The 143,345-nt window shown below is 45.8% G+C and overlaps 6 protein-coding genes across 9 annotated transcripts; 3 read left to right on the top strand and 3 right to left on the bottom strand.

Annotated features, from left to right (window-relative positions):
- Positions 1-15,121: 15,121 nt before the first annotated feature.
- On the top strand, positions 15,122-16,148 carry SPRY4 (sprouty RTK signaling antagonist 4; the record flags this gene model as incomplete). The annotated part of the gene is made up of 1 exon (XM_082006416.1): positions 15,122-16,148. One exon carries the CDS (start codon positions 15,122-15,124, stop codon positions 16,019-16,021), a length of 900 nt encoding a protein of 299 aa, XP_081862542.1. The 3' UTR covers positions 16,022-16,148.
- Positions 16,149-48,011: 31,863 nt separating this feature from the next.
- Positions 48,012-63,307, bottom strand: NDFIP1 (Nedd4 family interacting protein 1; the record flags this gene model as incomplete). Its single annotated transcript, XM_082006319.1, has 7 exons — positions 48,012-48,115; positions 48,723-48,789; positions 50,665-50,789; positions 50,975-51,062; positions 52,012-52,142; positions 53,312-53,399; positions 63,269-63,307. The coding sequence occupies 7 exons, from the start codon at positions 63,305-63,307 to the stop codon at positions 48,012-48,014; spliced, it is 642 nt and encodes a 213-aa protein (XP_081862445.1).
- A 7,217-nt stretch (positions 63,308-70,524) lies between these two features.
- On the top strand, positions 70,525-74,143 carry GNPDA1 (glucosamine-6-phosphate deaminase 1; the record flags this gene model as incomplete). The annotated part of the gene is made up of 6 exons (XM_082006045.1): positions 70,525-70,652; positions 70,721-70,818; positions 71,906-72,088; positions 72,738-72,922; positions 73,590-73,764; positions 74,046-74,143. 6 exons carry the CDS (start codon positions 70,525-70,527, stop codon positions 74,141-74,143), a joined length of 867 nt encoding a protein of 288 aa, XP_081862171.1.
- A 4,283-nt stretch (positions 74,144-78,426) lies between these two features.
- Positions 78,427-83,536, bottom strand: RNF14 (ring finger protein 14; the record flags this gene model as incomplete). The annotated part of the gene is made up of 7 exons (XM_082005969.1): positions 78,427-78,484; positions 79,717-79,847; positions 80,427-80,599; positions 81,161-81,389; positions 81,811-82,338; positions 82,694-82,845; positions 83,383-83,536. The coding sequence occupies 7 exons, from the start codon at positions 83,534-83,536 to the stop codon at positions 78,427-78,429; spliced, it is 1,425 nt and encodes a 474-aa protein (XP_081862095.1).
- Positions 83,537-86,520: 2,984 nt separating this feature from the next.
- On the bottom strand, positions 86,521-104,660 carry HSPA4 (heat shock protein family A (Hsp70) member 4; the record flags this gene model as incomplete). The annotated part of the gene is made up of 19 exons (XM_082006247.1): positions 104,458-104,660; positions 100,178-100,235; positions 98,360-98,500; positions 97,537-97,659; positions 96,691-96,790; positions 96,229-96,362; positions 94,063-94,307; positions 93,601-93,677; positions 93,150-93,301; positions 92,086-92,192; positions 91,613-91,746; positions 90,933-91,114; positions 90,384-90,473; positions 89,704-89,856; positions 89,067-89,192; positions 87,978-88,085; positions 87,545-87,664; positions 86,988-87,149; positions 86,521-86,721 (listed from the first exon to the last, which is right to left on the bottom strand). The coding sequence occupies exons 1-19, from the start codon at positions 104,562-104,564 to the stop codon at positions 86,521-86,523; spliced, it is 2,520 nt and encodes an 839-aa protein (XP_081862373.1). The 5' UTR covers positions 104,565-104,660.
- Positions 104,661-117,961: 13,301 nt separating this feature from the next.
- On the top strand, positions 117,962-129,604 carry ZCCHC10 (zinc finger CCHC-type containing 10; the record flags this gene model as incomplete). 4 transcript variants are annotated; one of them, XM_082005993.1, is made up of 4 exons in its annotated part: positions 117,962-118,021; positions 121,875-122,036; positions 125,717-125,758; positions 129,337-129,604. In XM_082005993.1, 4 exons carry the CDS (start codon positions 117,981-117,983, stop codon positions 129,602-129,604), a joined length of 513 nt encoding a protein of 170 aa, XP_081862119.1. The 4 variants fall into 4 exon arrangements, with proteins under 4 accessions (XP_081862119.1, XP_081862117.1, XP_081862116.1 ...); XM_082005991.1 differs by lacking the exon at positions 121,875-122,036 and having other exon boundaries at positions 117,981-118,021; XM_082005990.1 differs by lacking the exon at positions 125,717-125,758 and having other exon boundaries at positions 117,981-118,021.
- Between the last annotated feature and the right edge of the window lie 13,741 nt (positions 129,605-143,345).

Here is a 143,345-nt window from a genome sequence, read left to right as displayed (position 1 = left end):
TGGTTTCAAGAGGCAAGGCCAAGTTTAAAAACCACCTCTCTGTAATAACTTGAGCCCACTGCCAGCAAATTAGGAAATTCCACATGCAGTATCAGTTCAGACAGAGAATTAGCTACTTCTTCACGCAGGAGTGCTGCTTGCGCGCTGACTTACCGTAAGCCTACGAGCACCAGCCAGAAAGGATTTGGAGGTACAGGAAAACCTCAGCAGATAAAGTCTACACATGTGCTCTTGATCCAGCTTAAAGATAGTAAAACGCCAGGTGGCCAAAGATTTAAGACAGAACACGGCTACACATTCAAAACATCTCAGAAGCACAAGTTACGCATTCCCCAGGGGGTTGCACTTTCACTTTACTAAATTGCCTGCATATTTGCTTTTTTCTGATGGTAGATTAGGAACCATGCATTTCCTTAAACCGCCAGCTTTTGGCCAAGACACACACGCCCTTCCTGGAGACCTGCCAGCCCACACTCCCAGAAGAGGCAGATCTGGAGAACCAGGCTCCGAGGCGAGCCCAGGAGCCGGCTGCCGGCGACTGCCAGATGGGCTGTCGGAAGAGGTGCCTCTATCATGCCCCAGTATTTTAGCAGGGTGGTAGCTGGTAAGCACCCAAGACTCTCAGGGCTTTCCAGACCGTAACTAATAACACGCACTTTATGGAACCACCAGTAGTTACCAGAGCGGGGCACAAAACGCCCATTTCGGATGTCATCTTACTGCAGCCTGTTCACAGAATCATAGCTCTTCTACTAAACGCAAGACACATAAAAGTTGACTGTAAACTGTTTAGGTAGGTGATGATGATGAGTATTTTCTGTCCTCACTGCAATGGAAAAAAAGCCAGGCAGATATTGGAGGTTCCAGGAACTGGCAGTATTATATTAGCTGGACAAATATTTTGCTGCTGCATACGGTTTCGGTAAAACAAATAATATGACCTGAACCTGACAGTCAAACACAAAGCCCTACAGAAGATAAGCATGTAGCCTCTGTCACAAAGCACAGGCCACTTTTCAGCTTTTCCAAGGATATGCAAGAAGAAAAATCAAAGAACTTGCTTTAGAGGCAATGCGATTGCAGCAGTGCCACAACCCACCCCAGGGAAGAAATCGCCTTCAAAAATCTACATCCGTTTCAGGGTTTCTATGTGCATGAAATGAAAAAGCAATTAATTTCCTGCACAAGAAAGGAATGTAGAGTTCTGTATCACCGGTATTGCCAACACATATAAACATATTACACGTCTTGGGATAAGTGGTATCTTGCTTAAAGCCTCAGCTTCCAGAATCCCACGATGATAACGTGACGCTCCTCCCTGGGACGCTTTATCAACCCCACAGAGCCCTCGCTACAAGGACACTCTCAACCTCGTAGGCAGTAGCACAACCTTCTTTTTACGGATAAACAAGGAGATTTGAGAAGCAGAGTAGAGCAGCAGGCGGGCGGCAGAGGTGGGGAGAGATGCCAGCCCCCGCGCACATCCCACCCCGTGCCTCGCGCGCACCTTCTGGATTTGTAAGAGTCGCGGCAGCGTGTGCACCTTCAGCTCCTCCCGCTCGCAAAGAACAGCCAAAAGATCCGGGAGGTTCCAGAGCGTGGACAACCGACACACCGCCCTCCTGCCGGGGCTTTGCATCGGTGACCCACAGCTCAGCGTCTGAATCCCGACCCGAACCAGGGCCCGCTGGTACAAACGGGAACAGCAGCTTGGAGGAACCCACGCGCAGCTCCGGCTCAGAGCAGCCGTACATGCCCAAGCGTAGCAAACATGGGAAGCTCGAGCAAGAAACACCTCTGTCCATAGGGAAGAATCAGTCAAATATGTTTTAAATATGTGTTAGGGATAGAGGCAGAAGGAAGAAGAGGTGAATTAACTCAGAGATTTACTATTTCAGAATTCTATGCTTAAAAAGCTTTTACAATTTGCGGTGATACTAGCACTATTCTGAGTTTTCTCACTCCCAAGTTTTCTCTCCCTAGAGCCATATGGCCAGACCCCATTTCCTCCTCACACCTCCCCACACACACGAATAATAATTTTTATTTCCTCTTTTCAGTTTTATTGCTAGAGCTTTTGTCAAGAGCGTACTCTCTTGCTGGGCTTGCCTGTGACTACTGTATAATTATAGCATCAGCCGCCTTCGCTACTACATCACAGTCTGCAGTTGCCACATAGGCGGCCCAGGTCTCGTGGGGAGATGCTTACTGTACTGCAACAAAGGACTTCCCCGGGCGTATTGCACGTGTGGCCCTGAAATACAGAACTCAGCAGTTGTATAAAAGCCTGCTGAATTCTGAGACGCTCGACTCTCACACTGCTGCAATGTTACAGCACACTCGCAAAACTCAAATCAAGGTTCAGAATTTATGCATATGCTATTGTCGAAAAATGATGGTATCAGAATAATTTTTTTGCTCAGGCATTTGAGGCTCTCAGCTTTGAGCTGGTTTCCAGCACTAAATACAGCAAGATTTTTTTTTCCCCCCCTCTACATAAGCTTTTTTAAAATTGCATTTTCCTCTATTATCCATTTATTTGCCAATTTTCAAAATCATAAAATTCCTACGCTCGCCTGTCCTTCCAGCAGTATTTTATTGTAAAGAACACCACCAATAACAAAGCAACATTTTTAACAACCATGTTCTATTTATTCTCAAAAGCAAGCACCAATCTTGTATATTTGAAGCCTAGTAATATTTTATGTACCTCTCGGATAAGCTGTTCTTCAGACAGTCTCCTTCTTCTGTCCTTTCCTTGTTAAATTGCATTTGCCCATGACCCATGAACACTACTCCCACTTGGAAAGGTCTCTGCCCTCAGAGAGAAACACACACATAACTAAACAATCGGTCTTACAGCACACGCTCTTGGAGAGAGAAATCTTTTCTGTGGGGCGTATCTGCAATAACACACAGCATTCCTATTAGCACTAAATAAATAAATAACAGACATTTTTTCAGTGCTGTGCAAGCTTTTAAATATACATGCCATAAATATGGCAGGAAATGAGAAGGGGCTTGCTTTGTGCTCTGAAGATGACTCTTCACACATATTAAAAATACATCATTGTTCTTAATGCATTGTCAGTGAAAAGCAACCTGCCACCGAGGATCCGGGAGGACCGTGCGCACACAGACCCTGCCTGCAGCCGCTTCTGCGCCAGCTGGGAACCAAGATTCTCCATCTGCTGAATGGGAACTGAAGCACATAAGGACGTTTCGGAGCTCTCAGCATGCAGTTAGGGCAAGGTTTTCAGGGGAGCTCAACATCGAGAGCAGAATAGCTGTTATTTGCTAAAGAGCATTTGAAAATCTGGCCCCGAGGGCCTGTTCGGGTTGCCTGCAGAGCAATCGGGATGAGGTCCAACAGGACTTACAAAAAGCCAAACGTGGAGAAAAAAAAAAAATCGCAAAGCTGAGAACAGCACATAAACGGCCCCGCTCCCACGAAGGGGGCCCATCTCCTTGCTCTTGGTGGTTTTGTGTGACCTGCACAGCCCCATCCTACCTCCTCTAGAGAGGAGAGCCATAAAATAACCCCCAGGTTGTATATGTGCAGACATGCAAACACAGCCACGGGGTTTGCTGGCATTTTCTTACAGATATTGCCAGCAAAAGGCAGAAGCTGTCAGGCGTTGCAGAAGAGCGCGTGTGCGTGACGATGCTGCGGGAACGGAACACACCGCCCGGCTAAACGCGGGAAAACGGAGCCGGACGCTAACGGAAAACCATGAATATCTTCTCACTTCACGGTCGCACACCCCAAAAAACGGGGATCGCCAAATCCTCCAGCCCAACGCGCCCCCGACCCCCCGAAGCCGTACCCGGGCAGCGCGGCTGCGAGACCCTGCCCCGGCGAGACGCGCTGGCCCGCCCCACTGCTCCCCACCCCGTCCCACAGCGCGATGCAGCCGCCCGGGGCCGCGGAGCGGGGGGGGGGGGGCGGCTCCGGGGGCTGGGGGGCACCGACCGGCTCTGCCGAGGGGCTGGGGGCATCCTCACGGCTGCTCTCCGGGTGGGCCGGGGCAGGGCGAGCCCGGAGAGGGGAAGGGCGGGGGGAGGGGGGGGGGCGCTCAGCGGTTCCCCCCCGGCGGTCGGGAGCGCGGCGGCCACCCGTACCTCCAGCCCCGGGCGGGGGGGCGTGGTGCATGCGCAGGGGCCGCCTTCCCTCCATTCATAAAAAAAAAAAAAAAAAAAGGAGGAGGGGGGGAGTGGGAGCCGCATCCGTCCTCCGCAGCTGCCAGCCAGCACCGCTCCGGCCCCCCATTCATAAAAGGCAGCCGAGCATGCGCGGTGGCGCCCCGGTGCCCACCCATTCATAGAGTGGGGAGGCCGCGCATGCGCAGAAGGAGCCGCTGCCCTCCCATTCATAAAATAGCCATTTTCCCAGGCAGCGGCGGTTGCAGCACCGCGGCCGCCGCTGACAGCGCCGCGCTCGCAGGTCCCTGCCTGCAGCTCCCGCCAGCGCTTCCCCGGGTCCGGGCCCCTCCTCCGCCTCGGATTTAGGATTAGCTCGCCTATGGAGAGATGGTGTTAGCTGAATTATTTAAAGTAAGTACGAGATCTGTGTTTGCGAGCGAATGTTAAATATTTTTAAGGGGCGGGGGGGGAAGCCTGCTCCCCGAGGGAAAATCTTGTGCTCTTCCTAGATGTATTCGTCTAGTCCCTTAAAGATCACTGATCATAAGCATATTCCTGACTATGACTTTTCTAACAGCAATTATCTATATATAGTGCCTGCCTATCTATATTAACTGCCTGGTGCTTCAGAGCCTAAAGGAGACTTTGCATTCTGCAGAAATACCCTGTTTCTGGCAGAATTTGCATTTGCCTTCCTGTGTTTCTTATTTATACCTCTTTTCTGTGTTCTTTCATCAACATCTGCATTTGGTGTACATATATGGCAGGCAGGTTTCACCATAGTTGCATCGGGTTTATTTGCAGGGCTTTTATAGCAGAATAAGGCTCCTCTTTCTGTTGATGGGGTGTCCTCTCCTTCATCCCTCCTCCCTTCCCCAGAAAGGGAGCATAAATATATGGTCACCTGGGCTGACAAATAAGCATGGGATATTTCGTGCTTTGGAATATGAAAACTGATTATACGCATTTCCTCTCTTTTCCAAAGCCCTACGTGTTGTTAGTGTCAAGTAGTTCTGAGATGTCTCCATAATAGGACACTTCAGAGATCAGCCACTGGTGTGTCAGATCTTTCCTGTGTGACCTTTGCTCTTTAGCATTTTATTTCATACAACTGTCCTTTTTTCTTTTTTTTTCTTTTTTTTTCTTTTTTTTTTTTTTTGGCCTCAGTGCCTCATTCCATCACTGTTCTGTTCCCTGCCTTGCTGTACACTTGGTTGCTTTGGGTTTAAGCCTGGATGGATTACATATTTTAAAGGCTAGATAAGTAGTTAACATGTGTACCTAGCATCATTTCATAAAGGTATATGAACTATGTTATATATGGAAGAAAAACCTGTCTTGGCTGCTCTTCTCTACCAACTGCGTAGCAAAGATAAGCCAGGATTTTATTTTCTGGTACCAGTCCTGGCGTCACAGGAGAAAGACAAGCCTAGAGACGACATGTTCTGAAAATTCGTTATCAGAAGGGGAATGGAAGAAACAGAAAGGGGCATATAAAAGGCACAAAGGTCTTAGAGGAAAGCAGGTCTGGAAATACAGACCTTGGAAATAGCAGTGCAAATGAATATCAGCATTAATCACAGGAGGAAAAGGCTTCACTCTCTTTCTTCAAGTGACCAAGGGTCTGATTTCTGGATTTAAATCTTTTATAGCCCCAAGCCTTTCTTTAAAGGGTGAAGGAGAGAAAGAAAGAGAAAAGGAAAAGCATCACTGAATTATCCAGAGTAGAAAAGGCACATTTGAGATCCTTTAAAACTTCTTCAGCTGCCACCTTTCTTCCATGCCATGCTAAGGGTACAGTATGTCAAAAATGAGCTCAGGAAGTGCTGTTTAATTAGGCAAAGAGAAACCCAGCTTTCCCAATATTAAGGCTTTCCCCTTCTCTCTTTATTTTGGGTCAAAGAATAAAGCTACAATTTGTGCACTGAATCACAGTGATCCTGGTGACTAGCTTCCCCCTTCTCCATATAAAAATGAATGATAGCAGGAGGAGGGGGTGTTCTCAGTTATTGGAACCCCACTGGGGATGTCTCATTGATAAATGTGCCATTTTCCATGGGCTACTGTGTTTTCTGTGGCTAGAAGGGACTTTATATTGGTATTGTAAAATTAAAAGGACTATTTCTGAATACTGCAGTCCTTTTGAAATTCTCCGTGAGGTATGTGCAGGGGAGAAATCATTTGTTCTCCTCCCAAAACAGCAAATCAAAAGCTGTTTTCATGGAATCATGACTAATTCCCAAATCATACTGGGAAATGCATTGTCTCAAAAAGCAATCCCCCTCTCCTCCCAAAAAATCCTGTTATCAGGCTTCAGTGAAATAAAATTTACAACTTTTGTAGCACTACAGCAACAATTAATTCACAGCTCTGGTATTTTCCAAATATTAACTGTAAAAGCAAAAAAAAAAAAAATCATATTGCTCTACAATTTTCTGATGTCTTTTTATGGGCAAACAGCTGCAAAAGTATTGTTTGGTTTTTATTATTTTTAAATGCAATACAATGTATTTCCTTAAGAAAATATAAAACCCTCATAATATGCTTATCATTTAGTACCATTAGCTTAATAGATTGTATCTGAGCTTAGTTTTCTGGCCTTAAAATAAATGTTCTTATCCATTAAAAATCCTTGACTAAGAAATTTGTGTCCGAAGAGATCTGAACATTAGTGGGCCAAAATGTGCTTTATTCACTTGCACCCTAGGAACAGACTTCAGCTGGACAGAGACAGCTTCTTGGAAGTCTACGGGTCTCATTTCCCAGCTTCCAAATTTCCATGCTCTGGCAAGACTTTAGTGTCCCGTTTTAAAAATGGCAGGTTTCCCTAATAAGGTTTCTATTTTTTTCTTTCCCTATTACCCGTAGAGAAAATGCTAGCTGTCCTTAGATAGATAAGGCTGCTAAGGAGGAGAGCAAAAAGAATTAATATCAATATTTTGTTAATATTAATACACTCTTTATGGAAAAGAGCTTCTTTTTTTTCAAGAGCATTTACAGCTTGACTCAAGATTCAGACAGCCTAACTCAGTCTTAATGAACTCCAACATTCTATATTATTCTTAATCGCACATTAAAAACATGTGCTTACTGAAAGGTCTCCTTTAACTTCACGTGTCGTCTTCCCTCATTAAAAGCTTTTATTGAACCTTTTGACTTCCGTCAGAGGCAGTGCGTCCCTCGTCACCGCTGGGAGGTCTGGACAAGAGGATGTCCTTAATTCCAAACAAAGGCAATGGCAGAATTTGTTCCCTTATTGCCAGCTCCTCCTCCGCTGGGCCTCGGGGAAGCGAGTCCTTTATTGATCCCTTCGTTTGCGCTGGTGGAGGCGAGCCCTGGCCAGCAGCGCCTGCCGGCTCCCGGGTTCCTCCCCAGGTCCCCACTCCACCGTGCCTGCTCCAGCTGCCCCACTTGGTGCCCTATAGATGGTCCCTTTGCAAGTACTGCTTGATAGCAAGGAGAATCCCTGGCTTGGTTCTCGGTGCACGTCCTGGGTATTTCCCCCTTTTCCAAATGGCGGCAGGGAGGAGCTGTAAACTGCTGGGGAGTCCTGGCCTCCAGCGCCACGCCGGAGCCAGCACCGCGGGGTTCGTAGGCGTCCCCAAAGCGTGGGACGCAGCTGCGGTCAACGCTTTCTAGATAAGGTTTTCTAGGCTGTGTAACCAAACCACCACAGGAGAGAGAATAGTTGTGATTGTTCTAAGAGCAGTGATAAATCAGAGGAATTTTGCGCTGGTTACCATCAAGCCTGAATGGTGTTGACTTGCACAGGCCCTGGAATATACGGCCCCCCTTGGCATTATGCTACTTCCAAGTATATTGTTTTCAATTATCATAATTTCTTTGTATTCAGATTTATCTGTAAAGATTCTATTGCTTTTTTTATTTTCTTCCTGTTGCCCTATTGTCTCCAAAATTCATGTGTCCCATGTAGCAAAGAAAATAGGCAAATTTCTGCAGTACATTTACTGCAACTACTAACATAAATACATTAATCTTAACGAGGTGATTGTCACATCTCTTTCAGAGACTGTAATTCAGCTTTTGCGTGGATAATCACAGATCTAGTACCACAGTAACCAAGAGGAAGGGTGACCCAGCTGTTGGGTGACAAGGTTCAGAGGTCTCTGGTCCATCCCCTCAGCAATGCTGACCCACAGCGAAACTCCAGGCGAGTCGTTCAGGCCTTACCACAGCCCCAGGGCACGGCTCCCAGGGGCATCAGTCAGGGCCTGGCCTTTCATCTCTCTGTGGTAATTTTTCTGTCCCTTCTTCACAAAAGCCTGTGATGGTTCACTATTTGGAAAATTCTTGGAAACCTGTGATCAAAAATTCTTACTGAAAACGCAAGTTTGTTTCACTCTGCTCGAAAGGCTTCTCTAGCTTATGGTAAGAAGGCAGAAGGCGGCTCTTTCCATACCATTACTCCCCATCCCACCTAGTCTCGTTATAACCGGTAGAGATGCCTCGGAGCCGGCCAGCGCCGCCGCAGAATGGGCAGCGCCGCACCCACCGCGTGCTCAGCGGCTCCCCGACGTTACGGGGCGCGGGTCCGGGCTCAAGAGAGAGGGCACCAGCGACGCTGCAGAACGTGCACAGGACAATCCAGCGGCAGCAATCCCAGGAGAAGGCTTGGTTGGCCGAGGCAAATGGCGCTTCCCTGGCACTGCTGCTGTTCAGACACAGCAGAAGGCACAGGCTGCCCGCGAGGTGTAATTGAGGCGTAGCTCATTAGAAGGAGGTAAAGTGACGCCTGATCTGCTACTTGCAGCTTACAAAGGATAGAAAGAGTTGACGGTGGCTACGTTACTTCTCTGATCATACTGGTGGTCCCTCTATTAGCAAACACACTCCAGGCACCATGTTCGGGGCTTCTCTTTCCCACACCCTTTAAGACTGAGTTCAGACATTTGCACATCAGCATCTGCATGTTTGAAATTTTCTGCATCTTTCAGAAACGGGTCAGCCAAACCTGTGGCACCTTGTGCCTGGTGCTGGGTGGACGGGAGGTGGGTCGTGAGAGCACGTTTTCCCATTTTCCTGTTGGCTTCACCGGGACTGTGGGCACTGGGGATGCGTCAGGGTCACACCAGCTGGGCGATTTGCAGGATTGCTTCCATGTGAGACCCGATTCTGGACTCTGAAGTCCCTTATTCTCATTATTCTTTTGTTACTGCATACGTCTAGACTGTTGTTAAACACATGAGAAAGAACTTACCAAAATTATTTACTAATAGGTAACTGAGACAGTTATAAACATTATATATGTCTGCACTCGTTAGATATCTAAGTCAAGATCCATTTTGTTTTTCAGTAACTGGAAGACAAGTTATCCAACTCCATTTTGAAAATAAAGATACTAGAACCCTATTGCTTCAAAAATTTGTTCTGAAGACATTAATGGGAATGAGCTTTCCTGGGGGGTTATACGACTTTCTCACTGAATTGCCTACAAGGATGTAGCTTTCTACAAAATTATGTAGAAAAGCCCAAAATCCTATTAAAACACAAGATCTCTTTTGTTTTAATTTCATATGACTAAAGAAACTTAACAAAACTTTCGAGTCTGAAATAATACCAAAACACTTTAAAATAACAGTTGGTTTCCTACAACTTTAGGACTTGTAATTATCTAGTACAATAGTCATTTTAAATTGGCAATATTGTGATGAAGAGATGAAACAAGCACTGCAGCACTCTCATGAGCTTGACTTTTGAATCCAATTTTACTCCCTTGGAAGGAAGCATATTTTGACTTGAAATTTGTATGTGGTGAGCAACCATCCAGTCCCTGGATGGCATGGGCGAAGAGAAGTTTTCTCTACATGGGAGTTTGTTGACATTTCTGCTTTGAAAAGAACTTCATGGTTTCACCTACCTCTAAAGAATGAGTAAATCCCAATGTAAGAACATACTCATGAATTTTTCTTCCTGTTGTCTACTTTCAGAAAATTGCCTGTACAATTGCAACCAGTGGATTTGTGCCTACGTTAATGCTATAATATGTCTGTAATTACTGATGATCAAAGATTAACTAATTTTGTTTACAAGTATTCTGTATGGCATTTTTTCTCAATTAAAATGAAACAGTCAGGCTGGATTAGTGCGGTGGGCAACAAAGGCACTACATAAAATTTCATAGCTTTTGCAAAGTTATGGTGCTTAAGTATCTTAAATCTCCTATTCTACTCTATTGTTGTCTCTTCTATTTTTCTTACTCTACAATTTTCTTTAAATGACACATCTTGTTGTATTAAATCTGTTCAATCTGAGCAATTAATTCAGTACCTGCAAGCAGTACCCAGCTGCCATTGCCAGAAAGAGAAGATCTGTTCACAACACCAGCGTCACGGACTTCAGTCCTTTCCTTCCACAGCAGATGAGCCCTACGAGCAGAAATGTTCTTTCTTAGGGGGGTTGACATTTGCAGCTCACCTCTAGTAACCATCCCTTTCTCCGTTAGCCAGGATGGCTGCCACAGGCAGCTTCAGGCACTCTAGTTAAAGGCAGGGGAAAGGGGAGATGGGCAGCTCAGCCTGTTCTTTCTTGCCTTCCTTCCCAACTGAAGCTGCTCCCCTTTGCCACCGCTTCCACCCAGGGCTGCTTCAGACACACAGTTCCATGTGCCGTATGCTGAATTCGGTCACTTCGACACCCGAGCCAAGGCCAGCAACAACCAGACACAGTTGACCACCCTGAACCCCACCTTGCTCACCTGCACAGGCCTTCAGAGCCCCAAGGTTACACCCCTTCAGCTCTTGTCCTTTTCCAAGGTCTTAAGTTCTGCCAGGTCACCCCAAGCACTAATTTTGACGGGCTGGAACAGAAGCTGCAGTTTCTAAGATACCAACGTTGCTGTGCAAGGCAATGTTGTCCTTGCTGACGAGCACCCAGCGTGCGTGATGGTTCCTGGTGGGGAGGCAGAAGGGGAGGTGAAGAAGGGCATGGTGTCCTGCTTCTGCAGTGGGCATGGCTCTCCCGCTGCCGAGCGGACATCTTACCTCGTGAGTGTTTACAGGAGCGTCTGGTATCCTTTTAGCTGCCTGCAAACTGACGGCGTTTCAGAGGATGACTTGCTTGTATTGTTCCCGTCATCCTGGAACAGTTTCAGACTGGTTGCAGCTGCATATCTCCCTCTGGGGAACACGCCAACCAAGAAAAGGTCAAGTTCTGATGCCTTTGGGGGCCTTCCAGGGAAGTCACCAAGATCCACCCGTGTACCTAGGGAGGCACACCTCAGCCTGCAAGACTTCACGGGGGCAGTCAGGCTTCCTGACTTGCTTCTGATCCAGCACAAGTCCTTAATCTGAGAACTTCCCTGGATTCCTCTTCTCTACCATGAGAGATGGAGTGCTGTGTACGTCCACAGCTACCTCGTACCTTTTGCTGAAGTCTTTCTTTTCACGGGCTGCAGGCATAAAGCTTAATGCAGAAACAGCTCAGGGAAAGATGTGCTCAAGGCACGTGCCAGTGGAAGCACACAGACACAAAAACTGGAGCAACCACACCATAAAGTATTGTCGTCGTTGTCATCTGGGCAGATCCCAATGGAGGAGAACCTCCTTGCAGAACAAAAGCCATCCAGCTCACTCTCTAGTTCAGCACTCGAGATGTTTGACCTGGATCTGTCACCAGCAATCTGACTTCACTGCTGAAACTTCTGGCGACAAGACCAGCAGCAGCAATGTAGTCACGGTCCTTGGAAAATTCCATAAATATCAGAAATTTCTGTCACTGTACACTTAATGTAGCTTAAAAGGTGAGAGCAGTTAATTGTGGAAACCCTCTGCCCAGGAGTGAGAAGGCAGGGTAGAAGTTGAAGGACCATGTGTAGCACTAGCACCAAAAACCGGTGCGGTGTGTATCTACGGCGTTTTAAAGGTGATCTTCATCAAGAGAGACGGCGTGTCCAGAGCAGGGATCTCGGAATTAGGCGAGCTGGGTCTTATTTGGCTGTCTTAACTCCAGAGGATTTATCCAAGTAGATCTTGTGCCCAAATATCTGCAGGGTCTTTGAGTTCGCCGTGCCAGGGCTTCCATTCCCCTTGCTGTGCAGTAGCTTGCCTGTTAGACTGTTGAAACGGTATTATAATGAAAATAGGTGATGAATAACTTTCATCATTAACGATCCTAAAGTGTGGTGTTTAGTCCAGAGTTCATCTCCTTTCTGTGATAATTAACTCTGAAATCCTGATTAGCATTATCTCAGTTAAGCCATATTTTAATGTCTGCCTGCATATGGCCATGTCTGTGTACCAGGGGTTTGGGTGTTTTAAGAGTGCCTGCGGCTATAATCCTTCTCCAAATTAATCTGATGACATAACCTCCGTGTGATGCGACCGCTAGTTCTGGGCCGTTGCGGACTGTGCAGCTACAGAGTTAATATAAAGCCTAAATGCCGACTCCTGCGGGCAGCTCCCGACCCCCGGAGTGCTGGCCTCCCGCCCGCTGCTCGCCGGGGCGCGGGGCTCCCGTTCCGACGCGGAACGCCCTCGGTGCGCACCCCTGCCGCAGGGCCGCCGTGCCGGGGAAGCCCGGCACCGGATCAGCCTCTCTGCATCGGAGGGCTAAAGAGCTCCTCCTCACCACACCCGCTGGCACAGGAGGCACCTTAAAATAAATAACGATCCGCAGATCCGGTCTAAACCTACAGCGAAGGGACCGAACTCCAGAGACTCGGTAACAAGTGGGACTGAGCTCAGGCCGGAACACAGAGCTCCGTGCTAGAGCTTATTTAAAAATTACGGCGAGGCAATGAAGGCACGTGAAGGACCAGATAGGCTCGCAGAGCCGTTCGGCGTGCCGCCCTTTCCTCCTGCTACCGTCCACCTAACATCAGCTCTGCTGCGTTTACTCTTGCCGGCCAGAACAGCTACATCTCTCTCCTTAAAAAAAAAAACACAACCCAACCCAAAACCCTGTGAAATCAAATTCTTCCTGCAGACCTAACACCTAGCCGACACAGAACTGACTCTTTTGCTAAACTCTGGCTTGCAGCAAGTACGTTCTATATCACGACACTGGATGCCGATGTACAAAAGAAAAATGAATTTTTTTCTCGCTGCATGCCCCATAATTGCCAGAATCATTGCTTCTTTTTATTTTTTAAATACAGTAAATAGAAGTAGATGCTTCAAAAACTCTCTTGTTTCTCGAGTTAGGATGTCAACGAGCTATGAATAATGAAAAAAAAATTTTGCCTGAATGGCTGAGACCCAGCAGAGAATTTTAACTAGGGAAGAGTAAGAGCACAAGGACTGCATTGCAATAATCATCATTACTGCTAGATAAAGCACTTCTTCCTGCTTGTCTTGTGCAGGACCAGGACGGGGACAAAAGGAGCCCGGCAGGCAGGACGCGGTGCCAGCGTACGGAGGCGGCATGTGCCGTACTGACCACGCGTTGCCGCTCTGGCCTCCGTCCGGCGTCAGCCCTCTCTCCTATTGATCGCAGGAGAACTGGCAGACTTTCAGCCCCCCAAATGCCAAGTGATCTATCAAAGCACCGATTTACAAATATAATAGTGGACTCTAGTAACACTTTTCCGTGGGTGATAATGCACTTCCCTTTCTCCATCCAGAAATGCATCGTTAGCTCGTGCTCCAATTTTTGTGGCGCTGTGTTAAGGGGGGGATGCGCTCTTGCAGGAGAAGCGTGGACATTTATTCTCACACACACGCTTCTCGTGTGTGACTTGGTTGTAGTTGGACGCAGTTTTTTCCTGACTTTTTTCCAGACTGCTGTAATATTAAAAACTTTCGTGCAGTTGGAAAAGGTGAATTTGTTTATCTGAACACAAACAACTGGCAATGCCTTAAGCTGTTCGCTATTTCCTTTTCCTTGATACCAGAAGCTTTTCTCCGCTGCAACTTGCTCTGAAGCTTTCCTCACCTCTTCTTTAAACTGATCTCCAACATTATATTATTTATGAATAAAGGTCACCCCGTGAGGAAACGGCACATCTACTAGAAAACAATGTGCACTTTCTAAATTTGAACCAAGTCGTTTCCGTTCTTTGATTTAAGTTTAGTTACTTCCTGTGGTTTCTTGTCCTACGCCGCTGCTGAATCTTTGGACCCACTCCAGGATAAATTGCACTCTTTCAATGAAATCAGAAACTGCGGCAACAGACGGCTTAGCTACTTCAGCTAGTAAACAGCACTTAAACTGAGTATTAGTCCGCTTAGTGTTTTGACGAACAGCGCCTAATCACCCGCGCGAGGTGACGTGTCAGGTCTGACCCGCGTGCGTGCTCTCCCCGTGAGCCGGACCCGGCCGCTCGCGCGCTGGTTTGCAACCAGACGAGCTGCCGAGCAAGATCGTCCCCCTCCCGCGGGAGGGCTGAAAGCCGCCTTTGAAACCAGCGGCTCCCGACGGAGACGGGACGCTTCCTCGCCGAAGCCAAGCCACCCTCCCGCAGGCAGAGTCTGGGTTAGCAAGGACAAGTGCTCAGCCCCACGCTCCGCAGCGTCCTTGCACCAGGCCAGCGCTCCTGCGAGCCGCAGCTTTCCATCAGGTTTTTTAGGCATCAAGGTCAATTGGGGCAAAAATCCCCAAACCCGAGATAAGTCATTTCAGGCAGTTTGCTGACAAAAATACACGTGACTATGCACCGGTAACCCTACGATGTGCTTTTCCTCAGTAAAAATGGTGAATGGGCACGTCAGGAGCCTGCAGTAACGGAAGTCCTCCCAGGACCAGAGGAGCTATCTGTGGCCAAGGTTAGGGAGAGGAAAACAGTAGCAGAGGAAGAGCGACGTGCTTTATACCGTGCTCCGACTCCCTTGGACACAAGTCCACCTTGTAAGGCCTTCTGCATAATAACCAGCCTCAGCAGAGAGAGCCCTGTTTGGGCTGGGGTTGCAGGGTGGTTGAGTAACGATGCGCTCTTTCTCTCCCCCACCCCTTTTCTTTCTCCTTTCCTTCCCCCAGGATCCTTAAGAGCAGATTTTTCACCGTTAATCAGACTGGTTTATCAATGGAGCCCCGGATTCCCCACAACATCACCGTCGTTCCCAACTCTGTGATGGTCCAGCCCTTGCTGGACAGTCGGATCCCCTATGGGCGGCTGCAGCATCCGCTCACCATCCTGCCGATCGACCAGATGAAGACAATTCACATAGAGAACGATTACACCGACAACCCCACCGCTTCCCAGCTGGCAGCCCAGAAGCGTCCCCGAGGCCCCCATGAACTGGTCTTGACCAACCAGCACCTGCAGCGGTGTGAGCAGGATGTCACCCACCCCTGGATTTCCTTCAGCGGGCGCCCCAGCTCCATCAGCAGCAGCAGCAGCACATCTTCAGACCAAAGGCTCTTGGACCACATGGCCCCGGCACCCGTGGCGGAGCAGTCCTCCCCCAGAGCGGTTCGCATTCAGCCCAAGGTGATTAACTGCAAACCCCTGGACCTGAAGGGACCTGCGTCTCAGGAACTGGACAAGCACTTTCTACTGTGCGAAGCCTGCGGGAAATGCAAGTGTAAGGAGTGCGCGTTGCCCCGGACTCTGCCTTCCTGCTGGGTGTGCAACCAGGAGTGCCTCTGCTCGGCGCAGAACCTGGTCAACTACTCCACCTGCATGTGTCTCGTCAAGGGCGTCTTCTACCACTGCACCAACGAGGATGATGAGGGAACGTGTGCCGACCACCCCTGCTCCTGCTCCCACTCAAACTGCTGTGCCCGCTGGTCCTTCATGAGCGCCCTGTCCCTGGTGCTCCCGTGCTTGCTCTGCTACCTGCCAGCCACCGGCTGCGTCAAGCTGTCCCAGCGATGCTACGACCAAGTGAGCCGGCCCGGATGCAGATGCAGAAACACAAACAGTGTCATTTGCAAGGCGCTGCCGGAGGGCAAAGCAAGCAGGCCAGAAAAGCCCTTTTGATAGTTCGGGAGGACGGGGGGCATGGGGGTGCTCCACGGAGCGGGGCGGCGTTGGCTCTTTTTAGTAACCTGTGTTCTGAGGATACCATTAGCCTTTTGCCTTCGGAGAAAGCAGAAGCGACTATTTCCACAAACTGAAGCACTTTGGGTTATTCAGGGTTTTGGAGCTGGTCAGAATTTAAATAGATGGGGCCAAAGGAGGAATCTTAATAATGTAGAGTGAAGGCTGAAAACCTGTATGTATATCATGAAGTACAGCTGCTTAAAAACTCCTGGTTCAGACGGACGGACGGACGGACGGCTGCTCACCATGCCTGCACACCACAAGAACCATTAACTGCGGGCTTGGCAGGCACGGCCGCACAAGCAATACCCACTCCCGGCTGCAGAAAGCTGCGTTGGATTTGTCATATTCAGGGTGGGCTTCTTGTTTTCGCTTTCGTTCCAAACTCTGATTTGCTACCAGCAGCCTGTTGAAGGTGACGGGTTCACTCCCTCCTTCCCCACCCGCACACCGTTAGAAGGGCCAGTTGCACACACGGTTTCTCAAAAGCTTTCTGTGTCCCTCAGAGATTTTGGGCCAGAAGTGAAGATACAGTTCATTTGTTGAAGGGTCTCTTAACATTTAGGCACATTGCTTTCGCTGAACCCACCTGGCCACATTGATTCAGACCCTCTTTTTAAAAGCAAGATGGTAGCAGGGTTCCTCCCTCCCCGGGGGAAATAGCGGCAGGATGTCTTCGGGAGGTTGTATAAACATCGTGTTGTTCTGCCTGTAAGCTGATCTGTAGCATCAGGTCTCCTTCAATGGAATATTAATTTTGCATCAACAGCACAAACCTGCTCCAGAAGGATGTTGGCCAAACCCCGCTTCCCAACGCGCGTGCTTGCTCCCCCGGTGCTGGAGCAAAGGGGACCTTAACTCACGCCACGAAGTTAAGACGTCCAGTGTTTGTTTCTCTAAACCTCTTAAGCTCTGTTAAGACATCACAAAAACCTAAGCGTACGATACACGTAAGTGTATTTTTATAGGGATATCAATCCAGTACCCCCCTCTCCCGGAACAAGCTCTTCTTTGCTCATTAAATATTAAGATTTTTAATTTTTTTTTGCCTTGGGGATGAATGGCATTTGCTTGAAGTGCAGCCCATTCCCCCATCTCTATTGCTGCTGTTTGACTTTTGCCTCATCCGTACAAAAGTGTGTCTTTCTAAACGTAGAGAATGCTTTTAATGGTTATTTTAGTGTTAACAAACACTAGGGAAAGCCAGGGGAGGGAAGACAGCATATTTAAGAAATTTGCCCATGGTTTTCGGTAAGTGAGTATCATGGGCTTTGTCCATGCGCTCATTCTGGGGCCGGTTCTGCATTCCCTTAAGATGCAGTAACCCCTTTCTCTTGACAATGACAAGGTGCTAAATAAAAATCTTTGTCCAAACATGCAACACTCTAATAAGTAGGTAGGTACTTGTTGCATGCAGAAAACTGACCTAGTCTCGCTCTTTTTTTTTCTTTTTTTTCTAATTAGAGGAAATTTCCTCAGTAAATGCACAGCAGTGACAGTGAAATGTCATCTCTAATTAGATAAGCAATAGGCAGAGCTCATGTAGCATTTCCAGGAACCCCATTTGCTTGGTTGCAATACAGTTGCTATGCAGGGGTTGGCAGGAGCATAGTGACGGGAGTTCTGGTGTCCTTTGCTTTAAGAATTCATTTCACCTGGATGACTTGGGGTTTAGTGAAGCTTAATTCCAGATATTTATTGAATGGAGAATTTAAAAAAAAAAACAAACAAAAAAACCTTTCTATATTTATAACATTTGCTAGCTTGTATATGATAAATCATAGGAAAAGGGATACCACGTCTGTCACCAGATTCCAATTCCTATAGTTTATCCTCGTGTTGACCGTATGGGGACACCAGAAAGAAGGAAGCAGCTGGGAATCCAGAGCTGTGTATCTTCTCTTGCACAAATGAGAGGGGAAAAGGCAAAAGGAAAAGAGATGCAATAGCAAAGCCCGTGGTTTAGATGCATGGTCCTTGCAAGCAAATGCAACGCTGGAGTGGTCGCCACTGTGCCAATCTACACTCATGTATATACACCCAGCAGTCCCGTATGGATTTCCTTTCATTGTACATAGTTGTAAAGTACTTCTCTGTTGGTTTCTTTTAATATATAAATCCTGCTATGCTGTAAGCCGGTCCCATGCTGGAAGAGTGTAAAGCGTTGGTGGATGTGTTAGAGCGGTGGTAAGCGTAGCAGAGCATCCCTCCCTCTGCCCCTTGGCCTCGCGGCGCAGCGGCCGGACTCTGCTCCATCGGCTCCTGGCCCAAGGCACGGCGAGGGAGTCGCTGCGCTCTCGGCAGAGCGCCGGGAAGGGCTCGGGGCCGGCCGAAGCGCGGCTCTGCCGGCAGCGGGGTGCCGCAGGGCTGGCGGGGGCTACGTCTCTGGTCAGTAATGTCTTTATCCCCCTCTCTTCCCCCATCCCAACACCTCCCTTCCCCGTCCCCTTTTAAGGTACTTGGGTCTCCTGCCACCCCGAGACGTACCACAGGCGCGGCGCGACCTCAGCCCCGGCGAGGGCGCGGAGGCGGCGGCTCTGGCCATCCTCGCTGCAGGTCGCGTCCGCCCCCGCGGCCTGACCAACAGCCGCTCATTAGCACAAGCCTCGGGCGCGACGTTCGCTCTCCGGCCGCATCAGCCTGGTGGGGTGGGACGGCGAAGGCAAGAGGGGCGGTGAGGGCAGGTTCCGCAGGGACAGAGCGGCTCCGGAGGAGGAGGAGGAGGACGGCGGCGCGCTCAGGCTTCGCTGCCCTGAACTGCTAATTGCTGTAGCAGGTTCGTTGCCGGGTTTTGTCCTCTGCCCACGCACAGAAGCAAAGGCCCAGAGAGCGAGGGGTGACTTCACGGCGCGCTGGCAACGCCACGCGCGTCGCTGGCTGGGGCTCACCCTCTGCAGAGTGGGTTCAACAGGCAAATAAACCGCCACCGCAGCCCTGTCCCGGTGCCCGCCGGGCACAGGCAGTAGCTACTAAATTCACACCGATGCTCCCCAGGGACTGGCTTTCCCACCCGGACGAGCCCTCGCCCTTTCGCAGCACTGCGTGTTCCCCCTCCCCTCCCACGCTCGGACGCGCTGATAAAGGTTTCCCCCTTCTCCCGTTACCAACCCACCACATATACACCCTGAAAGGTTACCACAGAAGGTTTTCTTTGTATAGAATATTTATTTTGAAGCTCTATTTTAATAGTATTTATTTTAGAAAGTCTACTATTGTAAGAGTTCTTCTGTTTGTGAAGAAAAACAAGTACTGATGAATGTACTGATCTAGAAATTATATATATATATATAAAAATATATATTGTTAAATATGTAAATGGCTGTTGTGGTTCTTAAAAAAAAATCCCAAGGAATGTTTATAGCAATTATTCTAAAAATTCCAGCAAAGAGTAGCCCAAAATTAGTCATTTGATACTACCAGGAGCAATTGAGGGAGTGGAGAGCCCGGGCGGGACAACTCGTAATCCAGGCCCCGGGGACCCCGGCGCACCGTACAGACACCCCTCACCCGAACGGGGGTCGCAGACCCCGACAGGCACCGTTGATGGTTGGGGTCTGCGCCGTGCGGCTGCCACCTCATCCGCCGGCTCCACGCGGGAAAGCCGTGGCCAGGGCAGAGCTTCCCGGGGAAGGGGCACCCCTGAGCCCCCGGCACAGCCGGGACCTCCCGCACCGACAGCCAGAGCCGCGGCGAGGGCAGCCCCTCTGCCGCCGGGAGCCCCAAAAGCACACGGCCCCTCGCCGGGACGCTCTCCAGCCCCATTTTATCCCAGCCGAGGAACCCGGGGCGGTGCCGGGGTTGTTCTGCCCGGCTTGGCTCATCAGGGTGCACATCGCTAAATATCCCGCGATTCACCTGCACCCCGTGAGGGGAACACCCTCCTCTGTGCTCGTAGGAGCAATGCTCTTCTTCCCTCCGCCTCGAAAATACGCCAGGGAGACCCGCACTGAGGTCAGGCTGCCGCTGCCGCGGGGCGAGCGCTTAACTTGCAGTACGAAAATTTGGCTGGACATGAAAAAAATAACCCCCAAGTCAGTGGTACCCGCCACGCAGAGGACTTTGCTGACATCCCTCAGAGCCTCCCTCGACATTTCAGACCCGGCCCCCGCTGCCGCGCGTCTCGTCTCCAGGCGCGGAGCCTGCGCTTCTTGTACGCCAAGCCGTTAGAGACGGGGTCTGCTCGAACGCCGCGGCCACCGACGGGGCGAGCGCGGACGGACCGCGCGGGGCAGGGGCGAGCTCAGAGGGAAGGGCCAGGAGGGCTCTCCCCTCCCGGCCTCCTCTTGCGCTCGTCCAAGCGTTAATAAAACGATCAGTGCGTGGCTTCAGGCAGGCGTCATTTTCATGATTTACGAGTCTCTGGGACGGGAGGGTAGCTCCGGGCTTTATTGTGTCCGCACACGTTTCGGCTGCCCGCGCGGGGCTCCGCACCCCGCAGCGGCGCATCCGCCCCATCGCCGCCCTGCGCCTGCCACCCCGGGCACCCGCGGTTAGGGAGCGGGAGGGCACCGACCCCCCCCTCGTTTCCCCAAGCCACCAGAAAACACCTCCCACATGGACACCGGTACGAGCGCAGCTACAGCCGAGACCCAGCCTCCTCCCGAGGGACGGCAACGCGGGGCAGGACGCGGCCCCGGCCCCCTTCACCGGCGGGACGCAGCGGCCGGCACCGAGCGCACAGCGCGCCAAGGACAACACCGAGTCGCTCACGTGCCGACGCGAGCGGCCGCTCGCCTACAGCCGCCTCGCCAAAGAGCAGGGCATTGCTGCCTTTCCAGTTATTTATTTTTAGAGAGAAAAAGTCGGAGCTGCTCCTACGGCGTGACCTACCCAGCCGGGGCTGCGCCGCCGGCACCGGCACCGGGCACGGCCGGGGCCCCGGCTGCGTTCACAGCATCCACGCTCCCATCACCGGCACACACCACCCTGCCTCGTGTGTCACCAGCGTCACGTGAGACTGCTAAAAATAAGTTAGCCAGGTTATTTTTTACCATTCCTGGTATTTATTTGCACGCACTATGGAGCTCTGACTCATTAAAAGACGTGTCATGTTTTGTGTCATCTGCAAAGGTAACCCCAGTGCTTCACCTGGCCTGAAATAATATTGAACTGATAATGTTGAGTTAGTCGCTGGATCAGATAAAGAGACAATAACTACACTGTACAGACCATGACATCCGATGCCAAAAAATTTGCAATAAGGAAAAGATGCTGAATTTGTTATGCTGGTAGTGGGGTTTTTTTAAACAAACGGACCGAGCCAGGATGTATAAATTTAAATCAGAGTTTGGCAACACTGACTGATGTCTTGCACATAAAGCTTTAAAAATATCAACTCGGCGTTCACGTCTCTCTGCTGGAAGCTGACCAGAGCACTCTTGTTTGATTTGACTACTAGGTGTTAAAGTAATATTTTTTCAATCAATCAGAATGATCACCTTTTTAAAAATAGTTTTTTAAACCATTTTCAATAATTGACCATTGAAGAAAACCAATTCCAACACCACAAGCACAGGCTCTAAGGTGGCAAAGAGAGATACAGAGCTGAAAGTATAACAAGAGTTTCCAGTTCACTATCAGGTCCAAAGAGCAACCACAGTTCTTGGAGGTCAGACCAGAAAGGGAATTTCTAGTGAACCAAAGCAATCCAAAACACCCGTTAAGCAATGCGTTAATTCTGAATGAAGGGGCTGAAACTTATAGAAATTAAATTAATTTTGAAATTTCCTTTAAAAATATTTTGCTAAAATATGTACTTAGTAAACATGTTGAGACTTTTCCAGGGGTTTAAAAAAACGCCCTTGATGGGACGTGAGATTTGTCAGCGCTGCCAGCAGCGGGAGGAGGGGATGGGGCGAGCAAACAAGCAACGTTGGGCAAAAGTTGCATCCATGCTCGAAGACAAACGCCGCGCTGATACGGCTTCACGCCAAAAACTAAAGCAAGCCCTGAAGATGGGGCTTTTATTCCCTGGCAGCGCTGAGGTGGTTGGTTTTTTGGCCGGGGAGCACGACGCATTCTTCCATGGTGAGACGCCTCTGCCAGAGCGAGGGGAACAATAGACACGACGCGATCCAGGAACGGGCAGTAACGGCAGCGGGCACCGGATGCCCGATTCGGAAGCCGGGGCTCCGGCGCTGCGGGGCTTGCTCAGCACCCTGCCACAGCGGACCCAGCAGGATCCGGCCCTCCCAGGCCACGCGTGCAGCACCGCTTGCTCTCAGGACCAAGGCAGAACTCGTCCCCCACGTGCGGCTCACCGGGGGCCGTAACGCCAACCTGCCCAAGCTTCTCCAGTAAAGGGGTTTTTTTGAATTCTTTGCAATGATACAAATGTTTTCCCACCGTGTGTACGCACGCCAGCAGGAGCACAGACGCGCGCTCACACGCGCGCGGAGCCAGAGCGGGATTATTTGGTGCCGTTCCCCTTAGTGAGCACCGCTGCTCTGTTTACATGGAAACTAGATAAGGCATTCAAGGTCTGGTCTGCCTTTACCAAAAAAAAAAAAAGTTATTAAAAGTCAGCAGATCCACATCCATGATCATGCTGCTGATACAGGAGCTTTTCTTTCCTTTCTTGAATTTCCAGGTGTGATGCTGGTGCGAACGTGGCAAGCAGGAGCCTGGCTGCGGCACGGGAGGGCTGTGCTGCTCCCACGCAGGTACCACCCCTCACGGCGCATCTTTCCCAGTAATAAATAATTTCTCCCATGGGGATTAGACGCCAGCGGCATGTGAACGGGTACGACAGCAGCCGTGCCGGGAGGCAGAGCCCCAGCCGGACGAGGAGCTGGCTCCTCGCAGGGGATCCACAGGGCAGCACGTGTCACCCACGGATGAAGTTTGACCGGGTGAAGTCAGCGGCAGACAAATGGCCGGGATAAAGATCAATTGCCTTCACATTTTGTTTTACTTCCTAATGATAATAACCTCCTGTGTGAGACAGTGAATCACCAGGCTGCCTGCCCTGACCCCCGCCGAGCGCCGTAAAACTTCAGGGATCTCCTCAAAGAGCCGAGAACGACCAGGACCCCTCAGAGGGCACCTGCGCTCCCACGCACCGCGGGTGCTCCCTTTCAGGGAAACGACGAGATGTCCGCAAAGGTCAAAGCAAAGCCTTTCGGCAGCGAGACGCGGGTCGCACCCCTCCTCTTGCACCCCACGCTAGCTCGGGGCTCAGCCTCGACCGGCTTCGGGGCTTCGGGGCACGGAGCCACCCGCACCCTGAGCAGACCCCAGGGGCCCGAGTCGGACGCGGGGTGCTGGGTTTTGAGGCAGAAGAGGGGTGAAGAGGGTTCACAGAAGCTGCTGGTTGTGCTTGGGCCACCAGAGCTCATGGTGGCCCCGGGAAAAGCAGCCCTGGGCACCCAGCCCGGGCACCGCGAGGCTTCTGCTGCTTGCTCAGGGGTTGTTACGGCAGGCAAGAAAACTGCCCGCAAGCTGAGAAACAGCAGTCGAAGGCAGGACTGGAGGAGATACTCTTCATAAGATTTTTTTTTTTTAATTAAAAAACCAAACCACAATCCTATGGGTCTCCCTGGCGTCAAGAGAGCTGCACCTATTGCAGGCGGGCTCAGCAGTCACCCAGCAGCAGCTCGGGCTGCGTGAGGGCTCAGGGCGCAGAGCACACCCCCGCCCAGCAGCCCCCGCCGCCTCTCAAACCCAGAAAACAGCAAAGGAGATGATAGCGCAAAGCTTCTGAACCAAACAGCCAGGAGTTCAGGTCTCTAAGGTTTCCGTCCGCTTCTGCCAGACAACTGCCCCACCAACCCGCGCCGGCGCTGGCGAGGGGCGCGGGCAGGGCGGGCGTCTCCCCAGCATCTCCCTTCCCAGCCCGGCTGGGCGCTGCAAACCCAAATGAGGTTTGTGCTCCCAAGCACAAAAGCCCGGGAATTTCTCAACATAAACTTACTTTTCTGCGTACCTAAATAGAGGGAAGACGGACATGCGCGCTGCCCGTTTGCCCCGTAGCACCGCAGCTTTCATTGACATTTTTCTCCCTTCACAAGAGGGGAATACATAGAAATTTATGCATGAAGAAATTCTTATGAATAAATCATAAAACCAAGTTCTGCTCGGCGCCGGGTATGTTTGTGATTATGCGATGCAGTCATGTAACTGGGTTTTCCTAATCAGAGACATGATATTCTCGGAGCATGAAACTGGGACGTTCTGCACCACGTCCCTTCGCTCCAATTACTGCACCGGAGCGTCCAACCGTGCACGGAGCAGGAAAATCCTCCACTAAGAAATGTGCTGCCCTGAGCTAGGAAGGAAGCGGTTCATGTTGCCTCTTCAGTGGAGCCGTCTTGTCCAAACGGATGCTAAAGCATGAATGTATGACTAAAAAATCCGTTGCTGTTGATAGAATATTTAATTGCGTTTCATGAGGAGGGTGAGCTATTAGCACAGATTCTCCACTTTAGATCCTAGAGGGGTCTAAACGGGGCTCTGTGGTCTAAAGTGCCTAGGGCCCCACCAAAATCAAATTGTTGTCACCTCTCGTGTCCGAGGACGAGGAGTTACGGTTCTGTTTTCACCGGCTGCCCCTTCCCTCCGCAGCAGCCCCATCACGCTGCCGCACTATTGCGGGTGGCTTCACGGCTGGCGTGAACCAGCTCTCCTGATATTCCTGTAAATAATCCTTATGAAGACAACTCCCAAATTTATTTTTTCCTTCACACAGGTGTCTGTATCGAGGGCTAAGAGACCCCCAGCCGTTATTTCAGAGCGACTGTAGCGCGGCAAAGGGCTCGTGCCCAGCCGAGTGGGGTTCAGTTACTGTGAATTAGGGACCGGGCAAATCCCAGCTCACTGGCACAGGTCTGCCTAAAACTCTGACAAAAACAACGGCACCTCCGCAGCCGCCGTGCCCCGGAGAGGTCCCTGCCGCTCACGGCACCCGCTCCTCGCCGGAGCCGGGGGAGCGTCGGGAAGCGGTGCCCACCCGCTCTCAGCCAGGAGAGAGAGTTTTGGCCACACGCTTTCGGAGGGAATAGGAGGTGGGGGTGTAGAATAAGGCCAGAGAGCGCTCGCTGAGGTCCGGAGATTAAAAAAAAAAAAAAAAAAAAAAAGGCATTGGAAAGACCCCACGGGGCTGGGAAGCGATGGGCTCTTCTGCCGGTGCCAAGGAAGCCAGTGGAAAATGCGGGTTAGGACTCCAGCGAGGCAGCAGTACACCGTAACGATCCCAGGGTTAGCCTGGCTGAACGCTGTGAACTGCAAAGGAAACCCAGAATGACGAACAATTGTAGGAACCTGAAAAACCAAGTTCCTCTGGATTTCATGGGAAGTGCAATTTTAAATACTCCGACCTGTCTGTCTGAGGGGAAGTGGGCAATAAATAGCAGCCTGGTTGTTATCAAGAGGATGTGAGCTATTTATAAAAAATTCTTGGGCTTTTTGAACTCTGTTTAAAGAGGCAATATCCTTCACTTGGGTAATTGGGGGACTAAAATGCTAAAGCAAACAAGATTACTCGGCCACCTTGGGAAAGTTTAGTGCTTACTTGTGTGTTTCTGAAATTTCGAGCATATTTAAACAGCTGTGCCGTTATCGTCCCCAAATCCAGAGGAGAGCGCGAAAAGGTCCCTCAGACCGCTGCGGACGCAGGGACGCGGCTGCTCCTAACACGCGGGGGGCTTGACCACTGCAGCTCAGCCACCCCAACGGCTGGCAGCTATCGCGCTTAATTAAACGGTATCTCACATCGATGAAAAGCCTCGCTGAAAAGGGGCTTCTGCGTGCCTTGTAACGCGCTGGCTTCCCAGCGGGATTAAACCATCTCCAGCCCTGAGACGAAGCGGGTACCAATGCATGCACAGCGCAACAGCCGAAAAGGGGGAGATTTTGGTGGGAGGGCAAGGGGAAAAGGAAAGCCCTGCATAAGGCAGGATGCGCCCGACACCGCAGACGTCCATACAAAGCAACGAGGACCTCCTTGCTCAAGGGAAATTCAACCCATCCCACTGACAAATAACTGTTTTTAAATAAATTAGGAAAATCTGCCACCTTTGCCGGGATAACCACCTCCCCCTCCAGCCTTTGGCAGCGCACAGAGACGCGCCCAACCTTCAGGTGCTTCCCGAGAAACCGGGACTGAGAGCCCACGGCGCAGCGCCGCGAGCCGTCGTAGGGCACAGCCATCCGAGAGGGATGGTTAAATGCCTGGGTCGCGCTGGCCACCGCGCCCTGACCCTCCCAGCACCATGGGAATGACCAGGGAGTGATGGATTTAGGGTTGTTCAGCCGGGGAGCTTTGAGCGCAGGCCCCTGAGCTGCTCCCGTTCGCGAGGTCCCGACCTCCTTGGTGCAAAGCAACGGCTGACACACGCCAGGGAAACATCCCTCCCGCTCCTTCTCACTGTCCCATGATCCCCATGTCAGGATGTGGCACCGAACGGAGCCCTCAAGGGTTTCCACTGGCTGCTTTTCTTATTTTTCTGAGCACAGCCGTCAGGCAGACAACGTTGCTCCTGTGTGGGAACCACACACAAAGTGTCCTGACAAAACGATGGCATCGTCTAAAATACACAAACATGCTCAAAAGAAGGAAAACCATGAAATTAAGGATAACAAACAACAAAGAGAAACTCATACACAGAATCTGTTAGTGTTTATGAGTCACTAAGGCCTTCCTGTCTCCTCTTATAAATTGTGGGAATCCGCTGTGGTCCATCCTCTCCCTGAAAACCACCGAGGTGCTATTTTCCTCACAGCCCCAGCGCTGGGGCGGGGGGAAGCTGCTGCACAAATGAAAGATTTTTTTTTTTTTTCTTTTTTTTTTTTCTTTCTTCAAAGTAGGAAACTAAATGTGAGGAGCGAATGCTGCGAGGCGCGTAAACAGAGGCGACTGCAGAAGCCTTCGCGATGAGATCACCGAGCGCCTTGGCCCGGCGCTGTTTTCCAACGGCGGAGGGCTTAACAATGGAATGGATGGGAAATGCCAGGAAAAGTTAAAGAGCTTTGGACACGAGGTCTTTGTAAAAGCTCATTCTTTATTATTAACAAACAACTTCTCCCCATCCTCCTTCCTTTCTCCCTTGAGCACATGAGGATTTTCTTCCTTAAACACGTCTTTGGTAATCTTAGCATTTTTAACTTCTCCCAGCATGCCCGTCCCGCTCCACCCCGGCTGCCCCACCATGCCGGCGCGTCGGGATGCCAACTGCTGCATCATGCCTCCACGCGCCAGCACCATCAGCCGAGCCGGGCTCCGGCTTCGGAGCCCAGGTTTCCCCCCGAGGCTGCGGGTGGGTGTGCAGGGGCGCGCAGTCCCTCCCCTCCGGCAGGACGGACGCTGCTCAAGCGCCCGGTAACTCCCAGGAGCAAAGATCCCTGGGTCAGGCAGAGCCTGTGCAAATGCTTCCCTTAACCCGAGGGAAGGACACTCAGCCCATGCTTCCTGGCTAAAACTGGAATACACAAACTAGAACCAGGAACGGCAAGCTTTTTTGGATTTTTATGTGAAAGCCTCACACAACAGAGGAGCTCAGATGGCTTCAGGAGAAGCCACCCAGACTCATTCAAAACAGGGCCAGCCTTGAAAAGCTCATCCAAGCTGCAAGTAAAACACTGGCTAAACACGTCTGCACATTTAGGGACTTTCAGTACCAACTTTGTGGGTAGAGATAAAAATACAAGTAAGGATTCAAACAGTGTTCAAAACACATGCAGACGTGGCACTTCAGCACACGGTCTAGTGGGCACGGTGGTGTAGGGTAGACGGTTGGACTTGATGATCTTAAAGGTCTTTTCCAACCTTCATGATTCTGTGATTCTAGTCTACGATTGTAAGATGCTCTAAAATAGCATTTGCGAGCAGAACGCAACACCCAGCCTTTGGGAGAGCCGTACGTAACCCAACGCAGCACCTTGACGTGACGGTGTCAAGCACTGCCGAAAGCTCAAGGGAGACTAAATCTTGTGCTTTCACTGCCAAAATTCCCTCCTTGCCTTTTTCCTGGGGAAACACTGCTGGCCACTGGCCAGTTATGCAGTTTCTAGAGCTTTAATGGAAGGACAGGCAGGAGCAGGAGCTGTGCTGCGTCCTCAGCCTGGAGCAGGTCCCGCGGGTCAGGAGCTCTCAGCAGCACACCTCCACTGAAATTTCTGTTCAGTTCACAGGATTCCTTCTGCCAGTTCACAAAACAGTTTTCCTGCTCCCTCTGGATTTCTTGGTTTCCACACCACAAGCACTGGAAATAAAATTATTATAATAATGATTATGCTGCAACAAAAAGGCTACCCCCAAAATTACATACTTTGGAAGAAACAAGGGAGTTAAAAACCCTGAAATGTCAACCATAAGTGTTATAATTTTATGTTTGCACTAACTGGAGGACATGCTTCAGCAGCCCCTTTCATCACCAATAACATCTCCCTCGCCTCCCTGCCGGGGGAGCCCCGTGCCCGGGACGGCGGCTGAGGGGGGAGGCAGGGACCCCGCTGCCGACGAGGCTAAAAGCACCGACAAAAAACGATTTCAATACTAATAGTGCGAGATACGGAGCGGAACCAAAACAGGATTTTTCCAGCTATTTTGTACCACCGCAAATGGCTGCAGAAGGAGCAGAGCATCTCGTGGGCACCGAACCCGCCGTACCCAACGCGAGGACCGTGCCTCCGTGAGACGGGAGCCTGGAGCCGAATTTTTCATTCAGACCGAACCATTCAGAAAGTTGTACCCTTTGTGTCAAGAAAGTCTCTTTCACTCGTGTGCACGCTGTAAAAATCTGCACCACGGCTCGAGAGCTCCTGGGCAGGTACGACTTACTGCAGAAAGAGCCTCAGCACCCAGCCTGGTGCCCGAACCAGGCGAGCGGTGCCGCAGCTACAGACACACGTCCAAAGGCTCAGCTGCAGACAAACTGCCAGTTACTGGGAAATGTCACAGAAACCTCTCCATTCCCTGAAGGAATATCAAAGAGATATTTAAAATGAAACCAAAATAACGTAATTTTTTTCAGTATCCACACAAGTTGCAATTCCTGGGGTCTTGTACCGGCCGCGGCGCTGGGGCAGGGGTTCTCCCGCCCGGCACCGAGCACCAGCCCCGCCGGCGGCTCCTGCCGCCACCACCTACTTTTAAGCTGTAGGAACATAATAATTCCTTTTTTTTGCCTCTCAGCCAGAGGCAGGGGAGCTGACGCACTGTTCACACACAAAACAAGCCTCTTCTAGTTTTTATTTGCTTTTTCCCCTATTTCCTACAAAGCTGATCACGCATTAGTCCCGCAGCAAAAGCGCTGGGAAAATCACCCACCCAAAAAACGCATCTCCTGCTTCCTTGGCAAGCGAGAGGATGGCATCGCCCACGCGACGCAGACACGAGGGCAGCATTGCTGGAGACCCTCACCCAAGGTGCCGAGCTTGTGCCGCTTGCCCAGTCCCTGGGCCAGCCTGCAACCAAAGCCAGGGCCCCTGAGTCCCAGATTTATACATAACCCAGCGGAAAAAAAACCTGGTGCGGGTCCCCTGGGCTCTGCTGGTGTCTCAAAGCCTCTCTCACACGCAGCATCAGGCACATCCCACTTTCAGTACCTCCGTAACGCAGAGCATGTGGCGGCCACTGGGAAAGGCAGGGCTGACAGAGAGCATGAATAAAACAATAGGTACCACTCATCACCCTGAGGGCTTCCTCATACCGGGACCTAATTTCCCTGAAAAACAAAGAACAATTCCCTGCATCATGTATTGATGGGTCTTGGGTTTGGTCCCCAGTACGAACACACACACACACAATTTTGTCTTTTACATTTTTGCGTGATGACTTGCATGACAAGCCTAATAAAAGCCTAGACAAATAGCCCAAAACACACAAAAATGTAATACTGTTTCATATTAGCTTCCAAAGTGCTTCACTGACTGTAGGGAGAAACTGCATTAAAAGATCAGAACTGAAAAAAAATCAACCGTGTATGGAAAAAACGTATACATAAAAACGCCCAGTCCCAATCGTGCACTGGTACGGAGGTGACAACGAGGAAGGGTATCGCAGTGGGCAGAGCTGCTCTCGGGGCACCTCTGCGCCGGGGGCTTTGATCTGGAAGCAGAAGGCTCAGGTGGCTGCAACGCTGCCGCCCTGCAGCAGAGCCCAGGGGCACAAGAGATCTATTTTATTTTAAAAAAAAAGGAAAAGAAAAAAAATCACACTTTCTCATCCGTCAAGAGCTCTGCTGCACCCAGGGCCCTTATTTGGCCGGGGGGCTCGTGCTCTCGGGCCACTTCTGCTTCACGCGGCCGCCGGCCACGAGCTGGGGCAGGTCCCGGGGCGGGAGATGCTCTGGGGAGCACGCGGGGACGGAGCGGCCGTCGCGCGTCGCGGCACAGCCGGGTCTGGGAGAGCCTCCCCGAGAGCCTGTGCGGGGGTTCGGTGGGAAACACCTTCAGCCCCGACGCAGGACGCGGCGTCTGCGTGCGGGGAAGGGTAACGTGGTGCCGGCCGGCACGCGGGGCAGCCGCCGGGCGCCGCAATTTCAGCCCCAGCAGATCCGAGAGCTGCACCCCAGGGCGTCACCCCACTCACGGCAGCAGCGAGGGGCAACAGGTATAAAGCCCTCCCGACACCAGAGCGGCCACGCGGCCCCGGGGGCAGGAGCCACCCTCGTCCCGCGCCGGGGACGGCCCTCACGGGAAAATAACGCCCGTCCCGTGGGGGAGAGCGGGGCCGCGGTGCAGTGAAAATCATCCGGCCTCAGCGGAGTGGAGAGGAGGTTCTGGAGAGGTTTTTCTTGGCAGGAGCCGATGGGGCTCTCGATTCCTGCCCGGCGGGGGGACATCCCCCCCGGGGATCCCGAATCCTATTTCACGTCCTGTCTCGCTCAACTCCAGCCTGGCGGAGAACAAGCCTCTACCCTCCCGCCACGCGGGCATGCTGTCCAAAGAACACTGAAAATTAAAAAAAAAAAAACAACAAAACTACCAAAAAACACCAACAAATCATCTATACTGTAACAGGGAAAACAAACAGCATGTGTGCTTTAAACCAGGATCTCTCTTCTCTTCCCTGCCCCCCCAACGTATTTATGATCCACCTGGGGGTCTTGTGGGCTTTTTCGTTATCTAACAACCCTGAGGGCTTTAGGAAACAGGCAGTAAAAATTTAAGTGTGTGACCTATACCTACATGAACTGCTCCATATAGAAATGGGAAAAGTTCTTCGCGAAGCTGATAGCGGACCGAAAACAACCTTTTCTGACTCTGATCGTGCCAAGCAGCTGCAAGAAAGAAACACCAGCAGGAATGGAAAAATGTTTCCACTTATTTTCCTAGGCCGCCTGCCATCACAGAGTCCCCGGCGCGGGGCGGGGGGCTCGGCGGCCGGGGCTCCCCGCAAGACCCCCCCCAGGTGTTTGCACAGTTCCCTTGGTCAGGAGGTAAAGGCTTACGGCATCTTGCTGCAAAGCAGCAGGCAGCTGCCTGCAGCCTTGCCAGCCCAGCCGGGGCAACCCGAGTTGGGTAAGGGGAAACCGGCGCCCGCTTTGCAATGCAGAAACCAGTAGCTAAACTTTAAACCACTTCCTCTACCTCCTAACAATGCACAGAGGAATTTCCACAAATCCCAAGGCTGCCCTGACTTCCATTTCTAAACTTGGAAAAAGAAATGCCAGGACATTCCTTTGTCGTTCCAGCTCACTCGCTGTTTGATCTGGGGTTTTTTCTCCAGCTGAGCCAATTAAAGAATCCCAATTTCCCTTGGAAAAAAGCATAAACCGGTAACAAACAACGCGCTTGCTTCTTTGGTTTTTAACTAATTGTTTTCGAGCTGGACCAAAACCTGCTACCTCATTCTGGTCAGCACGATTTAATGCTTAAATAGCATTTTGGCCAGAGAGAAGAGAGTGTAGAGGCATTTACACTGCGTTCTTGCCCTCTGGAAAGAAACGGCGTAGTGCCGCATTTCTTAACAGCGGCTATTTTGGATCACAGAAGCAGCTTGAAAGACATCCCCCCCAAACCCACAGCCAGCCCCCCTCCGGCACCCAGCACAGTCCTACAGCCCCGCACCGGCTGCCGGGGCAGAAACTCCTCGAGCCTTACCCCGGCTCCTGGGAAACGGTTCTATGCTTTGCTTTGGTTTTCAGGGGGCTCATCCTTTTGTCTGCCCGTTCTCCCTGCTGTGCCACCCGCTCTGATCCCTCACACCCCCAGGCATGTTCTCTGCCCATTCGCCCCCCAGTACAACCCCCTTCCCCACCGTCCGACAACTCCTCTCTCCGCTGCCCGCGGGCAGCGTCCCGGCCGTCCCCTGCCCGGCAGCCAGGCATCCAGCCGCAGGGACAGCCTCCTCCACGGGTGTTTGGATGGGAAAATGCCATTTCCTTTAACTTACAAATCTGTCAGTACAAATCACTGCGCTGAAAAACAAGATACACGCTCAGATGTGAAGCTCTAGCCTTCAGTTTACTCCAGGAGTTTTTAATGCTCATTAGAGAAAGTCAAGGGAGTTTTGGAAGCGCTGAGGATCAGATCGGGGTGCCTAAGCTGAGCAGGGATGAACACCTCCACTTGCAGTCAGTGTAGCTGCTGATCAGAAACCCTCAAGCCAAAAATAATCCAAGCAGCCGCCTAACCACAATTAAATAGCAAAGCTAGTAGGGTGACTCTTGCCTCAAGTGTAAGGAAACATCTATTCTTCTGTCAGGAAGAGAGAGAGACGCGAACCTTGAACTTGAGGAGGAAGGACCGGGTTCCTGTTGTTCAGCTGGAGTAATTAATTGCATACGTATCGAGAGAGGCCAAAAGGGGAAACCCGTGCTGTTCGTGGAAAGCCAGCGCGGAGCCAGTGCCACCGGCTGGCGCTGGTGGGACGGCCTCGGGGAAGATGCGGCTCCTCCGCCATCGCAGCTGCAGCTGAAGACCATCGCCATGGCCTGAATCCAGCTGCGGGCCCTGCATGGCTGGAACGAGCCTCCGAGCACGGATCCAGCGCAGACAACAACCACCGGTGTCCTCAGCTGGCTGGAGCCCCAGTAGACCATAAGAGAGATCTGCTGCAGCCCAGCGTCCAAGTGGTGTTGGGTATCATTACTGAAATTGTCTTCTCATGATACGACAGAGCTGAAGCTCAGACCTCTGTCTTTTTCTTTTTTTTGGTGGTATCTTATCATCCAAGAGCTCATTATCCAGGAATTCCTCATGCTGTTTATTTTCCATTTGTCCATATGTTCCCCACAAACTCAGCCTAGTCTCTGTTTTAAGTTTATACTTAGAAGCAGTAATTGGAGGGGATGAACAAAGGCACGGAGGAAGGCAACACAAGCACAAACAAACTTACCAGATGTTTTGGATTCCTGCGTTTCCCCAAGAAGCAGGATCCTTAATGTTTTGATCATGTCGTCGCAGTACAGAGCTGTTGCAGTCCAGAATCCAACTGGTCCTCTGACTACTGGCCAGAGAGACACTAATCAAGTCACCGTGAGCAACCCAAATCTGCTCTTACCACGAGCAAAAGCAAAAACCAGCAACATGCCTATTCAGCATCAGTGGCCCCTGCAGTGGGATTGTCCCAGGGACGGATTTGGCTTTAGACTTTGAAACTGCAGGACAAACCCGATCTCCTCAATTCACACAACCTGCTTGTAAGACGGACCAAGAGCTCACGTGGCTCCGCAAAGCGCCGTGCCGAGCCGAGCGCCGGAGGAGAACCACAAAGCCAGCACTGCCGCAGAACTGGCCCCAAGCCCCTTTCTAAATTCTCCTGCCCACTGAAGGGTGCAGATCCTCCGGGAAGAGCTGCTTGCGGGACAGGCGGTGACTGCCGGCCGGTTACGGGATCGGCGCCCGGCCGGGTCCCTCCGCAGGCAGCCATACCCACATCCCCTGCGGTTCTGGGGACGCTGTCGCACGCACCCTTCAGCCTTCCCAGCGCTGTTAGTCCGACCGATGCCGTGAAGAGACGCAGCTCCTGCCCCGGGGGCGAGGTGTTCCCCCATGGCGGGCCGGGCAGCGGTGCCGCCAGCACGGCCGAGGGCTCGGGCAGGCTCCGCGGCGCGTCGGGCTGAGCTCTCCCGGCACACAGCCCTGCCGGGGCGCAGGCACGGCCGGAGCCACCCTGCTTAAAGCATCGGAACGGTGCTTTAAATACACGTTATTGCTGGTTTATTTGCTGCTAGTGCAAACCCCTGCAACCACACTGATCCCTCGGCGCATCTCTTCATCTTAAGAAGTGAAAGCAACTGGTTTAGTTGTGTGGGTGTGAAGTCTTTTGTGTGTTTTCTTCTTTCAGTTCAAGAGTGCTTTTTTGCTTTAGGTTTTATGCCAATCGAGATCGATTTAAACTTCACCAAAATAAACCAGTATTAATCTGAAATAGGGCTCTGCACTAGTTAAATTAAAACGGGCTACGTCTGCTTGTAGATAAGGCCTTGTTTTTCAACACAGCTGTTGCAAAACACTTGGGACAACATCGAGATACGCTACAGAACAGAAAGAATTAAAACAAAAAAGGGATACTGGCAACTGTGTGCTGCCCGACCAGCAGACGAGAGCTGCTGGGCTGGGGAGATGGCACTTACACTACGGCGAGCAGTCTTACTCTCCCATTCAGCGCGCGGCAGTGAAAACAGGCCGTAAGATTGATGAGAGGAAAAACTGTGACCACAGCAAATAGAATGACTCATGCCCACTTGATGGTCTTAATTTCTAATCTGGAATAGTAATTTTCTGCTGGAGCAGATTAAAAATATTTCTCCTCCTGCTGAGCCCATAGCCCGTAGGGATCCAGCAGCCCACACTCAGAGCACCGGCCACCGCTTGGGTTTAATGGCTGAGCGAAGCCAGCTCTACCTCAGCGACGCACCAGGGAACGCAGGCTGGGGGACAAGAAAGAGAAGCGCAAGACGAAGCGAGCCCTCCTGTCTGCCTTCTGTTCTGAAGGGCGGCAGAGCCCGTCAAACACCGCCGCCGCAGGCGCGCGGCAATCGACTGAATACACAAAATTAATCAAAGGGAGAACACTAAACGCAGACGAAATACTGGGAATCGTGTACTAACGCGCAGCTCGCATCATGATGGGAAGGGGAACTTCCCAATTTGATTGCGGAAAGCAATTTACTTCAATTAGCAGGGACATAAACAGCGCGCTTGCTTAATAGAAGTACTGCGTCTCCAAAAAAGCAAGCTCTCCTAATTTCATCTCTCCGCTCGGCGTTTGCTGAACTTTCAAAGCCTGTTTTATGGCAGACGGGTTGGAATAAGCCTTCGGCTGTCAGTCAGTCAGTCCTGCCTCCTGCGCAAACACACCTCCAGCAAAGGCAGGCGCGCTCCTCTCGGGAGATTTAAGCCATGACCCAATCAGGAGGACGCGTGTTGCGCCAAAGAGGAGATCACCGAGGGGGAAGGCAGCAGGCAGAGCCTTCTTCTGCCTCCTCCTCCTCCTGGCAGAGCCCTGCCCGCGCTGCGCTCTGCCAGCTGGCTCAGGCTCTGCTTAATGTATGGGTGAGGTCATTCCCAGCAGCTTCGGGAAGTTTGGGCCCATAAAGTGCTTCTTCCTCCCTGTTTCCAGCTGAAGAGTTTGGGGTAACGGATCCAGGTTGTCTGATAAAAGCCTTTCTAGAAAACCAGCAACGTGGTAGGACCAAGGGACAAGGGGCACACGGTACCCGATACATCCTGCTCCCCGTTTCACTGCCCTGCGCCAGAGCCGGATTTATCCCAAGTGCTTTGGGGCCGCTCTACGTCCTTTGAGCTGCAGACTGAAAGAGCAGTAAAATTCCTCCAAGAATTTCACTTTTGCTCCAAACTAAAACCAGCAAGAGGTGAGGACACCAACATGAAAACCATGCAAACTGCAGGAATTAAGCCCAAACAGGCCTTAATTCCCAAATCCTGAAGCCCAGATACAGGGCTCTGCATCCCACGCCATGGGCAAACCATTCCCTAGGAACCGTTTAAAACGAACTCCCATCCGTGCCGAGCAGCAGCCCCTTTCAGACAGGGCAGCCCCTGCCCCGGGCGCTCGCTGCCCATCCGCCGACCCACCCAGGCACCGGGAAACAGCACCGAGACCTTTGCTTTTCGACCTCGATGCCCTGCGGGCCCTGGGCTAAGGAAGCAGCGGCTGGACAAGGCGATGGGGACTGTCCCTGCCTCGCTGTGCCAGCGCCTCTGCCCGTGCCTTGGCTTCTCCCCCTGGGAACGGCGAGGGCACAATTTACCTGAGCGTTCTTCTCAGTTCCCTGATAAAAAAGCTCCACTCTAATGGACAAAGTCCTTTACCTAATGAAGAATATTTCGGTCCGAACCCGTGCTACCCAGCCAGGTCAGAGCAGAGAAATGGATTTTCACAAAGGACGTGAAGGGCAGCTCGGAGCCGAGACTCCAGGTCCCGTGCCCGGCTGGGAGTCACGGATCCGTCCTGGCACCGAGCAGCTGGCTCTCACTCGCCCCGGGCACTCGCAAAGCGCTGCAGCCTCTGCAGCTCCACTTTTCTCAAACCCTAGCCCTAAAGCCAAGCCTGATTTGCCTCGGTGCAGGCCTCAGCAGAGACAGCTGCTTGTATGAACCAGGCATTCAGGGCCCTCCGCATCGGTGCTGCGCTCACCTCCTCCAGCTCGGCAGGATTTGACAAAGCCAGGCAGGGCTGCAGCCTCCACCGCCGGGACCTGGCCCATCGCCTCGCACGGCGACGCGGAGACACCTGAAAATGAAGAATTAGTGAAATCGCTGGCAGCATCCTTCAGTGACGTCACCAGGAAGAGCAAGAGGAGGCTGCCGGGAGCCGCAGCTCTGCGCTGGTAGCCAAACCAAGCACCAGCCAGTGCAAGATCCCACCTCTCACCTCCCTCCTCTGGCCACTGGAAGAGAATTCAGCCTTCCAGACTCCATGGTCCCCTTTGTGCCCAGCCCCTGGGCTGATCCTGAAACTAAGGGCTAGTCTGAGGAGAGACCAGTCCTGGCTACAACCCAGAGCATTGGCATGAAAAGCTCTCAGCCAAACTCAGGAGAACCAGCTCATGTCTACATCAGCTAATTATTCCAAAGTGAACCCCAGTTCCACCACCATTGCTGCAGTCACTGTCCTGTACTTTGTATTTTAACCTACAGTTGTTCCAATGGTTTGAATTTACTTTTTTGGGGGGAGTTTTAAAACATCATCTTCTCAAATCCAAGGTCTGTGTTATTTTTTACATTAGTGGTTGCACCTGCAGACATCAGCCAATTTTTAAATTTGCTGGGCATCAGTCAGTTGGGTTTTGGTTTTGGTTTTTTTCTTTTCCCAAAGTCAGGGTTAGAGCTTTGGTTAGAGTTAAGTTAACGTGTTCCTGCTGCCCCGCTCCTGAGCCACAGGGTGCTGCCACCAGCAGCGACCCAGCCCCATCAATGGCTTCACCACCCGACGCAGCTCCCGTGGCAGAGGGGCAAATTCTAACACCACTCCACAGTAGCAGCAAGATTTTGTGCTGGTCCCACTTACCTCTATGCAACTGGGAGAAATAAAGCAGAAACTCGAGCACGCCCCTGCCCAAATAAGCAGCAGCAAAGGAGGGGTTATAGCTGATGTGGGGGCCCAGAGCCGGGCTGGGGACGGGGGAGCTGCCTTTCCCCGGGGCGGGGCTGCCCCATCACCCGCCGCAGGCAGCGCAGCCCCAGGCCAGCGGCGCCCAGGCGGGGCCGGGGCTTTTGGGCACTCCCGCCCCGGGCGCAGCTGTGGGAGGGAGCCGGCGGCCACTGCAGCTGCGTGGGAGCCTCCCACGGGGCCCGGGAGCTCCGGCCAGAGCCGCTGCCCGGGCGGCGCCGCGGGGCTCAGCCGGGGCGGCTGCGGCCGCTGCTTTCCAGCCGCGGCACCGCACGCCTCCTGCGGCGCCGGGCAGCGCGGCCCTGCGCGGCGTCCTGCCGCACGGCACGGGCGCCCGTGGCACTGCGGGGCACGGCAGCGCACGGCCTCATCCGGCGGCACGCGGCGGCGCCGCTCTTGCACCGTTGCCGTTTTTTGGCCGCTCCGTGCGCCCGTCAGACGCGGCAAAGCCAGCGGCGGGAGGCGCGTCTGCGACGGCAGCGCTGCCCGCCAGCCCCAGCCCCGGCACCGCGCTCTCGCTGCCGCCGGAGCCTCTCTCGCAGCGGCAGCGGGCCGCCGGCCTCCGCTCCTCCATCCCCCGGCACCGCGGCGGGAGCGGCGGGTTTTGGGGCAGGACGCTGCTGCACGGGGGAAGCGCGTGCCGCAACGCTGACGCAGCAGCCGGTGCCGCCGCCGCCTTGCTCCTTCCCTCCCGTGCAGGAGGGGGCTGGTGGCGGCAGCTGCGGCACGGCCGGGGCAGCCCCGGCGACCGGCCGGCCGCCGCGCGGGACCTGTCTTGGCACAGAAGTGACCCCTCCAAACCGAGCCCAGGGCACACCGCAGGAGCTCGCCACCCGATCCCTCATCCGAGCCAGGACAACACGAGCGCGCACGGGGCTGGCAGAGGGGAGAGCAGTGACAAGGAGCCCGAAAACATTAAAACGACGCAATCCGCAGGGAAAAGTTCCTGGAGGCATCCCAGCGAGGACGGGCAGACCTGCAGCAGGGCGGATGGCTCCGCACACACCCGGCTGCATCCCGGCCCTGTGGTGCTTGGCTGTTGCACATCTGCAACCCCTTTTCTTTTTTTCTTTTTTTTTTTTTTTCATTTCCCCCCCTCCCAGATCACTTTAAAGGTCCAGATTAGGGCATAATTAGAAAGCAGTTAAAGCGGCGACCTGGCGAGGGCAGTGACCTTCGGCAGTGGCAGGAAGCGGCAGCGGTGGGTGGGCTGGGGGTTCAGCCCTGCGCACAGCGCCCGACAGGCACCCAGGAATTAGCACTTGGTTGCAAATGCTCCTTCTCCAGCCCTCCATCACAGCCTCAGTTTCTTCATCCGCTCAAAGAAAGCAGCATTTTGGTGAAACGGCTGCACTGAGCGGTGCTGAGTGCCCGTCCCAGCCCCGTCCCACGCACTGGCGCTGCTCAGGCACGCACAAGATGCTCCAGCCTCTCGCCATTCCCCAGCCCGACAGCGCCACGTCCAACCCATTGCACGCGGCCAGGGACTACCCCACCGTCACTCGTCCCCCGGCACCGACGCGTGGCCGTCGAACCGTCCCCGCCAGCCCCGAGTGGGGCCGAGCGCTGTGCCCCTCGGTACTCGGCTGTCGGACCCGCTGGAGCGTGGGTTTCCACGCAGGGCTGTCTGCGGCCGCTGCGCTCCCTTATCGCTGCCGCGACCTTTGCTGGTTGCAGATTAGCGGCTGGAGCCAGTTGGGTCGTTTGATTTCTGTTGATGGTTATTAGGCAGAGGAAGTGCCAGAAGGGATTTTGACCTCAAGTTTAAACCTATTCCAATTAGAGCCACTGAGCCTTTAATTACTGCGCTCCAGCCACTTCAGTTAAAGCAACAACAAAAACAAACACAAACTTTGGTCAAAGATGGGCTTTTCTTCTCAGTGGCTCTTCAGTCTGCTGCCTGCTTTGTCCATGTGCTGTGTGGCTGCGGGCGTGGGGCATTTTGGCCCACGAAGCCCCTCTTGCTGCTTTTGGACCCAGCGGCTGCCGCAGGCGACACCGCTCGGGGTGATGCCTGTGGGCAGGAGGCATGCTGCCCTCGCCCACCGCCCCGGCCTGCCGCCCCGGCACACCACCCACCGGTGCGCGAAGGATGCTCCAAGGCCCATGTCCTGGTGCCCAGACAGCTCCAGCACACAAACACCCAAGGTTATGGTTCAGGGGCCCTTTAGAGCTCACCAAGAGATGATGGATATCTTGGAAACACTGATTTCTTACTTAGCATAGCTTCTATTGAATAATTCAATTTTTTTAAAAAGCACTCCAGGGCGCTCTTGTACTTTGCTCCACTTGGCCCTGAGACACGGATGGTGTTTTACTCGCCCTGGGACCACAGAACCTTTTGGCTCCCAGTGCAGACCCTTTCTGACACTCCAGTCCCCCGGCAGACATCCCTGCCTTTTGCTTTATTTCTTGCATCCACCGCTATTAGGTTTTATTAACATATTTTAAGCTCAGCAAAATAGGGCTTGTGTCTGTGTTAAGTCCTACAATTTAAAAATAGTTTCTAGGATACACCCTGTGATCGATTTTTTACACTAAACAATGACTAAACCCTTGCGCTCTGGTGTTTTCATTCCCTGACTGGCTTTTGTCCACTCCTCAAAAATTTCAGAAAAAAAGCAAAATGGAAATCCTTGGCCTGAGCGTCTCAGCAGCACAGCACGTGCCAGCGGCTGAAGCGGGGTGACAGCCCGGCTGAGCGCAGGGGTCCCGCGGGGCTGCCCCTGGCCCACCCCTCCCGGGACTGGCTCATCCTTGCAGGGACTGAGCAGCCACGGCCCCGCGGGACACCTCTGCGGCAGCGCCTCTGCTCGTGTTTCCCAATGGTGCTTTCTTTTACCCCAGCATCTCCCTTTCCTGGGGACGCCCAAAAGCAGCTCGACTCGACCCCCTGAGGCCCTTCCCTGCTCCCTGAGAGATCCTGTTCATCAAGGTGGAGGACGACCCAAAGCACAGAGAAACACATGGACCGTGTTTTGTGTTTAAACACCCGCAGAAATTTGCCGCCAGTTGGGTACGGCTTTCTCACCGCAGCCCGAGCCCCCGTCAGCAGGAGACTGGCTTATTTAGGTGCTTATGGTTAAGTCTGTAAGTCCACATTTTGGCACCTCGTTTCCCCTCCCCAACTGCCACCAGAGGAGCTTTATTGCAGGGACGGAGCAGGGAAGAGGGGTCACGTCATGGGAAAGGCTCCGTGCACCCACCCATGGCTGTGGGGTGGGGTGTGACCACACCACAGGCTGAGGCAGGATGACCACAACCTTTTACTGTAAACCTCAGCAAAATTCAGCCGGTTTGATCACCTGGATTGTCTCAAACTGCCTCTGGCAACCACACGACGGGAACGCTGTCAGACGGGGAAGCCCCTGAGCGATCATTCCCGCACCTCTTTTCCATTGCCCAAACTCTGAAAGCCTAATTCCGCCTCCGGAGCCACGTCTCGGCAGCCAGCTGACTGTCGTTTTTGATCGGGCGAAGCCCAGGCGCAGATGGCGGTGGTTATCGCACACACACGCTCACAGGCAAGAGCCTGCGAGGTGACCGAGGTGTTGCAGGACGAAGCCAGACCAGTCCCGAGCTGCTTCTCCTGAGGATGCAGGGATCACCTGGAAGTGCCTCCACCTTCCCCATGGGAGCCCTGACGGACATGTCCCCGCCGGAGCTCGACGCCTCTCTGGAAGCCCAGGACCTCACATGAACGGGAACTTGCCACCGAGATCCAACAGTGAATGGAAAAAGAGGAACCCATGAACTTCCCCATTAACTTCTCTTGCATTTTCATACGTTGATGAGAAGGTAAAGCAAGCCTAGGATGTTCATCACGGCTTCTTCATGGAGCACACGGGCCAGAGGGCACTCGGGCACGAGGCCGAGACGCTGGCGCAGAGCACGCTCAGCCGCAGGGGCAGAGCTGATGCGCTCGCCTTGCTCCAGAGGAGCTCCGCTGCTCTACAGCAAACATACCCCACTGGGTAAGCTGCAGAAATAACACACCCAGCTGGTACTTGGAGCATGACTTTTGTTGGTTTGAATTTAAAAAAAAACGAAACAAACCACCAGAAAGTTCATTGATGTTTACATGCAAGAGATTATCCAACAGCTGATAGACAATTATTTTGCAAGGAAACCAGCTACGAACAATTTGCAGGAGAGAGAAACTCCTCATTGTCCAAGGTCACGGTAACTCTCACCATAGTATTTTCTCAGCAATACATGTGATAAGGGTGACTCCTAATACAACCCTTTGGACAAAGGAGATACCTAAAATGAAAATATCTGTAACTTTACTGACCTACTGTTGAGAAACAGATGCTGAATTGATTTAAACTTACTCGTTGGAGCAGGGAATGGACTCGGGCAGTAACAGGACAAGGCTGGGTGAGCGTAACGACCCTGCCAGTACCCGCACTCTGAAATGTTTTTACGTATATGATGAGTAATAAGTATTACCACTAAACCGGCCTTGTAAATGTTCTGCATTCAAGGAGTTTTTAAAACGTTCATTAATCCAACTGCTACCAGGTTTGGCTTAGTGTATGTATTTTTGCAACGCATTTGTTTCGCTTTCCTTCTAATTAAAGCTATGTCATCTTTTAAACACGAGGCAATGAAAACAACAGTACGTACTACGAAAACTTACTTCGTCACATAAAAAGAGGGCAGGAAGCCCCACGGCCCCTCCAGACACGCTCGGGGTACACGGAGGCACTACAACCGTGTGCTGGCGTGGGCTGGAGCTTTGTAGCACCAGCTGGACTAATTCAAAAAACTGAGTTATGTTTTCTGGCCCTTTCACAGGTGCTTCCTACCACCCTCTGCTTCAGGATCTCCGGGCCATCCCCTCCGCCGTCCCCAGTACCTTAAAAGAGGAGAGAGCACCAGCCCAGAGAAGAGGTCATGGTAATCCAGCCCGTGAATCATTTCCACTAACGAAGCCACTGAAAATGAGTCAGTCGGTGGCTTGGTGTGGCCAAAACACAAAGCGATTAATTTATTGCAGCATTTTTCTTGTGAGACAGGACTTCTGCAGTAAAGCAAAAAGGTTTATAGAAATCATTCCTAAATCTAGCAATATTTATAAACTTCTTGGAAATGTAATTCTGTGTTAGCTAGAGCAAGTGGAGAGGGGGAAAAAAAGCCCTTTTTAAGTGTCTGGGAGGTCTCCCGTTTAGTGGTTTTATGCCTCAGCTTAATCCCCTATTTCACATGGATGCCACAGACAATTAGCACCGATCCTTTCACCGGAGGCCGAGCTCCCACCGGAGCGGGCGGAAGAGCACGGACAATGGACAGATCCCATTCGTTTCCTCCGCGGCGGTCCTGCCTTCTCCGTGGGCAGACTTGATTTCCTCCAGCACGCGCTGTTCTCCCGTTATCTGATCACTCTCCCCTTGGGTTGCTTTTCCTTCTTTCATGGGAACTGGAAATAAGATCTCAAGACGTGCTTCCTACAATACCTGGAAAAAAAACCTTGGAGCAACTTTCAAATGATTGCAAAAAGTTTTAAAAAAATCAATTGTACAAACAAGTCTGGGATTTGGACAAAAAAGCGCGACTCCTCGGTAACACAGCTGAGCTTTTCTGCATCAGGCTGCTACCGATACAAAATAGTTCAACCGTTTTGAGACGCGGAACGACCTGCGCCAGCAGCCCCGACGTCCCGGCTGGCCTCTGCCTTCGCCACGAACAACCGCCATTTTTGCGGAGCAGCCTCTATTACCGTTTCTTGTTATCCCCGCCGAGGCCGCTGGCGAGGTGCTGTTCGCCGGGATCACTCCCTCGCCTGGAGGCCGCATCCCGGCGCTTCGACGTGCTAACCACAGCCTGACCCGAGGAAGGCTCCGGTAGACGGTCACAGTCCAAGAAATTCTGCAGTTACCAAAACATAAGCAAATCTAAAATGGAGGGGGGGGGTGAGGGGGAGCAGTGATGCGGTGCTGAGGTTTCAGAGATGCTGTTCCAGGCGCAGGCAGTACCAAAGGTGCGATGCCAACCATCCCCCCCAGCAACCTTCAGCAGAAATCGCATCGCTGCGTCCGAGGTCGCCGTGCGAGGCGGCACCTTTGAAAACCGCCATGGGAATCACAGACACCGGCCGCCCGAAGGGCTGAGCCAACGCGGCCCCCGCCCCTCGCCCGGGAAGGACGGAGCGCGCCCTGTTCCACGACCAAAAGATGAAACCCGTGTCTGGGAGATTAAGTCTGGAATCCTGCCTGAACCGGCTCAGAGGTTGACGATGCTGGAAGGAAAAAACCACCCGGCCGACAAAATGCAGGCGGGAAGGCCAAAGGTATTTATTTGGCCACTGCAGAGAACCACAGACCTGCCACTTCATGGTATAAAGCGGCTGAGCTGTCACAGACCCCAAATAATTATTTGGGCTTGGAGTCAGGGTTAAGCCACGCTGTACCCAAGCGTGGGTTTCTTCAGACCCTGTCACCCACCCGCTTTTGGCAGCGCATCCCACCCCTGCGCTCCCAGAACCGCCGTCTGCAGCGGGATGACGGAGCTGTAGGTGTCTGCAGCTTCAGGCCACCGAATGAAGAGAAACAGGAATGCCAAATATTCACGTTCTCTGAATATATAAGACCAAGTAAGGCCCAGATGCCAAGAGAGTAAACACGAGGCTGATCTACCAAGTTTGGGCAAATGGGATTCAGAGTTCCCTAATGCTAAAGATTTTGCCTTGCAGGATAAACTTAGTGATTCCCTCCGTGCACATTTGTTCTTGTTTAAAAAGGAAGTCTCTGTGTAACCTCCATCTATCTCTGTCAGCCCCAGCTGCTTGTTCGTGAGGACTATACATTTGAGAAGTTCAAACCCACGAACAAACCATTTCACGAGGCAGAGAAGTTATACACATGAGGCTAAGAAAAACCCAACACTTCCCCAAAGATGTGTGGAATCGCCGTTCCCTGACCTGCCAGGCTGACACCGAGGACGGCCTCAGGGTTTGAAAACCTGGTTACAAAAAGGAAGACGGACACCTTGGAGATCTGTGTTACACCCTCTGCGGAAAAGTACCCAAATTCCCACAGATCATCTGCATTTGTAATCAATAACCAGGTGCAATAAAGCATTGAAACTAAATGAAACACCGCTCTGCAGGAAAATTTGCTACATAAGTGACATTTATTAATGTTCTGCTATATTTACAGTTTTAACATAGTAAAACTCCAAAGTGAATTACCACTTGGCAGAAAGCACAAAAGTGCACATTAAATCTACATTTATAACACATCATAATCTCTGCTAGCACAAATTATAAAAGCAAGAATTACAGGTATGTTAGGAATTGTCTCAAGAGTCCCAAGCCAAAGAAAAAAAAAAAAAGGCCTTTGTTTTGCAAGGTAATTTTTTTATACAAAGTTGCAACGTGATCTTTCATTTTTACACTACCAACGTGTACCATGAAAATCCCTATGTAGTCCAAAAAGTAGGTAGTATGAAAGTAAAGTATACTACAACATAGAGAATACAGACTATTAAAAAAATTAATACTTGTGCCACCTTCAGGGTAATACTCTCTCCCAATCACACCTCAAGAGCCTGTACCGCACAGACCCACTTCTCCTTTCAGCCACAGCCAGCACGGGTGCTGCGGGATTTAAGCGGCGGAAAGGTGCGTAACCACAGCGATGTCATCGCCCCCACTTCTGAGATCATCCCTGCGGGCCCTCCGCTTCACGCGGGCTGTACAGGACAGACCAGAGGCCAAACCCGCTCCCAGGCTGGAGGAGGAAATAAAGCAAGCCTGTCCCCTGCTGGCTCCGGGGCTGGGCTCATGCTACCGAAATCGCTACAGAAACTATCTATATAAGGCTTTATCAGCACGTCACAGACTCGACTGCAATAGCTTTTTCAAACATTAGCCACTAATGATTCAATGAGTACAGAATTCTGCATTAATTATTAAAATTTTACACCTAGAAACAAATAGAAAGAAATGCTTCTTTTTTTTTTTCCTTCCCCAACAGTACTTTATTTATTTATTTTAAAGCAGGTGATTATTTTTTTCTTCTGCTCCAGAGTCTTGATTCACTTCCTGCAGGTGTCCTGCTGCTTCTTGAGAGAGAATTCACTAACGCAGGAAGACGTTTGCCAGAAAACATCTGTCGGAGAAGGATATTGAATATTGAAACTATAGTTAGATTGTTATTTTGGATAACAGAAGGATGTAGTTCACAAAGAGTGCAGGATGTCTAAAGGCTTATCAAGTACCTCAGTACACAATGACATGGCTCGAGCAAAACTCTCTGGTTTTGTGCATATTTTATAGTTACAAAGAGTTAAAATTCCTTAGGGGAAAACGGACACTAAACCAGACAACGCTCTTAGAAACACCGGTGTAAAAACACATAGGCGTATGACATGACACTGCGTTTGCGCTATGAGAACAAGATTTGACTCGGTCTTTAGTTGCTGCATCCACCCAGCATGATGATTTTTGCATCTTTCTACCAAGTGTTCTGGTACGAGAGAGACATCAGCTCTCGCACACTGCCCACTCCAGCCATGCCGGCTGGAACGATTTAACCCCAGATCCGGCACAAAGCACCTGCACTTGTCACACGGCTGACGAGCTCTGCTGAGATGCTGCCAACGACGCTGCGCGTTGCTCGCACGTGCAGACTGAACAGCAAATGCCAAGCTTTCGATTAGATTTGTTTTCACCAGTTATTGTTTTCTGCTGTGCACGAATTTTCTAATACTTATCCCTGCTCTAAAATGAAAATGATCAATCACTGTGCCCTTTTCACTATAGAGGAAATCTAATCTTAAGAATAATACACTGAAAATCCAAGTCTTCTGTGGTTCCCCTGCTCAGAATTTAAAGATTTATTTTCAGGGGAAGTGTCAAAGTTGTAATATTTAGAAATTATTCTGGACATTTATATCTATCAATATATCTAAAAGAGAGTGTTTTGGCCATTTTAGAGGTTTCCAAAAAAAATGAACAAATAATTAAATAAATTTTAAAAATCCCCAAACTCTACACCTCCATCCTCACAAGCAAGGAGTCAAGCAAGGTCTCTAAAATTGTAATTTCAAATTCTGAACATAGGAAAAGCCTGTGCAACAAGAAACCACACAGTTCCTTTAGTAAGTGAAAAATTAAGTTTCAGTAAAAGAGCAAAATTTTAAAAATTGTTCCGTGAGAACTACAGATGATACAGCTGATGCATAAACACTCACACTACATGACCATACAACTGGGGGAAATAAACCCTCTGGTGATTCAGCAGGAATTTGAGAGGATATTACGAATCCCGGAGGAGGTCATAAACCGTAACTTTGTTAAACAGAACAGAAACACTTAAATAAATTGACTGAACTATTTTTACACACTATCACCAGTGGAAAACTCAAGCTGGAAAACACTGCACAATGACCGTTTTGTGTAGCATGTTCTCATTACAGACTAGAAATGAAGCAGAATCTTATGCAATTTGCAGTTTCTAATAAAAGGAAAGTGCATTTGGAAAATCAAGCCTCAGTTTTAAATTCTGAACAATTTAATGACCCCCAATTTAAAGCTGGGGTTTGTTTGGTTTCTTTATACTACTGTTCCAGCTGCAATTGCTTCAACCCTGTCTTGGGGAAATCTAGTGTTATTATGATATTTCTAAAGGGAGCATCGTGTTGCACTCGCCATCTGGGAAGCAACCTATTACAGGATTTCCTTCCCCTCAGGGAGGGACAGTTAATGCAAGGCCATTATCTGCTGCAAGCAGGAAATTATGCTAGAAGCCTTCAACTACTTAAGCCTCCTCCTTTAAAGCCCCATTAAGAAGGCAGCACTGTTAAGGTTCAGCCTTAAAGCGAAAGACTCTTAGGCATTATGGTTTTTGAAAGATGTTCAGACAGGACAGTATCTCCAAGTATGTGGGAGGGTTTTCAGAAAGCAAAGGTGTGCAAGAGTTTAACTTCTTCAGGAACTTGGAAGTAAATCAAACGGCACACAAAATCCAGACAAATTGTTCTTTCTGGGCCATAAACCAAAGCCACTGGCAGAATCTTCTAACATTTTCTGACCTTTACTCACGTTTAGCACATACCACGTGCTTCAGGCATGCTATTTATTCTGAAAGACACGCCTGCCAAATACAATGCAATACCAAGGGGCAGAGACGTTGTTCTTGCAATCCAGGTTATGCAATCTAATGAATATACAATTCCTCAAAGCAAAAACTTAGGAAGAAACATCAAGCATTCCTCTGCTCCCCACCAAGTCAGTCTGGACACTGTAGAAACAGGAGCTGCATATGGGATACCAAGAAGCAACTGTTTTCTGCTGTCTTGTGTTCTAAAAATATTCAAGCAAAGAAAAGTCTAGCCTAAGAGAGTCACTAAATAGAGTTAAAAACAGAACAGAGAAAATTCAGGAAAGCAGAAACTTTACCTTTAGTAAATAAAGAGAACCCTGGTTCTGGGCAGAGTGGAAAAAGTATCTGGCATCTTCCTAACCTTTGCGTAATTAATAAATCCTCTGAGAAACAGCAGAAAACCTAGATGGGAGAAACACATTTGTCCAGTTAACACAGGTGTTGCTTCTTCAATTGGAGAGGGAGTATTTCAACTCACCATTACTAGCACGGAGGGACCTAAGTCACTGGGATGCACAATAGCTGATTAAATACAACAAATCTTGGGGTATCAGTGACACCTAATCTTTCCGTTTCAGGCAATCTCAAAAACAAACTTTCCTTAGGCAATCACAAAACTTTCGACTCCAAATGAGATCCAGTCATTTCCAAAGGAGGAAAAAGAAAAAAAAAGACAGACCACAACACACTCTTGCATTTAAAATAGAAGAACAGATATAACATCAATTACTGTGAAGACACGCATTGTTCTCCTCTTTACTCCTTCTGGATGATAAACAGGATGCTGCCACCAAGAAATGACAACAAACGGACAGTGTTTATGTGTACCTTTAAAACCTAGAAGGCATTCAGTAAGAGCAGCAGTCGTCCTCTGAGGCTGACATTTCAGTTTTACATCTATATGCACACATTTTAATAGCCAGTAAAGCTATGCTCACAAAAGCCCTAACTGCACTTTACAAAGTTTTTAAGCATGCGTTCCCTCTTACCCCCCCGAACAAACACTCACCTAGTACAAGGAAGACCCACCAAAGCCAATACTGGCCATCAAAGTAACCAGGAAAATAGGTGGAGAACTAAAAAAAGCAAACAAAACCCAACAAGTTAGAGTACATGGAAGTTTCCGAACCCAAATATGTTTTCACCAATTCCAGCAGTAACCAAATCAAGCCCGCTGCATACAAGAGAGCTTACAGAATGCTGTATTTCATCAACTGCACAGACTGCAGGGAGCAAGCTACCTCCATGAGCTTTCATTTAAGGTTTTTCTACACATGTCAGACCAACTCTAACCAAGGGGAACGGAACAGATGCAATACCCAGACATAAACTCTTGCAGTCGGTGGAGCAGAAAGACACTACTGAGCAAACACTCCTATTTTGCCTGACATCATTGATGTTCATAAACCACAGTTGCAGTTTCTGAAAGGGAAGACCAGGTTTGCAGCAGTGCATCATGTTAATTACACTGTAAGGTTGGACAGTATAGCAAACAAAAGTACAGTTGAAAAAGAAATCCCAGATCTGTGGAACCCTCTGACAAAATTTTCTGTTGGCAAAATTACTGCTTATTGAATTAAAGGCACCAACACTATGACAGCACTGAAGTTCACTATGTGACTTGTATATAACATCACTACGTAACTTGTAATTGTATGTGGTAAACACAATTTAACTTTTTTGTTTTCTTCCTATTCAAGTTTTAAAACCTAACAAAAGGTAAGCTTGTTATCAAAGTTTAAATCAAATCCACAGTTAAGGTCACCTGCTTCTGTCACACCTCCTGATCCAGTAAACAGTTTTTAACACCACTGTTACAAAATGACCCCAAAAAGGTAAAATTTCTACAGAAAAAATTAACAAATACTGTATTTACAAATTATAACTCTTAGTCCCAAAAGATTAGGTATGAAGTGACAGCCCCAGAAATAATGCTCTCTACTTATGCACAGCTAATGAGCTTTCTTGCTTGAAATTCAAACTTTCAGCCTGGGACGTCTGCATAACGTTTTCACAGACACCATCTTTCCACAGGCTCCAAATAAAGCTTTTCCAATAGAAATATTTTCTCCCAATCCCTCCAAAAAATACTTTGGCTTTTTTTTTTTTCCCCCCATTCCTTCCAGCATCAGCATATCTATATACTTTTTTTTCCCCCCCTTAGAAAGGTTTCTCTTTCTCCTCCTCCAAGTTTTAAAAAATACTATATCAGCCTTTCTTGCTTCTGCAGGCAGAGGTCTGAGCCCAGGAGGGCACTTCTGATCAGCCATCCCCTTCTTCTCCCTGGGTGACCTGGTGGAGGGGAGCACAGTGGATGTTCTAACAGCTTGGATATGCCCAGAGCTTGGAAGCAGGAGAGAAGCGCGCTTCCTCCTGACACTCTGCTGCTTGTGCCGCAGGCGTGTCACACCAGAGGGCACCAGCGGGCTTCTCCCATCCGTGTGACAAAGCCGTGGCTGCCTCTACCTCCAGCAAAAAGCAAACCTCACACCTCCCATTTTTCCAAGTCCCTATTTCCCTTTCCTCATCGGCTATTCCACATTTCAGAGAATTATTTTTTTTTCCCCCCAGAGGAGCACCTAAGGAACATCATACTGGAGAGAAACATCCCTGTGCTGACGGCAGGGCTTGCTTTACCTGGAGAAATGTTTTACAAAGATCAGATCATTGTTACTGCTCAAGACACAAACACCTTTTGATCCAATACAGGGGCTCTGTCAGAGCGCACCATACCTGGATGTGCAATCTTTATTCTCTTTTATTACAGTAATAATTCCAGCATATGAACAGGACAGGATGATGAAAAAGCTCTCTTCTCGGTGAATAAGGGCCTCAAAATCTATTCCATTATAAAAAGCTAAATTTATAACTAACTTCAGTATAAGTGAGATAAAAAAGAGCTAGGGGAAAAAAAAAAGTACTAGTGTCTATGTACGTGGTTTTACACTTACCCTGACAATAAGGATCCACTTAATAAGAGACAGACCAAACCCAGAAATGGCCCCATATCGTCCTGCAGCTGAAGTAGTCAGACAGAAAGACAGGAAAAATCCAATCCAGTTGAAGAGGAATGCCACTGAGAAAGCAGCAGAAAGGCAGCAGGTCAAATCCTCTTTATAGTCCAAGGAAATAAAAAAACCCCAAAACCATAAAACCCTTCCACACAGGTTTTTCCTGGTGCTACATGAACCTAAGTGTGAAAATAACTCTAGCTATTTTGGGTCACTGCTTGAAAAAAGTTAAGTTCCACCATGTACTTACTAAAGAAAGTTAGCATGAAAATGCCATCGTTTCCTATCCTCAGCTGGTCGGTGTCGTCAAAGTCATCCCGTGTCACAAAGTCGTCATCCTGCAAATCAAAGGCAGACAAAACGTGGGTGGATTTAAATCAGTCCAGTCCATACAGCAATCCCAATTCTGCATGTGGCTCTTCAAGAAAGGGCCAGCAAATTGTATAGCCCTCAAAAAGCAGTGTACAATGGAGGGATGCAAAATGCTTCGTTTACACTTAAGGAGGGTGGGAACCATCAATCTCAAAATGCTACAAATGCAAGGAGGAAAAATCCCCACTCCTCATCCAGAGATGATGCAGGGCATGAAATATTAAGTCACTGGCAGTATTTTTTTTTTTTTTTTAAGACAGTCAAGGTCCAGCATGTTCTTGTTCTCACTGTAAAGAATTCCCCTACTCATCAAAAAATTAAACTTATCATCTCAGCAAGGAATTTAGCTTCTATGAAGAAGTATAATGAGCAGTGGACATCTAATGCTAGCAGGGATGGGGGAACAGGTTGAACAAGAGATAATGTTGAAAACAATAAAAAGAAATTAAAAAAATGAAAAATTATTCTGACAGAATGGTTTATCATCCTTGTATCAGCTACAGTGACCTCTGGAAAAGTCAACTGAGTAAGCAGCAGGAGTATCAAGGGTAGATATGCTAGATGGCTGAAAAATTAATCCTAAATCTTTAAAGAAAAAAAAAAAAGGAAAAAACAGTGACAGTGCACACAGATACAGTACAGTTCCTCTGTCAGCTTGCCAAACTGATCTGGATAGCACATGCTGGCATTGCTGAGATGTAATGCCATCATCATAGCTGCCCAGAGGAAAATTAAAAACAAAACTAAAAAAACACCTCACAAAATTAGCCACAGAACTCTTGAGAGTGTGTAACATCATCATCCCAGAAAGCTTAAAAAAAAATCCAAAAAATCATGACACTTGATCAGCAGGAGTTAAACCAGAAATTCTACACAAGCAGTGCGAAGGACATCCATCCAGCCAAGCGTACTCACCCTTCCAGGAACCAAGGGAATCGTGGCTTCAGCCTTGGTTCTCTCTGCCTCATCATAACTAGGCAATGTTGTGGCCACGTTGTAAGATGGAGGCTTAGGAAATCCTGACTCATCCTTGTAGTCAAAATAAGCTGAAAAAAGCCACAGTTATATAGAAGGTAACTTGTCAGTTCCTTAAGAACACTGTGTTGGGAAAGAGAAACGTTTCAGATGACTTCAGAAGATCCCAATACCCCAGACTGCTGAAGCCTGCCCCTCCTGTCCCCTCCCCACCCTTCTAGCCTCTTGCCATCCCAAAACAGAAAGTGAAAAACATGGGACCACCTCATCCAATATAAAGTTATATGCAGAGCACTACTTTAACATGCCTGGCTGTACTTATTTTTAACACAGTGATGCATACTGTGTCGCTCCTGACTTCAATAAACAGAAGTAGTCATATTTTCAAATTCAAGTGGTTTGAGTGAGTCAAAGAAGGATCACTGCAAGCCTCAAGGCACTGATGACCATCTTTTCCAGAGAGAGACTCCAAATTGTTTTCTGATGGAAGGGAAAGCGATTGGAACAAAAATCAAACATAGCACTTCCAAGCCCCAGTCGCTGAGTCGCGCTTAGGAACCAGAACTAATGGGACATCTTTACGGTTGGTGTTCCAAGGCAGGACACTCAATAGGCAGCTTGAGAAACACAATATTCAAACTTCTATCCAAAGCTGGCTGACTGAGAGACTATGCTGCATTTGATTCATGAATCTCATTAGAACAGTTGACTATGAAAAGTTCTGGAGGAAAAAAAATTAGAAGATCTATGTAAACCAAAATACTCTGATACATAACCAGCACAAAACAAGCTGTTTTCCTAAAAGCTGTTAGTGACATGACAGTATGACGATTCAGAACATGTATAATCCTTATGATGAAGTCCTTAGTTATTGAAAACTGCACAAAGAGTGAATTCTTTCATTACTTTTAAGTATCAAGTCCTTTTTGGAAGGAGCACAGTATAATCCAATGCCAAATAATGAGAAGGGAACCACAAATCCTCAAAGCACTTTGATTTTTAACTGTCTTCAATCTACTGAGAACACTGTGAAACGTAACTTGAACACCATTTTATGGGATGACATCGGATGAATGTAGCCAAAATGCATCTTCTAAACCACAAGTAACAATAGTCTCTCTGGATCGATTCTGATCCTTGCAGCCTTGGTAAGGATGCCGCAATGCCATCCGTCAGTAAGGAGAACAATTAAGAAAGAACAACAGAGCAAACCTAGTTATTTCCTTTCAGTTAAATTTACCTGTATTCTCTGCAGAAATGCTGCTGTAAGGTGGAGGGGCATCATTCACCACTGGTGCAGTCTCGCCTGGCTCCTCTTCATTCTGCAGCTGAACAGACCCACACACAAGAGAGGTTAGTGGGGTTTCTCAAGTTCTGTGAAATTACCCCTGTAGTTTTAATTGCACACAAGAGACTCTTCTGGAAGAAGACTGTTCTTCGGCACCGTGGGACATTTGAGCAGCTGCTCAACTTCCCTCCGGAGCACTCTCACTTGAAATGATCAATACGCCATCTCAGTTTTAATGTATTTTTAAATTGTATCCTCACTCACACACCTGGACTTCGACAAAGCACAGCATACACCTTTTTAGTACCTTTCCATTTCCCTGGCACTTCCTCAGATTCCTCAGCTCACACTGCGTAGGAGCTGCAGTTGCGTCTGTTTTAGTCGAAGAAATGCCATGAGATAGCCAACAAAAGACTCCATTGCTGCCTGTGGCTTTGCTAAGGAGGGTTTTTTCATGGATACATTACTTAATGTTACATCTAAGTATGAATCTTGCCATTTCCCTTCAACCTTTCACACTGTATGACTGAAAAGGAGACAGCTTATCTTGTGCACTGTGCTTCCCACAGGCTCTGTATAAATAACCATACAGCTATACAGTGCCACTTGCTTGAAGCAGGTATGCAAACGCAGGCTTTCATCAGAGAAGCTGACAACACCAGGCCAGAAGCATTCAAAGCAGAACGCACCAGAAAGGAATTTACAGATCAGCTGTCGTCTAATTTTTTTCTTCCTGCCATTTCTCATCATCTCATCAACAAAGAAGCTGAGGTTTTATGCAGAAAGACAACTCATTTCAAATAAGCACCTTGGTGCCTGAACGGAGAGGTACTACCCTCTTGTAACCACCACAAAACAGCAGCAGCCCCACAACTTCTTCCTTAACATGTTCTTGAACTCTCCCTCCTGCACGCCCATGCTAACACTCTTGAAGCCATCCACAATATTTTGCTGTGTTGTCTTTGCCATTCAAGTCCTTCCCAAGCATTTATTAATGCAGGGAGGTGAAGGGGGGGGGGGGATATGTTCTTATTTTACTTGTATGTCTTACCAGGGAAAAAAAAAAACCCAAAACAAAAAACCAGCTCACACTTCCAAATGGAGGTCTTGTTTTATATGTAACTGTGCTGTGTCTCAGGTTTTTATTCCTTTTGCTGCCTAAGATCAAAGATCAGACTACATCCATGTCCTCTGTGAAAGTCAAAGCCAAAACTTTTTCAGATGTTTTAAGTGCAATTCATCAGACACTTGCATCCAAACCACAGCCGCACGTCTGAACTGTGAGACACCCGAGTCCTACAAGCTTGCCGAGAAGAGCATGGATTGTTTCCTCTCCTCTGCCATTAACTGGACAGCCGCACACCTCCATCAGCTCCACGACCGCGAGCAGCGGCAAGCCAGTGGCTCACTGCGCTGCGGCCAGACGCAATGTCCCCGCTGGCTTTCCCCCTCCTCGGCGTGGAGGCTGTCGTCCTCCCCACCCTGCCGGCAGAGCTGCCGCGTCATAGCTCCCGATGCCAGTTATGTCAAAGAAGATCTTAACCACACCGGCCGCTAAAGGAGCTTAACCTAGTAAGGTTTCAGTGACTGTGGTTAGCAGGCGACGACAGAACCGTTCTGCTGGCAGGTCCAAGGGGTTGGCCGAGACGGGGAAAGAAACAGCACCGGGCAGCGCTGGAAAAAATTCAGCAGCACTGTCACCCAGTCCAGTCATACCAAAATAGCAGACCGTCACAGAAGCAGGGCTCTGCTCACCGGCAGACGAAGATCACCTTCCTACTCGAACAGCAGCCGCCATCCCCACTCACATTTTCCAGACGGCAGAGGTGGAAAAAAAGAGGGAGCTGCTCAGCCTCAAGCTTTCCGGGTAAGAACTCCCTACATGGCACAAAGCTAAACCATTTCACTGAAGAAGGAGAAATTAATTAAGTGATCGGATGAAAATTTAATCCGTATTACACCAAGAGCACCTCCTAGCACAGATGCTGTGGGTGTCAGCAGGAGACATGCACAATGCTGCACCCGGGCAGATGGGAGCGCACACAAAATCAATCCCTTTCTGCGTGCCAGGAGCGAGGCCACGGGCTACACAGAGCAGAGGTGGCAGGCACCTGCCTCGATAGCTGCAGCTTTAATTAGCCTCTGGGCACACAAGCAATTAACACAATAAGCTGCAGCAGCTCCTACAACAGCAATGCATCTTCATCTTTTCCAAACCAGCTAACTCAGCCTGAGCCCTTACCAAGAAACAAAAATGCCTTATTTTACAAACCTCATGGAGTTCCAGTAGAAGAAAATGCAAATTAACTTGTGAAGCAATTGTCTATTAAAATAAGCTTTAAAAAAATAACAATAAATTAAAAAAAAAAGCGCGCGCACTGCTTGCAGAAATTCAGAAGCAGCCTGCACACAGTGCGAGAGGGGCAACGTAAGGGATAATCCATAAAATGCAGCGAGTCAAACTAGTTGATTCAGTCTCTCCCAGCTCTGGAGTCTACGAATTCTCACAAAATGCTCCACCAGGCTAATTTTCAGTCTATCCAGGAAATTCAGTACTTCTCCCCCTTTTTTTCTTCTGCCTATGTAGAACCCAGACCATCAAGGAAGGAGGAAAGGCTCCAACACACGAGAGACACTCTGGATACTGCATGCCCTGCGTTACCTGCTCTCCTAGTGAGGCGGCAGCAGAAATTAAAACCCCGATGTTCGAAAGGAAGAAGACTTATGCACCCTACAAGTACAGTCACCAAGGAGGGGGAAAGGAAAGCACTGTATGGGACACCACTGCAAGAGGTGAAACGAAACAGGACAGTCGAGTGCAGTATTAGTTCTTACCACTGGAATTCTCACAAGGGCCTTCTTTCAATAGCAAAACGAAATACCTATTCTTTAAACTACCTCATGTGGGAGAAGCAAGCTGAACTTACTGCTAGCATCAAACCATTGCTATCCAGGTAATGATGCAAAAAACTTAGTTACTTCTTAAAATTGTGCTAGAGGCTGTAGGAGGTATACAGTTATAGAAAGTGGATTTTTCTTCTAATGGACAAGGTACACAAATGCCTTCCAGCCTTTTTAATGATTCCAGGCATCTAAAATTCAACTAAGTGCTTATTAGCAAAGTAGTGAGGGTTCATGTGACAGGAAGAGTGAGTCATCAGGCCTCGCGTGGCTCCGCGCCGCTGCGCTGCGCTCGCTGGCATGGTCCGTCCCCGCTGCACGCCATGAGGAGGGCTGCGCTACGAGGGTTTGCAGGCAATTCCCCCTTGGGCCGCTGCCGAGAGCCTTCAGAATCTGGAGAACCCGATTAAAGCAGCATTTGACTGAAGTCTGTTTTGCTGAGGCTGTGGGGTGTTCTTTCTTTCATTCACTGATGGATTTTAGCTTTTAAAGCAAGGTTCTTGTATTTGTGGCATTAAAAATTAAGTCAGCAATGCATACAGCTATTAAAAAAAAAAAGTCTGGCTGTGATTTTTTCACCGGATTGCTAAAACAATAGAAAGTTGCCTGGCAGAACGGGATAAGACCCAGGAACATTTATTTTCAAAAAAACACCATCAGAAGCTTGGCTCTGAGCAAGGCATCACCTCCGTCTGCCACCTCCCCCTGCTTGAGACATACCTCGTGTAAATACACACAGCAGAGAGGCATTAAAGTTCAAAATTTACAATATGTTTTGAACTATTTCCACATAAACTTTGAAGAAAGCATCTTCAATAAATATATTTGTTAATTCTTCCAAATTTTCTAAACTTAGTACAGTTTTGGATCTTTTTTTTTAACCTCCCCTTGCCCCAAGTCCTTAGGCTGCATGCAAATATTCCTTATACTAAATCAGGATTACTACAAGCTTTGTCTTAGCAATATATCATCACTAATACATTAACTCAGCAGTATATCATGAATGTTTACTGCATTTCAGTTCTTATTTTATGTTCTGGCACACAAGGTAGAACGGCACAGAAATCCCACAGGAGCCCTACAGTGAAGATAACCCTAATCAGATCCCATTTCTGTTGTTACTATGGTTTCTGTGAGTTCTCAAAAAGGCAGATACTTAGGCTAATGACAGAAAGAGAATAAATATTTTTTAAAAAGGCAATAGGATTTATTTTTTCATAACAATGAAATCACAACCATTGCAAGCCAAATGTTTAAAAAAAAAATCATTTTAAGATGTGTATCACTACTAAATTTGAGAGTACTCCAGCAAGGCAACAGCCTGCCCACAAAAAGGTTACACTTCACGCCCATTGCAACACCACTTTACTCTTCTCCTTCCATATCTTTGGCCTTTTGGATGCAAACAAAAGCTTCTGCCAACTCTGAAAGAGAAGCAAATTATTTTTATTGACCTATGCTTCACTTTAAATGGGCGCTGATTTGAAACCCTGACTTTTGCCCAACGCTGTTGCAGATTCCTATAACTTAATATCAGCTTATTAATCAGCAGGAATAATGATTAGCTATTAAACAAGTCAACCCACATGCATCAGCCCTCTCCTTGATGAGCAAATAACCGTTTTCTCCCGTAGGCACTTCCAGTTTGTTTACCTGAAGGAAAGCGACAGCCATGAACAGCGTGTCTACCCCAGCCACGCGCACCCAAGCGCGGCACGTGCTGCGCGGCTCCGAGGCGACACGCTCGGCCGTCGCGTTGCCTAAGCAAGCGCTCCCCTGGCTTCCCCCTGCACCCGGAGACGCTGATGCTCCTGCCCAAGCCTTGCACTGGGGAACCCATTCTCCCCAGGGCCCAGAGCACAACCCAGCTCCGGGGAGTGACCTCCCCAGGTCTCTGCCAACCTGAGCTACTTCATTTTAATAAAGGATTGAAAACCACGCCCCCTCCCAAAAAATGCCTTTTTTTTTTCCCCAACAGACCAGCTCCCTGCCGCGCAGCAAGCACGCAGCTGCACCCACGCAGCGGGAAGCATGGAGCAAGGACCAGAGACCAGCAGGAGCATCTGTCTGAAGGGTATGTTTGCAATGACCCCCCCAGCCACCTCAGTAAAAACACCAGTCGAACCGGCTTTATGTCCGTCAAAACACAACCTGTGCTCACCAGGATGTTGCTCTTCACTGACTCACTGCAGGTAATGGCCTGACAACATGGAAATACACCTCAGTCCTGGGAAACACACTGATCCAATTCCCTCCTCTCTATTCAAAGAGGGAATTATACTGGTCTGGCTAGGCTGTGAACAAGCACTTGGGCCAGCACAAACCTGTGCCTCCAGACTGTCCTTAGATTTGAGTCTTCAAGGTCTGAGAACAGAAGGTTTTAATCTTAGATAACTGTAATTAAATTTCACACATGTAACAAAGCATAAAGCCTTACTGTAATATTTAGGATCACATTAACATTTTTCTGGGTATTAAGATATCACAGAAAGAATTCCGGATCTTTTAAGCATTTTAAAATACCACATTTTTTTTAATTGTCATATGAAGACATGTTAAGTACCTCAATGAAAAAAAATACCATTGTGCCACCTTATTTCAAATTTGAGTATTTCACAAGAAGAGGCAGAAAGAGTGAATGGATACACCTTAGTATTAAGTTTTTCCTATTAGTCCCAATGACAAAGAATCAGAACTCACACACAAAACCTTTCCTACTTGCTTTTGGTATGGCTCCTTCTAAAATGCAACATAAAGAGGTATCACATCTCCTGTGAGCCACTTACCAACCCAAGGCCTGAGGGTCTCTTCCTACGTTTCCTTCCCAGATGGGGTTACTGAGTGCCACTTAATTTTAGTGATGAGAGAAGAGTCACCAAAGAAGTCCAACACAATCCTGATACCTGAGATAGTTTTTTTATTTTTTTTTAAAAGTTTGCATGCAAGGCTATTTTCTCCTGTTACATAAGCCTTGTGATGATACTGTACTACTTCTGCTTCACTGCCTGCCCCAAGTCCTTTGAGTTTGAGAGATGGAATACATTTTAATTCTGTAATCATTTTTTCGCATAGAATCACTAAAACCTTGCAAACTCACCTGGCAGGTACTGTTGCCTACAGAAGTGGGTGTTTCAGAACAAAACAGTGAGACTTTAGTCACCTGAACACAGACAGGGCTGGACACTGGGCAGCTTCAGACAAAGCCTGCAGTCTCCACCGGCTGCAGCAGAACGCAAGAGTGGCGGCTGTGCAAGAGGCGTGACTTTACTCCCCAAGTTTGTTTTAAATCTTCACTGGTTTTTTGTTTGTTTGGGGTTTTTTTGTTTTTTGTTTTTTTTAAATGGGAGAAGAACCTACCCTGGAAATTTCCTTACCGTTCTTATCAGCTGCCTGTATCTTTAGCAAGCACATCTTCTGCACACTACAAGTACCTTGCCAGGGAAACAAATAGCCAGACATTGCTAATTCTCACTGCTGACATTAAAAAACAGGGTATATTCTCATCTTCTAGTTTTGATCTGCATGCCCATTTCAGCTGCAAAATTAAACACAAGCTTAAGGTAAGCACAAGGTGGCAACTGACATCTGCCTCCCTATTTCACTCCAGCCTTCCCAGGTACTAAGTGAGCACTGTGCTCCTTCATGGATTTAAACTGCATTCACGTTATATCTTCAGCAATATATTTCTTCTACAGTTTCACTGAAAGAAAAAACAAACAAATGGAAAAATCTTTCTTTCTTATGTTTTCCATAGACACCTCCCCTTACGTAATGATTCATGATCCATATAAGCCTTCAACAAGTAGAACAGGAAGAAGTATCACTTAAAAAGGAATATGTCTTCATTATTTAACACACGCACCATTTTCTAGGTGGGTTTACATTACTCATACACATCACATATTTTCAAATGCCTCAAGTAAAAAGCATGCCTCAGTTAACATAAACCTATTAAAAGCCTGGCTATTTTTTCCAAAATGGAGGCTAGTTTCTATTCTAAGGACAAAATACAGTTCTGCCACTGAACTCACAATCCAGGGGTTGTAATCAAAAGGCCTTAAGCCACCTAATCCTAACAACATCCCTGTAGAACTTTCCCAAAGGCAAGTCTAAATGACAACAGCCTCCCAGTCTCTCTTTTTGGGATGCAGCACTGCCCAGAATAATGACAGCAGGGCATGCTGCAGCCTTCCTTCCCCCCAAACATCTCCCATTCCTAGCTCCAGCAAGCACAGCTCGGTCACCCGGCCTGCAGAGGAGGAACCGAAACCAGCAGTCTGCCTTGTCAACCCTGCCCGGCTCCCGCACGCTGCCCCAGCCCGTGCTCCCAACAGAGAGGGGCCAGGGGAAGCTCAGATCCTTTTTCTGGACTTTTAGCTTTATTCTTCATCGAGCTGCATTTCCTCAGTCTACTAGATCAGACCACCCCATCATCCAAAGGCATCATCGCAGGCTATTTTTTATCAGATAACCTAATGCCTGAACAAAGCACAAGGCCTAGAGAGTTAGCTTTAGAAAATAAATCATATGCCATCGTACATCCCTTTAACACCGCACGTACCAGTGAGCGGACAGAGGTTGTGAGTTTGCGGCAGAGGAGGCTGCTGGGGGTGCACAGCCCACCCGTCTGCAGGGTAGCACGGGCTGAGGAACACAGCGGAAGAAGAAACACACAGGTTTCAAACTCGGTTATCAACTTCTGTTGTCCTCAGATTATCCTCATTAACTATCACCTTTTTTTCTGAAAATACACACACTCAGGGAAACCTACAGATATTTTCAATGTTCAAATAGCGCCCACACCTCAGCAGCGCTGCTCCTGCACGCAGGTCAATACACCAGTAACGCTTCCAGGAGCGGGGGTTACAGGACCACAGCATGCTTGGGCGGTCTATCCCATCTGGCTGCACAGCAACCGCCTAGTCATGTGACAAACTCCGCTAACACATTATACCCCTTTCCCCCTGTCCCCCCCCCAAATTATCAAGTTTTAAAATCGTCAGTTCTTCTCCACTGCTTCATAATCCAGTAACTTAAAATATTACATGAGCTTGTTCTGAATTTCTCCAGGCTACCTCTACTTACTGGACCCTATACTCAGCTCTAGCCCTTAACGGTTATCAATTCACTGCAAACTTTTCTGCGCTGGCACGTGGTATGTTCATTAACTGTGCATTCATACACGCAATAAGTTCCAATGTACGAAAAAGAAAATTGACACATTCAATGCTAGAGAGACTCTCCCACCCTCTCATCTCCTCTTCGCCTAAATACCAACTCTGCAGCTCTACTTTCACGGCTTTCAGAGTTTTTTTGGAGCAACACAAGCATAGAAGCCAGTTCAGCAGTAACACGCTTTACAACAACACAACACCAGGGTTCTGGCAGATGATGAGGGGAAAAAAAAAGCCATTTCTAAAGAACTATACAAAAGTAAATATATTTATACGTGAGCTTCTGATTCCGCATGCCAGTTACACCAGTTGTTTCACAGGGCCACCAGTATCTGTTTGTCTGTAGCAACAGAAATCCTTTGGGGCACAGCCTGCCTCCCTAATCTCTGCAGTACCACACAGAGTTATGCTCTACAGCGGCAGCGGTGTCTGCTGTGTGTCTGCCTGATGCGTTAGCAGAGTCTGGTGAAACAACAGCTTTACACGCTTCTCTTTAAGGAAACCAGGAGTGTGCTTGTTGGTCAGGTACAGAGTCACTGGAGAGCAACGCAACAGTGTCCTTCAGCACATTTGGTCACCTATCTCCAGGGGCTCAAGGCGATGGGACATGAAGCTAGATCCCTTTGTAAAAGACATTTGTGAAGATGTTTGTCAGGGTCAACGCCAGCGGCAGGATTCTGATGGGAAAGGTGATTAGTGAAGAGACCTGGTTATTTGTACCTACAATTTCCGAGAACAACAAAGAGATTTGTCTTTGTAAGTGAACCCATCTGTTTTGCACAGAACAACAACAACAAAAAAAGCCAAAGTTTTACTTAACTTTTACATTTCCAGTATGTAAAAAACAGAGCCCTCCAGCTGTCACGATGAGTCTAATACCCCATCCCAATGGGAAGGTGCATCTTGTATTCTGAAGAGAGTGAGCCCACCCACGCTGAAACTGCTACCAAGGCAAAGTCGTAACACAGTGATTTCCTCTGAGAGCAAGAGACTAAGCAGGAGAGTACGGTGTACCATCTCGAGAGATTTCTCTCCGTCACTTCAAGCAACGAAGTCTCCACGTCTGCACATCAGAAACACGCACAGCAGGAGCCCGGTCACACAGCGGGGTCCCACCGACCCCAAACCCCTTCTGTGAGTCCGATACTCCTGGAAAAACACATCCTCTCCTTCTGGAGGCCAGGAAGGAAGAACAATCCGGAATTCACAAGGGAGCTCTGTAAGGACAGTCTCTGGCCTACGGGGATTTCAACCTGAGCCACATGTAACAGAGGAAATAAAATTAAGGCTCATTTCAAGACAATGCAAAACAAGTTCGCTCCTTGAAGAGTCCCGGCAAAGTTCTCTGACTGGAGCCGAGCGGCCACTGGGGCCAGGAAGCAACAGCACCCTGCGCCCAAGGTCGCTCCGGCCGCTCCGCGCCGAGCCCAGCCCCGGCAGCGGGGACAGCCTGGGGCAGCGCGGCCCCGGGGCTGGCGGGGAACCGCTCCGCAGCCCGAGCCCGGCCCGGCCGCCGGCGCGGCCCACCGCGGCCCAGCAGGCAGCCGAGGCTGCCGCCCCGGGTGCTGCCGCCACTGGAGGCCGCGGGCCCGGTCGCCGTCCCGCTCCCCCCCGCTCGCCGCAGCGGGACAGCAGCCCCCGCGCCCGTAGGCCCATCCCAGGCCCGCCCGCCGCCCCGGGGGAAACGCCCGGCCTCGGGCCAGGGCCGAGGCACCGCCCGGCTCCCCCGGGGCACGGCTGCGGGGGCAGGCGGGTCCCCGCCCGGCCCCGGGCTCCGTCCTCCCGGGCGCGGCCTAGGGAGCCGCGGCGCTCGCGTGCCCGCCGCCCCCCTCACCTGCTGGTACCGGCCGCTGCCGGGCTCGGCGGCCGCCATGGCGCGCGGCGGGGCGGGGGCGAGCGGGCGGCGGCGCTGGGGGGGGGGGGGGCTCGGCGACGGCGCTGCCCGACCGCCTCCCGATGGGCGCTGCGGAGGCGGAGGCGGCGGCGGCGGCGGCAGCCGGGTCACTCCTCGCTGCGGGTTCCGCTCCCGCCCTCCGCCCGTCACGCTCGGTCGCGCCCGCCTCCCGCCCCGCCCGCCGGGCCGCCCCGCGGGGCCGGGCCCGCGTCCCGCCCGCAGCGAGGGCCGCCCCGGGGCCGAGAGGCGGAGCGGGAGGGGGGGGCGGCCTGGTGCGCCCCTGTCCGCGGGGGTGCTGCGGTTTGCGGGAGCTGCAGAAGTAACCCCACAAGCTCCGCGCGCTACATTTAGTCTATATTACGAAACCGCACGTATATATTCGGAGGGAAAGCCTCCGCACAGTGCGTCAGAGAAAGCCAGAGAGTCAGAAAATTGATGAAAACCAACGCCGCCTCAGCGAGGACCTGCCGCGTCAGAAACCGGCACCGTCCTGAGGCACGTGAACCTAGCCTTGGTCCTATTTGCGATAGCACGAGGGGTAATGGTTTTAAACTAAAAGGGGGCAGATTCAGAATAGATCTAAGGAAGAAATTTTTCACACTGAGGGTGGTGAGGCACTGGCCCAGGATGCCCAGAGAGGTGGTGGATGCCCCATCCCTGGAGACATCCCAGGCCAGGCTGGACGGGGCTCTGAGCACCCTGATCAAGTTGCAGATGTCCCTGCTCATGGCAGGGTGTTGGACTAGATGGCCTTGAAAGGTCCCTTCCCACCCAAACAATCCTGTGGTTCTATACAGCCATCACCTATCCCCATTGCCAACCCCACATCGTTGTGCCAACTCGTGCCCGCACCGCCGTCCCCAGCAGCGCGGGCAGAGAAGAGGCCTGCGACGTGCTGCACTGCAGCTGAAGCAAACACGAAATTTTGGCCAACTCCTCCAAAAGCGCCGTCAGACCTTTAATATCCACAGAAAGCAGATGGCATGGCAGATTCAAAATCTCATTCCAAAAGAAGCACGCGTAGGAAACTGTGCAGAGATTGAAGTTTGTTTATTCAGAGAGGTTTTGCATTGAATGTTACATTGGTTAAGAGACTTTCCAGCTTGTGTAACCTTGATTTTCTACGTGCACAGTTCAGCTATAGTCAGGCTTGGACAAAACTACCTACATCAATCCCTAAGGTTGATGAGACTTAACTATATCAGCTTTAGGATGAGAAAGGCTGAATCAGCCCCACTGGGATTACAAACTGCAAATTCAGAGAGCTGCAAGCGTTTAAACCTGAGGACATGGTTTCGAACTGCATACTCAGGCATAAATACATGCTTTAATGCTCATTATTCAGTACCATAATCAGGTTGGATTTTTTTTTTCCCCTGTATTTTGCCTTTGCAGGAGTAGATAGTTCACCAATGTCTTAGTGAGATGAATGAACATCACAGTTCTCAGCTTGAAGGAGCAGCAGGAATCGTAAAGGATTTTAGCCAGGAATAACCTCAAAGAGTGACTCCTGAGAAATGCTGGGGACACAAGGAGAATGCAGGTTTCTTGCAACACTGATACCTTTGAAGGAGCTGGAATGAGAGCTGAAGGCACCAACAGACTGTCTGGTTTCATCTCTCCCCAAGATTCACAATTTGCCCTAAGAATCTCCCTGCAGTGAGAAGCTATCCGGATGACATGCACAGATTTACTTGCCGTTGAGGTGGGATTATATCCCTAAGTAAGGCTGTAGCCACAGTGATAATTAGCTGTACACCAATTGACTTGGACATCGTAGAGACTAAAATAAGAAGCAACCTGTACATGTCCTCAGAAAAGATGGTGGAATGTATCCTGAGGAAATGGTGAAACTGTGTGTGCTGCAGCCATTTTGGGGCCAGCTGGAGGCAAATCGCTGCCTAATTAGGCCATCTAGGCTGAGCAAGACTAATTCAGGAGGGGTAATGGCAATTTCTTCCAGCTGCTTTCTGTGTACGTATTTTATTTTCTTAAGTGGGAAAGCTCTGTAGAAAGGTGATGCTGTGGTTACAGTGCATGACTGGTTCTGCTTTCATTTCCCATGTGGTTTTAGGCAAATCACTTCATGCCTTGGTGTTTTTTGATTTTTTTCTCCCATGAGATATTTGGAAGCTTGAAATTGTTGCTTTTTAGTGACTTCCACATGGGATGTGTGTAGTTGAAAGTAATTGAAAGTATTACAGAATTGCAGTACAGTGAGTCTTCTGAAATCCTAGCGCTGTACAAGTGTTCCTTTAATTATTGTGTATGACTGAGCAATGAAAGCAACACTTTTAGTTGACACATCATAATAAATACTGAACTCTAAAAACTAAATAATTAACCTCAAAGGCAGAGCATTTTCAAGCTAGACTAATAAGAAATAAGCAGGACACATAAACTAGATCTTTCTCCTAATCTTGTAGTGATAAATGACCCAGTTAAGAAAAAAGCAAAGACAAAATGTTCACGTGAGCTAATGGGTCAAATTATACCTCTGAAGCTTACCAGTTTAATAGTTTAATCATATGCAAGCAGGCTGCAACTGGCAGGTTAAGAAAAAGTAGAAGTGATGGTGAAGTGTTGTTCACTAGAAGGCTGGATTATGCACCCATTTGCAATGCTGGGTTCGAGGAAGATGGAAACTTTATCGTAAGACTGATCCAGAGACCGCTGGTATCAACAGAAACTTCACCGTGCTGCCCGCAAAACCTCGGTTGAGTGTGGTGAGCCTGTCTGGGAGCTGAGCTGCTGCTGCCTGCTTGGTGCCGTCAGTCCCAGTAGCTATTTGTAGTATTCACTGGTTGTCTGTACATTTACAGACTTATTGAAAAAAACTTTTTTGCCATTAACTATAAAAAATAAAGTGAGCAGTATTCCTGTGCCCCCAGAGGCATACATGCTTAATATGCAAGAAGTGGAATCATAGCGTTTGGATAGACATATATGCCATGTCTTGTTTTCACACTGTGGAATGAAACGCACCACATAGCATCCTCAATTATAGTTGTGTAATTAGGCTAAAGAGATTTGGTAAGGATTAATAAATGCTGCCTAACAGATGCTCCTCCCCAAAACATTATGAAAGATTTCTGCAACTGTGAAAATGTGAAGAAAGGACAAGAAGCAGGAGATGGGTCTCTCATAGGTAGTTAACTTTGATATAGCCGTCAATTATTTCTAGCAATTTACTGGTAAGAAATTAGTCTTATGACATACTTTGAGACACCCCTACATACCTTGATGCTCTTCAGTTTCTTAGTATTTTTTACTCGGGACCATTCTGTATTTGAATCATCTTTTAGCTTTTTGTCATTCAAACCTGTATTGACAGAGTACAGTATTATTCTTGAGTGGGTTTAAAACCATGTTACTGATGTGTCTAGAGTAGGTCAGGGCCTCACTGGGTCTTTCTGGTTTTGCTGCCTCTTCAGAGAAACGGAACCAGCGATGACCACAGTCTGTGCAAGCACGAACCCCAGCCGTTTCACAGGCAGCTTGGCTTCTCACCTCTGGATGTGTCCGCATTTACGCCGCCCGGTCGAACGTGCTCTGACTCGGCCTCTAGACGCACGTGGGGGCCCGAAGCCCCATGACAGCCCCTGGCCAAGCAGGCTGCACTGCACCTCGTCCAACCGCAGCAGATGGCAGGTTCCCCAGCACAGCAGATACAGGCGTGGATCTCTGTACGCAGCTTCGCACACACACGCAGCTGCAATTTTCCATGACTGTTTGTTGTAACAACAAAAGCTGCTTGGCCACGTCGGGTCTGCTGTGTGTACCTACACAGCGAGCACAACCGCACACGCTCTTACAGCCTGACAGAGCTACTTGTAAGCAGTGCCTTGTTTACTGGTGTGCAAAATTACACCCCAATAAGCCACAAGTATTGTAAGGAAGGGGAATGAAGACAGCAGCGGTATGGAGATGGAAGACTTTCCCAGTGGGACTTCTGAAATTCAACAGCAGAACTGAGGTTCAGACTATCGAGTGACAAAGACAAGTTTGTGCTGACAGCTGAGCTCCAAATTGCCTTCATCTAGCATAGCCAGCTCTGTCCGAGCCTGATTTTTGGAGCCCTAACTCGTTGATTTCACCAGTGATCTTTGTTGCTCCATTATTTCTTCAGCCTACTGGAGAAATCACACTTAACCACTGGTTAATTTAATCTTGCTATCCCGATTAAATCCCTTCCTGCATAGACCAGCAGTTTTTAACCTGGTGAGGAGTGAAGCTCTGCCAGCTTTCCCATGGGAGCCTCATCTGCAAAAACAGGAAAGGACCGGTCTGCATGCTCTCCAGAGCTGTCTGCTCGTGCCTTGCCCTAGCACGTCAGCTCGCTGTGACCCCAGCGAACTCCTAACTGGGATTTGGGTGTTACTGGGGGACATAAGCAGTGAGCGGCGCTTGCAGAAAACAGCAGCTCCCCTCCAGGTCTACCCAGTGTGGAATCTTGTTTCTCCTTTTTTTATAAATAGGGGTGATGTGCGGGAGCCGGAAGAGGTGACAGATGGTGGATATTAAAAAGACACTTTGATTACAGGAACTGGAGAGAGGGTCCTTCATGTATATAATTTTTTAACTTTTGCTTTTTTTTTGGAAAAAAATCCCAGTGCTCCCAAGCAGTTCCCAGTAGCGAAAGCCCTGGTCTCTGAGCACTGTTGACTCTAATCACTTCAACACAGAGAAACACAAAATGCTGTGCTTGTTAGAACCCCTTGGTTAAACTTCAACTTCTTCTGCAGAGGAGAAGTGTTTGTTTTCTTCCATCTGCTGCCTTTGCAAGGAAGGAAAATCAGCCTGTTCAGATACCAGGAAGTTCTTCAACATTTGAACAGCTAGCTGTAAATGCGAAACAATAACATGCATAAATTATCATACCTAAAAATACCCTGCAAGCTAGTCACACATACAACCCAGCCCTGGAGCAATTCCTAAGTAACGTAAGACTGCATAAAGCATGCAGATACACGGGATGCGGGCAGAACAGGGCAGCTGTGGCAGCAGATGCACGTGCCTGGCTCTCTTGTACCATTGTAGTTTTTCCTCTCATCAAAACATGTTTTGATTTTACTGGGAGCTGCCGGCTGCCTCCTCTGTCTTTGTGCACTGTATCTGCCAAAGCCACTTGCACAGGAGATTAAAGCGAGGGCCAGACCCTTTGCAATCAACAGAGACCCGCAGCATTTGAATTTAAACCAAATCCAGCCCTGACACTGGGGCTGTGTGAGCAGCGTGGTAGGATGCTGTAAGGCTGATCCTCAAATGCAGCAGCTCTCCATACCTCAGAGGGGGCAAAGCGCAGTAAAGGTGGCAAGGCGGGGGGCAGGGGATGGCGTGATGGCTGTCCACAGGCCGCTCTGACGGCAGACAAACCCGACAGCACGCAAGTCACCCTGGGGAGGGACATGGTTGTTGCCCTACAGCTCGCTGCTGTAGGAAGTCCATGGTGTCTCTTGCAATCAATGCCTACGCAGCCTGTGCCTCTAGTATTTGCTTTTCAGAAATCTCCGAGCCCTTGCCGTGTTTCTGTGGTAATGCTGAGCAATCCAATGTGGGTTATCTGCAGAATTGAGGTGCTGGTGCACTCTCCCTTCCAAGTCCTGCAGCAATTTTGGTTTTGCACACCAGAAGCTGCAGGTGTGCTGCAGTAATGGTGCTGTTTTCCTCACTGCGACTCCCACCTTGGCGTGCAGGTCAGGAGGTCTGCTCACCAGATTCCCTTCCTGCCGGCAGTACCTGGTGAATGGACCGAAGCGGAGCCAGGACGGGGACGCTCAGACCTCAGCCAGGTCCCCGCTGCCCCTCCACCCCAGTGGAGGCACAGCCCCCCATTCCGTCAGCATCTCTGTCCTGTGCCTGTGAACCCACAGATGCTGTAAGTCCTGCCAGTGCCCACGGGACCAATGGGTCTATCAAACCAATGGGTCCCCGATGGGAAAAGTGGAAAAGCTGTTTCACACAGAGCCAAAGCCCAGGCTGCCCTGCACCGCTCCTGACAGCTCTTCACCCAGCACTACAGCCACCAAAATACTTTCCTGCCTGCTGCCTAACCACTGCTGATGGAAACACATGGTGCTTTCGATTTATTTATTCTTTGTGGCCTAAAACTCCTCCTGTGTCCAACCGCAGCTGACTGGCTACAGCCCGTCACACCCATCATTCCCCATTCAAATGCAAACCAAACCAAGGACTTCGCAGCATCCACCATGAGACAGTATCAGGAGCATTTAGTCTAGCCAGGCAGTTTAAATTATTAAAATAAGAAGGAACTGCACGGGCTGGATCCTGGCAAAGCAATTTGTATATTATTCTTTCTTCTAATGAAAGTGAAAAGCTGTCTAGCTTTGAAGTAGCAGCTTTGCATCTCAACGACGAACCAAGACTTTGCAAGGAGAGGTCAGGCACGTTTCCATCACAGCTCGAAGGCAGCTGGAGCAAGAGCAGAAAGGTCCCTCTGGGGTGCCACTGCTGTCAGGAGCAGCACAAACATCCGCAGGTCACGGTCTGTTCGCCGCAGCCCCAGAGCGACCCTGACGTGCCCTGAAGTGGGTCCCTACAGAACACTTCAACTGCGAGCGCTGCTCGTCCCTACCCGGGACACGGCTCATGACTTCGCTTTAGGGATCCCGGGCGGCTGCGAGACACCCAGACCCCTGCAGTGACGGGGACACCCCAGGAGGAGCAGGAAGGAATAAGGGCATTTGAAGATCAAATCGCCTTTTTAACGCATCTGGGGAAAACGGTGGTTCCCAAAAGCATTGTCCAGGCATAAAGCACATTTCCAGTGTTCACAGCTTCGCTCCATTCGAACAGGTGGCTAGCAGCCCGGCCGCTTCATGGCTGGGGGGTTTTAAACCGCTTCTCTGATTTCTGACCCTAAATGCTGACCCTGCGGCCTCCCCCGGCTCCGCGGCCGCGGGGGCCGGGCACGGCGGGGCCCGCTCCTCCCGGCCCGCGGGTTGCGAGGGCTCGGGCCGCGCTCGGAGCCGCCCACGGGGCTCCTGAGGGCGAGCGGCCGCCGTGAGGGGCCGGGCCCGGCGCTCACCGCCCACCGGGGGGCGGGCGCGAAGGGCGGCCCGGGCGACGCCGCCGGTCCCCACAGCGGGCGGAGCCGAGGCGGCGGCGGTAAGATGGCGGCGTAGCGGCGCTCGTCAGCTCGGCTCCCGGCCTGCCAGGCGGTGCCCGGCCCCGCCATGAAGCTCGTGATCCTGGAGACGTACGCGCAGGCCAGCGAGTGGGCCGCCAAGTACATCCGCAACCGCATCGTCCACTTCGGGCCCGGCCCCGGGCGCTTCTTCACGCTGGGGCTGCCCACAGGTGGGTGCCGGGGCCGGGAGCGGGGCCGGGGGCCCTTCCCCGGGGCTGAGGCGGCGGCTTCCCCGCAGGCAGCACGCCGCTGGGCTGCTACAGGAAGCTGGTGGAGTACTGCCGGAACGGGGACCTCTCCTTCAAGTACGTGAAAACCTTCAACATGGACGAGTACGTGGGTGAGTGCCGGCACACGAGAAGCGTCTGGCTGTCATTCCCCGTCTGGCTGTATATTGTGTATCTGCCCGTCTGTATAGTGTGAGCGGCTGGTTACTGGAGGGGCCGATGTGCCCCAACGCTCGGTGCCGTGGCTGGACGGCGCGTTCGTGCACGGGCCGCACAGAAAATCCCACCACACCAGATTCGAGGTAGGACAGATGTTGTTTGCATTAGCCAAGGGAGTTAGCAGGGACCATTTGAACACCTGCGTAAGAAATATCAAAGAGCATCAGGGCTCGCCTGGTATTATACGCACTAGGCAGTGCTGTATTTTACCTCACCTCGGGCACTGACCAGCTAAGGGTCCGTCTTCTCATTGCAAGCTGAGCTGCAGTGCAATATGAACTACCACCTTCGCTCTGGGATTAAAGGTCACTTTGGCGCCAGGTCCCTCAGGAGGACTGAATGAAGGGTTACCTGCCCGAGTGCCCTTCTGTAACTGATGCGCGCTCCTGTCAAGATAACAGAGGACTTGTTTCGTTTATGAAGCTGTGATGAAATAGCCTCTTGAGAAGAAAGAGTACAGAGAGATTAGTGGGCAAACCTAAAGCTCCAAAGGTGAAAAACATACGGGCTAAATATTTGCTAAAGCTAATTTTACTCTGGTCAATAAGTTTCCTGTGAACAATCCTAATCAAGCAGCACTAGGGAATAGGCGGTGCAGCGTGGGTTTGTAGCATTCAAGGGGGAAAAATGTATGCAGTAAGTTATTTCCTAGGCTTCTGCACAGTTTTTTAATTGTCTTTGCTAATACAAGCTGGGAGGAAGGTTGAAAAGGTAGTAACAGATGAGGCACAGAGCATGCCTGCTTTTCTGGAACATCCGTTGCATGTTAATATGAGCACGTCTTACAGGAACTATTGTGATTGATTTTAATTTTTCTCTTTAGGGGAGTAAAAACAACTCATGAAAGTGGAGAGAGTCATAAATGACAGACAGAGAAAGCAGTGCGCTGTTACCAAAGCCACTGCAAGGGCCTGTGGGCGGTTTATGTTATGGATGATATTCTTTCAGTTGGTCTTAGTCTCGTGCATGCTCTGTTACCAGGTCTCCCAAGGGATCACCCGGAAAGTTACCATTCCTTCATGTGGAATAACTTCTTTAAGCATATTGACATCTTGGCAGAAAACGTTCACATTTTAGATGGAAATGCACCCGATCTGCAGGCAGAGTGTGACGCATTTGAGGATAAAATCAAATCAGCTGGAGGAATTGAACTCTTCGTTGGAGGTGAAAACCCAAAGGACTAGCGGTCTCTGAGCTGGTGGAGGAAAGGCAGTACCTCCTGCCAGTGTTACCTCATTTATTATCAGGAGAGTTCATTTAAAATGCAGTTCAGTGGGTTTGCAGGGAAAGCCACCCCATACACCGTCGCCGTGGGTGCTTATGTGTGCTGGCAGCCTTGTCATCTAAGGTACCACTCCCCCAATTTTAAGTATTTCAATCCAGTAAGTGAATTGCTCAGGAAACTATTAGCAGAAGAAACAGGCAGTGCTAGAAATGTACCAAATACAAAGTATATTACACTTGCCAGTGCATGCAGGAAACTGCTAGGAGTGGTCAGAGGCCTCTGAGCCAGCAGGAGCTCAATGCAAGCTTTTCCCATCAGTTTGCCTTAAGATTCTGCCATTCATTTGTCCCAACACAATTGTTGTTGTTCCTACAAAGGGAAGAGTCTTTGTTGACTTCAGAGGGGGCTTTTGCTATCATCCCTACCAGGATCAAATTTAAGCTTGAGCAGAAAAATTGCAAGTGTTTTTCTCAGATCTGTATCTATTCCTGGAAGTATTGAATGCTTTCCTAACAGGAGTGCTGTTGGCTCTGCTTCCTACAATACCCATTACAGCCACTGATCTACTTGTCAAACTCTCTGTCACAGGTATTGGCCCAGACGGTCACGTTGCCTTCAACGAGCCTGGATCAAGTTTAGTATCCAGGACGCGAGTGAAGACCTTGGCTATGGACACTATATTGGCTAATGCCAGGTTCTTTGACGGTGACCTCTCCAAAGTCCCCACAATGGCTTTGACGGTCGGAGTAGGCACTGTCATGGATGCCAGAGAGGTGAGGAGAAAAGCAGTGACTTCATACAGTAGCTCTTGAGCAGGGCTTCCTGGAGCAGCTAAAGATTTTCCAGTCTCGGAGCAGCAATGCACCCTGCTGGTATAGGCCAGCTTATGCTTTTCCTGCCACAGGCAGCTGACTATCTGATCCTCTTGTTCTCTTGCATCCTGCAGCACTATGGAAAGGCTCTTGCTCTGTCTCCGATTTTTGCTCTACTAACACTTATATTTGTGTAACCCTGCAGGACAGTTGTTAGCCACAGTGAGCTAGAAAGGTTTGTGAGGATGTCTTTGGTTAAGAATCTCATCTGGGGAAATAACTGCAAGAATCACTGTTTGACTTGATGTTACACCAGCAGATCATGAAAACCATATGGAATAGCTTTTAATTGAGTCTATACCTTGAAGTCTCAGCATATGGGTGTCTAATGGGATCTCAAAGGATCCAAATCAGTAAAATGACCCACCAGGCTATGATTTAATTGACAAATAAAATGCAGCCAGAGCCAACAGAATTGTGATACAGTGAAGTGCCTCTGCAGAGGATGACAGAGCTATCCCCCTGTCAGGGACTGGGGCAGCACTCTTAGTTCAACAGGGTGTGGGTGTGCTCTCTCTGAACACATCGTCTAGACCCTGACCACCATCCTCTGTGTCTCGGAGTCCAGGTGATGATTCTTATCACAGGAGCCCATAAAGCCTTTGCTTTGTACAAAGCCATTGAAGAAGGTGTCAACCACATGTGGACAGTATCAGCGTTCCAGCAACACCCCAACACTGTGTTCGTGTGCGATGAGGATGCCACGCTGGAACTCAAAGTTAAGACTGTGAAATACTTTAAAGGTGAGTGTTTGACCAGACCAAGCAGCTGTTGTACTTCGTTCTTAAGTGGCACAAGCCATGCTTTGCATTAGATGTTTCTGTTTAACTCCCAAAGGAGTACATTCCTTAAATGTACAGCTGAGATGTACAGTGATAATAAAAGTGCAAGGGGAATGCTTAACTGTGTGGGCATGGGAGCAAAGGAACAAGGACTCTAGTAAGCCCCAATTTCATTAGCATCCCTGAATGAGAATTTTGCTTTATTATGTCTACTTAACTCATCTTTTTACTTGCTACATCAGGTTTAATGCTGGTCCACAACAAGCTTGTGGAACCCTTATACAGCATGAAGGAGACAGGAGCAGAAAGAAACCGGACTAAGAAGCCATATAGCGATTAATCTTGCTGTTCAGAGTAGTGCTGAACCAGCTTTTCTGTTGAAAACCAGCTGTGAAAAGGGAATTGCTGCAGCAACTCATCTCGTATTTGTTCTTAAATTAGCAAAATGATTATGTGCTTTCATCTCTCCATTAAAAAGACAGATGCCAAACACCTGCCTTAATTAACCAAATGAGGATGGGATCCAGGCATTCCACAAACTTTCCCACTAACTTACTCTCTGATGGTAAAGTCCATGGGGAAGGAGTTTAATCTACGAAGCAACTGTGATCATGGGGACTGAAGGCCCCAAAACTTAAATGTGAAGATACATGAAAGTACAATGTTGCAGAAACCAAATGGGTAGTCACTTTGGGATGTATTCCTTGCAATTAGGACAAGTACCTTGTGTGTCATTCCCCCTCCACAAAACACTCTTACTTGATAGTAATTTAAAATGGGAACTGAGCTTGTTCAGCCTGGAGAAGGAAAAGCTTCAGCATGACCTAATAGCAACGTGCTTCATAGTTATGAGGAGGTCACCAAGAAGATGAAGCCAGGCTCTCCGGGGCAGCGCGCAGGGAGAAGACAAGAAGAGACAATGCGGTGCGAGTTGAGACAAGATGCTCAGACTGGATATAAGGAAAAAACCTACCCCTGAGGACAATCAAGCAGTGGGGCAGGTTCCCCTGAGAGGCGCGGCCTTTGTCCTCAAGACATTTTCAAGACCTGACTGGATAACACCCTGGCTGAACCCTGCTTTGAGACAGATGTTGGGCATCAGACCATCTAGGCAAAAGGGAGACTACAGACAGCATTCATCAGTGCATTATTATAATGGAGTACCATTAGTGCAGTTAACAGTTAGTTTATGCATCTATATGATTATTTGCTGTCACACAAGAAGCCTTACATGTTCAGTTTCAGAGTCTAATTTTCTATGCCCTGGTGCTTTATGATGTACTACAGGAGGGTAGATTTGTTCAGGTGAAGCATAAATGACTTCTCACTGTGCTGCTCAGCACTCTGTTATTTGTGTCGACGCAGAGCCTGAAGCGTAAGTTCTCTCTCTCTCTTCCTGCTTCCACAAATAAGCATTGACTGGCTTCAGTCTATGTTTCATTACAGAAGCCCCACGCAGGTGGACGACAGCCTGTGCTGGCAAGGCCCCACCAATTCTGAAACTCGATTCCTGGGTTTCCTATCAAATGCTATCACGTGAGGGTCGAGAGAAACTGGGGAGCGTTTATTTTCTTCATGCAGAAATTTTGTAAACCATTGACCTATAATGTAGCTTTCTACAGTAAATGTCTTAATTTTTTTTCTAAATGGTCACATTGTATCTGCCGCTCAGTCTCGCTGTGCTAGTGAAACGTGGAGCAGTTTATGTGGCTGAATGGGACTCGTAATACCATCTTTGAACAGCGAAACACAACCTTCAAGGCATGAGAAAGACCTGTTAATTTGGATGAGATTTCTCCATCACCTAGAACGAAAGCTGTATTGAAAGCAGTTGGGTAGAAGTAGCTACTGCTGCTCCCTACTTCAAGAGCCGCCTGCCTTGTCCGGTGTTTGCTGGCAGGTCTCTGCTGGGCACCTGCTATGGTTCTGTCCTGCCAGGCAGCAGCCATTTCATATAAAAAAGTGAAGATCTTTAAAGGAGAAAGGAGGAGGTCACCGCTGCCTACCTAGTACTACAAAGTGTCTGCAAGTAATCAAATGGTCCTTCTGTGCATGCACAGAAATGGAGAAAGTGAGGTTTGCAGGGGGGGGGCAGAATGGAGGAAGAAACTCTGTGCCACGTTACCAGTGTTGCCTGTCTTCCCCTCTGTCTGTGAAGACAGGTTCTGGGTTTAGCTCTTCTACCTTTGCAACACCAGCCGCTTGTCCTATGAGTGCAGTCATCTGCTTGTCCCCTCCTCAGAGGGTCCATCCTCCTCTGCCTCACTGCATGAGAGCTCCAGCCCAGGGGTCCCCGGGTGCCCAGGATTCATAGGCATGGTGGTGACTACATCACTGTTCCTCCTCTCTCCACACGTTCTTGAAAGCAGAGGTAGTTCATTGCAGTATCTTCAAATACTTCATAGCACTTATGCTCTGGTAGCTCTGGCACACATCCCCAGCCAAGGCTTTTCATCCCAATGTACCCTCTGGCATCCAGGCCCTGCCCTCAGCCCACGTCTGTCCTGGCAGAAGGGACCTGCCCAGCCTCCCATCAGTTTAAGAGATCCAACACCATCTCCTCCAGCCAGGCAGGAAGACTGGGTTTAAGCACATGCTTCTCCTTGTCACAAACACTCCCCATCTGCCCACATACGCAGCTTAGTGGGAGGAAAGCCCCCTCCAAAAGCTGGCAGCTTTTGGATTCAGCCTGTAGAGTTAAAAATTGTGGCCACAGTGGAAACTACTGAGGGGGATTGCAGCTAAAAGCTTGCTCCATCCAATGCAGTGTTCCCAGAGTAGCATCGTGGTAGTCACCGTGTCAGCTAGGGGCTTGCATCTCCCAGGGAAAACCAGGGCTCTTTGGGTGTGAGGGCGTGTCACATACATAAACCTTCACACTTTTACCAGCAGAACACATCCTGTGTCAGCTTCACTTGAGATCTTTGGGTGAGCCCAGGTCTGGTCCACATCATTCTACAGCCGCCCATGCGAGCGAGCACCTTGGCCCTGTGGCACACAAGCACTAGAGGTGATCCACACCCAGACGCAGAACGGAGCTCTGTCCCACACACTGACCTGTGCTGCCATATACATGCCACTGTGACGTCAAACAGGGAGACAACTACGTTTACTGTCTTAAAGTGAATTTAGTGCATGTGAAAGGTGCAGGAAATGAAATACAATTTAAACCATACACAATGTAAACTTTCCCTACACACTGTCCTACAGCCTAAACCAAGAGAAGAGATCCGCTCTTACCATCTCTTAATCTTTTTAATCACTGCCAGTTCTAATAGTACAGACTTCCATCCTCTGCAAACGGAACTAAATCAGCACTCATTTTGGCCAGATATCTGAGTATAAATTTATTTACTATCAGTCAAAACTGAGTGAGAGGTGTTCACCTTGAGTTTCTGAAGAGTATTCCAGCTTCTGAGCTATTCATCCAGACCCTGCTATTTGTTTTGAACACAGCACATGCAGCTTAGTTTCAAAATAAATTTTCAGACCCTTCTGCAAGTTGAAAAACTTCTAAAAAATTAGTGGTTCCCTGCAGTAATTACTTTCATGCTCACAAAACTACTTACTGAACTTTTAGGGGAAACAATTTGGGGGTTGAAATAATTTGAAGTGCAAGAACAATGGAGATAAGGGATCTAGTCCAGAAACAAAACTATCAACTAATCAAATTTGATATGAAGAGTTAGTAAAAAATAAATTACTTCACCATCCGAGAAGACAAGGTAATTTTCAGTATCTTGAAGAATTCAAGTTAATCTCAACTATGTATCCATAAAAATGTGTTTCAGTATCTGACTGAGATTTTTCACCCTCTTACTGGCCACAGACTCAGTTCACTGCCATAGCACTCATCACTGTCAAGATAAGGAGGTGTAATGTGAGTGAATATAACAGCAACACTGAGATGAGTCTTCAGACTGAATCAAATTTCTGGAAACAGTTGTTGGTCATTTTCTGCCAAAGCATTCAGTAATGCAACAACCCGGGCATTACACCCATGTCAGGAGGGGGTCAGGGATGATCAACATCATTAGAAAGTATCAGTGACAGAGCAATGGGCTCTTTTCAGAGAAATGGGTCAGGAAATGCTATAGAAGAAACAAGCTCAGTTGCTGAATACAGAAGAAATTTTCTGTATTGTATCAGAAAACTTTCCCTGTCCAAGCAGCATCACTAAACCGCTCCAGAAAGAGCACTATAGCTGTAATAAAACTCCCCTAAAACCCACAATGGATGATGAGCCAAGATCCTCAAAAGGTCAGTCTCCCTAAAGGAAGTGCCCAAATATTTCTGTGATTTGGGGCTTCAGTTTTGCTTGCTAGCTTTTGAAAAAGGGGCACCTCTTAGTATACATTTTCCCAGTAATTTTCCAACTTCTGACTCTTTGTATTTGTCTTTAACAATCGGTATGATTATTAGGGCTTCCCATGGTGATCCTGACCCCAGGATGGGTAAAACGGTCTCCTTTGGTTTTGGCAACAGCCTCTGAATTGTGAGTATCCTGCAGTGCAAGGCAGTTATCATTCTTCTATCACATAAAGGAAGTGAAAAGCAAACAAACGACACAAAAATGGAAAGCATCTCTCTGGTTTGTTCAGCTTTTGTTGCTAGAGAAAGCTACTAGTCTTCAGCTTCAGCTTCCCAGAACTCGCCATCAATATGCATGGCTTGAAACAATCTGCAAGACAGCCAATAATTTACATCAGGATGTAAAAAAAATAAAATATGTACAAAAAATATCAGTCTAAATGTGACCAAAATACCAAAGCAGCAAGTTTCACAATTTTTGTCAGTATCCTAAAACACATACTGCAATCATCGAAGTCAATTAAAATAAGCTACTCCGCACTTCTACAGCACGTAATACCAGAAGGTTGTATGCACCTTACAAACACAATGTCTGAAGAAATCCCTGAAAATATTAGTAATCCAAACCGTATTAAATGTTACCTAGCATGCTGCCATCCCTAGCTGGTCTTCAGGCAGTATATAATCAGCAGCCAAGCCTGCCTGCTCTGAAGAGCTTACCATCTAATCGGATAGTTCAGAGCTGGGCAAACAACTATAATGTATAAGCCAGGGCAGGAGAACAAAAGGGAAGAAAATGTCTTTTATAAAACAGATGAGCTTAGTCAAGATAGGTGGAGGTTAAGCTAAATAAACGAAAAAAGAACATCAGAAGAAAAGTAGAAAGGAAAATAGTGAAAAAGTTGCTGTTGGGCAAAGAGGGAATGCTGAAAAAAAAGGGCTAAGAACAAGAAAAAAATAAATCTTGTCAGCCACATCTATTACAGCAGAACAGAAGGACTGAGAAAACTATTGGTATTATGACTTCTGTAACCAGAAGTCATATATAGAAGTGATATAACTATATATCACAGTGCTGGGCATATAACGTAATGGAATACACACAAGCTTAGAGGCTGCCATTGTTGCACCTCTCTGACCTGCCTGCCCTTTTGTTTGTCCAGATAGCAGCAACATCCTTTGTCTCTTGATATATCCCTAATCGTGATGATGTAAGCCAAGTTTGCAGCTTTTTAGAAGCAGCTTTTTTTACCCAAAAGCTTGTGTTGCACTATCATATACCTGAGTGCCTGCAAGGAAACATTTCATTACAGGCTGTCCCTCAGTCAGAGGCAGCAAGTAAAGCATGAGGAATAGGCCCAGAAGACTTCTCCAGAATTTTAAAACAAAAGTTCTTAAAAAGCAAAACCATATCCTGAATCACTCCTGATTTTTTTTATTATTAGTGTCAGGTTCTTTTAAGTGTAAATATTTGAGAGAAGAAACTTTGTCTTAAACTGTATAGCTACAAAATTCCAAGGAAAGAATAATCTGGGAGAGACTGTAAAAGAAAGTAGAAAAGTGAGTGGTACAGCACTAGAAGAAATTCCTGTAAATACATACCTATTAAAGCATGGGGAAGATGGATCATTGAAGTGCCTGTATGGGTTCACCCTTGACAGGGAACCCATACAAAGCCAGCAGAAATACTGCATGCAGCCGGTACACGTCATTTTGTTACAGCCATCTAGTTTCTGAAGGGAAGAAAAGAAGAAATAGTGATAACAAAATCTTACCGTGTTAGTCTTCAGGCCTGTCTCTGTATGGTAACAATCCTCAAAAACACAGCAACTAAGGAATACATTTGACCCTGACTCTACCATAACACTGATAGTTTTTCACTGTTCAAGAGAACTAGGCACTAGAATCCCAGAATTGTAAATTGGTTATAATACTAACAATAATGAAAACTAGTATTTTTCTGAAGCTAGTTTTATTTATTGGCTGTAGTTTGAAAGTGCATCAGCCTGAAACACGTGGAAAACAAAGGGATTCATGCTGATGCATATTCAGCCTGGATCTTAGTACTGGAGTGTGAACAATACCAGTTGCTGTATTTACTCAAGTCCCCAAGCTCCAGAAACATCACCTCCTTTTCTATATAACAGAGAAATGGAAAATTCTCTTACCATTTCCTAGAAATTCACCTTCCCTGGTGAACTTGGAGGCTACAAATAAATCTCTGTTCCAGCCTAAATAAAGAAGTGACTTAATTTATGTTAGTTTCTCTTAAGAGTTACTATGATTCTTCATCTTTTCCCCTCCATGCTTACCTCTATATGAGTACCACAGCAAGGACAAGACTTTGAGTTCTTTTCTAGCCATTCTTTACTCTCCATCTCCTCAAGGGCTTTCTGAATCACTCGTTTGCCATAGCGTTGTTCCAAGAATCTTTTAGTTGCCTCATCGGCTTCTAAATATTCATTTCGCAAATCCATTAATTTCTCTGGGGAATAAAACAAAGCAAAAAAAACCCACCAGCAAGTAAAACATTAGAATACATAAGAAAAAGATGAGAATATTAAAACGCCTCTACCTCAAAATTCAGCAGTTCTACACTGTTTCATTGTAAAAGAGACCAGTCAATGGAATTAGAACAAATCTACAATGTAAAATAAACTGAGAAATGGAAGTATTTTTTCTGAACACACATTTAAAGAAACTTTGTCACAGGATTTTGAGGCCAACCAGATCGAGAAGCATCCACCTCAATTCCAGTATCAACTCTGACAACAGAAAGTAGTGGATTCACAGGAAAGGGTAAAACAAGGCACATAAAAATTATTCTTGCCCTGCTATGGCCTCTCAGAATTTAGGGACCTCCTGAAGAGAGTGTCATCAAAGGAACACATTTTAATTACTAGCAACAAACCTACTCCAAATGATTGGTCTTATCTTTTAGAAAACTCACACAGTGATGAGTTTCCTTGCTTAATTTCTGACTTTCAGTCTCTTTCACGAAAGACTTAATTGCTTCTTGATCCATTTCTGAAATACGAGGACTCACCTGCAGTGACTTTACACGGAGAGACCCCATGGTAAGTCATTTTACAGAGAGTACAAAAAGCATAGTTGCAGCAGGAACATATGCCCATGGTGCAACCTGGTTCTTGCATGACTGGTGTCTGACAGCCCGGGCGAGGGCAATACACTACATCCGCCATCAGGTCCAAGCTAGACTGCAGAAGCAGGCGGTCGTAACGTGCAAACAGCTGCTCTCCAACCAACTCTTTAACCTAAGCAAAGATCAAAGAAAGATTACATGCATCTGAAATGCTGAGCCTGCTAGCTTCAGCAAAAAACAGGCAATGAAAAAGTACCTGCAGCTGGGATGAATCCACTTTATGTTCTCCAATAGTTCATTAAATTACTCCTAGGATGCTATTTTAATAATAATTTACCAAATGAAAAGCATGCAGAGTCAAATGCAATGGGACATTAATTCAGGACTCTGGCCAATGCCAGTACTAATAAAGTGGGCAGAGTATGTGCCAGGTTGATCCAGTTCTAACTCTGGTGTCTTTGTGTGGCTCAGAGTATGAAAAACATTTCCCCAGGTATATTCACAATGCTCACCATGAAAAGCCACACCTTGTCTTCTGTAATTATTGGTAAGTTAGCAGAACTCTACCATCACTGCTTGCACACTTCTATTACCTGGCCAGGAGTAGCAACAGAAGAACACTTCGGTTCTGGACAGTTGAGACAGTGGACCTGACCATCCCTGATCTGTATTTCAAAGTAGTCCTTCAGGCATGCTTTGCAGTACACATGGCTGCACTCGGTGAAGTACATACATTCACTGCCCAGCTTCTCACAGAAGCAGATATTGCACAAGTACATCTTACTGTTAAAGCACTTCCTCCTCTGAGCCTGATCAAAGTCCAAGATCTCCCTAATCAGACTCGACAACGATTCCACATCCTGCACAGCTCTTGCATCGATGATTTCTTCTTCTGCTGCGGCAGAGCCTGCTGCACCACCACAATCCTTCTCAGCGTCGAGAGGAACCAAAGGTGTCCTACTCTGCCCATTCCCTTGATGGCACATTTTTAGCTCATACGGGGAGGAAATATTCAGATAACTCAGTGTTTCTTCCTTCAGAAACTGCATCCAGGCAAATAAGACCACACAGCCTCGATTCTCTTCCCATACGTTGTCTAAGTGTTTGCAAAGAGCACTGAGCTAGAAGTGAAAAAACAAATCCAGATTTCAGTAAGTTCTGACAACTCATTATTGTTTTCCTCTCCCACGGTCCTTCTTAGTGCATATATTTAGATTTCAGATTCTGGAGGTTCTATATATAGATGAAATACATACAAAAATAATGCTCATCAACGCAAGCTTTCATTCCTCAGAATAGTGACCAAATGAAAACAAGCAGGAAACAAAAGAAAAGCCAACTAAAAGAGCAACGTTATCCTTTATGTCTTAATTTTACTTTCATCTACTACATTAACATCCCCACAGAGCACTGTTAATTATGAACTTACTCGTGATCACAAAAGCTCTGTTAAAACGTTAAAACTATTTTGCAAACCTGGGCTTGGGAGAGCCATTTTCCACTGAGGGTAAACACCGGTGGGGAGGTTGACGGGTAGTCTGGTGGGAGTTCAAAATTCAGCACAAGGGGAGGCAGAAAGCAAACAGTGTATTCAAACCCGTTGTTCTGGAGGCTTTCTGTGGAACTGCCTGAATGGGAAAGAATTGAGACAGTTTGAGAAATAACAAGAAAATGAAAACTAATGAACTGTAACTGTTTATGACAGATAATCTCTTTTCATTTGATAAATTTCTGGGTTTAAAAAGATTTATTCAACTCTAAATAACAAGACTTCTCAGTGCAGTAAAATTTGATGGGGTTGTACACGTATGGTTAAATCAGTAAACACCGGTACTGTGAAATATCGGATCCTGCGCAAACCAAGAACTTGGAAAGACATATCCTCAAAGACAAAAAAAAAAAAAAAAAGAATGTATAATTATTCCAAAGAAATACTATTACTCATCTCTAATTTTAAAGTTCACTCAAGAGGTTATGCATACGAGGATGAAATCACCTACTCGGATACAAACCCCAACAATACCACAAGCACGGCATGGGGTCAGTCACGGCTTTCTCTGGTCAGTGTTCCTATAGGTCACTACAGCAGCAACCGTCTACACATGTACCAGAAAATTAGCTTGGTAAAAACTACTTTTGGGATAACACAAGACATCTCAACTCACCACTCACAAAAATTTTGAAGTTTTGGGGCAACTCCAGACAAATTCTTGTTTCTCCTCCTTGGGCTGACTCGGCTCTCTTAAACTCATCTTCATCATAAATGCTAGCCAAAGCCAGCAGCTCATCCTCCTGAGCTTCTTTGTCTTCTGAAGACATTTAAATTTTCTGTGAAGTTAACACCACTCTACAAGATCAACTGAGTTAACGCATCCTATTCAAATTATTAATTTGGGGTATCTATTTTATACTACTATAATAAGATTTAGAAACCCAAGTAACAAATATAAAAGTGTAAAATACAATTAAGATCTTTTTACAGGTTGAAAAATATTTATAGCTTTATAAAATAAAATGCCACCTTAACAGAACATTGAAAAGTCAAATCTCTATAACTATTAGTGGTTGAAAACAGCTGTAAGGGGGGGGAAATAGCAAAATACACTTACGGCAAAAGCGACAGAGGGGCATTTCATTAACGTTTGAAAGCGAAAATAGACCAAAAACCAAGAAAAAGGACGTACTATCTCTCAAGCAGTGTTCTAAACCAACCAAACAAAAAGCCCCCTTTATGATTAAAGTTACTGAAGATATCAGTAAGAAACTTCAAGTCCTACACATGCGTCTTGCAGACGCACTCCTGTACCATTTCAGTTTGAGATTTGGGGAAATAAAGCCGCGTGTAATGGATTACCTTTTTATTCACAGCTGCGCAGTGGCAAAGTCGTAGGTACTGCTTACTGGCCAAGGACAGCCACGTTAGTCGGGCCAGAGCAGAGCCCCTGATCATTCCTCTGCGAGAACTGGAGGTCATAAACTTTTTCTTATATAAGGCATGAAAAATGTCGGCTTTTGTTGTAAAGGGACATATGGTTGTAAAGGGGCATACGGTTACGGCACCGGTGCTTCTGAGCCGCCTGTAGCCGACAAACAAACGCACACACACACGCTCAGGGGGATTACAGTCCTCTCAGCGTTTCCATTATGAGCTCTAACAAATATTTAATTTGAGCACTCGGTATTTCGGAATATGTTTTTTTTTCAGCACTAATAGCAGTAACTAGTGCACACGCACAAGCCGCGGCCAGTGCTGCTCCCTGGGCTAACTCGGGCCCCGGGTAAGGGCCCCGCTGAAGCCAACCAAAATCCCACCCTGCCGCTGCCCCCACGCCTTTCAGGGAGATCCTTTGCCGCTGAACAGCGAAGAAGACGCAGCCCTTCCAAACGAGCAGGAAAAACAAAGCCGAAAAAAATGTACGGGAAACAGTGGAAAGAATTCAAGGAAAAAAACAAAAGCAAAAAACGGATTTTCAGGGGAAGCTGCCCCACGCAAGCAGCGGTACAGTCGTTACCGCCGCTTCGACCATTCCCATCTTTTCGCCCAACACACGGCTCTGCTCAGGCGCCGGGGAGGGGGAGCAGCCGCAGCCGCCGCCACCCGCCCGTCCGTTCCGCCCGGGGCTCCCGGGCCCGCCGGGGCGAGGCCGCGCGGGGCAGAGGGAGGCCCGGGCCGCGCCGGCCACTCCGCAGCCCGCACGCCCAGCGCTGCCGGCCACCACCCCGCGTCCCTGCGGTGCGGCACGGCCTGCTCCTCCGCCCGCCGGCACGGCCCGCCACCCCGCTGCGGCCTGCCCCGCCTCACCGGTTACCTCAGCCGCAGGCGTGCTGGCCCGGGGATGGCGAGGCGGGGCGCGGCCGGGCGCGGCCCAGCCCCTCACGGCACGGCCCGGCCAGCGCCGCGGCCCCGCACCGCCGCAGCGCCCCCGGCGGCCGGGAGGAACGGCAGCGCCCGGCAGAGGGCCCGGGAGCGCAGGCCGCTGCCTGGCGCGGCCTCAGCACCGGTTTCTCGCGGAAGGGCCGCGCTCAGGGCCGCCACTAGCCGCCTTCCCCAGCGGGACCCAGCAGGCGGCGAGGCCCGCCAGCCGCGCGCTCCGCTTGCCTAAGGCGGGTGCGAGGCGACGCTTCCAGGTCCCAGCTCACTCCCCTCAGTAAGAGGCGGCCTCCGCGCCGCGGGCAGGGCTCTTGGCGCAGCCCCGGCGACAGGGACACGGCCCTTACCCCGCCCCGCCAGCTTTCTCAGTGCAATCAACAGCTGGAGAAGGTGATCCAGTAGAATCCAGTGCATTTATTTCTTGCAAGAGCTGAACGGGTGGTGCAGCTTTGGATTTTAACACATACAAATTCATGTTTGCAAGTTTAATGACAATCAGTACTAGAAGCAAATCATTGTATAAAGCTCATAGGAAAAAAAAAATGCCAGATGGGTCTCTTCTCCTGGGGAAAAAAACCACACCCAAAGCAAAAAAAACCAAGCATTCCCAATGAAGGCCTCATAGAAGCAAGTATACCCCCTTCAAGAAAGTTTGGAACAAGGCAGAAGCAGCTGGCAGTGGAGGCAGCTGAAATACAAGTATCCGTTCTTTCTACAAGCAGCTAATTTAACTAGAGACAAAAACTTTACATGGTCTAATTAGCTGGGGAGTTTGCCAGGAATACACTTTCATACGTAGGAACACATTCATGGTCTGATGTGGAGGAGCAGCTACTTGCTGTACCTGATAAATGAATCAATACAAGGGCACCAGTTAAGGAATAAACCTACTGCTACTGCCCCCCACAGCTCTGCCAACCTGGCCTAACGCTGAACTGTTCAAGTGCAAGTAAAAATAAACATCAAGTAGGGTGTTAGCACTAAAACAAGGGCTAGATTAAGATGAGCAAATGAAAGACTATGCTTCAGGCTCCAGAAGGAGCAGGCCTAGTGTTAATGGGCACTTTATACAGAGACTGTTGCTGTAAAACAGGGGGGCAAGTTAATCTTCAGATGGTGCAGTCTCATTGAAAAAAAAGTTCACAGACAGGGAGACAAAATGAGATAAGATTGACTCACCATGAACATACGGCTGTTTCTGTAGGTTAAGTAAGAATACCAAAACTTCTAAATACAATCATAATTGCAATAAATACTGCTTATTTGAGTAGTTAGCTACTTCAGCATTCTGACTTGATGCATTGACCAAACCTCTCCAAAAATTACAAGGAGTGTTGTGGTATTCACCTGCTTCAATTTGTATTCAGAACATACGAAGTCAACAACTTAAAGCTTTATTGTAGTTTGCAATAATATAAACAAGTGCTGGAATTCAGTCAATGTCCATATCTGGAAGCTTCTTCTCTGTAGCTGCAGCAGCAGCAGCACTCTGGTCGCCAGCCTGGGACCCACTGCTGGCTTCTCCCTGGCCTTCTACTGGTCCATTGGGTTCAGCTGGTTTCTGCTCTTCCTTTGGGAGTTCAACTTTGGGTTTTGGTTTTGTAACTATAGGATTACAAATACTTGTCAATTCCTAGAAAACACAGAAATAAAACAGTTAGAAATGTTTTTATCTAGCAACAGTTGCACTTTGAGCAACAAGTTAAATTAGCTTCTAACACCAGGTGGATATTCAAGTTGACAGCTGAAGTTTCCCCAATACATGTTTTACAGATTAATACCCAATCACTTGTCCTATCACAGATTTCTGACCTCAAGAGTTGTTCTTTTGAGCACAAACAACTAGACCAAGAACAGAAAGATTCATGGAAATACAGCAAAGTATGTAGAAAGACTTACTTTAGTTTTAGCTTGTATGTCTTTAGCTTTTATAACTGGGTCCAAAGTAAGACTTCTCTTATTTTGAAGATTAAGTTTATTGTTCATCCACTCCATGGCTTCATTGGCACTCTTCTCCACTTTTGCTACATCTGCTTCATCTAGATGGTCATACTGTTCATCCTGAAACAGGCAAATTAGTAGTAGCTGTGCAAATATTTGTTCTGAACATCTAAATTGCATGCTTATTTCTTCAAGCTTTTAGCTTCAAAATTCTAGAAAGTCCATTAAGCCAGAAGGCTGTTCTAGTTAGCAGAGCAGTAAAGCTGATTACCCACAGCTCTATAACCAGAGAACTGAAGTTCTGCTGGTGGCATTTCCCCTCCATGAGGAAATCAACACCTGATTAAAAAGACTGTCAGATTTTCAAGCCAACACCTACTTCTGAAAATACATTAAATAGCAAGAACTCAGAAGCTAGCCAGGAGGTTGCACCAGCTTTTTGTTTAAAGAAGCTTGCTTAAAATTCAGAAAAGATTTGTACCACTTCCTTGCATTTGCCAGAAACATGGAAATACCTTTGCTTTGAATGCATGAACAGTTTTCATGTACTGTTGAATTTGCTTCCCCAAGTCCTCAAATGCTTTTGGTCTTTCCTCAGATTCTTGAAATCTTGCCTGAATAGGTTGACCCAGAGTCTGAAACAAAAGTATAACAGGTATCAAAAACCATGCAGCATCACAATACGTTCCTGCAAGATTTGGCAGGGTACATTAACATTCCTGAACTCCTGTGGAACTTTTGCTCTTTCCTCCACTTACAGGAAAGATGGAGTCTCTCTCAACCCTGTATTCTTACAGGTCTATTGGAGATCTGCTCCTCATACTTAATAAAGCAAGCTATGTAACTTGTTACCAGTGCTAATCTCCAAATCAGAAGACCTTAGACAGCCCCCCACCTCACAGTCCTCTAGATTCAGTAAATTTCAGTGGGAATGTAGGAACCACTTACCTTCAATTCTGTCAATTTATCAATGTAAATTTGTTTGGGCTGGTCTTCACCATCTTCGTAAAGCCAATTTTCTGTATCCTCCAGCTTCAGTGTGAAACTATTTCGATCCTGAAGCAATCAACACAAAACAGGTGAGAATTCTATTAGATGGTATTAAATGATACTTGGGGGTTACATTTTTAGAATGTAAAGAATTCTGCCTGAGACTTTTTATCCTATTTTGGTGAAAAACAGGAAACGGTATTTTTCAGTATGGCTTTGTGGTGGAGACCAGGCCTAAGGAGGAACCATCTATGACACCCACAGTTTAGATCAATACTGTCACATAGAAGCCCATTTTCCCTCTTTTTCTTCTTCACATTTTCATCATCATTATATAAGCAGGTCTGAGAACAGAGTAAAACCTATCTTTAGCAAAGGTGCCATGAATCTCACTTGACTTGTCCCACTTTGAGCTCTGATGTGGGTATCTAGGCTCTGCAGACACCTTCCTGGCAAGGCTCCCACTATAATCAATGGAGATCCAGTCAAGAGCTCAGTCTCATTCATCTGACTAATGTGGTCATCTAACTTACAACTATATTAATTACACAAACTCCTTTAGTACACCAGGGAAAGCTAATTAATAATAGAGATTTTTAGGTAACCTGTTCAGATACAGGTGCCCACATTTAGTCAGACTAATCCCACCTGTTACGTTACTAGGTAAGGTAGGGGTTTTTTTTTTTGTCTTAAACTACTCTCAAATATTGACAAAGAGCCAAAAATAGAACAGGTTGCCTTTAAATGTTTGTGCAAGTGCTTCTAGTCTCTTTCAGTCTGAAAACACATACTCCGATACTATCTTATTGATTGCAACTGTTTTGGAAAAGAACACACAATACATCCTGGGTTCCCTATGCTTGTACTTGGGCCACACTTAGAAGATTATCTTCTTAGCCAGAAAGGTTAAGAGCTATTTCTCCAAGTTTGAAGTCTGAAAATATAGTCTAAGTAAACATAGTATCTGATACAGGTCAAAGGTTATTAAAATACAACTGTTCATTGTAACAAGATATATTAGAAGAAAATCAAGCTAGCAATACTTACCTCTTCACTAACAAATTTCTCATAAATACCACAGAGTTTGTCTCTCATATCATACACATATTCTTCCACTGCATTCTTGGCATCATTCCTCTCTTTCTCTAGCTTATCCTGCATTATCATTTTACCCTGTGAAGAAGTTGTCAAATTAGTTGGCTAAAAACACTAGTTATTTAACTAGTTATTTACTGCCAGGACATTTTGTTAACAAAGACTTAAGTTTGACTAAAGATTTTGAAATACTGTAGTTTACATAACTGTTCTAAACACAATACTGTAAGAATAAGATCTAATATCAGTTTTGATGGGATATTGAATACAGCACAGAACAATCTTGCTCCAGATGAGGAACCTTCACCCTGATGGTAGCAGCCATCAAATACCTTGTGATTTTGGAAATAACCACCCCATAAACTAGCTTTCCTGCAGAACTCCTCTTCAGTAAGAGTACAGCATTCACTTCACAGGAATAATATTGTTTTGGCTCCGTGGGGCACAGTTGTTCACCTCAGAAAACTGAATGGTTTTCCTCCTTTTCATCTTTCCCCGATCACCCTTGAACATTAACCATGCTTAATCAACAGCAAAATTTCTGTACATCAACTAAAGAAATTTTTAGCTTGGGCAAGTAAGAGTTTACCTCATTCTCAATGAATAAGTTCAGCATATCTTTCCCTATCTGCCACACCATCTGATTCTCAATGGGAAGGTCCACTGTAGTAGTCTTTACTTTAGCCTTCTTGGCTTGAGGTGGTTGATCCACTTTCTTGTCTTTTGAGTCAGCCTGAGAAGTCTGCATTAAAGAAATATAGTCAAAGTAAAAACAGCATCACTAGTCAGTTCAAGCTGAGTATTCAGGGCTTCCAAGCGAGAAAATATTATTGGATTAGTACATCTCAACATCAGAACTAAATATTATCTGTCATTCTGACACTTCAGCTGGTAAAAACGACAGGTAAGTAACACAACTACTGACCTTTTCAGGGCCCACTGACTACATTCATGGGGGCAATTGTGCCTATAGTAGAACATTTGTGCTACTTTTTGCTATTTAAGTTACTAAAAACTAAATTATTTCTTCTGTGTGGAGTGTTCACCCTTTTTATCAGTACCAGGTCACTTGACAGGCCTGCAATGATCCATGCCATTTATGTACTTCTAAAGCTCTCATCACAATACAGTCTACCAATATATTCACATCAGAGTTTAGCTTCCGGAGCTATGACAAAGGCAGCAGATAGGATCACATACTACATATTCTTATGAATCTTCCAGAAGTATCCTTTAAGAAAAGATAAGTCTCTCAGATGTTCATGTTACCTCCATTTCTTCAGATTCTGCCTTATTTTCAGGTTGGGCCTGCTGTTGTTCTTCAGTCTTTTGTTGCTCTTCCTGGTCTACTTGCATCTTCTGAAATTCATAAAAAGATCCAATTTGACATATTAAACAATGCATATGCAGATCATTGCTTCAGTTCTTAGGCTGATCACTTCACTGACATCTAATGCTCTTCAGGCAAAAGAGGAAACAATGAAAAACGGAAGTAGAGTCTCAAGGCGTAAGTTATAAGCTTCTAGTCTTTGCTTTTAGGCAAGTAAGAGCTCACTCCTAGCATGACTGAGAACTTAATCTATACTTCACAGTCCAGATTTCAAAAGATATGTCACTGGTGTGACATACTGCACTTAGTACTTAATCACATCTTCATATTTTAGTTGCTGGATACATCTACTTGGTTTGCTTTTTTGTTTGTTTTTTTTTGTTTGTTTGTTTTTTAACACACACACACGAACCTTCCCAGAACTTGGCCAATTGTGCTTCACCATAAAAGCAGTTTTCTAAGTAACTAACAGCAATGAAGTCTATTACCTCTTCCTCTTTTGCATGCTGATCCGTTTCCATAGGCTCTTCATTCTCATCAGATTTATGAACCTCTACTAAAGATGCACTTGAAACACTGAAGATACCGTGGATATTTACTCTAACTTTGACCTTCACTTTTGAACTGGATCCATCTGTTTGAGGAGTGACCTTCTGGACCAAGAAGTGAGCTAAACAATCCCACAGAGAAAAAACACACCATTTGATTAACTTAATCATTGATTGTAAAATAAAACCTGACTGTTGAACTGTTGATGACAACAGATCACTGCAATGTGCCCAGGGGGTATCAAATCCTACTCAAGTCAAACAATTTTTTACTTTTTTTTAACTCAGCAATGCTAGGATACACAGCTATTAGAAATTTTCTATGGTACGCTGTAAAAGCTGGTGTTACTTGTATCAAAGTAAAATGAGTAAAATGAGGCACAATTCTGAGTATGCCCCTTTCAGGTTTGCTTTGACATTAAGATGCTCTTTATTTAGACTATTTGTCCACAAACTTCAAGTTACTCCACTCATTTTACTGTGGATCCATGACTTTGGAAACGTGTCCCTACGGCATTTGTAGCAAGCTGCACTTTCCAGACTATGTAATCGGACAGAAAGAAGTCCTGAAACATGTACAAGGCTATTAATAAAGCTTAAAGCTACAGAATAATCTTAACCTATAGCAGGATCTGGGTAAGGCAACTCCTTGGGAGAACTGTAGTACGCCTCAAGAGTAAAAGGTTCCTTTCTGTAGAAAGTGAGGACCTTAGAAAATGGAGCAGCATGGTTCTTGGGAAAGACCTCACAGTCACTGCAAGAGAAAAGAGAGCATTTGCTCAGTATGTGGGGCAATGCATCTGAGAAACTTAACAAAACTTTTCCAGATACTCTTATACTTTAAGGAAAAGCTTCTTAAAGAAGTGACAAAACATTTTAACCTAAAAGGTTAGGAGACTAAGACCAATAGCCATGTAGGAAGTGCTAAACTGCCACCCAACCCTGGTTTTGCTTGCTACTGTCATTAACTTCAGAAAAGTATCAAAGTTGGAATTGTTAAATGGGCACTATTCTGAAAGTGTTGGTTACTCTAGTTGTCATCATTTAGTTTTAAGCTGTATGTAATCATGCAAGAAGACTGAACTTTTTTTACCTTAACCCTTCCTCTGCTGGTGAGTTCCATCGTAAAGAAATAGGATACAGTATCAAATCTGTGATAGAAAATTCTCTCACTTTGAAAGCCGGGGACAAAATAGCACACTGAAAGAACACAAGAGCCATATTACAAACATTCAAACTTCAGGTGAACAGCAATTTAATTCAGCAAGTATCTAGTTATGCTGCTTAATATGTAGATTTACTCTAGATCAAGACAGTAATACTGATGGACTTAGGGCCTGCATACTAAGCACTGGAAGCTCATATGCACTGTTCCTTTTCAGGAAGCAGTCATAATCTGTTCACTCTGAAAATAGAAATACACAAGTTTTAGTTTAGAGTCATCACATTGCTTGGTTTTCTACAGTTAGGTTACTGAGTTGTTTTTAGTGGCAACATAGAAATCAGAAAACCTCAATCAAAGTTACTTTTTAGAGTGACACAGTACCAGGCTTTTTGCATATCGTAACACAAAACTCTGTTTTTAAGCAGATTCCCATCTGCTCTTTTTAAACAGATTCCATCAGTTCATACCGCTCGTGGCACAGAGCTGTAAGCATATATTAGGCATCCGAAGAGAGAGTAGTGAGGTGATCAGAGCAAAATTAAGGTGCATTCAAGAGACAGTAGCACTAGTAACTATGTGGAGTATTTACTACTGCTTAAGCCATTCAACAGTGACCAATTTCATTCCAGGACACAGATTTCCATTAGTAGGAACTTAAGCTTTCATTTCCATCCATGTTATTACACTTGTGATATGGCAATTGCTTATCAGTAGCACTGTAAAAAAATTTTTTCCCCAGACTCCCAGTTGCCAGCCGCAGCAAAAGCTGAGTATGTGCTTCACTTCAAGCTACACTGATTTGTCTTAGACAAACAGCACAGAAGAATCACTTAAAGCTGCTATTCTCATTCTTCCAACCGCCCTCCTGAAGCTTATTCAAATCCATTCTATGATACACATGAAGTATCTTTCATGTTACTTGTGGACTCTGGCTCAAGTATTTATGGATTTCAATAAAAACACTCACAGCTAAAACAAACATCACTTTTTACCTGCAGCGCACAACCTCGTGCAACAGCCTCATCTGCATTCAAAGTTGTACTGACTTCTTTGCCAAAAAATTTACTGATCTTCTCTTTTACAGCAGGGATTCTTGTGGTACCACCAACTATCTCTACCGCATAAATATCCTCCTTCTTTAACTCTAGAAAGGAGTCAGACAGTTTTTTTATAGGTTAAACGTTTGTTTTACATTAACAAGCTGCCATTGCAAACTAAAAGTTTTACTAGAACAAGCATTATTTCAAGCTTGTTCTCCAAGCTCCTAAGCAATAAGAATTTAAGATCTTTGCTTGTGTGAAAAAGTTTTAAAAGCTTGCGACTGTTAAGCAAGGACATTAACTGCACTGAATTCATCTGTCCAAGTTCTGTCAACACCCAAAAGGAAGCTTGCATTATGGATGTCTCTTCTGTATACGAAATACAGAATGTGTATACACTTACTGGCTTGCTCCAGCACACTGCGAAGGGGTGGTTCTACTCTTGCAAGGAGTCCATCACACATCTCTAAAAATTTGCTTCTGTTGAAACAAGCCATAAATACAGCTATAGCATACCATAAACAAGTTAATACAGCAAATAGAACAGGATGCCAAAATTAGAATAATACTGTTGTAACTATGTACTGCAGAGTTTCCTCTCCCTGTCCTAGTTTTATGCCTGTTTATTATGTTCTCCCAGACAAACTTGGTTCTAGTAATCTAGGCACACTTGCAACATTCACAACCCTCCCTCCTAACTCAAGGCCACGGAGCAGCCTCTAAACTCCCTGCACATGTTGTTCTTACACTTCCCACCTCCCTCCAGTCCTAAGAACTGGTATTTTATACCAATTTTTTTTCTTGACTGAAACAGCTTTAAGGAAGGGCACTCTAAACCTTACTTTTGTAAAAATATAAATATTACCTGTTCATTGTTCCAGAGACATCTATGTCATTCATGAAGCATTCTATATTCATCGGGAGATCAGAGGCATTAGCACTCATCAATTTTTTCAGTTTTTCACATTCCTGGTATAGCCTCAACAATGCACGAATCTTTGACTTTATGTCTAGTTTGTATTTCTTTCCGAATTCTTCACAGAAGTATTCAACTAAAACCTCATCAAACTTCCTGCCTCCAAGTGTTGTATCAAATGATGTGGCAAGAACCTTAAAAAAAACAATTCAACTCTTCAGTAATAGTACAATTTGTCATTACTTCAGTGAAGCCAATTAGCAGTTAATGTCAAAGTAATTCTTTGTTTCAAATATAGTCCAACTTTAAATGAAAGCAAATATCACAACATTACTATGGAGGAAGAGTTATACTGGTGCAGCCACAGAAGAAAAAACCTGGCACATTTAATTTTTACTCTGCCCTTGCTGTCACCAGCAAGGAGTTTCTTTTGATGAGCCTTGTCTAGAAGTCTATCCCAAACAATAAAGCTACATCCCATACTCATCTTTCACATTTCATGAACACTGCTGGCAAAAATTAAACTGTCCCCCTATATTTCAGGGCAATGCAACTAGCAATTGCATCAGTAACATCTGCTAGTTTATGTTGATTGCAACTGCAGTAGTAGTTGTACACATCCTAAGAGATGCTTTTTTTTTTTAAGCCTACCAAGCCTAAACCATGATTACCATGGTTATCCTATGCCTTTTGTAGCTGTTATTAGAAGTGTTGGAAATGCTGTTGGAGAAAGATCCACCATTACCACGAAAAAATTCTGGCAGCTACACAAATATTAGACCTTTTTCTGAATGGTAATTCTCACAAGAATTGCAGCACACACACACAGTTGTTACAAGCTCCAGGAGAAAACACATCTGCTATCTCAAATGCTAAAAGGCAGCCTTGGGCACCCAGCCTTCCTGTAATGAGGTGACAACTTTTAAAAGAAATTTAGGAAGATAGTACAAATTACTGAACAGATTGTGTTACTAAGCTTTGCACTACAAGCAGACCATCACAGTTTCCAAATTCTGCTTAGCCCCTGTCAGTTTGAATCCTATCCCAGTGCATTATTTGATGCCTCATAAGGGTGGAACACGTTTATACCAAGCTAAAAATAAAACATGAAGAGAATAAATGTTATTAACTCTTGCAAATAGGTGCTCATTTTTGATGAGGGAATTATCTGCAAAGAATATCTGTAGCCCATCCACCTCATCTGATTCTACCCTCTAAACATACCATGACCTTAATTTTTTTTTTTTTTAAGGAATATAAATCAGTGAAGTATCACATTATTCTCAGTACACCTTCAGACTAGGTTTGGTCTCTACACTGTTCTAACTGCCTTGCTGTCCAGCTCCCCATTCTATACTCAAAAGCTTCCCTTCCACACCTCTATGGTTTCAAAGTTTGAAAACACAAATCAGAGAAACACAAAGTAGGTTATGTTTCCTCACAAGAGGAAACATAACTACAACAAAACTAATGTTTTCAGAACTCTTGTCTTCATTTCACTACCCTGTGCTTTAAAATTTGTGTTTGTTTCTCTAGCCAACTAAGAGAAAGTTACTGGAACTGCAGAAGTTCAGATTGTAATCTTAAAAAAGCCAACTAAGAAATGTTAGCATTTGCTGGAAAACAGTAACGCTTTGGCAACTTACACTTAGAAGTTCACTGTAACTCACTTAGCTTCCATTTGCAGCTTAAAGTAATTAAGAACATTTTTACTCTTTCACATGAGCACCAGAGTGAGTGTTAAAAAAATGTTTGTCACTTATACCATTCTAGGAATTCCTATTTTAATACTAGATCTCATGACTCAACTACATTTTTTTGAAAGCAGCATCCAGTCAGATATGATAATTTCTGACCAGATCATTTATTCCAGGTTTTTTATTCTTTGCCAAAGTCTGCTGATTAAGGCATGTTTGCTTCCTCCACATATCACTCAGAAGCTCTCTAGTTCCCTGCCCTACTTTTAACTCCAGGCAAAGTGCAATTTTAAGAATATGAACTGAGCTGTCTGGGCACGCTTATGTAAAGCCAGGCAAGCTTGCCTGTCACAGGCCATATATGTACTGATGAATATTTCTACTGGTAATTAAAATGGATGCACAACAGATTGTTTACTTTCAGTTTTCCTTTGTTGAATGCACAAATAGAAACTTGATATGCAGAATGTCCCATATCCACAAAAACAACATTCCGTGGCTTCTCTTCCAAGGCAGGCAGGTCTTGCTTATAGATTCCGTATGCAAGAGCAACTACACAGAAACAAGAGTCAGAGAGTATAGTTAGGACATCCAGTTTTGTAATTCCTTAAGAAATAAGTGGTACATCAGTAAACAGCATTAGCATTCACCTTACTTTTTAAGCTACAGAAATGGGTACCTTGTTAAACAAAATTCCCACTGCTAAAGGAACATGGAAGAACATTGAATAGTATTAGCCCCTCCTAGTAGCTGCATTAAAACAGGTATTTAAGAAATATCTTTATGCCTCTAAAGCAGTGAAAAAACACACCAGAGCTTCAAGAAACTTTATGATCAACTAATCTATTTTAGGTTTAGAAAGCCAGCAGCAAGGTATTACCTGCAGTTGTTTCATTTATTAGTCTCAGACAGTTGAGACCAGCAATCTGTGTAGCATCCATCACAGATCTCCTTTCTGCATCTGTGTAGAAACAAGGAACCTGCAAGAAGATCAGGTAGCTAATATTAAGATTTAGAAGAGCCACCTTTAGCAAATAATTACACATATCTAGAGAGTCAGTGTAGAGCACAGCTGAGGTATCCTTCAAATTTAGTGTTCACTTCAGTTGCAAGAGAGAAAAAGCAAAGAAAACATTAGGTGAAGACATAGTTACTTTTTGTGAATCTTTTTTCATTCTGTCTCACAAGCCACTCATAAGAAAGACCTGAGCAGGGCCTGTTGCACTAGGACAAGGGGTAATGGCTTTAAAAAGAGGGCAGATTTAGACTAGACATAAGGAAGAAATTTTTCACACTGAGGGTGCTGAACCCCTGGCCCAGGTTGCCCAGAGAGGTGGTGGATGCCCCATCCCTGGAGACATCCCAGGTCAGGCTGGACAGGGCTCTAAGCAACCTGATCGAGTTGGGGATGTCCCTGCTCATGGCAGGGGGTTGGACTCAGTGGCCTTAGAATTCCCTTCCCACCCAAAGTTTCTGTGATTTTAGGAGCAAAGAAGCAGAAACAGGTGTCAAATATTATCTATGCTGCTAATCAGCAGCAATTCAAGACATTTTACCATTAATAAACTAAGTCTAGTTTTAAAGAAGAAATGTGAGTAAGATTCAGTTTTAAACAGAAAAGACAAATACCTGAATATTCAGGTTTGATAGGCAACTTAACACTGCAATCACTTCAGCTTACAATACCAACCAAATATTTAAGACTTATTTACTCTCACGTACTTACAGAAACAACACAGTCAACCACAGGTTTCTTAAGCGCATTCTCAGCAGTCTCTTTTAGTTTCGTAAGAAGCATTCCTGTCACCTGTTCAATAGTAAAGTTTCTCTCTTCTTCCATATACATGGCCTTCAAATAAGAATTGCGTACACACATTACACTACAGTAAGAACCAGGCACTACAAATGTAAGGAACACAAGCAAGAAAGTCTTTACTAAAAGCAAGCTGCATTACAACCTTCTCTGACAGCCTAGCTTGTGCACAGCAACTGCAAGAAGATAATACATAAACACTGAAATACACATTCAAGAATTCACATAAACAAAGCTGCTCTGGACACAAATTCCTGTTTAAAAGCACAATTGCTAGACAATGCCTAGGATGCCTTCCTCCCTACTGTTTTGAAGTTATTAGTTACTACCTAAATCCAAATCAGAAGTTCAGCCACTGTTGAACAAGACAACTTATTACTATTTCACCTGATACAGTACTAAGCTGACATCTTACACCTTTGCAGTATCTGGACAGCAGCTAAGTACGTACACTGGTCAAGTAGCTTGTCTTCCAAATTCACCATGGAGTGAAGGAAAACTGCTAAAACAGTTTGTGTGAGACTGGTCTGGCAAGGCAGAGAAATTGTATAACTGTAAAAATCAGTCTCACCTAACACCTGGAGAGACCATCTGCATTATTAGTCTTTTATTCCCTATTTAAGACTTTCCATTCACGAGAGAACAGAAACTACAGCAAGCAGATTCAAACTAAAGCGATAAAAGGAAAATTCATCAGTTTCCTCCTCTGGCTCTTCTCCAAATATGCCAGACTTACCTTGATGCCAGTTGAGCCTGTTGGCAGCTGGACAAGTTCATACGCAAGGCTTGCTTTTTCAGCTTGAACAAAGGGATCTGAGAATGCACGACCATGAAATCTTTTAAAACTTTGTACTGTATTCTTTGCATTTGAAATAACCTAGAGGAAAAGAAATCTTTAATACAACACGACAGGGGAACATCTGAATTTCAAACAGAAGACAGTTTTGTTTCTCAGGTTTCCCTTGCCAGAATATTTTTGTCATTTTTATCTTAATAGTAGCAGGGCAGTTGCTAGAAGGCAACTTCTCTGATTGTTCAGGTAACCTACAGAAATTTGAGACTTAAAAATGTATGCCTGAAGACTGAGCCAAGATTCTATCAAAAATTGATTAAAATAGCACTCAATTTTCATAGTCTATGTGTAGTACACTCTTTAGAAATGTCAGCAGAGTGTTTTTCCTATTTACCTGTTTCCTACCACCCTACCTTCCTGCTGCGTTGCAGCCAGCAGTTTAGTCAAACATAACAAGCATATTGATGTAAACTCCAGTTCAGGCTCATCACATGCATCTGACAGTCACACAGCTATTCTCACAGAACAGCTCAAGGACCTTGTCATTGAGACCGAAGACCAAGATTTAAAAGTCAGGAGGGCCCCAAGATGATACCATCAGCTTGATTTAACTCACAAAAGGTAGATTGTCTTTTATTAAGAGCAGAGATCAGTGCAAATAGAGAAGTCAAAATCATTATAGCTTGTTTTCATGTAGTGCAAGTAAACTTGTTTAATTCTTTCATTTGTATTAGAGCAAGACACATACTAAAAAGCCACAGTAACTAACAAAGCAGACAAGCACTGTACCATATGACATTTACCTGTGATTCAGTTTCAGTCAAGTTTCTATTTCCTAAGTAACCTGGTTTTGATTTTCTGTAAGTTTAGTTTCTGCAGGACATACCTCATCTCTACTGGATCTCTGTATCAATGAATTTCCTTAAGCTAAGCAGACACTCAATTCCAGAAAAAACATCTGTATTTAGTTCTAGTACAGTTCTTCTGTTCTTGAATAACATTGTTGTGTCCAGTCATTTTTGTATTCTAGATAATGAATCTTCATACCTCTAGGTATTTTAGGCTAAGAAAAACCAAGTGTTTGAATAGTCACTTCCTGTAGAGGACTTCAAAAAAAAAATATCAGGTTTTATAGGGGTTTCACAGCAACACAAGATATGACACAGCAGGACCCAAATGTCACCAACGGGGAAAAAACAGCTTAACTTCTTCTCAGTCCCTAAAACATATTTACCTACCTACACCAACAGAAACTCAAAGTATGAGCAAGAATGCCTAAGATGTATGTATAGGTTATAATTCAACCACAGAGTCAAGAAAGCTGTATATAATTACACTCAAATATGTCCCCTTTCTGCCAAAATTATGCACTTCATGGAATTCAATAGAATGTATGTAACCACATAATTAAAAGCTATCATAATGCACACAAATTGGAACGAGCTAAGGTAGAATGAAACACTACTGCTTAGTTTTAGAATTGACATTTGCAACCTAAAAAGAATTAGTATTTATCAGAATTTCTTAAGAGGGAAAGATTTGTTTTTTCTTTTACATTTCATTATGTACAACTACCAACTCTTAGATTTCTATCCAAGACGACAAAGCAGCATTACATGCTGAACAGCTGAATCAAGCTCAGCTGTTGTGGAGACACTAGGAAGCCAGCTCAGACATTTGTAATCTTCACTGATGAAAAATGCATTGTGCTAATCTCATTTTTGACTACTGAAGTTGCTTTTACACAAGCTATACACTCACCTGGCTTTTAGCTGCAGCACCAATCGAGCGATTCTTGGGTCCAAAGGCTATACATGATCTACAATAAGAAAGATTTTCAGTTAGTAAGTGATTGGTAGAACTGCACTGCATATCTTTTTTTGTTAAAAAGTGTTGAAATATTAATTAGATTAGAGAGATTTTAAACCGTATTTGGTCCATTAAGAAAGTTGTTCACTCACTGCAATATATGCATGGAATGTTCTGTGAATTCTGGAAAGAAACAGGCACTCCAGTTAAAACAGCAACACTCCTCACCACAGAACAGTGCTACAACCAAATTTATTCATGCTACTTCAAGGTTTACATCCAAGTAATAACTTGGATTTACAATAAACTTAGTTTATATCTCAATTACCCATCTATCTAAGCCACTCAGAGACAAGGTGTTAGCTAATAATAGAGGAAACATTCAGCTGTTCAGAAGAAATACACGAGGTAAATCAGGTATTAAGAAAATCATTCCTACACATCTGTACCAAATGCTAACTAAGCTTTTCAGTTTTCAAGCAAATGCTTCAAGAACAGGAAGGCAAAACCTGCACAGAAAGACTGGTATTTATGGGTTTCATCTGTACTCACTGAAATGATATAGATTACGGAAAGAAAAGTCATACTTCGCTATGAACTACTTTGTGATAGCTTGCAGTTCTGAAAAAGAATTAAAGAAAAATCCTCCTTTTTGGAGAAATTCCTAGACCTATTAAGCCTCTCAATTTAAATATTAAACTGTAGAAGCCTTAACAAAATTAAAACCAGCTCTCTAATCCAAGTTCCTCATATCATTGAGGTAAACTTAGTGGGGGGAAAAAATTGCTATAGTCAAGCAGATCCTTACTAACAGCATAATTAAGCTGCTCTCTATACAGCAGGTCAAAAACTGCTTTACAGCAGGGTTATGCCATGGGGCTGCCACAATAAACAAATTCCAACTCAGTCTGAGGTTTAGAACCAGTCTTCCAAACAGAAACTGTCAAAAACAGAATTGAAGACTGGAGTGATATAATTGCATTGGTTTTATATCTTCCTCCAATTTATTAATAATTTAACAACTGAAACAAGGCCCACCGTGAAGCATATGTTGCAAGAGAGTTAACATTTCTGAATGAATCTGTCATTATCTGAAACAACTATCCAAGGGATTAGTTAATAAAAAGCGAGGAGGTTCTGTGCTATGCAGACCCTAAAGCCTACACTAAGGGGCCAGGAGCTGCAGAGCATACAGCTAAAAATTTAACAAGCCCCAAGCAGGAAGTTAGTTACTCATTTACGCTGGTTTCCAGAAAGGAATTAAGATGGGAACATGAATTGTTGCTTTTCTCCTGGACAAAAAAGAATATCCAGCTATTTCACTGCTAAATTCACAAGCCACCAGGCCCCAAATCACCACAAATCCATTAATTTTAATTACAGAACTCTTTAAACCTGCCAGACTGAAACCTCAAGGTAGAAGTCTATCTCAACAGAAGGATACAGTACAGTAATCAAAGCCAGAGGCTTCCATATAATATGCTGGAAATAAAACCCTTAAGTGCATACATTCTTAAACATGCTTGCCTCCTGCTTGGCTTTACAAACAGGCACACTTCTCCGAGGAGCTGCAGCTCAACAGACGGGATGGTTCTACTCAGCTCCACTCCTTCCCTTTCTGCCCAACCTCCTCCTGAGTCAAGCCTGGCCCTGGCTCCCAACCAAGCCTTGGGGAGCCAAACAAAGACCCAGGGCAGAGGTAAGTTAAACTGGGAAGAGGGAGGGAAGAATTTTCAGCCAGTCTCATTCCCCAAATCAGTTCACCATAGGAACCAGGGTTAACTCATTAAATATGAATTATATTATTATCCGATACTGGAAGTTGAATAACTAACTGTAGCCTTTTAAGCAGAAACTTACAGCCACAGTAAAGGTCATGAGGGGTCTAATGAAGGAACCTAAGCAGAACTTTGAACTTCCTTAAGACACCTGAACAAAGTTACCTGCAGGCACTACTTCATCCTTGCCCTCCCACCCACTTTCACTTCCTTGGAAAACATCCCCTGTCCCCTGACATTTCCTCTACATGAAAAACAGCACTAGCCTCGTAAGATCAGTTACAACTTTTTCACTTAATTCAAGTCCCTTCACCCTTAATGTAGATAATGAAGCTACCTTATATTTTTCCCCCCCTCTTGTTTTTTTTACTAGCTTTCTCTCCACCACTTTTCCATTTTAAGAATACCGTATTCAAAAGACAAACATGTTTTGCACTGCTTTTGGATATACGAGTTCAAATTTCACAGGATTCTGGAAGAATCCAAGTACAGAGCTGAAAGCAGATCCAGTGAAAGTGTCACCTGTGCCACTGCACTAAGTGCAATATGTTCAGTAGCATTTACTTTACTAATATAATTACAACAACACATATCTGCTAATCCTTCCCAAAACTTGGAAGTCATCATAGAAAACAGAAAATAGTATTTAACCATGACCATACGCCAGCTCCAGAGGAAGCCTGTCACAATACCCTGCACAACTACCCCCTCAGAACTCATTGTAAAGAAATGCTAAGCACTGACTTTTTGAATCAGGCTATTTCCAAGACATACACTTAAAAGTCATTAAGAATTCCTTTTAACAGATGCATTTGCTTACAGAATGGTTTTCTGCATACCCTCAGAACAGTACTTTGAGATTAAGTCCTGTTAAAAACTCTTTTTCATTATGCTAACTTTTTTCCAATTTCACTTCAGCCTTTCATAACTGAATTATTTCCTTAAAGATGCATTGTGTCAGATATTTTATATAGCTCTTCTCCTTCAATGAGGGAGATTTGTGTTCATATCTCAAATAAATATAAGCAGAACTTCAGCTCCCTGAGTGTCAGATGCCTAGAGCTATTAGAAGACTGCTTTGAAATGTTTTACATTAAATATTTTCCTAGTACATCTAACCTTTAAACTACCATATTATTGAGAATACTTAGAGACTAGTCCTTACTCTAACACATGTACCAAATTAAAAGTTTCGTTTTCCATTTATTCATTGTTTAGAGACAGCAACAGGCAAACAGAGCTGAGGTATTGTCTAATGAGAAGCAAGGTCATTTTAAGCTTCTGGTCTTTCTAAAGAGAGATGAGGGATCTGAAAGAAAAAAAAAAAAACAAGACAATGCAATTGTCTCACCAAGACAGCTATTTATTTTAGTATCTGCTCAAAATAAAGCTGTACTACAACATATAGTAAGCTGCAGGAACACTTTTAAGACAGCTTTCCAAACAGTTCCCCTCCAGGTTTGACACACTGGAAGTTACTTTTCCACCTTTATTTTGCAATTCATTCTTAGACAAGTTTTATCCCAGTTCCCCTCCTCCTTCTTAGGAAGTTTCTTATTAAAACTACACAAAGCACACTCTTCTTGAGAAACGCGTTGGAGGCTGATTTATGTAAGCCCAGTTAGAATACACTATAAAGACTGCAGAGTGCAATGTGCTTCAAGACCAAGTTCACCAGTGATTTGCACTGTTAGTCAGTCCCCTTCCCAGGAAAGAGGATGTCTGACACTGTACTGCCTATCCACTTTCCACTTCCCCATCCCTGTAACTTGCCAATCCAGCGGCTAGTTTCAAGTGAGAGTTTAAAAAATGACCCAATACTCAAAACAAGTGCAAATTTTTTTGAGAACTCTTAGTAAACAAAGAAATACACGGACTGAGGGGAACGCTACTAAGAAGCTTTTCTAAGCTTTGGCCCAAGGAGCTCGCACAGAGCTAAGCACCAGCTCAGCATTCACTTCCACACTCCAGCTGCACGGGGAAACAGGACTCAAACTGCAGGAGAACTGGGATGCTATCAGGTATGTCAAAACACAGCGTAGAAGCTTACATGAAATTAAAGCTGGGTTACTTCCAGCAGTCAAAGATACAGCTGGTTTTTCTTACGTTCACGGACCCTATCCTTTTAGCCATATAACACCACAGCCCTGCCTCAGGGAGGACGAACTGGCCATACTACACAAAAAGGAGCACAGAGCGTCATGCGGAACACCTCTCCACCTTTGCCGCGTGATAGTTCTCCGTTCTTTAAGCACTTCATTAAAGAAGCCCTCTTCTCCCGTCCCGCCGTGGTGGGAAGCGCAGCACACCCCCCTACCCCGGCTCGCTTCCCGCCCCGCCGCGGCAGGGCCGGGCTCGGCGGGCGCCTTCCCTTCAGCGGGAGGCCGCCGCCTCAGCCCCGCTCCTCAGCCCGGCGGCGGGAAGGCGGCGCGGCCCGCCCCGAGCCCTACTCACGGCGTGCTGCGGTCGCTGTACTCATTAGCGATGGTCTCGATGCCTCCGGCGCGGGCCACAGCCACATAGCAGCTCTGGAAACCCAAATCAATGCCCACCACCGACATAGCTGCGACAGGGGAAGGAGCAGTGGCGCCTGAGGAGCAGCGGCTCGGCCCGTTTAAATGCGCGGCGGCGGGCGCTGCCTCCACGGGGCGGGGGGAACTTCTCGAAAGATCCCGTCGAGCCGCCGCCGAGCCGAGTGCTGAGAGGAGGGAGGGGAGGCAACTCTCGCGAGACTGCCGCCGGGCGTTATCGCGCAGGCGCGGGAGCACATCCGGAGTTGGGCGTGGTTACTCGTGGCCACGCCCGCCTACGCAGCCCCGCCCCTTTGTGTCATTATTTCCTTTCGGCTTTGAGGCTTTAAGCCAAGTTCGTGGCTTTCAGTTCAAACAGACGGGGTTTTTTATTTTCTTTCTGTCTTTCTGTCTTTCTGTCTTTCTGTCTCTCTCCCGCCCCCCGAGAATGTAATCACCTGGTTATAACAGACGGGGCTTGAAGGAAAACAAGAGATTTAAAAAAAAAAAAAAAAATCACAATTTTTGGAAACAGGTTGTGCAGAAAAGGACCTAAACGCCTCCGAGTAACTATCTTTTGCTGTTAGGATATTGTCATTTTGCGTCCTATCAATTCAAGAGGACCACACTGGTGATTCTACCTTGATGCTCCCAAAATTATAATGAAATCTCTTTCATCTTTTTCAACAACCTCAAGTACTAAAAAAATTAATGGAAGCCTTGTTGATGATGTTTCATAGCTAGATAAAGGGTATATTGATAGCATCATCTTTTACACAACAGCCAACTTTTACAGGAATAAGTAGTTAAACTCTCATTTGCTGGTTTTTTCCTAGGCCTCCTCTGCAACACCAAATAAAATGTGCACGGATAAAAACCCCACATCTAAATCATACGTATGCACACACACAAGTATTTGGTACTCTTTAAACATTTCTCAATGTGGGAATTCTCAGACAAAACATGGGACATCTCCATGGTTCAAACATGACTGGGCTGAGTGATTCAACCCTTGCTCTGAATTACAGAAGAAAATCCAAGGCTGGCTTCATACTTTCATAGTTTGAGAATGTGGTTAAAAGGCAGTTTTGTTCCACCTATGCTACCAATAAAATTTAGCATATGGTTGCTTTATATGCAGTAGGATTTGCAGTACAGTCAGTCTCTAATCAACACATAACATTTTAGTATTAGTACATCTACCTTCACAGCTTGGGCCACTATCACTGCGTCACATATTAGTATAGCTGCATCGTGTTTTCCAGGGCAGCGTTTGGCCACCAAGTGTTTTAAAAGCGTGCGGGAGAAAAGTCCTTTTTAAGGATCTGGAATTCCTAAAAAGCTAAAGTTTAAAAAAAAAAAAAAAAAAAATCCTCAAAAGCTCCAGCACATTCCATAGTCCCAGCAATGGTGGGAGCGGGTTGAGGGTGGATGGGCTGGTGGACCGAGAGCTCTGCTGGGACCCCATCAGGCGTGCTGCTCCTCCAGGCAGCGCGGAGGTAAGGGGGAGTTCTGCGAGCGGACCGTTTTGGGGAGAAAGCAGAAGGGACTGCCTGCTTCATCCTAATTCTGATACTTCTCGTACATTCGTGACTGTTGTGAAACTTAATGTTTGGGAATACTTTTAATTCTCCGATAAAACGTGCCTAAAATACGGCAATGTGATGCCTTATAAACAGTACGTTTCCAAATTCCCAGCCCTATATTTACATCGCTGCTCCTTGTTTTAACGATACAGAAAACACATGGCAGAGAAACTCAATATTTCAAGCAGGAAGGCCTCTTGTCCCAAAGGCTTGAGCAGCCCCAGCCCCGCGCGTTTGCGATTCCTGGCAGCGCGCTGAGTGACGCCGCTCTGGCAGCTGCCGGTGGGCTGGGAATTGCATCACGGTGCTAATGACAGAATAATAATGAAGTGTTTAACCTCGGACGTCCTTGAGCATAGAGTGAGGTGCCAAGGAACAACACCAGCCCGCTGCTCCGCACGGAGAACGTTGTACAACCCGTACCCGCGGCACAATGAACTGCGAGGCAGAACATCGCCCAGCGTCCTCTTCTCTTTGTTTTTCACTTTCATTTTCAAACGGAGAGACCCTGCCAGCGGCGGGGCCGGGGAGCCGGGAGCCCGGCGTCAGAGGGGACCGGCATCGGCGTGCCTGGAGCCCCGGAGCCCCGGCGGGCTCCCACCAGCTGCCTGCCGCCTGCCGCTGCTGAGCCCGGGCTCGGACACGGCCCTGGGACCTCGCCAGGGATGCTGCCTGTGGGGATGGGAGCGAGGTGGGAGACAGGGGCCCCGCCAGCCCAGACAGACAGTTCTGGTCACCACATACAACCCCCGGCTGGGGGAAAAAGAAATAAATCAAGTCAAAACCTGAGGTGTCGTGATGCAGCTGCCTGAAGTGGGACAGATTCTACGATTCTCCCCACTCTCTTCTATTTTCTGAATGTTTTCTCATGTAAAAAGTAAGGCTTCTAATGCACAAAACATGACAAGACTGTAAGAAATATTTCCAATAAATAATTAGGATTTGATGACAGCTGAAAGACACATAGCTTATCCTGAACTCTCATCATATATATTCTTTAATAAGGCTTTATAATTTCTTCCCTGGTGGGAGTTCAGAATAAACCGGTGTTTGTTGTCTGCTAAATTTGTAGCAGCCTGGAACAATTGCTATTAGAGAGTGACAACTACCCTTGGAGGAGCGATCCAAAGGCAAATGATACTCAAAAGGTAAATATTAATTTCTTTATTGCTTATGTTTGCATGGAAAATAAACTGAGAAATGAAGCCTGCCTATGCCAATGTGGCAGGTAAAATGCACAGAGAAGGAAGGAGATGTGAAAAGTGAGAGGGAAAAAAGGAGAAACAGAGAGTAGGAAGAAAAAAGGTCTGGAATAATGGGCAGCCTGATCTGAAAGCATGTTCTCCGACTGCGTTTCTGCCCATTCCCCGGTACAATGGTAAGGCACTAAAGAAAGAATAGACACAAGTTTGTTTACCTTTTATATCCTCTGTGGTACGGGTCTGATACCCTCCACCCACAGTACTTAGTGAGCACGGTGGTGTTGGGCTGACAGCTGGACTCGATGATCGCAAAGGTCTTTTCCAACCGAATTGATTCCCTGGTCCTGTGTTCGGTCGGGGTATGTTTGAGCTGACCCCTGGGAGGACGCGGATGCCTGTGCCCGTCCTGCTGTGGCCCCGTCGAGTGCCCTATCGACTCCGCTGCTCCACGTTCCCTCGCCTGGCAAACCAGTACAAACCCTTAGATCCGACACAGAGGCAGGAAGGTTCGCCTCGGAAGCATGCCTAGAGCACGCTGACTCATTTCAATCAACCTCAAAGATGGGGTTTGCTTTGTGGTGTCCCACAGATGTGTCCTCTGCTCGGCTGTGCACTGAGATGATACTGTTCAAGCCTTTCTGTGTTCAACTGGCCATTAGCTTTTGACATTGAGTTACTACTGGTCTGGAATTGCCAAGGACTCGTGAATTTTAAGTTCAGTGGTTTTCAGCTTTTAATTAATAGAGGTATTTATTACATGACATTTTTAGAACCCTGTCATGGGATCTAATTATTCCAGAAGACCTGGACCATGGAAATCAAGAATAAATAAACCTGATATGCTGGAAATTATGGAGCGAAATCTGCATGTTTATCATTGCTTTCGCAAACTTTCTAGCGCATTTTCAAATTGGGTTTACAGCACTGATACCTTTGCTTTTAGCGGGGATGTATGACTAGAAGAAATGTCTCAGTACATTAAGAAATATTAAGGCAAAATTCAACTACAAGGCAGCATAGCATCTTGCCACATTAATTCAAGGAAGTAATTTAATTTCTTACATCAAGGCAGACTTTGTCTTCTTCTGAGCAAGTAACTTGTCTTTTTCTTACGTGCTTCAGCACGTGGTCTGTGAATCCCTACCAGACGTACATATTCCTTATTTGAACATACCGTCTCTGTCATTTGGAATGTATTGTGTATGTTGCTAGTTAGTTGCTTATCAGGAAAGTGATAAATAGCTGAATACTTTTTTTCTCTTTTGTTATCACCATAATCCATAATTTTGTTTTAAATTAAGGAGAAAAACCCAGAAGACGAATCATCAAAAAAGGGCTGTAGAAGATGCAGCTTGTCTCTTTTAAAATAGAGGGCAACAATTCTACGAACAAAATGTCTCAGAAGTTCTTAGACTTTTGAATATAATGTAAACAAAACAGCAAAAGCATTAACGTTTCATAATCGCATCATATGGTCAAGACTTTCAGAATGCAGTTACACATTTGATCAACTACTGCTCTATATAAGAAAAAATGAGTCGGAGAATGTATTCAAAATGTAATGGAAACATGGCCTAAAACTCATGGCTAGTTTTTAAAGAAGAAATAATTTGCTGTTGATATACTTGATACCGTTTCACCGCTCTGCTCTGCAAACGGATATTCTGTAGCACGGCAGGTATTACAAACATCTCTCAAAAACGATGGGTATAAAAAAAATGGGAAAAAGAACGATGCATCACTGTTAATTTGTATGCTATGGGTGATTTCGTCTGTTCTTCAAAGTATCCTCATCGTGTCTTCATTCAGTGGTTTACTTGATCTGTGCCTTATTCAGCCCTGCTCTCAGTCTACAGCTTCCAGACTTTCCCAAAAATTACTCCTCTGGGGAGCTTCACAGGTAAATCCTTGCCTGGCCAATTAAGCATCTTCCTTTTTCTATTATCTGTATGCGAAATCGATGTATGACTTCAGTGGAAGTGCTTACACACTGCAAATCTGCCGCTACAGTGTATCTCAGGGTACGCCCAGTATCTTCAGACTCTGTTTACAGTGGCATGTCTTGCAATTCATTAACGCTGGCCAACGAAAATTAATATGGGCTTGAAATAAGTCCTAGCTGGTATCTGTCACAGGCTATTCTTTGGGCTGCTGTAAATAGTCATTGCATGTCATCTAATGTATGGTTCATCGTGCTATTCTGGGATATTCAAATAGAAACGGGCTTTGCGATCTCCTCAGCTGAGGGTATCCGGAGTATCGTGTTGCCCTGAACTCTGATATGAATCATACCCCATATAACACAGCTCTCAGAAAATCCTACCCTCTCTGTGCTACGGAAGGTTACTCAGGAGCCTTTTTCACTAGTTCAGTTATCTCAAGAATTTGCTGTGAAATAAATGTTGAAAAGAGAAATTTCCCTCTTATTCTGGTTTCCATAATTTTCCATGAAACTTGAGAGATAATTAGATTTCATGTGTTTACAAATTAAGCCACCACAGCTACTGAAGTATCAGAGGTGGATAACTGCCCACCAAACCCAAACCAACCAACTGGAAATTCCCCAAAGAAACGTAAGAAAAGCAAATAGAAAAAAGGAGGAAAAATGGATACAAGAAAAATATTGGAAAGCGATGACATTATAGCAACAACAAATGTTCCCCAGAACAATCATTCGCTCCTGGATGTTGTGTACTATGCATACATCATAATTGTATAGTTAAGGCTAGTTCATAGTTTTGCACATACTTCCTACCACTGGAAATTAGTGCCTCGGGGCAGCCTGCCCACATGAACGTATTTTAAAGATGCAAGATACTTCTCAGCGCGTTGGCCCATGAAATGTGGCAGCAAAATGCAAGAGGCTTCATTTGGACGGGTTGTAATGACTGTGTCACCCTCCCCACCCAACTCTGGAGGCACTGAACCGAGCTGCAAGTCCAACAGAAAGAATTTTGAATGCATTGATAAAGTAAGGATGATGTCATATGATTTCAAAATATGAAACAGTGGCTATGTCAAAGAAAAAAATATGATCAATGCTGCATGCAAGTGCACATCCCTTCACGGAATGCAAGGCTTTAGGAGAGAAATTTTTAAACTGTGATCAAGTTTTTTGATGTGACATTAAATTAGGAGGCATTATCAATGAAAAACTGCATGATCCTGATCACTGGAGTATTAAGATTGGAATAAAATTGAGTAGTACAAAGGTTAAGGTCATGCACACATAAACTAAGAGCAAAAAAAATCTTAGAAACTGGAGGCACATCAGTAGGAAATAATGGCAGAAGAGAATGACTTGCATCTAGCCTGGCTGATGGCTGTGGGTGGAAGGTAGTGTGCAAACATGAAGAAGAAAGTATCTTAAGATGCATGAGGTGTCTCCAGCTGAGACAGGAAAGTGGTAGTGCCATTTGTATGTGGAATAATACTACGCCTAATTCTTGTCACATACATTCAAAAGCATTGAAGAAACCTTCAGAAGGGACAATGTGATGGTCAAGGGAATGGACAGTCGGTATTACAGATGGAGATTGCCCTCGTACGAGTGAAATGAAAACAAGAGGGGATACAATCACCACCTGTAAACACAATGGGTATGGGAATAAGCACTTAAACTAAAGAACAGCTGACATGAACAAATGGATAAACTGATCACTAATAAATTAATTCAGAAATCAGGGTGATCCTGGAGCAACTGGAGCAATCAAGCTTCGGAAAGTCTGCAAAAGAGAGTTGGGAGGAAGAAAACAGACATCTTTAAAGATAAATCAGCGTAAGCGTATAGATGGGATTCCGTGAAACGGTTCCCATGAGAACTGGGAAGGGCAGCAGTACCCAGTGGGTAACTTCGAACTCTGTAATCCCAAAGCATACAAATCCTAAAAGACTGAGGACTGAGGCTACAGCCATGCCTTGCCGTGCCCTTCCCCACAGCACCTGTACTCGTACTGCTGACCGATGCGGGAGTTTGGCCCCGTCAGCCCATCGCAGAAGGGCGACGTGTGTGGCTGGGCACCAGACGGGAGCTCAGCCCCTATCTTCTCCATCCAGACTGTCCACAAACCTCCTAAAAGTTCCAGCAGTTTGTGACGTGCACACGTTTGGTGGAGGTGACAGCCTTGCCCGCTCGTCCCGTCCGGGTTCATTCTGCCAGCCAGGCATCGTGGCTGCACCGTCCCGCGCCCAGCCGTCAGCCCCGAGACCCTCCGCCTGCCGCCGGGGCGTCTTTGTACGCTACGGTCTGCTGGCTGTCTGCCCAGGAAAGAAAAACATCTGATTTTGTTCTAAATCCATTTAATACACGCCAGTGACATATTTAATGATGTAAGCTTCCACAAACTGCACACACAAATGACGTCCCCACTACGTCGACGTGCTTTACGCTCCGTCGGGAGACATTCGGGATCTGTTGACACACAGAGATACTTCGCGTTTGCTGAAATGTGAGCTGAGGATCTAAAAATAGGGCAGAGTTTTCCAGGCTGGAGTGGGGAACAGTCACCCAGCAGGCGCTCGCTGAGGGTACAGTCAGAATAACACCGCAGTCCCACAGCAACGCTACACCAGTGCTACCCGCCCTAGAAAGAGGGTGTTCGTCTCAAGTTCACAGATCATAAATTAAGTTAATTTAAATGCATTCTAATAATAAAGTCCATTTTTCTTTTTTTTTCAATGGGAACTGTGGTTGGGCATCCATATAGGTTACAGGGTTTTGAGTTGCATTATCCCTTTCAATGTATTTTTACAACAGCTGACCTAATGAAGACTAACCTGATTTGAGGCTCAAGAAGCTTCCTTCGTGTGAGCACTAAGTCACGGTTCAAACTGGCATTTCTATCTTTTTTCTTTCCGCTTTCTGTACTATCCTCTAATTGTCTTTTTATATGGTGGATGCCAAAGGAGTCTGATATTATGCAATCCTGGGATTTGAATACATAGAGCCAGGGTCTGCTCTTAGTCACTGATATAAATATTGAGTATCTGCAAAAATTTTACTAGAACAGACCTATATCCATACTGGCACTAATTTTATATATATCACAAGTACTTTTCTTTTGTCAGATCTTGCATTACCTGTTAAGTAGTTGAAACAAATTCTTTTTGTGACTCTGCAGGACGAGGAGACCCTTTTCACCATGCAAATATGTCATAATATATGTTCAGCAATTTATACTACAAGGAAAATGTACAGAAGAGGGAATGAGGGAACACATCTTGCTTGGGAAGTTAGGAGATGGAGAAATATAACTGAAAGATTTTGAGCTCGTGTTGCTTTATTTTATGCCTAGGAAGGGATTCCTGTATTTCTGCTTCTCACAAGCAAGTCATCTACAGTATCACAACAGATGGGATCTCACCTGGACTTCCCGACCCTGAAGTGCCAAAACATGCTGTGAGGAGGCCGGTTCACTGAAATCCACCAGCTGGATTTCAACCCAACGTGAGAAAAACATCATATAAATGCAGCGTACAGGCAACACTGTGGTGGGAAATGAGTTTTGCTCTTTATACCACTTGTACGAGACCAGCAGGCACCACGTTCATGCTCGCTGTTCACTGCAGTGAGTGCTCGTTTCATTTGGCTGTTCTGGTTGTGCTTTTGTGATGAAGAGAAACATTGGGACTTTATTCATTTTAGGTAGACTGTTTTTTTAAGGAAGTCTCTGTAAGTAGAGACAGTATCTTCCATTAGGCCAACCAATAGTAGAAAAGCTTCGAGAAAACCCTCCTTCGCATTTTTTAAATACTTGATTCAGTCACCCCAGGTGGATTCAGACCCAGCCGAAACGCGCAGCAGCCCAGCGCCGATCAGGTCCTGACGTAAAGCTTCGCCGCCCCAGACACCCTGCCCTGCTCTTGGATTTCAGTCTGGAGCTGTACTACAGGTGTTTCTTGGGAAGAATTAGGTTATTATCTGGAAATTCAAACTCCAGATGCCCTGGCAAAAGCATCGCTTCAGGAAAAGCTTTAATTAGAGAAATAAAACATGTTTTGGTAAGATCATTTCTTTCAGACATTTTATTTCATAGGCAGTGTCAAAATTTTTACTTTTTGTTCTGACCTAGGAAATGCAGAAAACAGAACAAAAGACTTTCAGTATCTTAAGTTGTGTCTACGCTGCGACTGTAGTGCTATTTGGAAATACCTGAGCCAAATTTAAAAGGACTGGTTTGTGTACACAAAAGTAGGAGTTTCACGTGAGCTTGTTTCCTCTGCAGAGAAGCAAAGCAATGATGATCTTAAAGGTCTTTTCCAACTCTAATGTGTTACCTTAATGTACTACCACGTGTAAACTTGCAGTTACTGATAGTACGACTGAGTGGAGGCGGGAAATCCTAGACAGGGAGTGTTTCAAATCTATTGACTCTATTCCTTATCACCGAGGTTTTTTCCAGCCTACAGTTCTGTCTGAATAAGGACCTTCCGTGTTTCTGTCTCTCACTTTTACTTTCTCTGATGCTGAAAATGCTAACAGCTCTACATACAGGAGCTAGTGTGGTTTTCTGTTGTTGTTGTTTTATTTTATTTCTATGTCCAATTTGAATTGTGTTTTAATCTGTAATACTTTTCAGTAAGGAATACATGATGTGACTGATTTCTCTTTGGATATATTCTGCAAAAGAGGTGGAGAAAGAAAGCAAAACCACGTAGGAACAGGCTGCCCAGGGAAGTGGTTGAGTCACCGTTCATTCACAATTCAGGTATTTAAAAGACGTGTAGGTGTGGCACTTGGGGACATGCTTTAGTGGTACATGTGTAGATGTGGCACAGCCTTGGCAGTGCTGGGTTAACGGTTGGACCTGATGATCTTAAAGGTCTTTTCCAACCTAAATGATTCTATGATTCTGAAATGAAATGCCGAGTGACATTCTCCCTAATGCTCCCAGTTTGTCATTATTATTGTGCAGCATTAGCACCGTCAGCTACTTAATTGCTTGTCATTTTGGAAGACTGATCAGGGTTTTGGGTAACTGGCACTAGTAGCCATCAGTCTTGGCAATGGAGTTCTAACCATTTATTCATGGGCTCAGTTCTTCCAAAGCCATGGAAAGAAAGTTCTGACAACATTTTTCCCCTTTCACATACAGACCCTTATCAAATAGTGTGACACCTTCATTTCGTAAGCAATGAAAAGCGCTGGGGGTGGGAGCATAGCGAGAAAGGTCTCTGAGGAGCTGACGCAAGGCAGCTCAGTGTTGGTGCCACTGAACCTTCAGTACTTTCCCCATTTTTTCCCTGGTGTTGTTTGCATACCTCCTCCCTTTCCTGCCTAGAGAGGGGCATACTTTGGAAATTAATTTCTCTGCCCAGCATATTTAGAAATAGGTTCATGACACTGCAACTTTAAATAGCAACCTAATGTGCGAAGGCAGGATTTATGGGCACAGTCAGTTCATTGAGCAGCAGCAGCTCCCTGGAACCGTCCCCCCGGCAGCAAAGCCAGCGCTGTGCAATGACTCTGCACATTTAGTGCGGGGAGTCTCGGAGTTGCATCCTCCAGTGTGCTCCTCAGCCCGGAGGTGAACTACCTCTGCATGAAAGAATGGCTGTGAAATAGGAATTTCGGGCTGTAGGGACCTGTGGAATTTGAGCTCAGAAGAACACTTGCAAACTCCTCGGGTAGGAGGATTTAAAGTGGATTGTTCTAATAAAAGGTACATCTTTAAAGCCTCTGTGTAAGGAAAAGCCCATACACTCCATGGAGTAATCTGGCCTGTGATACCAGAAACCTTCCTATACTGGGAAATGTAAGGAACTGTTGTTCTGCTGCACTAATGTTAGGAGAGCTGTACAGGTGCTAGAAGCACCTAATATTATTGAGTGCAGATATTGCTATCAATGTGTAATTTACTCCAAGATTTTAAGGAATACTGAGGTAAAAAAAGAGATCAGCAGACAGGAATTTATTATAAAGCATTGACTATTATAAATAGCGGTTCTTGTAGTTTAAAGAAAATTTTAGTCGATCCTGAAATAGTAAACTCTTTTGTCTGACTTTCTCCATTAAAAGCGAGATGCCAGACATCAAAATTCAAATATTGAGGTCAAACTCTGCTGTGTTTATAACATACCAGGCATCACACATCAGAATTTAGCTAGAGGTGGCAGATATGATTAATCACAGGTTATCACAGAGCGTCATCTAAAACAGGACAATGGTTAGATACCGCAAGAGGTGCCAGCTATAGAAGAAAACATGACGCATACAGGAACAGCTACTAGCCTTAGATGTTACAATTACAGAATTTGGAGGCAGGAACTGCCAGAATATTCAACAATTAGTTACACGGTAATTAATCCTGATGAGTTGGAGTTGTTTATGTCTAACAGAATCCCTCACTATCTTACCTTTGTAGTGTGATATTTAATTGGTGCCATTGTATCCAGCAGATGTTGTTACCATCCCCGTTATTATAAATATGATGTGACACACGGCAGAAAGTTCTGGCTCTCGTATCTCCTGACTGCGACTTGATCGTGCACCATCAGAGGTGAAACACCTCTATGCCACACATCTGCTAATTCAAGACCTGGGATACTCATCGCCAGAAAGCAGCAGATTTTTATTGCTGCATTAGATGCGACATATAAATATATTTTATTTTTATACATCCATGAATTGCTTAAAATATAAACTTGCATATCCATCTGTTCTCACTATTGTCACGTTCCTATTTTTTCTCCCCACAAATTCTGTTGTACTGTGTTCCCACCTTGTATATTGTCTTGAGATAAGTGTGAGCTTTTCTCAGCAAGGGCTGCCTTTTACCCTGTTTCTACAGTTCCTCACACAGTAATGATCCAGCTGGTACAGTTGGATTCTACTGACATTAAGAAAATGCAATAGGCTTTTTCATTGTATATATAAATGAACACCACCAAATCACAAGAAATACATTTTAAAGAGCTACATAACTGGTACTAAACCACTACGAATCAGTAACAGCTCATCTATTTCATGAAATGTAAATGTCCAGTGGAATGCCCATGTATTGGCTATCAATTGTCCCTATGACAGGATGGTTCTGAATTAATACTGAAAGGGTTGGATATAAAGTATTTCTAGGATACTAATATCAAGAGTAATAGCAATTCAGCATTTAAAAATGTTTTCTTGAGGATTTTTGTCACAAAATTCAAGATATTTTAAAACTGATCCCACGAGATAACAGTGAGTTTTGATAAAGTGAAGCCACATTCCTTGCTTCCTTGAACCCAGGATAGAGGCTGCTCTACTTGTGTCAGCTGGCAAAGATTCCCAAGGGGCTGCCTGCCAGGTATGTGCCATCTGAAAGCTCCAGCCGCTGCTGCTCTTCTTTTCTGTCCCTAGACCTCTCCTCCCATGCCAGAGACTATAAGGAGATGATGTAGGAGCTAAAAATACTATCTGCTGTTGGCATAGCTGGGGGACTACGGTCTCTTGGGCTGAATAGCGTGGAAGAAAGAATTTGCCTTACGATTCCTAGATATATCCGAACTGTATTTCCTTACAATCAAGTATAGAACACATTGAGTCAACACAAACATGACTTATCAGTCTCCTTAGGCCCTGAGATTCATGTTTAATGGATTACTCAGCCATGGTTACACACCCATACCAGCAACAGAATTGATCTTCTCAATTATACTGAGATTTCTTTTTCTGTCAGTATAGGGTATAAAAATCTGACCTGCTAAAAATTAATGTGCTATAAATGCTTGCAACTTTTTGGGAGTGATAATGAGTTAAATTACTCCTTTCTGAAATCTAGGCCTTTCTAACATTTTTTCTGAGCCTTCATGTTATGACCAGAGAGCTATTATGCTTTCCAACTTGATGCATAGCTAAAAGCTCTTAGGAAGATGTAGCAGGCTACCTGCAGCTACATTGAATTATTCATGTGGACTAATGAAGGTGAAACTACCCCAATGTCACTCTGCAGTCAGGCCTGCTTGCTGGCTGAAGCATCTCAGAGGAGGTGCCCGGTGGCAGGAGAGACCTGGATCAATAACCCCCCTCTTCCTCGCCTCTCCCACTCCCTTCTGCTGGCTGACATTGGCCATAGAGCCTTCAACAGTTGGCTTCCCCCAGCCACTGCCAGGGACGGGTTGTCTCAGTCACAGGCCGTTCCGCTGCTGGCTTCGGGTGTTTAAAACATATCCCTTCGGAGAAAAACTCTTAAATTTTTAAGCGAGAGGCAGGCTCTCGTAAGACTTTGACTGATGAGAGGGAGAAGCAGCGGTTAGGCACTGACAGGACAGGAACCCGCGGTTGACCGCGAAGAGGCTGAGGCGAGGGGCCGGGCCGCTGCTGGCTGAGAACCCTGAGGAAACCGCGACATGGCGACAGAGCGCTACGGGGCAAACAGAGGGGACAGCGGGGAGCCTGGCTGGGCGAGGTGGAAAGCACAGGGGTGAGGCGACAGGGACCGCGGGCCACCCTGCGCCGACCGTCCGGGGGCCGTGAGAGGCCCTGCAGCGCGACCCTGCGCCCTCCCGCCCCGCGGTGCCATGACAGCGCGGGAGGAGGCGAGACGAAGGGGAAAGTGCAGTCGCCCCAGCGCGTCCCTCCTAGCCGCAGGAGGATTTACTCTCTGTGGCGGCCGCTCCTTCCCCCAATGGGAGGCGGCGGCGGACGACATGACCCGGCATGCAGCGCGGCCTACGCCTCACTTCCCGGCCGAGCCGCTAAGATGGCGACTCCCATGCACCGCCTCATAGCTCGGAGACAGGCGTGAGTGCGGCGGCGGCCGGGGCGGGGCAGGGCGGGAGAGGCGCCGCGGCGGAACAGAGGGGTTCCATAGGCGATCCGAAGCGAGGGAAGGCCCGTCGGGCAGCACTCTGAGGCAGCCGCTTGTGGGGAGGGGGCTGCGGAGGGGCGGCTGCGGGCCCCGGAGGAGCGGGGCCGGGGCAGGGCCAGGGGTGTTCCCCGCGAGTGGGGGCCCTGGTCCGAGGGCGTTCTGGGGGCAAAGGGCCCCCTCCTCGCAGGTGCTCTGCATCCGAGGTAGAGTGCTGTTCGTCGGTAAGGAAACCGCTCCGAAATACGTCTGGGGTGACGCCGTTAGTGACGTCCTTGCGGTGAAATGATGAGAATGGAAGCAGGATTGTGGAAAAGGAGAGGAAGTCTTCAAACTTTCGCTTTTGTTGTTAACACTAGTTAGCAGCCTTTTGGGAGAAGGCTCCCTTACAGGTGGTGGCATGCCATAGTTTTCAGTGAAGTGTGTAAGATCTTGTGATGCAGGCATTTACTGGTCTTTGTCATAGACTTTCAGTCAGATTAAGAAAAAATAAGTTCTAGGTCCATGTTATGATATGTTTACAGAACTGTAAAAGAGAGGCAAAAAAAAAGGTGACCTTTACTCAGATCTGGATATTGCATTCAAGTAATTCCCTCAATACCAAAGGGATCTGATTGCAAAACTGAAATGAGGCAAAGCCAACATTTTTCTTGTTTACATTAAGTACAGCAAATGCCTATGTTCCATTCTCACATCTTACTTGTGCTGGCTTTTCATTTGTTTATAGTTTAGAGTTGTTTGCTTTTTTATTTCCTGAGAATATTGTATTTCCTGTGTTTCAACTTTTGGAGTGTGTTTTGGGGTTTTTTTGCCTGGTCCTAAGAGTTCTCCTAAGAGAATATGGATGACTTCTGCATTCTCTTCTCTATTTTATTGTTTAGTATATTTTTTTTCTCTTTTCCAATGGAAAATAACTTGGAATTTCAAAGTCCTTATGGAATATTTGTTCTTCTAAGTTGCTCTTTTACATGAGTCAAGGAATGATTTCTTACATTTCTCGTTATATCCCTCTGTGGTTGATGGGTATGTGCTGAATTGTACATCTGCCAGCCTTTGCTTCTACATTGTGGTCATTGACCCCTGTTAAAAGTTTACTTCAGTCTCGTGCTTTTCATTAGTGTTAAAACTTGTTAGTGCTGATATGGTATTTATAGATCTGTAGTTGTTGTGCTATTCTGATCTGTTTTCCTGGTAATTACTTATGTTGCTTTTAGGGCTTGATCCATATCTTTTTAGCTTGCATAGAATAGCCTGCCCTGGTCATGTGAGTAGTCCTAAAGCCCTGGAAATGCTGAGTTACATTATTGTTGCTTTAAACTTCCATTCTGTTCCAGTGGAGACAGGTCTGGGCTAGTGTGGGGCAGAAAAACATTCACTTTTTTGGTTTTGTATGTTGATGAAGAAGAGGGAGTATCCTCATTCTGCTTATATGTAACTCTTGTGGCAGAGCCAGAAATCCAAGGCAAGACAAAGCAGAGGGTATTGTTGGGGTTTTTTTTTGTGCATTACTAGATGTACCACTTCCTGTTCAAGTCTGAGTTAATTGTGCAGTGTAGGTTGCAAGTTTAATTAGTCTTCTAGTGCTGATTTAGATCAATATTGCTAAGGCTAGACTATGAAGCCAAACGTTTTGCATTGAAAATGTGATGGATATTCAGAACAAGATTCCCTTCAAGATACAGTAGAACTGTCACAAAACATGATAGCTAGAGTTGAAAGAGAAGCAATTCACATCTTGCCTTGAAAAATCAACTCTCCTTTTGAAAGCAAAATGTTCACTACTGGTCTGTCACTTTATGCTCTCTAAATACTAAATGAACAATCTAGGAGCTGCCTTCTCCTAGTTAAGCCAGGGCTATTAACTTCAGATAGTTTAGATGGGTTTGCCTTGAAAAACTTGTACCTTGGTGTTTGTAAAAAATGATACAATGTAGAAATAAGTTACAGCAGTTGCAGTAAGCTGTACAGGAGCTACAAAGTTCTGATTTTAGTCCTGACTCTAAAACTAATTTGTGATTCTGACTTTGAGTGAGTCACTCAACTGCTGTATGTGTTTCCTTATTTGTAAGGGAGGAGTGTGTCTGTGAGAAGATAGCAAAACAGCTTTTGCAGAGCTTCAGATTAGTGGAGTAAGAGCTAGAATATGAACATATGAGTTTTCTCCTTTAACTGGCTTCTGAAAATGATCAAAGGATTTTACCACAGAGTGAAAACTGAGATGTGGATGTAAAATGCTCACTAAATACTTCAGATATTTGGATGTTAGAGTAGTAAGTGAAGTCTTGCTTGGTTTACATTGCACAAAGTAAGCAAGAATATGATTGTTCTTATGATAAACCTTCTGCCAGATTTTAATGAATCCTGGTAAATTCAAATAAGCTACAACTAAGATCATCTCTGTTTTACTTGCTCAGAATCTGTCCTGGTTTTGGCTGGGATAGAGTTAATTTTCTTTGCAGAGGCTAGTATGTGGCTATGTTTTGGATTTGGGATGATAACACGTTTGATGTTGATAACACACTGATGTTTTCAGTTGTTTCTGAGCAGTCAAAGACTTTTCAGCTTCCCATGCTGGCCTGCCAATGAGAGGACCAGTGGGCATGGGAAGCTGGGAGGGGACATGGTGGGGACAGCTGACCCGGGCTGGCAAAGGGGTATTCCGTATCATACAGTGTCATGCTCAGCATATAAAGCTGGAGGAAGAAGAAGGAATGGGGGGACACGTTCGAAGTGATGGCATTTGTATTCCCAAGTCACCGTTGGGCGTGATGGAGCCCTGCTTTCCTGGAGATGGCTGAACACCTGCCTGCCCATGGGGAGTGGTGAATGAATTCTTTGTTTTGCTTCACTTGTGTGCACAGCTTTTGCTTTACCTATTGAACTGTCTTTACCTCAATCCACGAGTTTTCTTACTTTCACCCTTCTGATTCTCTCCTCCATCCCACTGGTGGGGGGAGTGAACGAGTAGCTGTGTGGTGCTTAGTTGCTGGCTGCGATTAAACCACGACAGAATCCAAGGCTGTCTGTGAGAATTTGGCAGTTTGGTACTTGTGTTAAATTCTAGAGTTGGAAAATGCAGCTGCTTTTTGCTAGCAGTGTTCCAAAACGTAATTTCAATTACTTATCTGAAGCAAGCTAGAACCATGTGCAGCTATTGGATAGTAACAAATTGTGTGCAGCGTAATCATTCCCAGTAACTGTTGCACAATTATATCCTATAATGCTAAAAGCTGTGCCAATTAGGTTGATCAAAATGCGATTTTGGTGATAGGATTAATCTTTCTTCACTGACAGAGAATGGTCCTAGCAGCATTTTTCAAAATGCTTAAGTTGTTTACAGTATCTGAAGTGGATGGGAAATTACAGAATCTTGAGAGGGGGAGGACTGCGAGGTAGGCTAACCAGCAGCTAGTATAAAACTAAAAGTGAAATTCAGATGCAGTTCATAAGTGTGTTGACAGTTGGTGTCTGTAGTTCAGTGTTTGCTACTTTAGCAGAAGGTGACTTAAGCTGAAGCTCTGGATTAGAGGAAAAGTCTCTTTGCTCTCTTTCATAAATAGTTGGTATGAGAATGTTTTAATAAATGAAAATGGGTTTGCCTAAATTCTGTTACTGTTCTTGTCCTGATTTAAGATGTATAATAGCTAAAGCACCCATGGATGTCAGTCTGGTTTAATCAGAACTACATGTGCTGTTAAGAATCTGTATGATTAAAAACAAACAAATGTTTTTTTCAATAGGTAGAACAGACTTGGAATCAGTCACTTAAGCAATTCTGCATTTTTATAGGGAGGCAAACAAGCAGCATGTAAGATGTCAGAAATGTTTAGAGTTTGGACATTGGACGTATGAATGTACAGGGAAGAGAAAATACCTGCATAGACCTTCGAGGACAGCTCAATTAGCGAAAATTCTTAAAGAAAAAGAAAAGCAACTATTACTGCAACAAAGGTAAGATTGGCAGAATGAAAACGCCTAGTTTATTAATGAAAAGGTAATTTTGTATGCGGGTGAGAGGTGGTGTCCTAGGCCATTTGCTGTTATCTTTTCTTCCAGGCTGTGTGATGCTTGCTTAATATTAGAATCATTTTGTTTGTTACCTGGAATATGTACACTCAGGTCCCACAAAATTAAAATGTTGTTTGTTAACACCTGCTCGTCTGAAATACCCTTAAAACCTTTTTGGCCTATCTGAAACAAAAAAAGTGCACTAAGCTAAAGTTAAAATAGTTGGAGCCGCCTTTGTAATGGAATAGTGTTTCCTGAATCCCTTGGTAACTTGGTTTCATATGTTTATGTGCTAGTACAAGCAGGTTGGTGTGAATACTGTAAATGTATTTATAACAAAGAAGCAATTCTTTCACTTCTGTTTAGGTTTGCTGTTAGACTGTGTGGTTAAAACCTGGTCTTCTGGATATGACCTGACAGTGGATTTGTGCCAGCACAGCTCCTGTATATTGCTTATTATGAGCTGTAATGGTTAAACAGGTGAATGACAGTTGGATTATCAGGTGTTTTTAACTCTCAAGTGTAAAGTAAAAACATCACTGAATTGCTGAATTATTTCCCTTTTTGACATCTGAGAAAGCGAAAGATACCTGCAGCTAAACAGAAAAATCAAAGTAAAACTCTGCCTTTGTGTAATGTGACTTCCTTTCCACTTTGTTCTGTGAGTAGACCTTAATAATTGTTTTAACCAGCAACTCCATATGACAAAGAGAAAAATAACATAGCACAGTAGTTTTCCATTAAATTCCTATGTATGAGGGTCTCCGTTCCACCATTGCAACTCAAATTTAGTTATGGTACCTGAAGAGTCCTTGCCTCAGCCCTACTGAGGGACAGTATCATTTATAGCTGTTGCCGCTAAAATTTTTGAGGAATTTGGAAAGATACCCTCTGTTGTTGCCACTTGCAACTCAGTATGTTGGCTGTAGGTCATTAGTGCTGCCAGGATGTGAGTTATGGAAGAGTGTTCACACCTTTTGCTCTGTTACCTTGATGGGGGAAGAAAATGGGTGGCAGCCTCTGGCAGAGAGGTCTAATTTGACTTTGTCAGTTGTTTCAACTGTGGCAGCAGTATGAATCAGAGTGCTGAAACACTGACTGAAGCGGAAGCCCATTAGCTTGTGTTGAGTGACATAAAATGTTTGATTTTCTGAAATTAATTTTGATCCAGTGAGTAATTCTGAAGCAATGGTAATCCCCTAGTATTGTACATAAGAAATCAGGAGTGCCTGGGCTCTAAAATTTACTCCCTTTGGAGACAGAGTTTGGAAGAGTTCTTCAGAGAGTTAAGATTTTTAGGAGAAATATTGAGTTTGAGTCAGACTATTCCCTTGTTCCTTTTCTGCCCTATTTCTATTGAGTTCTGCAGGTTAACACTGGTGGATAGTGAATTAAGGGTGAAATTGCTTGTTGCCTAGCCATTGTGCTTGAGTCTGTGTATGGGATAATTTTGTAGAGGAGTTACAGGACTGTTGAGTGTCTGTCATGAATGGAGTTTTTTGAGCTGGAAGTCTAACAGTCGACAGTGTGAGGGGTATATGGTGTGAAAAGTCATCTCATAAAAGGGAGACTAAGTAATCCTTAGATGGGAACAGGTTTTAATCCTGATTAAATTGGGCTGGATTCATAGCGGTTATGTAATGATAAGCTCTCTGAAGCTCCTTAAGTGCCATGAGGCACCCAGTTCCTTAGGTGCCAGTGTTACATTTTCAAGGATGAAGCTTATTCTTCATGGAAAGAACAATTTCTTAGGTCACACTTTTACTTTTTGCATAGCTTGCTTTGGAAGGTTTTCTTGTCTGCAGAGAAGTTGGGTCTCCTGCAGGTCTGCTGCAGAGTATTTGTAGCATCATCTTTAAAGATCTAATAATGAATCATTAACCAGAAGGCAAACATAGTCTAATAAGATTAATATTTGCTTTTTGACAACCATATACAAGGCTTTTCAGCATTAACTTTTCAGCAGTTGTTCCAGGTTCCTTCTATTTGCCCATCGTTGACTCCACGATTCTGATAGACATTATGGAGGTTTTGCTGACTGGTGTCAGTGAAGCCCATGGCTTGCTCGTCCTAGAGTAGGAGTTGGGAGGGGAGGAAAGGTGGGAAAATGCTTATTCCTTACTGATGTTACTGAATTGAACCAAAGCCAGGATGCTTGAGTCTTATTTGTAGTTCTGAAGACAGTGTGGTGCCACAGGGAAGACGACCAAGTGTCATTAAAAAGATTTGTTTGATCCTCAGGGGCCTGACCCCTCGCAGTTGTGTGGTTCCATGGAGCAGTGAACTCCTGTACTTACCCATACGTTAAACGCTAGAGGGAGGCACAGACCCGTGCTGCAGCGGCCGGGGTTACTCACATGCTGAATTAGGTCCCGCCTTCGGAAAGGTGATTTGGGATTTAATTCTGTTTACTCACAGTGACTTCTCTTACCCGTCAAACACTTGGTTACCTATGGTAAGGGTATAAGGCCTTAATAATCTGAATATTAACAACATTCAGTAGTACAGGAGGGATCATAATTTGGTTTGAAATTTGAAGATCAATGAATCTTCCTCTTGCCCACAGAAGATTGTGGGGAGTGTGTGCAATTATAACATTTTCATACCATACGTATGAAAATAAAAAATTGAAAAATCTAATTTTTCTGGCATATAAATGGCACTGAGTACTTGTATTGAAATACAGTATAGTTTACACTTAACACTTTCTTCTTTCCACCCTTTTCTGGAGTCCTTATCAACACATACTGCTGCCTAATTGCTAGATGAAATATATTTGCAGTTTTTACTTTATTTCTGTGTGTTTAAGATGGTTTCCAATACTAGGTTTCAGTTGAGGAAAAAGTATCCTGGTTCATGAAAGAATGTGCAACTTATATTTACAACATGCTTAACATGCCACTGATATATATGATGAGGGACTACTTAACCACACATGTACATTCCAGGTTGAATTATGTGCTATATATCTACAGCTGATTGAGAAGAGCAGGTGACTGGTATGTTTGACTGAAAGAATTTTATTTTCTTTAAAAAATAATCCAGAAGCAAAGACTGGTTTAAAAAGAACACAAACCTTTTAGTGTTTTGTTAAAAGAAACTTTCTTTTATGTCATTTAACACTCAAACTTCCTGTGAGCATATGAATGCATGGGAATCTGAAAGACAAATAGCTGGAAAGCATCAGTATAGATTATTCTGTGTCTTTTTGTACTTGAAAGAAATACATGGTGAAAGCTACAGACTAATTCAGTATTTTATCCTTTGTTTCAATGAATTCAGTTATTGCTAAATATGGTTATAGAGAACTTTTTTGTATCCTTTTTTCCTATGCTTTTCCTATCACAAAATGCTGTAGTCTGTATAATATGAAGAGTAAAACGTAATTAACACAGAAAATGAGAGGTGGATTGCTGCTTTTTTTTCTTTCTTGATTTGTAGGTATTGTTGTTTTTCTGGTTTGAATAGTTACTGAAAATAGATGCCAAATGAACTTCGGGCGGTGCAGCACTCTGCCAGTGGGATATCAGCTTTCTAATATTAAACTCAGCTCTACTGTGCTGCTATTTATTTAATTTTCCTACTGCATTAATCAAAGCAATTGTTTTTCCCCCTTTAATTAGCACTGGAGAAAGTACTGCAGAAAGGAAGACCAAGAAAAAAAGGTATGTGGGAAACAATGACAAATTGTGCAGCTGTTTCAGTGTGTGATCTTGCGCTGGGTATTGTGGCAGGCAATGTGGAAGGCATGTGTGTGGAAAGTCAACATTGCAAATACAGTTTTGATTTTACTGCTTTTAGCCTGTTACAGGCAGTTGCATGACCAGACATTGGGAGAATTTTTACTCCTCCCTGTCCAAAATCTCTAAATTTTATCCTCTGTTTTTGTCCCTACTGATTGTCCTATCTCTACATGATCTTGCTTTAATAATAAAAATCTTTCTATTTCTGCCTCAAAAGTTCATCAAGTGCATTTTAAACAATTGTGCAAGAGTGGCATACTGTTTTCTAGTCTGTAATCACTCCACCTACCCATCTTGCTCTTCCTTTTGTTGTTTTCATTCCCTTCTTGTAGCACCTGTCTCTCTCTGAAGTTCTACCTAGAGCATGAAATAAAGTACCTAAAAAAAAAAAAAACCCCAAACCCCACCCCCCCAAAAAACCCCCAAAACCCAACCCAACCCCAAAACCAAATTAAAAAAACCCCAATCCCAGACCAAAACAAAATCCAGGAAATAAATGTCTCCTCTTAAGTACTAAGCTGAGCCACGAACTCTTTCTCTTTTAACGTTACTTCTACTTCACTTTGCAGTAACGTTTGCTTGGGAATTCGCTTCTGTCTTTAATAGCAAAACCCTTTCAGGAACAGCTAGAACCCTGGCTGTAATACTCCTGCTAATCATGTTACGAGTTTTACTTACAGAGGATGTCTGTACAGTAATAGACTCATCTCTTTGCATTTAGTTGACTGTCCTCTGTCTCTAAATCTAGTTCTAGAAACATTTTTGGAAGATTTTTAAAGACTAGGCCTTTTGCTTTGTGTGGCAGTCATTAAATAAGCCACAGCAGCTTTTAAAACACATCTTTATTTTTAGGCTGTCATGTGGAATGTGGCTTTATTGGAATGCTTCTTGGTGAGTGTCTTAGTTCTACTATCAGAATATATTTTATCAAAGGCTCCTTTCTCAGTAGTGTCCATTTATTGTTGGAGTTATTTAGGACTAGTGAGACCATAAATTAACTGATTTCTAAACAATGTAGTTCAGACCTCTTCCTGCCTCAGCTTTCTCATATGCTGCACTCTTCTACTTGGCATAATGATTTTCAGAGTATTTGAGCTCTAAACCAATGCAGAAGTGAAAAGAGCAAAAGGATCTATGGGGGGGGGGGGGTGTCTTGGTCACTCTTTCCTTAAAATTTTAAAACTCTTCTAGGTTTGAATTGTTATCCTGTTTTTATGCAAGCACTGAATCCATCAATATCAATTCCTTTCCAGATCGTTTGCTATTTCTGTTTTTCTTACAATACAGGAGGAATTAAATGCGGAAAATTCAGCAAAGTGTTACCATTGAATATTCATGTTCCAGATTAAAAAAAAAAATGCAAAAGTCAGGGTTCTGGCAGTAGTAAGCACTAACCTTTTACTTAGTGTATGTTTGTTTTGCTCTAAACAGTAGGTTACAGGCTTAACCAGAAAAACAGGAACAGGTAAAACAGCTGTTGTACAATCTTGTGACCTCAGGTGACACAGAGCTGTCTTCTGGGTGCATGTTGCCTTCAACGTTCCCATACGGCATACTTTGGTTATTAATTGAAAGACCACTTCATGTTCAGATCACATATATATCTACCTGTCTAAAGGGTAAATATGTCTTAAATCACTTGTTTCTTCAGGCATCCAGCTGTGATTGTGCCCAAAACTGTAGATTTGATTTAAGTAGCATGTTTAAAATTACCTGGGGTTGTTCAACGATTGCAATAGAATTAGAAAAGGCAAAAAGTCTGAGAGGTGTGATAGCATGTGTTACAAAATGCAGCAGTTGTTCCACGATTGGTGCACGGAATCATACAAGATACTAACATTTGTGAACTTGTTTGGAGGAGAATGAATGCTTGTCTGCTGGAGAAATTTTCTACTTTTACAGTGGTGTAGTAGAACCAAAAATCTTGGATCTACCAATCTATAGCATCTGGGTTGTCACATTACCTAATTAGGACAAGGTGAAGTAGTGAATTATACTTGCTTCCATCTCCATCCTCCATCTGTAACTACCAACAGGCCACATGTTGCATCACCTGAAAACAAGTATCTGCTTGTTTCTTCTCTCATAGATCTAGCTATTGCTTTGCTCTAGGAGAAGCAGTGTTAAGTGTTACATCCTGATGTTTCTGTGAGTTGATTTCAGGTTATAACCTAAATATTGGAGGACCATGGACTGCTTCTATGGATTCTGTGAAAGGTGATTAGGAAGAGAAAGTTCAGTCAAGGTTATCATTCAAGGGATCCTCTGACTGATTCTGGTCCATATAAATGGGTCTGCACATCTAATGAAACTGTTTAGATTTGAACTACTGGTCCCATTTTTTTTGTTTTCCTCATCTTAAGACTAGTTTTTCACCAACAATAAGCCTGTATTTAACCAGTCCTTATGGATCTTTATCTTTAATAAATAGCCATTGTGTCTCCATGCGCAGAGATAACAGATTTACAGATGCATTATAAAAACTTCAGCTTAACATATGCATCCAGATTTGTCAGCTGACATGACCCACAGCTGATAACGATGAAAAAACATTACTTTTTCTGTAATAGCCTTAACACAGGCATTTCCCGAGTTGTTGTATTTAACCAAACCCTCTGACTACTACATTAATTTTCTGGTGGAAAGAAGATTCTGCATTATTATATCTAACACTTTTGTATGCTGTTGGTTGACTTGATGGGAAGCGGTGTGAATTAATACCTTTACATTTTGTTTGGAGAAGGATCTATGGGAGAACGTAATTGTACTTTCTTGGAATTTGTATTGCCTTAATCAGAGACCTTGATCATGAGTAAAGGTAAAAATAAAAAAAAATAAATTGCAGAGGATACAGAAATCCACTTTGCTCTGTTCATAGTTCTGTCTTTGTCTTGGACTGTTTCCACCCTGTCTCTTCCACCCTGAAAACATAAGCATCTTGTAGTGGCAGGTAATTTGGGTTCTTTTGCCAGGAGTAATCGAAGAACAGTTTCCATTGAGTACAATTCTAACATTTGTGAAATCACTGATGAAACTTCCACCGACATTTACATTGCCAAAATTTCACTCCTTATTACAGTGGTGTGCTAGGGAACTGATCTTTGTTAATTTTTCCCTGAGGCTTTAGTAGTGTAGGACATTCATACTTCTCCTGCAGCCTTGTTCTTCTATTTAGCCAAGTCAGTAAAGACATTTGTGATTTACTATGAACAAGATCCTTGCCAGCTTTCAAACTTAACCTTTTTCTTTAGTCCTGTTTTGGCTTGCTTCATGTACATGGTGTCACTCTGCCGTTACTCAAATGGCCACAATGCATTCATTCAGAATTGGAAAGGGGCGGAGGGGGTGACAGGACATGGGAATTTGTCTTAGATTGTCAGGCCTGGAAACTTTCAGACCAAGTAATTGATCTTTGGATTACAACACAGTATAAAGAACACTGTGTAATGAATACTGTCTCTGGCAGGTCTGTTCTCATCTGTGTATTTGTTTGATTTCAGATCTAAAAGTGTGACCAGTTCCAGCAGCAGTAGCAGTGCCAGTTCAGCTAGTGATTCCTCATCTGACAGTGAAGATTCTTCTACCTCTTCTTCTGATGATGATAGTGACAGTGATGAGAGTTCTTCTACTTCCTCATCTTCTGCATCCTCAAGTAGTACTTCCTCTTCTTCAGAGTTCGAATCAGATTCTAGTTCCTCCAGCAGTAGCAGCAGCAGCACAGACAGTAGTTCTGATGATGAGCCACCAAAGAAAAAGAAGAAGAAATAGCGTGGTACAGTCTAGAACTGTTGTTTAGCGAATGATAACACTCTTCAAAGATGTTTTGAGCATATGGTTGCCAAACAGTTTAACTGGTCAACATTTCTACTGCTAAAACTTTCTAAGTTTGTTGTTCGTAGGATGTGAAAGGTATTAAATGGCACGTGAGACTTACTGAAAAAGTATTTTTGTGGTTTTAAGGAAAATTTTACTTTTTTAGTTCAAAAAAATCTATCATCAGATTTGTTTATATGAGCTAAGGTCCAGTAACCTGGATGTTTACATGCTGGAAAGCAAAAGCTTTTTATTGCAGATCATGCTGTGCATCATATGCTACTACTCTGTTTATGACAGCTTCACTTACATGTAGAAAATCCTCTAAACTATTAGAAGCAAAAGTTTTACACTGCTGGCTGTAGAGCACTGTCATTGTTGAAACTGAATGCACAATGTTGCACACAGAGGGCCTTCCATCTCACTTAACAAATGTATTATGCTGCTGAGCTTTTTTTCTGATGGCTTTTCCTGATGCTTCCAGGTCAAGTCTTAACTGCAACATAAAACTTTAAATAGTGTTCATTTGTTAATGATAAATATACTACTTGTACTGTACAGAGGCTTCAGTCTTTTCAACTTGCCTGTTTCCTTAGCTCATGTATTTGTAGTATTTTCTGAGACACGGAGTGTCTCTTGCAGCAGTGTCTATGTAAGAAAGAGGAGCAGTCCACAGGGGAAGAATTATGGCTGATACTGCTTAGGAGTTTCATCTTTGTGCCTTTTTTTGTAAATTAAATGTACCCTAGTGAGAGAAGGGCTTGAGTAGGTGCTTTTCAGAACTCCATTAGCTTTCCATACAGAATATGGTCAGTAAAACCAGAGAAATAGTAGTAACAAACAAAAATAGGCACTATTTTCAAGGAGATAGGAAAGGCTATTTTCACTGGATGCTCAATAAGAAAAGGACTTGCCTTTAAATAGAGGTCCCAAAGTGTTTCCCTTTGATATTTTTGCAAAAAATTGTTGTGTAATGCAAGATTACCAATCCGTGTTGTTGGGCACATGGTGACTGGCACTATAGTCTGCAGTTCAATCAGTCCATTATTTTTATGTAATAATGTGTACGTGCCTGTGAAAATCTGGCATGGGAAAAACAAGTTAGTGAAAAAAAAAAAAAAAAAACAACAAAAGCAAAATCCAAACATACTGCAGAACAATTATTGCTGGTGGCAAACCGAAAGTCATTTGTTCTTTTGGTGGATTGAAGCAGTTGGCATTAGTATTTTAATTTGTGATGCAGTCTCCTAAATTTCTTATCGGTGGAGTGCCCTTTCTTGGGGAGGGGGCATTACATGTGGAAGAATTCTTAAATATCTTGGTTTAGGTAAAACATAGTAACTAAACTATTTTTTATATTTTTATGGAAAAAGTAGGGTGTAGAATTACTTTTGAATAAACTGTGCTTATTTAAATGTTTGAAAATATGTATGTTGTGTGTTTTAGTCTGTAATCATTACTGTGTTTAACAGAACACTCTGCAGACTGTAAATAAAATTACCAGAAAATTGTTTAAGTCTTCTTGAGTGAATGTACTATTTAATGGGAAAGGTTAATAAATTATTAAACAGTAGTTGCTAAATTCATGCCTACTGCAAATCCAAATGTAAGAGTTATAGTAATAGTTAAGTGTGCGTGTAAGCCTTTTGGAATATGGGACTCCTCGTAGCGCAGGGTTTAGGCTGTCTCAACGGTTCCAGCAAGCGTGCGTGAAAAACGAAGCGGGTATGGTGGTAAGCCTGATGCCGGTGACCTCTTCATTGTGTGGGGACTGCTGGAAGAGGGGTGCAGAGCCCACCTGGGTGGAGGTCCTGTGCTGTGACGCATACAGGCTGTAGTTTGGTTGGTGCTGAGCTGGGCGGCAGCAGTGTGGACATGAAGGAGGACTGAGGAGCAGGCGGTCGTTGAGAAAGGAGAGGATAGGGATCAAGGCCCCACTACCTCTGCTGTCCTTTTAAGACCATGTTGTACGGTCGTTTCTTTAATGCTGCTGGTGTTGTGTGTAGATGGTTTTGTCAGAAGTGCACTGCTTCACACAAGTATATTACTTTTTTCTTGGTAGAGAAAACTTGATAGGGAAGAAAAGTTTAAGGTTGTTGGACAACTAAGTACTAAAGCTAATCATTAAATTCAGAGGGTTGGTCTCTTCATAAATCTGTTTACATTTGGTGTCTACAGTCAGATAAATTGGGTCCATTCACAAAGATAAAAGGAAATGCCTGTATATGTTTGGTTCTGTCAGCAGGAGCTAGGGTAAAGCAATGGAATTGCAGTTGATATTAAGACCTTAATTTAACTTCTGGTGTGCTGTTGGCTCATGAGTGGAGGTTCAAAGAGCTGGCTTATTGCTGCTTCTGGGTATCTGATACTGTCAACTGCTGCTGAAGCCAGAGACCAATCATAAGTCCCTTCGTACTCACATTTTTTTTTAAATGTTTAATTTCAAATACAGTATTTAGGTTTTTTTAATTGCCCTTTCTGTTTAATTTGTCTATACATATTCTTATTTTACAGAGTAAAGCCCAACAGCCTGTCAAGAGCCTTGCCAGTTCACCTTTCACTAGATCACATCCTGATTTCTTAGTGGATGCTTTGGTTCAAACTTTTTCCAACGGAAAGGTATTTCTTTTAATTACTGTCTTCCAAAGCTCTAAGTTAAGTACAAAAGACCATTACTTTAAAAAAACAAGCAAACAAAAAAACCCCCAAAACCAAAAAACCACTTACTAGAAATTATTATATTTATTAAGCAGTTACATGAGACCTGTGTATCTCTGAACAGCCTCAATTTTAATCCTTCCAATTACAAGTAAAGCTGCCCTTGCTAATTGAAGGGAAGCAATTGATGCAGTCTAGTAGAAAAACAGCCTCAGGAAAAGGCATCACATTTCAAGGAGAAACACTGTGAACTGATGGGAGAGCAGAAGAAGGGAGAGACAACCTGATATTCTAGTCCAGACCTTTATTAAATTGAACATCTGTCAGAGTCAGAAACAGATTTTTGGGTGCCCTCAATGAAATTGCATTAGATATCTCTTGTGGATTGATGGATTTATTTTTTTAGGGAGATATCTTTAATAAATAGGACTTCTGCTATGAAATGGATTTGTTTCATAAAGAAATGATTTGACATACCTTAAGCCCATGGGTTGAATTTCCTTAATGAAATTGTATTTATCCAAGCTCTGCCTTTATCCAGATGCTTGAGATAGCAGTTGTCTGTAAGGCAGACCTTCACTGCCTAATTTTATTAATTGGGATGTGTAAGAGGGGGATAATACAAAACATAATACCAGAATATGCTTGACTTTTGAGACAGGGTATTTCTATTATTTTTCTGTTCTTTTGTTATTTACAGTACAGTGTTACTTTCTCAAAGAAGCTGCCTGTACCTTCCCCACCCATATAAAGTAGGGAAGTTATAGGTGGAGTTAATTTTCAGGTAGGTTGAGGTTCCACCCCAATTTGATCATGTTTTTTTGTAGTGTTGGCCATATTTCAGTGTCATAACAAACTTGACATTTCACTGCCAGTTAAAATCATGAACTGTTATGAACTGTTTGAGATTAAGTCTACAGCCAAAGCTGTTCTTCTGTCTTTTTACAGCATTTTTATATGAAGGGGTTCTGCAATTGCAGTAGCAGAGACTGTATTTTTTAGAAGACTCAGTTTCTGGAATTTGCTGCACTTAAGCAAAAGAATTTTTTTTTTTCACCATTCTGTTGCACTTTACCCACATACTTCAAAGAAATAATATTTACTCTTTAAAATATGAACCCAAAGAAGAACTATGTTCCAGTACATTTCATAATCAGCTTATGTGGAATTAGTAACTTGAATTAAAATGTTTGTATAGTGTAGTTGTAAGGGTTTCTTGGTTTGTTTTGTTTGTTTGTTTGTTTTCAAAAACAGCCTCTTTTGGAGGTTCTTTTAAAGCCAGTGTTGGAAGTTTTGGTAACACTGCCAGCATGATGGGGTTGTTGCTGTGGGATTTCCCATGAACTGACTTGTGCTTCCACGGGTCTCTCCGAGTTCTGAAGACTGAGATGCTGTTTTAGTTGAAAAACGGACGACGCAGTGCTCCCCTGAGATGAGAAACTGAATTCCTAAACCAAAGCAGCGTGTTGCGGCGGAGAGCGAGAGCGGCCGGAGGACAAGGCTGCGGTGGGAGGCGAGGGCCGGCAGCGGGCCGCTTTCGGGAGCGGGGCACGGCTCCGAGAAAATGGTGCAGAGAAAAGGAATTCTGCTTCTGCCTGGCGGAGTGTGCTGGGAACAGGCGCCAGACTGCCTGTGCTCGGAAGTACGGGTAGGTGGTTACTGAGGATTACTTCACACCCCGTTTTACCTGGATTCGTGTCCAAGTTATCAATTAATGCCGTAAAATGCTCCAGGAACGTCAGCTAACAAAAAAAGGGAGTTTGTTTTTTTGCTGGAGTGCACTATTTAAAGTCAAATACTTAACCGCGTGCGAAAGGGAAGTGTTTTTTACGGCCTCTAAGCGAGGGGGGGAATCTTGGAGGGACCCCGCGACCGCGCGCCGACCATGACACCCGCCCGCTGCCGCCAGGGGGCGGAGCAGGTCCCGCGCGCTGCCACGTGACGCTCGCCGCGGGAGGCGGGGCCGCGGCGCACCTCCCCGCCTCGCGGGGTCACGTGGTCGCGGAGTCTCCCGTCGGCGGGTCACGTGAGCGGCGGCGGGGCTGCGGCGGCGCGGGGGCTGCCGGGTAGCGCGAGTGCCCGGCTGCGGGAGGAGCCGCGGCCCGGCAGGACGGGCGGAGGGAGGGAGGCCGGAGCTGGGCTAGGGGCCGAGGGCTGCCCAGACTGACGTCGTCGGCCCTCCCCGACCTCGCCTCGCTGCCAGCCCGGCCCCGTCCCGCGATGGAGCGGCGGGACCCCTGGGGAGCCGCCGTCGTCGCCTCCCGCCAGTGAGCCGCTCCCCCTCCCCCGGGCCTCGACCCCCGCCGGGGACCGGGCCTGCCCCTGCGCTCCCCAGGCGGTCGGTGACTCGGCGGCGGCGCCCCCGCTCCCTCGAGCCTCTTCGTCCCGCCCCCCTCCCCGCCCGGCGGGCCGGTGGCGGCAGCCAGGAAATGGTGCGGGCCTAGCGGAGCGGCGAACGGAGGTGAGACGCGGCCGGGGGTGGGGACGCGCTGGGGCCGGCCGCGAGAGCAGGCCCTCCCACCGAGACCGGCACCCCCGCGGCGGTCCCCCCCGGCAGCGGGAATGGCAGGATCCCGGTAGCGGCCGCCGTCGGACCCCGCTCTGCCCCCCGGCTGACTTTTCGGGGAGCTTTCCCGGCCCGCCCGGAGCCGTCCCTTCCCTGTGCCTCTCCACCCCGCTGCTCCGGGCTGCGGTTCCGGGCTGTTGGGCTCGCCCGTTCCACGGCGCATCTCTCCCACTTCCCAGCGCGGGACCGCGGTTTCCCCGCACACGTACGTGGAGGAGTTACACACCCGGCGGCAACGGAGGCGGGTGTCCGCGCCGAGCACCGCTGCCCCACCGGCCTGTTCCGCCGTGCTCCTCTCACTAGAGAGCAAAACCTGGGTGGGCCCCCTTAACACGGACGTCTGGGACCGATGGGGCCGGTGCTTTCCTCTCTCTTAGCTGTGGGGTCTAATCCTTTTCCAGTAATTGACGTCAGGGCTTTGTTCCTTCCCCTTTGCTCTTTGCCTTTTAGGCCCTGAGTCCTGGGGATGGAGCAGGCAGGGCTGGGTGCTGCTGGGTGCTGCCGTGGCCATAGGAAATGGCTTTGGGTGGGTGCTGCCGAAGGTCAGAAGAAGAGAGACTCTCGGGGTTACTGACGCGCAGTCACATCCTTCTTGTGAGTGACTGGATAGTTGTTATGTAAAGCATCATCCCTGATGAGGATTGTCTTATACTGTGTAAGCAAAACAGCAATCGCCTAACGTTTCTGGAACCTGGGCTGGCAACTGCTTTTTTTTCTTTTTTTTTTTTTTTTTTCTCCTCCTTTTTCCAATAAACAAAGCGGGAAAGTGTTGAGACATGTAATGCAGATACCAGTGCTTTCAGTTGCTGTGTCTTTCATTCGCTTCTTGAAATGAGAAAGTGGTTAACTTCATTTTGGGGGAAAACTGAGTGCTTATACCCGAATCTTGAACAGAGCCTGAAAAGATGATGTACTAATGAAAAGAGAGTGCCGCTTTGCAGGTGTGGGCCCCTCTGTTTCACAAGCCCATCTCCTCAGCTTGTTATGGCCTTGTTTGATCGTTTACTTATGAAGACTCTGACGGTTTTAAATGTTCACACGTTTCCACTGATGTCAGTCAGACCTCCCACTTGCCTCTGTGTGAGCTGAACAGGCACTTACTCAGCATCAGTAGTTTTTGAAATTAGCTTCTGCTCAAGTCTGTGCTTTTAGTTGTCACCTTATTGCCAGCTCCCTGCTAACTGCTGAACCTCTCCTCAGGGGTATATTTCGAGTTCCTTACATTTCTTTAAAACTTCTGCACATGTCTCTTAAGTCACTGGACTACAGTGCTTTGGAGCCCGGGGGCGTTATTGCAAAATAGGGTCTAGTCAAGTGCTTTAGAGGAGTGGTTGTGGACTTGATTTGTCATTTCCTTATCTCCTCTAATGAGAGAAACGTTATTAAACTCATGGTGCTACTGTTGTGTTGTCTGCCTTAGTGAGGTGTGATATCTACAGTCTGAGTCACGTAGGTGCTGTATATGGGTGTTTATACTGGAGTTATACAATGGCTCGTAATGATAATTGTGCAGTTCTTGTTGGTCAATAACGAGAAGGAAAGTGTTGCCCTTTGGCATTATTAATCTCTGGGCTTTATTCATGTATCAATATTAATTTTTATTATTTCCTGACTGCTGTACAATGTATTTGGAGCTTTGTGCAAGAGCAAGCTCTCGTCTGTTAAAGAGTTTTAGCGATCATGAAAGGAAACAGTAAATTTGAACTCTAGTCACAAAAACAGTTTCAGGTCCCTAATATTTCCTTTAAACATCTCTGCAGTTCTTGTTTTATGACTTTTCTTCTATGTCTCAAACACTGAGAGTGAGACTGAGCCTCTGGGGTAGGTTTTTGTGCAAGAAGGCACACGGCAACCAGGAAAAAAAAGTAGTTCGTATTTGTGCGTTTTACATTCTTCCCAGTTATAATGATCTGAACTTGATAAAGCATGATAAAACTTCAGTGAAATATTACTGGGATTTCTAGGTTGTCTTTTTAGTAAGTTGGAATATACAAATGCTTTTGCATGGTTATAACCCAGCTATTTAATGAGAAGATGCCACATATTTTTATCTGCAGTTGCCATACACTTTGCATTGTTCAGGTTTTGTAGATAAATAGTTGCAGCAGAAATCTGTCCTGACATTACAGTTGGTAGATAATAAGTTGGCACGTATGCACTAGTTCCTTCTTCCTTTTCTAGCTCACAGCTGCTGGCAAGGATGTTTTGCTGCACTTTGTTTTCCACCGTGGTTGCTCCTGGATGTTGGGTGAGACTAAAGACATATATGACTTGTGCATTACTGACTGAGAGAGCAGCTCACAGCATATTTTGACGCCGACAGGGAACTCTGTGACCAAGTGATGGTGAAACTGCTGCCCCTCACCCCTGTATTTTCAGTGCTTATGAGAGTTGCCATAACTGCTTCTGATGCCTCCCTTCCCTTCCTTCCTTCTTTTTTTCGTGAGTTTTTTAATCATTACTACTCTTATTCTTTGCTTCAGATCAACAGAAATCTACATTGTTGAGGGTAGAAATATTAACCAGTGATACCCGCGTCTGAAGCTGAATCTTGGGAGTTGAGACATGAAATGAGCACCTCTCCTATAGGCAGATGTTGCCCTTGCTGGGCGTATGGAGAGCATGAGCGTCTTTCAAGAGGCTGCGTCTACCAACAGCAGCGTGTATGTAGAGCTGGGAGGAAAGTTAGTCGCACAGTGCTGTATTTGGGGTCTACCTGTCTGCGGATGTAAGAATAGTCTTGAGATTTTAGTGACTTTGAGGTTTCTTTTCTGCTGCAGTAATTGTTCTCAGCCACATAATTTCAGATTGTTACTCACATGTGGTTTGTTCTACAGGCATGTTTCCTTTCTCTTGTGTTACTATAGTCTCACAGTTACCTTCAACAGAGGCTAAGAAATAACTAAATTTGAGTCCACCTGTCGTCTTTGTCATTCCATTTTAATGTCTGTCTTGGAGTTTGTATTAAGAAAGAAGCGATGTTGATGTCATCTTTGCTAAGCAGTGAGAAATGAACGCCCCGGATTGTGGGGAGATGGAGAGGCTGTAGGATGAAGAGGGACTGTCTAGAAATGAATCGGGAAACTTTAACAGATTACATTTAGATAGAGGAGGATTAGATGTATGTAAAATATGTTGCTAAATATATTTTAATAACTGTATTAAAATAAGAAAATAAGAAATCAGGTTCATAGAATTGCAAAACTAAAGATGAAAGAACTTACCTGGCAATTATTCTTCTCTTGCAGGATTGTTCCTTCTCTGCAGTTACTAATGACTAACAAGATGCTCTCCAGCTTGTGAAATGATAGGGGTTCTGTCACTGCATAGGAAATAAAACTGCACAGGCTCGTGCTCCTTCCTGTCATAAAGCTTTTCTTGTAAGCTTAGTCAGCCTGAATTTTTTAAGTAGCGATGTTCTCTTACTGCGTATTTTTCTCCTATGGGAATCCAGATTTATTTTCTTTTTAGGTACTTGAACTAAGTGTATACATTCCTGTTGAATTAAGGTTTCCTGTTTGTAATAATTGTATTGGTGCTCTCAGAAATGAAAATCTGATGTGGTCTATGACTTTGTAGAGGTGCCTAGCACAGCACATAGCTGCAGCGTAGCACGGCTTGCTTCCTTGCCTGATTCTGTGCCAGCTTCATACGTGCCATCCGAAATTCTGTTTTCCCCATAGCTGTGATATTGTTTGCTTCATGCACTTGTGTCTAATTTGGTGTCTGCCATCTCCCCAGGCTCTCAAATTCCTGCCACTTTCCAAGTTTCCTTCTCCAACTTTGTGTTTCAACCTTTCTTTTCCCTAATGTAGTGATCTATATTTTCTCCCCAAGTGCATTAGCTTGTAGTTCTTCAGATTGTCATGTCTCTTGTTGTTACTTGATTCATTAATTCTTGCTGATGAATGTAAAACCTAGTTTATTAACTGGCAGTAGCACCAGGTACCAACAGGAAAAAAAACAACAACAAAAAACCCCAAACCCTCCTTGTGCTCTGTATTGTACAAACATTGAATAAGAGAAGTTCTTGTCCTGAAGTCTTGAACTAATTTTCTTTTATTAACAGCTCATTAAGTTTTCCTGCACTTTTTTCTATTGAGCCATGGTACCCAGTCCCAACAGTACCTCACCAGACAGCTCATAGCCACCTTTCATTGATTTCTCTTTATTACAGTTCATCTTAGTTTTTATTCATGTCATAACATTTATTGATAATTTACTTGAACGTGTTGCTTTCCCTGTTTTATAATTAAACAAATATAGAGTGTACTTTCACTAATACTGTAATCCTGTAATGATGACGTTTTTCAGGACAGAGTGTTTTATCATTCCAAATCTCTCCCTGTGGATAGGTGTTGTACTCTGCAGCCTCGTAGCAGGTTCTTGCTATTTATTCCCATAACTACACTGGGGGCATAAAGACTATACGTAGTAGACAACAGTCCAGAATAATGTTGTGGTTCTCTTCAGCATTAGCACTGTGATTATTTTCCAGCAGAGGATTGATGTTTCCCCCTTTATCTGCGGTTTCCAAAAGTAGCTTTAAGGTGCTTGTCTTTTGGCCTGGACTTGAAACTCCTCAGCTTTTAAGTTTCGTGGCTTATTCTTGGAGGGACAGAAGTGAACACTGGAAATGTGTGTGCCCCTCCTGAAGCCCTCAGGGGGTGGCTCTGCTGGGGTTGGCAAGTGTCAGACAATGTGTGTTACACCAAACCGCATCCCTAAGCTCAGTGCTTTTAAAACTCTGTAACTTTTACTGTGTATGGTGTTAAAATGAGAAGGCGCCCGGGTTTTGGTACGCTGTAGTCTCCTGGAAATGGGGGTGAGTACTTGGTATCTCACTATAGTTGGATCATATATCATTTTATTTACATACATTTCCAATTTTAAGGAAAAAACGATTGTATGTTTAATTTTTAGAATGAAACATGGGGAAAATAGTGTTTCTAACCAGTGAACAGTTAAAAAGTACTCTTCAGACAGGAAAAATTGTTTAAACTTGTCCTTAGCTCAGATTCTAAGATTTCACCAAGGTAGATTGCTCCATATTTGATACGTTCCTCAACGGTTTTCGTTCCTGCTGAAATTTCACACCATGCAAGAGTCTCTCTTTCCTACTTTTTCACTGAAGTGTAGCAGGTACACGTGAATCTTTACTTCGAGAGTTGAATCGCGATCTATGATCAGGCAGCAACGTGAAAAATGGAAGTGTCTTTCAAATACAGAAACCAAATAAATACGAGGAGAATGGAGCAGATGTTCTGTGGCTCTTCCAGCTGTGTATAGTGTGTAGATACCGAGGTAGTAGGCACCTACGTATAGACAGACATACTGGTAGATAAATGGACAGCCACCCCGAAGCCGTGTGAGGCAATGTTAGTGTAACTGGTCCTCCAGCATTGGAAAATCTGGAAACAAGTTGTGATAGCTTTATGTACCCCAGCAGGCACTTACGTTGGGTGCTTTTTTCCTCTTTGCTTTAGGGCTGTGCAGAACAGTCAGAAACGTAGAATGCACTCCTTAGTGTTCGCGTGATCCTGTTGCAAGTGGCTGTTTTTAAATAAATATTTAATATTTATATTGGGTTTCTGCAATATTTTATATATAAATCATACTTGAAATTACTAGATGTGTACTTCCATGTGTGTCACCATCTATGCTAACATAACTGTAAAAGCTCGATACCTGATCGTCATCGTAGACCTTTGTACATTCACTTGGGGGGGGGGGGGTTTGTTTTTTTTTGTTTCTGCATTTAATTTAATTTCCAAAAGACGTTAAAGAGATTTCAGTGATGGAAGTGCTTAAATGGTTTTAATCAGGCTTTGATGTGCGCAAATCATTAAAGCGAGTAGGATGAGGAGATAAGAGTCCACAATTCTCTTTGTATAGTTTGGTTGCAGAGCAACTAATGAAGTATTTTTCCTACAGGGGAGTGTAAAAGAAAACCAAAAAAGCCACATCAAAATGGGAATTTAGTTTTTGTGTGATGTTATGTATTTTGTGGGCAGAGGAGTAACCAGGGTTTCTGGGGGGGAAAAAAAGCAGAAATCTGCCAACTTCATTTTCCAGTGTTCTGTTACTATTAGCATAAGCATTTTCTTATTTAAAGATAATTTTAAAATTGCTTGGTCAAAGTCCAAATCTGAAAAATTGAGCCATTCAGATGAAAATTTCCAAAAAACTGAATATGGAGAAACGGGCTAAAGGACTTAATGGAGGAACACGTAAACTTAATTTAGGAAGTTGTACTCTGTTCTGGCATAAATAAGAATAGTAACCTAATGGAAGTTTCTGTGATTGAAAAATGCTTGATTTTACAAAGATGTCTTCATCATTTTATTCTTGTAACTTCAAGGGCCCTGAAACATAAAGACTGGCCAAGGTGAGATAAAATGGACTGATATTTTTCCTATCTCATGTCTTTGATGTGCTGGGAGGTCCTGTATGGAAAAGAGCTTACTGATAGTTTTGTTTGTGTGTTGTGAGTAGGTTTTCGTGTATTTGGGTGGGCAGGGGGCTGCTGGGGGGGGGGGTGTCTGTTTTTTTGTTTGAGCTTTACCATTACACAGCTCATATGCGGTGCGTATGTCAGTAACTTGTGCTGGTGTGTAGCTACTGCAGTCCACACTGGCTGTAGGCAGAAGGTAGTATTTGCTTGCTATACCGTTTTAAATTGACTGCTGAAGTTTTGGAACCACTATGTTCAATTTTGCGCTTATGATGCTGATAGGATAAATCAGCATCATACTAGAACGTCGATCTAACGCGGTGAAAACTGTTCTGTAGGTAGCCTTTAGAAGACAAAGGGTGAAAAGGTTTTTCCTGGAGCAATGATGACTGGCTGAAACATCTGTACCAATTATATTTAATGAGGAAAAAATACTAGTAAGAAGTTTATACGGTGTCACCTTCTCAGCCAATAATTTTGAGAACTGTGTTTTACTAGGAGAGAGTTCTAACAAGTAGTCTTTGGCTTAAATGTGTTAATCACTAATAACCTCCTAAAAAAGGACTTCTTTTTTCTTCATTTTTTTCTTCAAATTTCTTCTTTTTTAAGAAAAAAGTTGCGTTGTTTTATGGCCACATGAAGCAAGATCCATGCCAAATTGACATCTGAAGATGTTTTCACAGTGTTTTCTTCATGTAGGTAGTAGGTCCAAATAGCTTGTGTTGATTTTTTTTGTTGTTTGTTTGGGTTTTTCTTTTTTTAATAATTCCAGTTACCGTTTGCAATTTTGACAAATCCATTGCCGCTGCAGAGAAGCAGCACAGTGTGCATCGGGGGGCACGGGTATGGAGAGGGGAGCAGCGGTGGCTGCAGGGACCTGCGTGCGCTGCGTGGCACTCGTCCTGCTCTCTCTTCATGGCACACGCCAGTGTGTCTATATTCAGAAGAGTGTTTAAATATGTTCAGTCATGATTTACTGACAGGCTCAGACTAAAGCTGGTAAAAAAATGGGTGTGGTTTAGTCTTGGTTTCTATTTAAGAGAAGATCAGCACAAAATTTGGATCTCATTGGCTGGTATAATGGGGTGATTTCTTGCTAGCAGGAGTGTACTTCATATACAATTTATTTTAATCCATTTACAACTTAGTATTTTTTTAAATTATTGTGTGTCAGTAAATAGTGCATCAAACCTTAAAAAATTAATTGTAGCTTGTACTTATTAGTATTTAGCTAATCCAACCAACAAACGAGGAGTTGCTGTCTGTGCCAGGTGCCTAAGAAAGGCAACGAAACTGTTTAATTGAAGCCAGCTTGTCCACCATATCCCTGGAAGCCTTAGCAATGAGAACCATTTATTGCCATGTAATTTCTGTAGCAGAAATTTCTTGAAAAGCAGTTTTATCTATTAACAGAGACATTATCAGGTTTAAGCTTTCTAACAAACTGACACACTGAAAGTCCCTGTATGCAATAGGCCAGTTCAGTTCATTAAGTGTTTTGAAATTCAACTGAATTTTGACAAGGCTTTTGCAAGGTTGCTTGTGTTTTTCTTTAACTTCATACAAGAAAAAGCTTAACTTCTTTTGCTAGTGGCAAGATTCATTGAGTCTCACTGACTTTAAATTATACATGTTGTTATGATTCTATGTTTTGCAGTTTCACGTCTGTCAAGTTTTTTAACTTATAGTTAAAAATACATTAGGAACAGCAGTTCAAAACCAGCTTGCACAACGCCTTTACTAGTTTATCAAATGCAGAAGATACTTCTGTGGAAGATACTTCATCATTATTATTTTTCATAATTATCATGTCTCTGGTGTAACTTTGTGGTCCTCGCATGACAAGATTGCGCACGAGCAGTGCTGGAACTCTGCGGGGTGACCGTGAAGGCACCGTTGGATTCCCGGGTGCCCTACCTGGGACATGGGATCCCTGTAAACGGGGAGCAGCACCAGGCATGTTCTGTCCGGGGTGTCTTTGTCTCTTTTTGGTGCCTAAATCTGATCGACCTGTGAAC

This window comes from Phaethon aethereus (assembly GCF_964289735.1).
Source record: "Phaethon aethereus genome assembly, chromosome: 14".
Lineage (NCBI taxonomy): Eukaryota > Metazoa > Chordata > Aves > Phaethontiformes > Phaethontidae > Phaethon > Phaethon aethereus.
Note: the sequence above shows the minus strand (reverse complement) of the source record. Positions and strands in the feature narration are given on the sequence as shown.